The following is a 139,069-nucleotide window of genomic DNA, read 5'->3' as shown; positions in this document are numbered from 1 at the left end:
GCAAGACAAGAACTTTAGCTGCTAGGCCACCACACTGGGCCCAGAACTGTGTATTTAGAAGTATATATCTTGAGAGGCAGAGCTGAGAGATCTCCCATCCAGTGGTTCACTCCTCAGTCCCAGCAGCCAGGGCTAGGCCAGGCTAAAGCCAGAGCCCGGAGGTCTCCCAGGGCCATCGCATGCTGCTTTCCCAGGCGCAGCCGCAGGAGCTGCAGGGGAAGCTGAGTAGCCAAGACTCCAACCAGCACCTGTGTGGCATGTTGGTGTCCCAGGTGGCGGCTGAAGCAGCGTGCCACGGTGCCAGCCCCTTTACTAAGTTATTCATCCAGACATCTGTTACCCCTGCCCTGCAGCCCAGTACCCGGTTTGACAGGTTCCCTGTGCTGTGCCCACAGGCGCCCGCCTTGCCCGCGCTCCCACTGACTAACATCTTCGTGAATGTGTACCTCATGATGCAGATGACCGGCAGGACCTGGGGCCAGTTTGGAGTCTGGATGGTGATGGGTGAGTGCCCGGCTGGGCCTGTGGGTGCCTGTCCAGGCTCATGGGTGCGTGTGCCTGGCCCTTCTTCCTGACCCGGGCACAGGTCCCCCTGGCCTCGTAAGGGCATCTGGGAGCTTTGTCGTGTCCCTACCTCACTGACTCGCTCCCCCCCTCAGGATTTGCCATGTATTTTGGCTACGGGATCCGACACAGCCTGGAGGAGAAGGACCGGCAGCCGCCCAACCCCAGCTCCCAGGCTCAGGGTGCGGGTGCCCCTGCTGCGGAATCGGTTTAATCGGAGTCAGCGGGGCCCTGGGGTCGGGGTGGGGCGCTTCGACGCGGGGAGCTTTGCAGCTCTGTCTGCGGTTTGGGAGCAGGATGCCTTTACATTTTTTTCCAGAGACTTATTTTTATAAGCTGACAAGTTGAAATTGTGTATATTTATGAAACACGGTTAAGATTGTTTGTTTTTTTAATTTGAAAGGCAGAGTTAGAGTTAGAAGGACAAAACAGACAGATCAGCCGTGGCTGGTTCTCGCCCCAAACGGTGGCAGTAGTGGACTGGTCCAGGCTGAAGCTGGGAGCATCTTCCCGGGCTCCCACATGGATGCAAGGATACGAGCACTTGGGCCGTTCTGCTGCCTTCCCAGACACATTAGCAGGGAGCTGGATGGGAAGCGGAGCAGCCGGGACATGAACCAGCACCTAAATGGGATGCTGGCAGTGCAAGTGGAGGGTTAGTCTGCAGTGCCATGGTGCTGGCCCCACAGCGTAGTGTTTTTTGACATAAGGATACACTGTGGACAGTGTGGATGCTGAGAAAAAGGGGCTGGCGAGTAGAGTAGGACGGTGACCGGTGTGGACCGTGCCGGAGGTGTCTCGGTCGAGGCACTGCCTGGCCCCGGTGGCAGGCCCAGGGTGTGCACGCAATTCCGTGAGGGTGGGGAGTGGGGAGCTTCAGCCGGGAAGTGAGCTGGCCCACAGCTGGCCCAGAGCAGTCCACAGGGATCCAGGGACTGCAGGTTGAAGGGTGTGGACCAAAGGTGCTCCCTGTGGTGAGCAGGTGCAAGCGAGGTGAGGTGAGGTGAGGTGAAGCGCAGGAGGGGATGCCCTAGGTGTTTGTAACAGTTGTAACAATAAAGAAGCCCTGGCCGAGTCCTCTGGTTGAGTTTTGTGTGGGCGTGGCTTGGCTGATGCCTGGCACTGTGCGCCCATCCTGTTGTGGGGCGCTTGTCAGGACAGACCTGTGAGGTCGCGACCAGCGAGGCCTCGCCCGTGGCACCTGTGGGGCCAGCAGGCCGTTTACCCCCTGACTGCACCGTGTGCTCAGTCTGAGGTCCTGTCGGTCATGCACAAGCCCCTCCCCGGGGCAGTCCGAACCCCAGGCTGTACCCTCCCTGAGGCTGACCCCACTGTACGCGTGAGCGCTGGGTGCCAGCGCCTGGTCCGTGTGCGCCTGAGGGGGGTCTGTTCATCTCCCACCTCCTACACCCTTCCCCGTGGTTCACATGCGGAGCTCCGGGAGGGCGGGGCCCACCTGCTGTGGCGGCCTCGTTGGAAGGGTGGTCCCCATGAGCAGCTCTTAGGGGTGAGATGCCCCTTCTACTGCAGGTGTTCCCCTCCAGCGCTGCCTGTAGGCGCCGTACCAGGGTGGGTGGTGGTGCCAGGGCCCTGCTCCTCCACAGTATGGCAGGCAGCCAGGTGTTTCGGGAACACAGCGGAGGTGAAGGGGGGTTCTAGGTCCCTCTGAAGGCTGTTGGCGTAGTGCAGTGGAAGGGACCCCCTCTTCTATGATGGGGTTGCTGAAGGGCTAGGAAGACGCTGTGCTCAGAGCTGCAGCTGGCACTTCTCACCCCCAATGGAAAATGTCCCCCGTGGACAGGGACGCGCCCCATGTAAGCCCTGGCACAGTTCTGTTGTAGCCTGGACCTTGCAGGACAAAGCAGCGCCCTGGCCTGCCCACGCTCTGGCTCTTGTGGCATTGTAGGGAGTGACCAATATTTGAAAGCTCTCTGGCATGTCTCCCTCTCTGGAACTCCGCCTTTGAAATAAATCTTTGTTTTTCTACAAAATGTATTTAAAAGAGTCACACACACACCCTCTCGCTCTTCCACTCACTGGCTCATTTCCCAAATGGGTGCCATGGCCAAGGTTGGGCCAGGCTAAACCAGGAGTCAGGAGCTTCTTCTGGGCCCCCATGCGGGTGCAGGGGCCCAAGGACTTGGGCCGTGCCCTGCCGCTTCTCAAGCCCTCGGGCAGGGAGCTGGCAGAGCAGCTGGGACTCCACCTGGAGCCCATGTGGGATGCTGGTGTGCCAGCAGCCATGGCAGCAGCTGTACCTGCTACACCACAGAACTGGCCCCAGACACCCTCAGAGTGAGTCAGATGGTGGAGCGGGTGGGGCTTGAGCCAGCACCCGTCTGGGCTGCCCTCCCGTAATCCTCTTCTGCTCCAGCCCCCTGGTAGGTGCTCCTGGGGACCCGCCACCCAAGGTCTCTGTTTCTTGGGACAAACCAGAGTACAGCTAAAGGGTCTGGGAAATGAACTTGCTCAAAAGCCCACCTTAGAGCAAAGCAGTTTTGGAACCTTGCCTCGTTCCCGCCTAAGAGGGGCTTCCCAGGGCCGGCGCACAGCTGCTCTCCCTGGACCGCGATGCCAGCTGCCCCCTTGCTCCTGACCCAGGGAGAACAGCAACAATGACCCAGGTCCCAGAGCGAGGTCCCTCGGCCTGGCCCACAGCCCGCACAGGAGTGCGGAGCCCCGCCACCAAGCCTGCCCCCCACCCGCTGCTGAGCCGGCACTTATGGTCTGAGACGGCGAGCTTTTGCTGGCCATCCTGCCAGTTCCTTCTGCTGGGGACACAGGTCAGGAGTGTGGAAAGAACCGGTCAGAACAGGTACACTCGGGGTCCTGAAGGTGCCAACACGCCTTCCGCCCCTCCCCTCCGCCTGTGGGCCTGGAGCACGGGCACACACATGCACACGTGGCCTTGAACCCCTGGGAAAGAGGAAGATTCTGGCATAGAGCCGTGCCAGCAGGGAGTCAGCAGCGAGTCCTAGGGGCCTGAGGGACCCCCCTCCTGTGGCTAAGGCCACCTCATACTCTGCCCTAGCCTGGCCATTCGCGAGTCCTGGCGCCTACACGTGTGGCTGGCGCCGGGGGAGAGGTGGTCCGGGTGAGACTGTGTCCTGACCCAGAGAAGCTTCTGGAAAGGGATTCAGGTCCTCACAGAAAAGACCCCAGACAGTGGTCTGTGTTCCCTGGCTTGGGAGGACGGGGCAAGAGGTGCCTGTGCCATGTGGCCTCGTCAGAACACCGAGTCCCGACAGGGATAAGCTAACAAGCCCCTGGAAGGGAGGTAAGGAGTGTGGGGTGGAGGCTGCGAGGTGTAGCCCCCCAGCTGGATGCAACATGCCCAGCACTGCCAGGTGCCCCCGCTTCCCCTGCCGCCCTCCCTTTTCTTGTCCTTGCAGGTGGCCGGCTGGCCTCAGCTAGCCCTCTGCTTGCCAGCCTGCCCACACTCCCGCCCTCACTGTAAGCAGATCCCATTCTCAGTTTTGTACTTTAAAGAACCACTGCAGCTTTAACAGCAATTACACCTTTGCAAAAACACATTTCGAGCAAGCATTAGCACCACTTAATACTTGGTCACAAGCCATTTTTCTTTGAAGCCTTATCTTCCAGCGCCACAGTGCTCCTGACCCACTCGGGGTGCCCGGTCTGTGGGAGCAGATACTCCTGCCCTCCTCCAGGACAGGGCACCTCTTCAGGATGCTCCTCATGGCTACTTCTTGGGGGGACCACCTGTGGTCCTCTCAGGACACATCGGGGTGACCTGAGCTGCACGGGAAAGCCAGGGCTCCCACCCCGGGGACGGGCAGGCAGCGGCCAGGGCTCCCACCCCGGGGACGGGCAGGCAGCGGCCAGGGCTCCCACCCTGGGGACGGGCAGGCACTGGCCAGGGCTCCCACCCCGGGGACAGGCGGGCACTGGCCAGGGCTCCCACCCCGGGGACGGGCAGGCACTGGTCAGTCGGCGCTGGGCCGGCAGGTGCTCCCTCCTCACCTGGAGGCGAGGTGCTCCATCCACACGCACGAGGCGAGCACGGGCTGCGCTGGACCACGGCTCTGCACGCGGGGATCCGTGCTCTGCTGGCTGCCCCCTGGCGCCCGCGTCTTTGTTCCGTCGCCAGGCTCGCTCACCCCACGCGTGTCCCCCGAGTCCGGCCGCCCGCCGCTCCCACCTGCCCAGCACTGCCGGCTCGGGGATCCCGAGGACACGGGCGCACGCACGCGCAGTGCGTCCCCGACGTCGCCTGCACGGGGGCGTCACCCGTGTGCACACACGTGCGGGGGAACATACCATGCAGGCTGGTGTCGGGCGGGCACTTCTCAAGCCTCGTTTCCACCCAGACGTCCATCTTTAGGAAATATTTACAAGGAAGTGACTGCAGCAGTCAGTCTGGAAGTGTTTGCTTACATGCAAGGAGCGAGGGAGGGAGAGAGAGAGAGGGAATTCTTTTTTAAGTTGAGAGAAGGCAGGGGCAGCCTTTGGCTCAGCGGCGCTGACATCGCTGAGAACGCCTGGGATGGAGTCCTGCCCGTTCTGCGTCTGATCCACTCTGTGAGAGACCCGGCTCGGCCGCCCTTTGGCCAAAGTTTGCGTTTCTCTAGAGCAAATCCCCCACTGATTTGTTGCCACGGGAGTATCTAATCTTATAAGGTGTGACAGGCTGAGATTTGTCCACACAACACAGCTACCCCTGGGACCCCACATGTGGGAACCTTGAAATGTCCAGCTGTCTGATTTCCCGCTCAGTAAGGATGCGAGGCCCGCCACGGGCACACGATCAGAGAGCAGCACTGCGGCCTCTGGGAACCAACGCGCACACAGGCCGAGAAACAGGACGGAGAGGGATGCGGGAACTGGGGTGCCAACAGTAACCCCGGGGATGGCACCCGGGGGGTGCTGGCGTTTGCCCGGGTTCCCCTAAGAGCAGTGAAAGCAGCTAGCTTGTCTGCTAAGTCCCAACGATACACTGATGCAACAGCTAATGTGCCTCCCAGGACTCGGGGATCCCGTCCTGGAGTGCTGGGTTCAAATCCCAGCTGTGCCTTCTTCCAGGCTTTCTGAGGGTCACCCATCAAGGCGAGAAACTAGGGAGCAGGAAGGATTTAGGTGGATCTGCACCTGTGCAGTTAGGCGCTCTGATCCTGAACAACCAACGGGTCAAGGAAGAAACTGAAAGGGAAATTAGAATTCTTGAGGCAAAAGGAACGAAGACACACCGCCCCAAGAGAAGACGCCGCCACCGGAGGCCAACATTGCGTACTGAGCCACTGTCGCTCCCAACCCTGGCGTCCCACCAGGGCGCTGCGTGCAGTCCTGGCTCTCCAGTTCTGATCCAACTCCGTCTCACAGGCCTGGGAGGGCAGAGGAGGGTGGCCTGTGGTGCTTGCACCCCTGCACCCACAGGGGAGACCCAGATAAGCTGCTGGCTGCCGGCCTGAGCCTGGCCCAGCACTGCTTGTGGCAGCCACTTGGGGAGCGAATCCCAGGTTGGAAGATCTCGTTCTTTCAAAAAGACACAGTCACACACACAGATCCTCTATCCGCTTTCTCTACCCATTTAACTGCCTTTCAAGGAAGTAAAAAAATCTTTTAAAGATTTATTTATTTTTATTGGAAAGGCAGATATACAGAGAGGAGGAGAGACAGAGAGGAAGATCTTCCGTCCAATGACTCACTCCCCAAGGGACCACAATGGCTGCAAAAGCCAATCCGAAGCCCGGAACCTGGAGCTTCTTCCAGGTCTCCCACGCGGGGGCAGGGTCCCAAGGCTTTAGGGCGCCCCGAGAACCGGCGACCATATGGGATCCCGGCGCGTGCAAGGTGAGGACCTTAACCACTACGCTATCGCACCGGGCCGGAAGTAAACAAATCTTAAGGAAACTTTGTTCTTTGTCCCCAAGACCCTGTCTGGGGCAGCTGGCCTGGGGAATGCGTGGCTAGCTGACAAAACACCTGGAAAACTCCTGCACCGGGCCACAGCTAACACCTGCCGGAGCCCGAGGGACTGCACTCTGAGAATTTGGGGGAGACTGTGACATATTAATTGGGGTTCCAGATCACCAGGGCCCCTCCCTCACCTGCCAGCTGAGCACGCCTCTGCCCAGGAATGCCACGCCACACGGAGGCCTGGAGGCCGTCTCCTCCAGCCACTGCAGAGGTGTTGGGGAGCACTTCCAGCTCTCTCACAGTCACCCCAGGAATATCCTGACAGGGGAAGGGGGGGCGTTTCTCCCAGACAGCCACCCCACGGAAGGGTCCAGGTAGCAGGTACAAAGTAGCCTGTGTGTGTGTGTGTGTGTGTGTGTGTGTGTGTGTGAGAGAGGGACCAGCGGATGGTGCGTGGGGCTCCCGAGCTCTCCTTGAAAATAGCCTGGTAGGACCATCCCCACTGCACGGCCCCAAGCCCAGAAAAATCTCGCACAAGGCTGGTCACCGGTGTGAATGGCCAGCTGTTACTGAAACCCACGTGAGCAGTGGGCGCTGCAGACCCTGTGACAGCGTGACGCGCTGGGTGGGGTCCGAGGCCTGGGTCCGGTGGCCCTGTTCTCCCATCCATCCAAGATGTGATGCTGAGCTGAGGGCACAGTCAGCAGTGAGGGCTGCACTCGACAGCACAGACATCCGTGGGTTGCTAGTCCCCACATAATAACACAAGCATGCACATCCATGCCAGGGTACGCACCAAGTGACACCGCAAGCCACCCCAAAAATTAATGTGGATGCTTGTTGCAGCGGCTTGGATGGAGTGACCCTAGTGCATCTTCGCCCCGGGCCAGCAGGGGGCAGCAGTGATGACTTAAGTTCACTCGCGGTCCAGGCTGCTAGCCCGGTTCCTTCTATGGCACCATTCAGGGGTGTGAAGCAGTGGGTGGAAGATCTCTGCCTTCCAAATAAATTAAAAAAGAAAAGATACAGGAGAGGATGTGCATAGGATATACCATGCAAGCGCCATGCTACTTGACAGAAGAGGTTTGTGCACCTGCCAATTTGGGTAGCCATGGGTGCAGGAACTAATGTTCCTGGGACCCTGAGGGCTGACTGTGTACCTCGCTAGTCGTCATATGAACAGGCATGCACTGCCTGCTGATGACATATATGTATATATGCATGTATAAATTATTAGGTTGCAGAGTCTCAAAAGACAGTTTTTCCTGACAAAGGCAGCTCAAACTAGCAGCAGTACAACGCTAGCCTTGGGTTACTTCACTGAATAACTTTTCTGTCACTCAGTAAAGTCTAAACCAAATCTTTGATGCCCACATGTGTTGGAATATGACTCACGAAATGGCCCAATTCCCAGAGACACCCTGTGGACAGTGACAGGTGTCTCAATGCTGCCCGCTGCACGTGCCAACAGCAGTGGGAATGTCACTTCTGCCCTTGGCCTTCACTGATGCTGGCTGGAGACAAGCAGCAGCCTGCCTCAACAGCCCTGACTTTACATCAAGCCAAACGAACCACGTGGCTGGCCTTGTGGCAGAGTGGGTAAAGTCGTCTACGACACTGGCATCTCATATGGGCACTGGTTCCATCTAGGTCCCAACTGTTCCACTTCCCATCAAACTCCCTGCCCGTGGCCTGGGAAAAGCAGTGAGAGCCTGGAGGAAATTCCTGGCTGCTGGTTTTGGCTTGGTCTACTCGTGGCCATTGAAGGAATCTGGGGAGTAAAGCCACAGATGGAAAATCTATCTTTTTATTTATTTTTAAGATCTGTTTTTATTTGAAAGGCAGAGAGACAGCCCGGTTCATTCCTCAAAGGGCAACAACTGGAGCTGAGCAATCTTTAGTCAGGAGCTGTCCTCAGCGGGTCGTCCTCTACTGCTCTCCCAAGCCATCGGCAGGGAGCTAGCTGGGAACTGGAACAGCCAGGACTAGAGCTGGCATCCATGTGGGAGGGCAGCAACTTAGGTGGAGGCATAGCATGCTGTACCATGGTGCCAGCTCCTGTCTATTAAATAAACATAACTTTAAAAGTCCTTTTGGGGGGTGGGCATGGTGGCTACCAAATACTGTGGCCCATGGTGGGTGTTGACCTGTGTTCCCAGGCTGCCCTACGGGCTCCATGGATGTTGGTGAATACCATTGCCACGAGAGCCCCATCTTCATGAAGCTCCCAAAGCTGTGAGCAGGCAGGGACAGGACTGAAGCCCTGGCATGACAGAGCAGGACGTGGTGCTGCAGGGTGCTATCTGCTGGCCCACATGGCAGGACCAGGGTCACCAGGGTGCTGCCCGTGGGCCTACCGAACCTGCAGCCCGCTGTGGCAAACTCCCAAGGAAGTTTCACAGTTTTCTTTTTTCTTTTTTCCAGATTCTTTTTCCTTTTTTTAAGATTTATTCATTTTTATTACAAAGTCAGATATACAGAGAGGAGGAGAGACAGAGAGGAAGATCTTTCATCCGATGATTCACTCCCCAAGTGAGCCACAACGGCCGGTGCTGCGCTGATCCGAAACCAGGAGCCAGGAACCTCTTCTAGGTCTCCCACGCGGGTGCAGGTCCTAAGGCTTTGGGCCGTCCTCGACTGCTTTCCCAGGCCACAGGCAGGGAGCTGGATGGGAAGCAGATGGGGCCGCCGGGATTAGAACCGGTGCCCATATGGGATCCTGGCGCGTTCAAGGCGAGGACTTTAGCCGCTAGGCCACGCCGCCGGGCCCATTTTTCTTTTTTTTTTTTCTTCTTTTATTTATTTATTTATTTTTCACATTTTATTATTATTGCTATCACTTTACGATACAGTTCCATATTCCCTTATCCCCTCCCCAATTTCCTCCCCCTCAGTTCCTTTATATCATTACTAACATATAGTTCTTCATACTCAGTCATATGTTCATCATTGCGGGCATGGACAATGGCAGAGAGTCCAGAATCCTATTGTCAAAATATAATATAAACAGTTTCACTGTAAGTCCATCTTTGTCTGGAAACAGAGATGCCGACCACACTGCATCCTCACATCTGGTTGTTAGTCTCCATTACATAACTACTGTACATTCCCTTAAATGAAAAGTCATGATACAGAATCAACAACAGAAAGAAAAATAGAAATTTACAATGCCGTGAAGTTAAATGACATGTTACTAGATATGACAGCCTCCATTACACAGCTACTATACCTTCCCTTAAATGAAGAGCCACAAAATAAAATCAACATCGGAGAGAAAAAAGAAATTAGCAACACCAAGAAGTTAAACAACATGCTACTAAATGTATAACGTGTAGCTGAAGAAGTGAAAATCAAGACCCTTCTGGAAGAAAATGAAGCCACTGCATGATCTATGAGTCATTGAATGATTTAATCAGAAGAAAGTGTTTTGAAGAGATGAAACCAACAGAAAGCATCAAACCCCATGTGATAAGAGTCTCCGCTGATCTTTGTTGGAGTGTGTCTCCTCCCGACAATAAACAGATGGGTTTTGTTTTTTAATCCAGTCTACTAATCTATGATGTTTGATTGAGCTTAAGTCATTTACATCCAGTTTAATATGTATGGGTGGTACTTTGGTCCTGTCATTTTAGGAATGGGTTGTTCATTGGTTTAGTCTTCTGTTGTCATTTTACTGGGATGTTCTTCCCGTTTGCCTTTGGTTTTGGTAGGTGCTATTCCTCTTCTCTGTCAGGAGAACATCTTGAAGTATCCTTTGTAGAGCAGGTTTGGAAGCGGCAAATTCTTTTAGCTTTTCTTTACTCTGGAAGAATTTTATTTCATTTTCAAAGATGAAAGAAAGCTTTGCTGGGTATGTTATCCTAGGCCGACAATTTTTTTCTTTTAGATTCTCTTCTTGCCTGTAGAGTTTCCCGTGAGAGATCTCCTGTGAGTTTAATTGGCATTCCTTTACATGTCAGTTGATTTTTTTTCACATGCCCATTTAGGCATCTTTTCCTGTCACGCCACCTCCGGTAGAAGCCGGTTTGAGAAATCGCCGGACCGAGACGTAAGCTTCAAGGAAGGATGCCTCCCGGAATCGGCTGCATCTCTAGAGGTCTTGGCGTTCCTAGCTGAACTCTCTTTGCTCTTGTCTTTATGACTGGAATAATACTATTTATGTGCGACAAAGACTTGATGTTTCTTTATAAATCTATGAAGCCTTCTGACAGGAGATTGGATAAGAATAGCAAACAGTCTGAGATAAAAACTATTAAGTTGTTAGTTTTAATGAATCTGTTTAGGATTAATTTTGAGAATTTCTAGAAAAGAGATTATAGTAGAAAACTATAGCTTAAGAAGCCATACAAGAAGAAAAACAAGAAATATAGGCAAGTTAATATTAAAACCAGTGTAAGGCACAAAACACAACGAGGGCTAACTACTTAATGATTAAAACTGCAACTGGTGCCAAACTGCGTCCACAAGAAATAGCAACTACAGTCTGTCACCGGGCTATTAGAGAACAATCTTTGCTCAACACACCTGCTTACCTCCCTGGAATAATTGCTTGTAGAAATGTAACCACACGTATAAACAAAGAAAAATGTTCTTTTGCAATAATCTATTGTATATAAGCTGATGCCTTGCTTTTGCAAAATACACTCAGATACAACTTCCTTGAGTTGTCGTGTCTGTTTGTCACTCGCCGAATCCTTGTCCACCGTTCCCGGGGTCCTGTTCCCGTCGGACTGATTGCTCCCGGCCGAGCCCGTCCGTCGCATTTTCCTTATGTTCGATTGAAGAGAGCTTGATGATCACGTGTCGTGATGAAGATTGCATTTGATCAAGCCTGTTGGGAGTTCTGTGCCCCTCCTGGATGTTGTTTCCAATTTTTTCTCTAGATTAGGGAAATTTCCCCTATTTCATTAAATACATTTTTAAACCCAGTTTCTCTTTCTGCACCTCCTGGGATTCCCATAACTCTTATATTTGGCCTCTTAATAGTGTCTTTCAATTCTTGAATACTTTTTATGATCTGATCCAGCTCTGCTTCCAGCATTTTGTTTGTTTCCCTGTGAGGACAGGAAATATCTTCCAATTCTGAGATTATTTCTTCTGCCTCCTTCATTCTGTTTTGGAGACTCTCCACTGTACTTTTAATTTGCTCCACTGTATTCTTCATTTCTAATGTATCAGCTTTCAATTGATTCATTTCCAGTGCCAACACAGTCCTTAAATTCCTTGAATGCCTGCTTTATGTGCTTCTCATTGTTGATAAGTTTTATAACTAGTGTTTTGAATTTTATATCTCTCATTTTTTTTCAATGTCTTCTTCAGTGAACTCTGAGGTTGGCACAGGGTTTTGCTGCTTTGCAGGGGGGTCTTCAGTAATATTCATTGTGCCTCTGTCTCTTCTTTTGCTCTTGGTCATTGTACTTCTGGCTAGCAGAGTCTTCTCCTTGGGGCAGGTTTCTAAGCTCTGTCACCCACAGGTCTACAGTTAGATTTACTTATTGCAGTTGGTACACGGCTCTTTGTTTGCAGCCAATTGTGCCACTCCCTCCAGTGAGTTTTAGGTCTGGGTTCTTATGTTAGACTTCCACCATTGTCTCTGTAGCCCCAGCTCGTGGCTCACCAGTCTCCACATCCTGTGACACTGTGCTGAGGCTGCACCATTGTCTGTACAACCTTTCTCCCACTTCCGGTTGGAGCAGGATTAGGGAGACACCAGGTGTCCTATATAGCTTGCTGTTGTTGTTGGTAATCTTGCTCTGAGGGCCACATGGACTTATTTTGACCCATATGATGCTCTAGTCAGTACTATTTTCCTGTGGGATCAGCACAGTGCACAGAGCTCAGTGAGTTCTTGCCAGATCAGCTCATGTGCAGCTCGCTGTTGTCCCCTGCAGTCTTAAATTCTTTGTCACACTGTACAAAATGGCAGCCGATTCAGCACTAGTGGAGTTCTTGATCTGCTGGCCGTCAGGTCTGAGGGCCACCTGGACCTGTCTGGGGTGGAGCAGTTCTGCCCCAAGCCCTTGCCTTCTTAAACAAAATGATGCCCAATTCGGTTCTAGGAGGTGGACTGGGCTGTGAAATCCACCCTGTTCTCGCACTGTCCATCTGGGACCTGCCACTCTGTCTCTGCTCCTGATCAAATCAAATGGGCCAGCGGAACGGACAGTTCTTTGTCAGGGCTCACCTCCCAACTCCCAGTGAAAGTCCCTTCCCACCTTGTTGCCGGTGGAGTTCAGATCGCCATTTGCTGAATGCCGCTGGGGTGTCCATCACTGCAACAGCACACCGTTGTTTTCTCTGCTTTCCTGTGTCTGTCAGTCTCCAGGTACCCCTCTGCTGTTTTCTGTCCTCTCCTATTTCCTGGAATGTGCCAGCTCTGCTTCACACTGGCCAATATTTCTCCATCTGTTTAAATGTGTCCTTAGCCTATTCTGCCGTCTTGATTCTCTAAAAGAAAAAAAATTTAATATTCTATTTACTTGGAAGGCAGAGTTACCTGGAAAGAGTGAGTGAGAGAGGGCTTGGTGCAGTAGCCTAGCGGTGAAAGTCCTGTCCTTGCATGTGCTGGTATCCCATATGGGCACCAGTTTGTAACCAGCTGCTCAGCTTCCCATCCAGCTCCCTGCCTGTGGCCTGGGAAAGCAGCGGAGGACAGCCCAATGCCTTGGGACCCTGCACCCACATGGGAGACCCGGAAGAGTCTTCTGGCTCCTGGCATCAGATCAGCTCAGCTCTGGCTCTAGCGGCCACTTGGGGATCCATCTGGCATCCAACTGGCATCCATGTGGGATCCTGCCCCTCGCAAAGTGGGGATTTAGCTGCTGAGTCAATGTTTCGGGCCCGATGAGCACTCCTCTGGTTCTCTCCCTTCCTGATTCTATGGCTTCCTCTTTGAAGATCCTCCCACCAGATGTCTTTACTTTTCACACAGACATTTTTTTTTTTTTTATCTCTTTTTTTTTTTTTTTTAATAAATTTTATTTTGACATTCTTTACATAGTTAATTAGGGTAAGAAGGTTCAAGGGCTACAGGAAAGTGAATAATACTAATATGTTTTCCATATTGTTACCTTCATGTTTAAAAGGGGGGTTTTAAGGGAGAAGGCCCACCCAATTTCCCACCCTCCCCAAGTCCCGGGTGTAGGGCATGCTCTGAGGTTCTTGCTCAAGTGGTTTTGATATTGCAACAGTTATGAATCGCTGTCAATCTTGCCGCTCCAAGCACTATGAGGTCTTTGAAAAATCCACTGATTGACATAGTCCATCATAGCTTAGATGGTTGGTTGACCCGGTCTGTCTTCGCTCTTTTCTTTGTTATGGTTCTGAGTCCAGCATTTAGATTAGGAAGATCTCCAAAGAAACTTCTTGTATGTGCTAACAAGTACAGGGCCTGGCACCGTCATCGCTCCAATCAGCTGGTGGTTGCAATTCCTGGGTTGGTTCTGTGTTCACTCCCGTCTTCCACTGGAGCCAATGGGTGTTGCAGTCCAGTCTGGTTCTGCCCAGCACATACTTGGCCCTCACATAAACCAGCGGGAGCTGTAGCCTAGGTTGGAGCGACCCACAATAACCCCAACCAGGCCCACCCCCTACCCTGGTTTGCCAGTAAGTGTAGCAGTAATCCAGTCTGTCCCACATCCCATTCCACCCCAGCCGCTGTCTTAGTTTTATGTCCTCCCGTGGAAGTGGTAACCCAAGAGGGATGAGCCCACTATTTCCCTCCCAGGCCTCTCCCACTCCCAGATTCCAGTTGATGCTGCCCAAACAAACCTCGCCCACTTTAATTTTGTTTGCACCAGTAGGAATAATCCGCCCAGCCTGGCTTTTCCCTGATCTAGTCCACATGAGGCGCACAGGTGTTCACACAGACATTTAAACATTTCTTTTCTTTTTTTTTTAAACTTTTAAAAAATTATATTTTTGACAATCTTTACATAGTTAATTAGGGTAAAAAGGCACAAGGGCTATAGGAAAGTGGGTGAGACTATTATTTCCGTATTGTTTCCTTCATATATCTGAGGTAAAGGGGATATTGAGGGAGAAGCCCCACCCAGTCTCCCACCCACCCCTGGTCCCGGATGTGGGCCATGCTCTGACATACTTGCTCAAGTGGTTTTGAGAGTTCACCAGTTATGAATCGCGGCCAATCTCACCACTCCAAGCACGATGAGGTCATTGAAGAATCCACTGATTGACATAGTCCATCTTAGAGTCTCCATTTGTCCAGTATTTCACTGCCAACAAATAGCTGAGATGGTTGGTTGACCTGTTCTGTCTTCTGTCTTTTCTTGGTTAGGGTTCTGAGTCTGGCATTTCGATTGGGGAGGGCCCGGCACAGTCCATCACCCCGATCAGCTGGTGGTGGCAATTGCTGGCTTGGTTCTGCTTTCAGCCCTGACTTCCACTGGAACCAAAGGGTGCTGCAGTCCAGCCTGGTTCTGCCCAGCACACACCCGGCCCTCGCATAAACCAGTGGGAGCTGCAGCCTAGTCAGAGCGACCCGCAATAACATAAAGAGAACAAATGTCATGTAGTTCACAGATACAAAGTGAAGTATAATACTACTCACAGTTATGATACTGTTACGTGTTTTTTTTTTTTCCCTAAATGGAGTTCAGTGACTTTCCTGAAATTTGTGTTTTTTAATCAAATCTGAGGAAACTGTAGCATCATTTCTTATTATATTCTTCAGCCCCATCGTTTCTATTTCATGGTTTATTTTTCTGATATTTTGATAATCTAATTTTTCTGATTTTTTAAAATGAGAATCAATTTTAAGTATTCTCACCACGAAATGTGCGAAGTCGTGTAGATATTAATGTTTGATAATGCATGCATATTTGAAAACACACTGTACGTAAAAAGTGTGCCTGAGTTTTGAGAATACCAACTTGTAAAGATCATACAGTTTCACTGTAATTATTTCGTCTCCCAGCTGCGAGCGTCCGCCCGCCTCTGGCTGTTGTAGAAGTGAAGGTTTCTGTCCCTGCAGGTGCCCTTTAGAAACTTCTAATTGCTTCTCACGTTTGGGACCTGGGAATAAACTTTGTTCTGCTTCCCGTGAAATCTCAAAGGTCCAATTGTGCGTTGGCATTAAATGACAAGCGAAGTGCTGGGTGCGTTTCTCCGGGGAGTTGAGGTCGGAGAATACCGGCCCCGCAGCGCGTGTCTGTGGCTGTTCTTCAAGCCGAGCAGGAGCTCACGCCAACCACCTGAGCGCAACCGCCTGGCAGCATAAGGGAGGCAGGCGGGCATGTTCTTCGCCTTCTACATAACGGCTTATTTATTTTTATGCAAAAGGCATATTTACAGAGAGAAGGAGAGAGAGCGAGAGAGAGCGACAGAGAGAGACAGAGATTCCTATGTGCTGGTTCACTCTCCAGATGACCGCAATGGCCAGAGCTGAGCAGATCTGAAGCCCAGAGCCAGGAGCTAGGAGCTTTTTCTGGATCTCCCGTGTGGGCGCAGGAGCCCAAGCTCTCGCACTATCTTCCGCTGTTCTCCCAGTCCATAGATGGATCCGAAGTGAACAGCCAGGACAAGAGCCGGTGCACGGAGAGGATGTTAGTGCTATGGGAAGAGGGTTAGGCCGCTGAGCCGCCACGCAGCCCCGCTGGTGTGTGTGTGTTCTGCTTCGTTCTGGAGATGGAGTTTGCAAAGCAAGGAGGCTTAGCAGGGCTGCCTCTCGGCAAGGGGCCTGTTGGGTGAGAGGGTTTCACAGGCGTGTGGAGCCAGACTTAAGCTGAGCTTGTAGAGGGAGAGAGAGCAGAGGTTCTCAACTGCTCCAAGCGTATTTCCATGCAGCCATTCTAGTGACAACTGTTTTGAACAACTTCATGTGATTTAGCTACCAGGGAGAGAGACAGGAATAGAGATGTCGACATACATAAATGGTGGCTGGATGGAGGGATGGATGACCAGGGCAGAGACAGATCCATGAGCCGCTGGCACACTCTTCCAATGTACAAAATAGCTGGGAGTGGGCCAGGCTCAGGATGCAATCCGGGACTCTGGTGTGGGTGCAGGGTCCCATGGACTTGAGCCACCCCTGCCGTCTCCCAGGATGCACCTCAGTAGGCAGCGGGAGTCAGGAGGAGAGTTGGGCCTTGAACACAGCCACTTCAGTTCCAAGCACCGTACCCACTCTTGGAATGAATGTCATCCTTAGGAATATAGTGCAGACACACTCACGGCAGCCTGCTGTGCGGGAATTACAGAGAAATCCGTATGATTCCCCAGGTTATTCTGGTGGCACTGCTGGGATGCGGGGCGCGCACGGGATGGTTTGTTCCTGTCTGACACCTGCTGACATGTTCTTACAGAGATCATAATGTAATCGCATCTAGCCTCATGGTATCTGTTGCCTGTGGGCCGAGGTGGGACCATCTTCCTTCCTGAAGTTAAGAAGACTTTGAGGAAGCGTGGAATTCATACTCGAGCGATTCAGACAATGGACCACTTAGCATTTCAGCATCCTTCAGTTCCCAAGGTGTCCTTTGCTGTTCTGCTTTGAAATTCTAATGTCATGCTCAAGCTCATTTGCATAATGCCTCTATTTCCATGTATTCAGTTTATAAAATAGCATGCCTCGATTTCATCCTGCATAATTGTATTCTAATATTATTCAAATATCACATTTCTTATTAATTTTTCCAGATTATCATCTCATTAACTTTAGTTTCTACCATAAAAACATTTTTTTAAAGATTTATTTTATTTTTATTTCAAAGTCAGATGTACAGAGAGAAGGAGAGACAGAGAGGAAGATCACTCCCCGAGTGACTGCAACAGCTGGTGCTGCGCCGATCCGAAGCCAGGAGCCAGGAACTTCTTTCCGGGTCTCCCATGTGGACGCATGGTCCCAAGGCTTTGGGCCATCCTCAACTGCTTTTCCAGGCCACAAGCAGGAAGCTGGATGGAAAGCTGGGATTAGAAGTGGCGCACATATGGGATCCTGGCAAGCTCAAGGTGAGGACTTTTAGCTGCTAGGCCACTGTGCCGGGCCCAAGGTCTTATGACTATTAAACTTGTTGGATTAAAGAGTTAATTCTTCTGCACACTGCATTGCAAATTTTGACAAACAATATGTTAGAAATAAGTCCTCTGTGAAAATGAAAGGGTGAGTGATGTAGTTGGATTCATTTTCATGAGAACACACCCCTCCCCCGTGTGTGTGTGCAGGTCCTGTTTGTGAACGTTGCTATCGAACCCCTGGGAAACAAGGAGACGACATGGACCTGGTATCCCGGACAATCTTCCCTTTCCAGATTGTCTTGGGGATCCTAGGGAATTTCTCATGTTTGTGTGAGCATCTTTTCAACCACCTTTCTGGACGTAAGGCACGGCGCACAGATTTGGTGGTCAGGCACCTCACGGTGGCCAACGCCTTGGTCATCCTCTCCAGGGGAGTCCCGGAGACCATTGCGGCTTTTGGACACAAGCATTTCCTGGGTGATCTTGGATGCAAACTCGTGTTCTACGTGCACAGAGTAGCCAGAGGGGTCTCCATCAGCACCACCTGCCTCCTGACTGCTTTCCAGGCCATCATCATCAGTCCCATGGACTCCAGATGGGCAGAACTTAAAGCCAAATCCCCAAAGTTCATTCGTTCCTTCAGCGTCCTGTCCTGGGTCTTGCACATGCTGATAAATATTCAAGTTCCCGTGGTGATGAGTGGCGGAAGGAGTAACAAGAACACGACCTTCACTGTGGACTTTGGGTATTGTTCCGCTGCCGCAGGGAACAAGGGCGTGGACTCGGCGCTCGCGACGCTGGTGACTTTCCACGACGTCTTGTGGTTCGCGCTCATGCTCTGTACCAGCGGCTCCATGGTTTTCATTCTACACCAGCACAAGAAGAGGGTCCAACACATCCATAGACGCAAAGTCTTGCCAAGATCCTCCCCCGAGATCCAGGCTACCCAAAGAATCCTGGTCCTGGTGAGTACCTTTGGGTCCTTGTATTCCTTTTCTTCCGTCATCTATTTTTATTTTTATTTTTTTGATGAGACCGCCGGGTGGCTGTTAAACACCTCGGCTTTGGTGAACGCTTGCTTTCCAACGGCCAGCCCCTTCATTCTCATGAGCTACTCGTGTACACATGAGTTACACATGTTTATGCCTGGGAGGAATAAACCATCCTCTCAGTTCCGGAGAACACAAACGGTCTGATTTTTGTTGGGATCAGTGACTTTTACACTTGACTGTCAGCCAGCGTCATGGCGAGGAAGTTCTGAACAGGCAGAGGTTCTGTTTCGACAACAAATAATAGTGACAGCAAATGAAGCTGTTTGTGACATCACCTGACTGTTCATCTCACTGTACCTTGTGGGTGGTCGTATTATCTGGGTTCATCGTTGCACCAATGAAAACATGCTTTGTCCTGAAACAATGCACACCCTGGAAATGTCTCTGATTATATATTTCTGTCTCCTAGACTTCATTCAGTGTTTCATTGTATGATGATTCTGTTAAGCACAGTGGCAGCATGTGGCACGGCCCTTCCACAAGCTCATGCAGCGGAGAGGTAGCTTTGAGTTGGAATGGAGAGGCCTGGCTGAAGCGGGAAAGCAGGAAGGAAAATAGACTTTAATTGCCATGGACACGGTAGGCTAGAGTAGAATATTGTGACTGATATCCTTCCAAATGTGATACTGCTTATGGGAACCGAACAGAATAGCATCAACATTTTTGGCTTAGCATTGGAATAATGAATCGCAGAGTGGGACCCAGGAAGGATGAATCAGCTGATAGGAAGATGGTATAGCTGGGAAGCCAAGCTGAAATACATTTCCTGACCGGGATGCAATGCCAGGAGAGAGTGAGAGGAACAGTGTCTCTAGATGACAGACAGAAGGTCCTGGGCGAGCCAGCCGAGAGGTGCCACAAGCTGCCGGCTCGCCAGCGGATTCTACTATTCCTGAAAACGGCAGAGGAGCCAGTTCCACTCAGTTCAAGAGAAGTACGTTGTTGTCACAGTTCTCACACTTTGACCTGGATTTCCTCTAGGAACTGTTCATTACTTTTGTAATGATTAAGTTAAACATAAAATACGACTACAGGCTAAGATGCTGCTAACCCTAACCCAGTTCTAATCCCAGCAGCCCTGCTTCCCATCCAGCTCCCTGCCCGTGGCCTGGGAATGCAGACGGGGATGGCCCAAAGCCTGGGGACTCTGTACCAGCTAGGGAGACCTGGAAGAGGCCCCCGGCTCTTGGACTGGATCGGCGCAGCACCGGCCATTGTGGCCACGGGCCGTGGGAACGCACCCTGGGCCCTGGGTCACTGGCCGGCGAGATGCAGCGACATGAGATACCGCACTGCCACGTCAACCCCCTCCCGCTGCTCATTGCTAAACTACCCTTGCAAATAGAGATAAAATGCAACGTCACACCCACGTCACACCCACGGCTGTTCTCTCCTTTCACTTTTTCTTTCCTTTTTTTTTTAAATTTACATGTTTTTATTAGAAAGTCAGATTTATGGAGCTGAGACAGAGAGCAAGATCTTCTGTCTGCTGGTTCACACCCCTAAGTGGCTGCAACGGCCGGAGTTGAGCCAATGTAAAGCCAGGAGCCAGGAGCCTCTTCTAGGTCTCCCACATGGGTGCAGGGTCCCAAGGCTTTGGGCCATCCTCAACTGCTTTCCCAGGCCACAAGCAGAGAGCTGGATGGGAAGTGGAGCTGCCGGGATTAGAACCTGTGCCTGTGTCTAACACCTTCCTGTGGTGAGGACTTTGGGAGACTTTGCTGCCAGTCTTGGCTGCCTTCCCCCGTTCCCACCGCCAGGCACACCTGGCAGACTCGGGGTACACGTGCGCAAGCTCGCCCTCTGCTGTTCACGCGCACACAGACGTCTCTTGGCAAAGCGAGATTCCTGGTGCAGACCCATGGCTCCCCCAATCCAAGGCTCGGAACCAGCGGCCTGGAAGCCCCTTTCGCTGCAGCCGGTGCACCGTGTTCTGAGTTTAGGCCTGCGGCCAGCAAGTCTGACGCTCATGCCGCCCTTCCCCTCACTTCTGGTGTTGGCACCAGGGCTCTTAGAGCAGGTCTCCATTTTTCCTTCCTTCCTTCCTCTCTCTCTCTCTTTCTTTCCTTCCTCCCTCATCCCCTCCTTCCTCCCTCCCTCGCTTCCTTCCTTCAAGATCTATGTATTTGATTTTCTTGGAAAAGCAGATTTACACAGAGAAGGAGAGACAGAGAGAAAGCTCTTCCATCTGCTGGCTCACTCTCCATGAGGCCGCAATGAGACCACAAACCAGTGCCCACACGGGATCCCGGCGCTGGCAAGCTGAGCATTTAGCCCCTGAGCTGTTGTGCTGGGGTCACCTCCTCCTTTTGCTGAAACGATTGCTTAGGCACGTAGACGCTACACGAGGGAGTCCCTTCAGGCTCCTGAGATGCAGCCTGGAGATGGCCTGAGCGGACGGGAGACTGAACCACTCACAGTGTACCTGAGTCCCACACTGTGCCCTGACTTCAGTGCCACCCTACTGTGTATTTTGTATAAATCAAGTCTAGTCAACCAATGTCCAGTCTGTATTTTTACCCTGAAAATTCTCAGATAAGCAATATGATCTGCAATGCAGAAAGTTACTGCTTGCTAAGCTGAATTAGTCAATAGCTCAAACATTTAAGTTCTTATAAAGTGCTCGAGAGAATGCAACCACCAGCACACGACGGGCATTGGCCTCGCAGCTAAGATGCTGGCTGGAGTGCCTGGGTTCGAGTCCTGACCCGGCATCCTGGTGCCCTTTGGGAGGGAGCAGGTGATGGCTCCAGAGTGGGCCCCTCTCCTCCGAGCTTCCAGCTCCCAGCCTCAGCTGGGTGTCTGGGAGCTCCCGCTCTCTGTGTCTCAGGTGTGGAAAGAACGCTGGTTCCTCCTTCCTGGTCGTCAGCAGCACTAAGCCAGAGAGCAGGCCCGGCTCCCGAGCCTGGCGGGCAGGAACGCAGCGGTTTGAGCATCAGCTGCTACCTCCCGGGACCTGAATTACTAGCAGGACGCTGGAGGCAGGGTCACAGCCCGGCGTCAGCCAGGCGTCCCAGGGCGTGTGGGACCCTCACCCAGTGTCCGCCGTGCTTGGACAAAGTCCTGCCCCGCAGCGACGTGTGCGTGTCGCACACTACACTCACGTTCCCTCCCATTGCCCGTTCTAGATACAATCGGAATGTGCTTTTTTCTTGTTAGGACGCTGCCATCTTACGTAAGCAAAGATGTAAGGACAGTGAAATCTCCTCCAGCAAGGTAACATGAAGAATCTGAAGGTCCACAAAGTACTGAAGGACTCTTTAAACTTTAGTGCATTTCCATACCACGTTCATAATAAGCCTTTACAATAGTGAGATGGCTCATCAAGACGTAATTTGGATTTGCCTCTAAATTACCATGCTGTGTACAAGCAGTAAAGTAGTATTTAAAAAAAAATCAAATTAGGTAGAATAGAAGGGGTTTAAAAGATCTAGGCAGCATTGCCTCTGCATCCCAGACACTGTGCTGCATGCCTTGTCAACATCAACTCATTAATCCTGCCAGCAGCCCAGTGGGAGGTACTCTTTCTACAGCATCCGTTTGCAGGTGGACAGGGCAACAGAGGCGTCTTGACTGCTCTGCTTCCCATGCGGCTTCCTGATCGTGACCTTGGGCAGAGGATGGCCCAAGTCCTTGGTTCCTGCATCCCTGTGACAGACCCAGAAGAAGCTCCTGGCTTCTGGCTTCAGATTGGCTCAGCTCTGGCCTTGCTGGCCATTGAGGAAGTGAATCAGTGTCTGTTCTCTCTATAAATTTGCCTTTGCAATAAAAATAAGTCTTACAAATACCACAAGACTGAATTAATTAAAAATTGTCACTTATAAAATACATACACCAATGGTGCAGAATAGAAAACCTAAGAATAAATCCGTGGACCCACAGCTGCGTCACCCGTGTCTGAGCTGTCAGGCACGCCGGCCTCCGGCTTTCCAACGTCAGGCTGACGTTGTGTCGAGGGAGGGCTTTCGACACTTGTTGATCGGAGGTTTTGTAATTAAGGGGTTTTTGAGACAGTGTTCTGGCTTATTCACCGCTCTGGTGCGGTTTATTGCGGTTACTGATTTGCGTATGCCGGACCACACTGGGGTCTGGACCCTGACCCTCCTCTCCTTCCCCCTTGCCGAATCCCTTCTGACAGTGATGGATGTGTTGTTTTGTTAAACCTTGCAAGATTTTAATGAGGGTTTTTGCAAGCATGTTCACGCAGAATACTGGCTTGTAGCTCTCCTCTTGTTGCTTTCTTATCTGGCTTTGGCTGGTCTCAAGAAGAATTTGCTATTCTTCCTTCCCTTGAAATAATTAAAGCAGGGCTGGTGTTAATTCTTCCTTGGTGTTTGGCAAAATTCATGAGGAACGCCATCTGGCCTAGACAGTTCTTTGATGGGAGACTAGTACTCATCTCATTATTCATTTTCTAAATATACTCATGCAATCTATTTGTTCATGATATCTATCTTGGTAGGGTACATGTGTCCAAGAACTTGCCTGTTGCTAGTGGATATCAGAGTCGTTGGGACACAGTTTCTAACAGCCGTCTCTTCTCACACCACTCAGCCATGCTGTCCTAGCACTAAAACACCCTTAACCTTTAAACAGCGTACCCATGTGTATCCTTAAACCTAAGAATGCACTTCGATCACATTTGGTAGTATAATAATATTTTGAGTTTTATTCTACAACCAACTCTGTTCTCTCTAGTCCTGCAACATCCCAAGGTCTGGACCCTCGTCTTGTCCCTGACCCTCCTTTCCTGTGATCTTTGTTTTTTTAAAGATTTATGTATTTTTATCGCAAAATCAGATGTACAGAGAGGACGAGAGACAGAGAGGAAGATCTTTCATCTGATGATTCACTCCCCAAGTGAGCGCATCAGCCGGAGCTGTGCCGATCTGAAGCCAGGAGTCAAAAACTTCCTCCAGGTCTCCCATGTGGATGCAGGGGTCCGAGGCTCTAGGCCGTCCTCCACTGCTTTCCCGGGCCACAGGCAGGGAGCTGGATGGGAAGCAGGGCTGCCGGGATTAGAACCGGCGCCCATATGGGATCCTGGCGCATTCAGGGCGAGGACTTGAGCCACTAGGCCACCACGCTGGACACGTCACTGCCCTCAACACCTCCATTCTCCTACATTGGGTAATAAAGCTTACAGAAAAATTTGAGTCTAAATATTGTAAATATTGTCCTCCTGTCACTAACAGGACTCAATAATTGTATAGCAGATTCCCCCTACAAAGCTTTGATACTAATTGGCAGTGAATTACACAAATTAGTTCAGATTAACTAAATAGGATTTATGCAAATGAGTCCAACCTAAATGCTATCAGGTTGATATCCCAAGTTCAAGTGAAGAATATTTCAACTAGGCTCAACACCATAAACAGGTCTGTTACTGGATGGGTAATTACTGCTCTGTAGTGAAGAAGGCCCTGAAGTGGATAACTCAGTCTCGGCTGTTGAGGGAGTGGAGAACGCTGGCAAGCGTGAATTTACAGCTCTGGACTCTATGGAACCAAGTTTAAGTTGTAGCCTCATATCTTCCTAGGTCAAGGATGTAGTAGTGTTTATGAGGTATTGTTCAAAAGCATTAACTTAAATTTCCAATAAAAAAGGATGTGTTTTTAATTTGAAAGGCAGATTTAAGGATAGCAGGAGAAGAGTTAGATCTTCCATCTACTGGTTCACTGCCCGTATGGCTGCAACAGCTGCAGTTGAACCATTCCAAAGCCAGGAGCTTCTTCAGGGTCTTGCATGTTGGGTCCTAAGCACTTGAGCCATCCTTGCTGTTTTCTCAGGCATGAGCAGGAAGCTGGGTTCGAAGTGGAGCAGCTAGGATATGCCCATTTGGGACACTGGTGCTTCTGGGACATAAAAAAGTAGGATCTTGTTTTTTTGTTTGTTTGTTTCTGTTCACTTTGGTTTTGTAACTTTTTTGGGGATCTGATTAGTAATATATCAATCATGGAAATGGAGAGATTGCTCATTGGTTTAAGAGTGTTTATAATTTTACAATTCAGGGAAAACTTTGGGATGGAAACTGGGCGTGGCCAATCTCCTAGTACCCTTGACTTGCCAAAGTCATAAAAACTAGGCAAGATGGGTGGAGGAGACTGGGGCAATAGGAAGACTAAATGTAGCATGGTATTTAGGGATAGATCCTGGAATACAGAAATTGTACATTGGTGAAGTGCAAATTCAGAGTGCAGGCTGATGAATGGGAAAGGACCAACGACCCTGGTTTTGGAAACGCGCCATAGCGACCGTATTAACTTACTGAAAATGTGCCTAGGGGGATGTAGAGTCTCAACGTATGTGTGCAACTTTTCTACAAGTTTAAAATAATTTCAAGGGCCCGGCGCGGTGGCCTCTGTGACAGACCTCAGGATTGCTTGCTCCCTCCCCAGCAGACCTGTCTGCCTCAGGGAGCTGTGGAAAGAACAGGCACTTGAACCCCTCCTGGAGCCTTTTTGGAGATAGTAACTACGCGCTGTAATTGTTTATGTCATTGGCAAGGGGGGATGATTTCACAAACATCCTCAGTTCTCCAATTTGACTTTCATGACAGGTGAAGGGATAATTGTGGTCTGAAGGGAGGTGAGGTCACACAGTCACAAACCCATTTCTAGGGGTCAACTCATGACTCAGCCTGTGGCAACCTTGATGTCGATGCTTGTCCTGGCAGCTTAAAGAAATACGGGATTTTAAAATGTTGACTGAAAGAAAGAGGCATTGATCATGGAGGCATATCAAGGCGTCTGGGTGAGTTGTCCTAGGATTCTCCTGTGTGCCCCTGGTCTTGTGCCTGGCCTCACAGGCAGGAAGAAGAATCCTGAGGTATGTAGTGAGCCAGGACAGAAAGGTGGCGTCCTTCACTCCTCAAGAACCCCTCCTCGTGTAATTTACTACAATTCAATAGTCATTGTCTCTTGGCGTTTCAGGAAAATAATCATGAAATCTAGTGTTGATTTGCTTAAGGAGGAGGTTCCAAAACAAATCTGCGGCTGCCTGGTGCACAGCAACCACACTATGCATGCAGAGGTAGCAGAGATGTACCTGCACCCGTGGGAGCCAGCATGCTTGTGAGACAAGAAAGGACAAGTCTGCGGATTCTTCTGATCCTGGGCAGACACAGGGGCCTGAGCGGCAATTGCCGGAATAAAGGACTGTGTGCATTCCATTGTGTGACTTGTCCAGTGGACACAGTGGCTATCTCCTGGCGGAAGCACCCGTGCATCCACAGTATGGTAAGATGATTTTCTGTTTTCAAGAGAAGCCTGTTTCAGGAAAAAGTCACATTTGGCTTTAGAAATGAGTCTCAGATGGCGGCTCTCATGTCCCGAGGTGACCACTGACATCTGCTCTGGCTTGGAAATACTTTCATCTCAGGTGGAATTGCTACAGTCGCAAGAGCTACAACACACAAGATCTGACACTCCACCTTGCAGGTTGTATGTGTAGCTTATACTTCAAATCCTTTCAGAAAAACACTTGTATTAACTTCTAGTAGACCTGAGTACATCAAATAAAAGCAGTAATGTTTATTTTCTGCCACACTTGATTTTCACCAGAGATAGGCATTAATGTCCCATAACATCGAGGGCACAAGATATTTTTTTTTTCTCTTGTCAGTGTCAAATGGTATACTATTGTCTACTCAATATGTTGGCAATTTTGAATAACAAGTACAATTGTTCAAGGAGAAAGACAGTATATGCTATAGTGATGTAATCTATTCCTCATAAGATAAACAATTGGACCATTAATATTTTTGTGAGATTTTTGGTTGATTCTGTATTATTAAAGCAGGCTAATACACATGAAATAAGTACAAATTGAGTCTCATAAAAATAGCCTGATTTATATATCAAGTCATATATATGTGTGTATATATATATATATATATATATATATAGTATTTGTACAACACAGCCAATAGATCTGTCAGGGTAACACTGGTTAATTTAACTGCTTTTATAGAAGCCCAACTAGCTTTAATACCCTATTTAGTACACAAATTGTGACAAAGGTGTACGGTGAAGCTGCCTGTGGGATAAATTCATTACCCATGATATGAGCACTACTAACTTTCCCTGAAGTTACTAGGAATACAGCAATTACTTCATGGGTGTTTCAATATAACGAATATTGTGAAAGTAGACCTCAAGATTATGTAATGAACTTTATGTAAACATGTTCATACGAATGTAGTTACTGCTAAGTGGGAAGTCACGAAAGCAGAGAATACGATGCATATAGACTGATGAGTTTCCCTTGACATTAACGCGTGTAGCCCTTTCCTCGTCCCCAAACGTAATCACAGGCTCAGAGACAACCATCAGGCATCCGGAGCTGATGCCATGGTCAACGGAGAGCTGACAATGGGGATGATGTATTTGTCACAGGTCAGCATTGCAATCCTGGGGAATTTCTGTCTTCTTTCCCACGATCTCCATCTCCTCTTCATAGGATGCAAGCTCAGGCCCACAGACTTGACTATCCGACACCTGACTGTCGCCAACTGCTTAGTCATTCTCTCTAAGGGAACCACACAGACCATGGCAGCTTTTGGGATGAAGGACTTCCTGAGTGACATTGGTTGCAAACTCATGCTCTATGTGCACAGAGTGGGCAGGGACATGTCCACTAACGGTACTTGCCTCCTGAGTGTGTCCCAGGCCATCATTATCAGTCCCAACAACTCCAGGTGGGCAGAGCTCAAAGCCAAACTTCCCAGGTACATTGGCCTCTGCAATATCCTCTGCTGGATGCTGAACCTGATAATAAATGTCGTGGTACTTGTGCATGTGACTGGGGGCAAGAGTGACAAAAATATCACAAAGACAATTGACTTGGGCTACTGTTATTCTGTGAATCCTGTCAAATTCACAGCATCACTGTACACAGCCCTGGTGAACTTGAGAGACATTTTCTTCATAGGACTTATGCTGTGGTCCAGCGGCTTCATGGTTCTCATCCTGTACAGGCACAAGCAGCAGGTGCAACACATCCGTAGGAGCAACACCTCCAGCAGGTGCTCCCCAGCATCCAGAGCCACGCACAGCATCCTGGTCCTGGTGAGCACATTTCTGTCCTTTTGTACTCTCTCCTCTATCTTTCACACTTGCTTAATTAGTTTAGGAAAGCCCAGTTGGTGGCTGGTGCACACCTCGGCACTCATCGCTGGGAGCTTCCCAGCTGTGAGCCCCTACATTCTCATGAGCCATGACTCCAGAGTGCCCAGGCTCTGCTGCACCTGCACAAGGAATGCTAACTCCCCAAAGTTTTAAGAGTGTGAAAAGTGTTCAGAATAATTATGATGATCTATTTCTCATATTTTAAAAGTTACTGACTCAGACAATTTTCTTACTGGAGAGACAGAATGATACTCCTTGTCCTATGATTCATTCCCTCATGGCTACATTCAACCCTTGTCCGTGGTCCATGCTATGAGGTGAGACTCAGAGGCAGTCATATAAAATGTGTTATGTTTGTATTTGATCCGTAATCCTGGGGAAAGTGTCAAAGAAGAAATGTGAAGCAATGCTGACCAGGTGATGACACTGTGCTGACCCCCCGGGTCTCTGTTAGACTTGTCACGCCCTGTGTCTCCTAACTCTAGGAGCTAACATTTCCATACGATTTGAGGCCAATCTTTCCTTTCTTTCTGACTCATGAAGACTGTTCCACTCACTGAGATACACAGAACACGATCCAGTGTTCCAGGGCTGTAGTGGATCTTCAGCTCAGTGGGTCTATTTGGCTTGTATTTTTAAGGCAGGACTCTGCCCTGCTGGGAGTCATGTCCCCCCAGCTGTCTTGGGAACTCTATCTTTTGTTAACATGAGTTCCAAGAAACAAGGAGTTTTCCTTTGAGTATCATATAGAAATGTGTCATTAGTGTCATAATTGGGAGGATAGATAGTTATACACACCACCAACATGACAAAGATCAGCCAGCCTGCCTCACGCCCCATACGTTTCTTGACACTTTTGGTGGAAATGGCATGCTGAGAGAGGAGTGATGGTCTGCAAGGACAAGGACCCTTTGTGTGATGGGTAGTGGAGGAGACAAGGCTCCATGGTGCATGGAGGAAATGTGCTCATCACGTGGTGACCAGCGGTGTGAGGAGCCGCCACTGTCCTGTCCAGGAGGCGCCTGTGTGGGAATGTAGGACTGAAACAGGCTCCTGACTGTGCTCCGCCTGATGCCCTTTCTCTTCCTACTAGAAGCATGTGAATTGCCAAATTGATGGAGCGCTCCATGAGTGTGTGCTTTGGTCTCTTTCCCTCCTATGTGACTGGCAGCATTAAAGAGGAGCGTTATAGAGGAGACTCCGTATGTTTGTGTTTCCTAAGAAACTCAACTCAAACTTTCATTGCTAGGATCTATAGATTGGGCTACATATCAAAGCTTTACACACATTGGGAAGTTAATCCAAACACAGTTATTACATAAACCATCATCAACCTAAAGTAAAATCACAAGGCTTGAAAGTGACAAAGTAAATGCCAGCATCATTCTTAGGGCACAGCTAAGAGCTCCGTAGGCTGATGGTCAGACATTCTGTTTTGACAGGTTCAACGTCCCATCAGAGGCAAGAACGGGTGAAATTAAGACCAAGCAATACCTCTAGCTGTCCCAGGGGTCTTTATCTTCTCAGTGTGATAATATTGCTGCTTGACTCACAAAGCTTTTTCTTTTTAAAGATTTATTTTATTTTTATTGGAAAGGTGGATATACAGAGAGGAGGAGAGAGGTGTGAGAGGGGAATCTTCTGTCTAAAGGTTCACTTCCCACAAGGTTCTGCGAATATTCTTGAAGGTGACACTGAAGGTGTCTCTGAAATGCTTAGTGTTTAAAGAAGAGCTGAGTCTTTCAAATTGGGGAGTAACTGAGGGAAGATGTTGTGTTTCAGTCCCCACGGCTCCTGCAGCCCTGATCTGACCCTCCCCTGCAGGACTCCCCAGCCCAGAAGGTAACGATTCATTATTGGCAGACGCTGGGTCACTCACTCAGGGGTATTGGAATAATCTACTTCTCACCAACTTTCTTCTTTCTTCCTTGCATTTTCTCTAGCTCCATTTCACAGGATCCACATTTAGATCCACAGATTGGATCTTCCAGAATCTGGCTGCCATGATCTGTGTAGCCATTATCCCCAGGGGAGCCCTCCCTCAATGGCAGCTGGGCGTTTATACAGTTTCTGGGTGATATTGGTACAAATGTCTGATTACGCCGTGGCTGTGGTTGCATCTGGCAGCATCTCCAGGCATTGGAGCATTGTCCAGGGGCCATCACAATCGGCCCAAGCAACTCCGGGTGATGAGATATTAAGACTCACAAGTTCATGGGCACCACCAATGCCATCCTCCAGACCCAGAGCATGATGCTAGTATTGTAGTATATGTATATACATGACTGGAAGCTGAGTATGAGACTATCTCAATGATACTGGTTATTGCTATGGTCCCGCGGGGCCTCCCAGGAACATCACATGCCCACTCTAGGCGGCAGCCATCTTATTCTGCTATATATGTTTTGGATCTCTCGTTGTACGCCTGTGACTCTGGGGTTTTTACCATGTACAGGCATCAACAGGTATCCAAAATGTGGTTAGGCCATTGGTACAGAAAGACAACAACATTCCTGAAGGATTAAACAACGGTGACAAAAGAGATGGGATTAGTATTATGGTCTTGGGCAGCTAGTTCCGGTTCATGAGCTTGGGAACCATGCCTCCCCTACCTATGTGATCCTTTCTGCCCAACTGCAAGTCAAGTTCACGTCTTATCACCTGGAACCTAAGAGGCAGTGCTATTGTGTGGCTGCGTAACTACTCCCTTCTCAGGCCCCTGTAAAGGCCCATGACAGGCAGGTGCTCGCGCTCTTGGTCACATGCTGTTGTCACCCTGTACTTAAATTATGAGTACACTCCCTGTGCCTGTTTGCTGTGTGGCTTCCTGCGGACAGTCTCTGGGGACAGGTATCTCCTGAACACGGCTCCTGCGTTGTGTAACCCTCACCTCTGTGCTCTGTTTGGGTGGGTCAGTGAAGCTGTGAATGCTAAGAAGCTGTGTATTTCTAATATGTGCACTCTCAATGGTTCCAGAGAAGCTAGCAAAAGATGAATGTGTGCGGTTTTGTAAGTGTGTCCAGGTTATTAGCTGCACTCCCCTTAGGATAAATTAGATTGTGGTGGAAGCTGGATAATTGGTCTTTAATTTAATGGATGGATTTCGCAGTAATGAAAGTTTTTTTCTCTTAGGGTTTGGATTCAGACTGGGACATACTTTTCACTTGTTAATTTCTAGTTTGCACTGACGTAACCAAGCTTAATTAATAAAAAATTTTAATAACCTTAAATGTGACTGGTCTGATCTCTCTTACATCGCACAGCATTTAGGGGAGAGGGGTTCAAGTCTGAACTCCGTGGGACAAGCTGAGTTCACCTTGAATGGGATCTGATCCTGAGAGGGCAATCACTTCAAACTCCTAACAATCACAGTCCAGGGACTCTTGCAGGAGGAAGGCAAGGATGGGAGGAAGCCCGGGGAAACGAGGTGGCATCAGTGAAGTTGAAAAGGGATTTCCAACAGGTGAGCTTCAGAGGGCAGGGGCCCAGGCATGGGGAAGGGCTTGTCCCCTGAGCCAGTGGGACCTCTGACAGTTCCAACACAAGCAGAAGTTCCTGAAGACAGGGGGCTCCCTCACAGGCAGCTTTGCCCGGGGTGAGGGTTGGGGTGGTATGGCTGCTCCCCTCAGCTTCTGGGGACATCTCCAAGCTCCCAGACCATCTGTCTGAACCACCCCTTAGAGTTCCTGGGGATTTAGAGCACCAGACAGTTGAACACTCTGACTCAGAGAGGGGTTGGGGGTGTGCACATCACTGTGGCCTCCAGAAGCAATGGAGCCTAGAGGAACAGTCTATGCCCAGAAGTGTGAGCAGCTCGGTGTCTATTAGCAGGAGTGCAGCTGAGGCTCAGCTGAGCTTCCCTGGTTGCCCAATGTTGCTAGGCATTGTGGCACCTCACAGCTTGCAGGCAACTCCACAGGCAATGGACACAGAAAATGCCTGGCTGGGTGCTGCCAGATTGCTCTGTGTTGTCTCCGCCACTTGTCCACAATAAACCATGACCGTACTCAGCTACCACGAGTTCTTGGAGCCCTTCTTGCCAGCTACTGAAAGTAGCATTTTCTCAGAGATTTCCCCCCATGTTTTTTCCATAATGCTTTAATTTTGTTTTTTCAAGTGAGTGTTACGGAGAATGAGAGAGATCACGTCAGACAGCAATGTAGGTTTGTAAGGAGGAGCCTTCATTGGCCAAGCTTGGCAATGGTAACTCCAGTGACGCTCCAGGAGCCACTGCACTGCCCAGCTGAGTCAGATGAGTTTTAAGCTCTCCCAAACTCAGAGCAGTTCCACTGAACCAACTGGCTACCAACTGCCCTCGTTTCCAGCAGGAGAGCCTGGACCCTCCCATTCCAATGGGCTCAACTGCCTCGTTGAATGAGCCCAATAGCCCACTTGTCCACCTGCTTCCTCACAGCAGTTTTTGTGGGAAGATGCAGGAAGGGCAGGGTGTTTGGATCCACTTGAACCAAATTTTCCATGCAGTCAGAATCTGCAGTAATCCGAGGAATCCTGTGCACTGCTGTGATGTCCTATCACCTGGCTGCACTCCACCGCAGTGAGCACACTGCATGGATTTCACAGCATCAGCACCAAAGAGGTACTTTCTACCATACATCCCTCCTTCCTATGTTCTCACACCACCACCCTCCATCCTCTTTCTTTACTGTTTCTTAAATATTTAAATGACACACTGTGGTAATCCCAATCTCTAGCCACGTGAACTGAAGTGAGGGTGACCTCAGGCTTCGTTAAACTTGAGCATGGTATTTGAAATGAAGGAATCCTCCTGGGGAGATCCTGCCCTCCTGCTGTACACTGGACAAATCCCATTTTAGGTGAGGGGGTGTTCGGGGGGCTGGGAGTCAATGCCCTACACCTTTGCAAGTAGTGTGAGCTATCACTTCCTTCCCTACAGCTGGAAAACTACAAAGGGAGATGGGCTGTACCCCTCAGAGCAAGCAGAGAGGAGCAGGCCTGGGGCAGCCTTTTCCTAAGCCCTGCAGCAGGAGGAGACTGACCCCATTACTGGAATCACCCCTCTGCCGTGTGCAGTCACTCCCTGGGGACGCGGGCTCAGTGTTCCAGGCCTGCATCACAGAGCAACAGAATGGCTTAGAAGGATTCTAGAGGCAAAAGGAGTTGTTCTAGGAGATGGGGATTCGCGGCCCCCCACCTCTGTTCTGCCTGACCTGACAGCCTATCTGGTCTAACTCAATACCCAGCTGTTCTCTGCCTCCCCAGTTACCACATCCTTGTTCCCTTCACGCCACACAGATCCACTGGACAAGCCACTGACCTCATGCGGAAGTTATCTCAGCACCGTGCCCATGTGTGTAGACATGTTCCTCCTGAGGTGATGATCATGGGGCTCTCAGGATTAATACTCTTGTGGGAGAAGTAAAATGCCATCTGTCGGGCCCGGCTCAATAGTGTAGTGGTTAAGGTGCTGGCCTGGAAGGCACCGGGATCCCATATGGGCGCTGGTTCTAATCCTGGAAGCCCCACTTCCTATCCAGCTCCCTGCTTGTGGCCTGGGAAAGCAGCGTAGGACCACCCATGACTTTAGGACGCTGCACCTGTGTGGGAGATCCGGAAGAGCTCCTGGCTTCAGACTGGCTCAGCTCCAGAAGTTGTGGCCACTTGTTGAGTGAATGATTGGATGGAAGATCTTCCTCCCTGTCTCTCCTCTATGTGTATATGCCTTTCCAATAAAAATAAATTAATCTTTAAATAAAACTTAAAAAAAATACCCTCTGTCCCCACTGCACCTCTGTGCATATGCAGAGAAGAGCTGAGCACGCAGCATGGTAATGACAAAGTATATAATCCTACCAATAGTTCAGTTTTAGCTCTATATTGACAAATAACAGCTCTCTGTGTTATAGATTTATTTTTAGCATGTCATTAATGTAATTTTTAATCAAGAAGAGATGGGCTATGATGGGAAAGAATTCCATCCCATCCCTCAGTACTGCACGGAAAGGACCAAGAGACCAGAGGAAAACCATCTGCTCAGTTGGAGACCAAACATCAGATCAGGGGTCTCAGGACACGTAACTTACCAAGCGAGGGTTTGAGTGCTAAACGATGACCAATATCCTTGTCTGACACTTAGTACTACAAAACCAAATGACAGCACCAAATACACAAGACTAGGATGCCTTTAAATCTCATGTTCTGGACAGAAAATTTTGGAATGGAAAGTAATTTGGAACACTTAAAAATCCAAGTAACTGGGAGGAAATTTAAATAAGGTTGAAAAAGTGTCAAATTTAGCAAAAGAATGACAGGAATTCTCCTGAAATCGGCTGAGGACAACAGTGTAAATGCCTTTTCAAAAAAGCATCACGTGGTACATGGAGCCCTGCCCCATTTCTTCTCTCTCCTGTCCCAGGACCAGAAAGAATGCATTGAGGTGTTTGTGCCCACTGAATAAACAGCGTTATTAGCTATCTTCTCTTGCAATCCCATCTGGAATAACACAACAGAGACTCATGTTATTGGTCTCAGAATCCTCACTCTCTTTCGCACAATTCCAACCCTCAAACCATTCAGGAAGAAACCAGTCCCTGCCCCAGAAGGTCTCAGACCCAATCAACTCAACACCACCCAGGGTTTGGCTCCCCCTTGTTCCACCACCATGAACATTTCCTCCATCTACTCTGTCAACACACCCCTGATTCTCCTCCCTGCCCCAAACCTGGCTCCCTCTTCTCTACACATTCTTCACAGCGCGTTGGACCGCACTCTGCGGGGCTCCCCCCAACCGCTCTGATTTCCCTCTCTTTCTTCCTCACATTTGTTAGCCTTCTGCTGGAGAATGACGCTGGCCACCTGCCCTGGGGAAGGACTTACTTCAGGGGGTGAGAGCCAGGGGTCAGTGTCCACAGGGATGGGGACCCCGCCAGGCTCCACCTCAGAACCATGGAAATGGCGACTGCTGAGCTTGCGCCTCCTCCGTGAAGGACAGCACACTGACCCTCACACGCCAATGTGACCACAGGACACAGAAGTGCTCCTGGGGCGCGGGAACCACTGGCCAGCACAAACGGACAGAGTAGGCTGGAAGGAGAAAAGGGAGACTCGATCACCCGGCAGCACCACAGACCTCCCGCCATCTACATCCGGGTCTGCAGGAAGCAGTGTGCATGCGCAGGAAGCAGTGTGTCCTGTGATGTCAGAGCCGGCCGTCATGGAAACACAGGCCTCTTCCGGCAGGCCCGGAAGTAGATCCCAAGGATGGGAAAGAAATTTGCATGCGGTATGCAATTCATGGAGTCATGATTTCAGTTGTTGGAGAAAAAGTGTCTCAGCTCATGTGAACGGGATGAGGTGACGTGGGGATCAATGTCCAGAAGAAGAGTAATCATCACGAATTTGTGGTCTTTGGGCTGTCCTGATTGGCAGTCACGTTCCAAGGTGCCTTAAAACTTAGCAACATGTCCAGGACCCAGCTTTCATCATAGATCCCATGACCACATCCATGCACACTCCGTGAGCTCGAGCTTGCCTCCGTACAATCAAGTGCCCACTGCTTGGGGGATTCCCAAATGAGAGAATGACTGGGCAGAAGGCTACAGCTGGATTCTTGAAGATTAAATCTAAGTAGTCATCAACAAGAGAGAAAACTCGAGAAATTCCATGATAGCTTGTGAGAGCTAGATCTCTCCCTTGACAAGGCCCTGGTGACCGGCCCTCAGCAGCCAATGACTGATGGCTGAGCCGGTGGGTTCTGCACAGGAGGGTGAGGCCTGGGCTGCAAGAGCCATGGGGACTGAAACACAGCATCTTCCTTAAGCCACCCTCCTCTTAGAAATATGCACTTCAACTCTTCTTAAATGCTCAGGCATCTCAGAGTTGAGTGTGTCCTTGAAGCAGCATTCACAGAGCAGGAATCATTGGCAGGAAGGTCAGACACGTCCTCTCTCGGGGGTCATTAACCTCTGTGAGATACACAGCACTACCATTTTGATCATAAAGTTAGGGATCACTTGTAGAGATCCAGATACGGATTGATCTAAATTGCACCTTTCATGAGTAAAATGGGGAATTAAACCTACAGGCTTGTCAGAGCAATGCAGTTCAACTTGCTGTCCCAAAACTATCGGCTTTGGTCTTAATTCAACAAGGTGTATATTATGTCATTTTCACACCATGAAGTTTTGTTTTAGATTGCCACTCCTTCATAACTTTGCTTGAATTAAAACACTAGCAATGTGAAAACATTTGTTATTTAGGCCAATGATAGCTATTCATCAATCAAATTTAGATACCTTAGCAAAACTTAGACTAGGATATGATAATGAATATATAAGGACCTATCTTACATAATTTATATAGGATGCATGCAAAATTTCCACTATACTGAGAGGAAAAGAAGATCTTGATTTTATACCAAAATCAGTACTGCACCCTTGCTAGAAACAACTGAAATACATTCAACATTCTAAAGTGTGAGAATTTAATAACACATGAAACAACATTCTAGGAGAGAATCTTAATGTCACTTCTCCCAAGTCACATATATTGATGAACACCTGCATCAAATAAGAGGAATAAAGAACGATCTGGGAAGCACCTTCAAGTGAAAGACACATAAACAAGAGAACATGTAAGTGAGCATCATGGAACACACCTACACTTCACCTGCTCATTCGAAGCAAGGCCTTCTCTCTTCAGAGAATCCAGAACAGAGCCTGGGCACTCTGGAGTCATGGCTCAGGAGAATGTAGGGGCTCACAGCTGGGAAGCTCCCGGTGAGGAGTGCCGAGGTGTGCACCAGCCACCAACTGGGCGTTTCTACAACAGTGAAGCAAATATGAATGATGGTGGAGACGGTGCACAAAGACACAAAGGTGCTCACCAGGACCAGGATGCTGTGCGTGGCTCTGGATGCTGGGGAGCACCTGCTGGAGGTGTTGCTCCTACGGATGTGCTGCACCTGCTGCTTGTGCCTGTACAGGGTGAGAACCATGAAGCCGCTGGACCACAGCAGGAGCCCCACAGAGCAGACGTCTCGGGAGAACACGAAGGCTGCATACAGGGATTTTGTGACTACACCTTTACTCACTGAGTAACAGGAGCCATGATCAGTTTTCTTGGTGATATTTTTGTCGTTCCTGCTCCTATACATATGTAGAGGTACCATGACATCAACCATCAGGTTCAGCATCCAGCAGAGGATGTTGCAGGGACCAATGTACCTGGGAAGTTTGGCTTTGAGCTCTGCCCACCTGGAGCTGTTGGGACTGATGGTGATGGCCTGGGACACACTCAGGAGGGAAGTGGTGTTAATGGACACATCCCTGCCCACCCTGTACACATAGAACACAAGTTTGCACCCCATGTCACTCAGGAAGTCCTTCACCCCAAAAGCTGCCATGGTCTGAATGACTCCATTAGAGAGAATGACTAAGCAGTTGGCGACAGTCAGGTGTCGGATAGTCAAGTCTGTGGGCCTGAACTTGCATCCTGTGTAGTAGAGATGGACGTAGTGGGAAAGAAGACAGAAATTCCCCAGCATTCCAATGCTGACTTGTGATAAGAATAACATCCCAAATGGCAAATCTCGGGCGCCCATCCGCTCAGCTCCTGAAGCCTCTTTATTCTCTCTGAGACTGAGACTCCTGCGTGGGAACATGTATTAACGTCAGCTAGAGCTCAGCCTTCTCTACTCACACCTTCCCCACTGCATCGGCTCCTCTTTAGAAATAATGACATCAACACTTTCCTTTACCAATGTTTCACAAGAGTCATAGACTTAGACGTGATGCCACCTCCAAAATGCTACTCGCTGATACGGAGACACACACGTGGACATTCCCATGTTCTCCACAGCTCCTTGAGAAGCAACGCTCGTCCAATTCTTTGGAGATTAAATGATCTCTTAGGCAGGTCCAGGCTAGTCACCCCACCATCGCTCTGTGTGGCTGCCAAGTGCTGAGGGGAACACCGCTTGGCTTGCACAAAGACAGTTCAATTAACTTAGTGCTACTCTAGCTGGGCAACTTAGCTGTGCTCTCCTCATAACACCCATGTATCCTTACATATTCGCATGTCTAGTTCATTTCTCTTAGGTGAGTGGAACTTTGTTTTATCAAGGTTATCTTTAACCTGAAGACTTAGTCCATAACATAACAATATAATGCGGCATTTGGGTCATGTTAAGATACAAATAAACGGATCATTTTCTAGTATTTCCTCTTTGAAAATAGGTGTTTAATACAAACTTGGTTGTATATTGAGAAGGCAGCAGAAACACTGTTAGGCGGTTACACCAGGAAGAGATTACACCAACCACTGAACATACGCTGTGCATTACAAGTCACAGCGCCTGCCCGTGGTGAGATCACGTGTGGTGGATAATCAACTGCATTGCAGTCACTGCCACATTTATATCCTTACTAATCCTTAAATAAAAACATCACCCACAAGGCAAGCTTTCTAAAAGTTAATGTGGTATTAGCTGTATCACATGAAATCTCCACAGCAGCTAATCTGTGTAAGTTGAAATGGAGGATCTTGCTACTCAGATGAGAGTATTTTCAATCCAGAACAAATGTCAGAAGCCACGTGTGTGCGTGCTGCTGCCGCGTGAAACCATTACTGTAAGACCGCGGTGCCTTCTGCTCGAATCTGCTCCTTTCTTAAAGGAAAACAAGCTTGTCATAGCTAAGGGCATTTTTATTTCACTTAGTGGAAATCATTTTCTGGTCCCACTGAGCACTTCATAGAGCTGACTCGCAGCAACCCTTTCTATGCCTGCAATTGCCGCTTAAACTCAGCTTTTGTCTTGTTTTGGTTTGTTTGTTTGATTTCATGACAAGATTCCGTAGGTTTGCCCAGTGTGTACCACGGCATGCACGGTTTTACAGCTGCATCTCTAGCAGTGAGGCAGTGTCATCTATAACACCCGTCCCGTGCACTGAGTATTACATTTAGGTCAGACCTGCAGTCCCTGCGTACATTTCATCATGATTCTGATCAAACACTGAGAGCCACCAACATCGTGGATGACCCCAAATTACAGCAGGAGCCACCAGGACTCGGTGTGGTGTGGGACCCCAGCTCCCTGTCCTGACTCGGCACACATCTCAGAATCCTTCCCCACGCCTGGGCGGCTGGGCCCAGCGCCAGGTCACACAAGGACAACTCCCTCCCTCGCAGGATCACTCACCCAGGACAACCATGCACTTGGCCGTTCGAAGCCCGTCTTACTCTCGAGTAGCAAAGAGGCTGCCAGGACCAGCACCTGCATCGAGGTCATTGTGGCCAGTCACGGTGAGGATACAGGCAGCTGCAGCACTAGAAATGGGTCCGGGACTGTGACCTCACCTCCCTTCAGACCTGCAATTATCTCTTCACTCACAAATGCAGGAGAACACAAATGAAGTGGTGAGAATATTTGTGAAAAACTTTCCCCTCCTGCTAATTACCAAGATGAAATGCAGCTTCGTGGTGATGCTCTCCAAGGACGCTGTGACAGCCTTGCAGGGGCTCTTTCTCTCCCCGGATCCCTGAAGCAGCTCAGTTCTCCCTGAGACAGCAGGAGGCTCAGGCCACCACAGGGCAGCACTGCAGGCGAGCTGGTGTGTCTCCTGCGCTCACAGCGCATGTCTGTCTGCCCCACAGTGACTTCTTTCCTAAAGTCCAGAGCCCTCGGCTCAGCATCACTCACTGCGGAGCAGAGCAAGGTGGAGAACGCTCCTGAGCAAGGGCTTCAGAGATGCAGGTGCAAGGAAGCCCATGCTGAGCCTGGTTCACTGGAGACACCGCTGGTTTGCTGACGCCCGGTGGCCGGGGCCTGGAATTACAGCGGCTGTTGGAGCCCATCATCCTTTACTAGTGTTTACGTCACTTCCTCAGCTCTAGGAGATACAGGAAGTAAAGGAAATAATGTTCCTACAGATACAGCAGGGTGTACGTCCGCCCTGAGAAAACTCATCACAGCAGATTCACGGTCCTTTCACTGCCAGATGAGCCATATCAACCTCCCCAAGTCAACGGATCTGAGTGGTCACGGTGGACCCCGTTCCTCCCCCACTGCTCTCACTGTTATTGGTCTCTCTCTCCCTCTCTGTCTCTCTCTCTCTCTCTGTCTCTCTCTCTGTCTCTCTCTCTCTGTCTCCCTCTCTCTCTCTCTAATTCTGCCTTTGAAGCGAATAGATCTTTATGAAGAATTGTATGTGCTGCCCTAGATATAGCAGAGAATTCTATTTGAAATCTCTCCCCATTTTTTCTGAGTTTTGATTGCTTCGAATTTATATTATCACATAGTCCAAATAGGATTTGTGCTTTCCGCACCTTGTTACATCTTTCACTAGAAATAAAAATGTGTTAGAAAGAGGCGTCAGCCTGTATTTGCTAGTATGAATACCATCTTGTATAACCTGTGTCGATTTGAAATTGCTCTTACAAGAGAAGAAAGATGCTTTTTGGTACATTCCCATGAATTGTTCTTAGAAATACTTCATTAATATAAAGATAGCAGATTTCATGGTTTTCAAAAATAAATTCAGAATACATAAGGATTCTTTCTTCCTTGACCCAATTCTTCCTTTAACTTGTGTAGTGACATAGTTTCACATCATGTCATTTACTGAATACTCCACGAAATAATATTCAACAGGTAAAAAGAAAGACCACTGTCTCACAGCAATTCCGCCACGTCACAAGACGTTGATTCTACTCATGCCTGTTCAGGGTTTGGGACTCTGTATGTTAGCGACCACAAGCCTGAGAAAATCCGATATTCCTCTTTTGGGGTCTGGCTTATTTCACTAAGCTTAACGATCTCCAGTGGCGTCCATATTGTTGTAAAAGATAGGAATAAAGGAATCTGTCCTTTATTATACATGAGTAATGGTCTATCTCACACACACACACACACACACACTTTATCACCTTCTGAAGGACATCTGGCTTGATTGCTTGTGTGAGCTTTCAGGGTTTAAGCATCTCTTCCTGGATCTCAGACATGTCATCTGTGGCTAACCAGAGTTCCAGGAGCTTCACTCTGTGTTGGCTGCTTTCTGCCTTCTGCTGGCCTGCCCAGCCATTCTGTGCCCTGGCCAATGCAGACGCCCTGCCCTCAGCCCCGCCCATGGCCCCACCCACAGCCCCCCACAGCCCTCAGCCCACAGCCCTGCCCATAGCCCTGTCCACAGCCCCCCACAGCCCTGCCCACAGCCCTCAGCCCACAGCCCTGGCCTCAGCTGACAGCTTCCCTGGAAGTGCTTCCACTGTTCACGCGGAGCCTGGAGCTTGCTGGAGTGTCCTTGCTTCATAAAGTTCTCACCAGATTCTGTTTTCCATGATTGTTAATTAATCAGTAACTTTTTGGAGAATGTATTACTTTCATTCACTTCTATTTCATTCTGTTTGTAACACATCTACTAATCTTCCTAGTTTTATTATTGGAAAAACTACATTTGTTGTCATTAATGTCCAAATACCTAAATTTAAATGCATAAAATCATATTGATAATATGTTCATTTAGTGGAGATTGGAGATGCAGAATTATGTCACCACATGAGGGACCAAATTTGCAATACATGTGTCACTGGCAGGTGGGCTTAATCTGTGTCCACATCGTAGAAGCCCTTGTCCCAGAACATGAGCACGTACCAACCCAGAAGCTTCTGAGGCCTTCAGGCGTTCACGAAGGTTGCCTTACACAGCGATGTTACAGCCACTACTCATTAGTGAGTCATTTAATCTCTGATCTCTTCCCTCCTCCTGGTCAAGGAGATGAGGATCAAAGTTCCAACCCTGTCCTCATTGCTCATCTGTCTGGCAGCCAGCTCCCACCCCGTAGCTACCCAGAGGCCCACCGAGAGGGACCTCACCAACATCAACTGGGGTAGGGCTGAAAAAGGATTATCATTTAAATATAAGACTCCTCTTACTCCGTAAGGAAATTCTAAGGATTTTCGGGGCACTGTGTGAGGAACATGGGCCATAGAAGAAAGATGTTATTCATATTATGTCACAATACAACTCACAAGGAGAAAATTCTAAAGCCCTACTCAAGAGAAAAGGGCCAGGACTTATTTCGAATCATTGCCCTTCACGCACTGCAATCCATTGTGGGCACCAGTTCACGTCCCAGTAGCTCCCCTTCCCATCCAGCTCCCTGTTGTGGCCTGGGAAAGCACCAGAGGATGGCTCAAAGGCTTGGGACCCTCCAAGGAAGTTTTTGTTTTTCTTTCTCATTTCTTACGACACATTAGTCATTCAGCAGTACATTATTTTAGTTCATGGTGTTGTAAATTTGTCACCTTTATTCCTGTTGTTGATTTTGTTTTCTGGCTTCTCATTTAAGGGAATACACAGCAACTGTGTAATAGATATTATCATATCCAAGTGTGAGTATACAACGCAGGATGCATCTCGACTTCCAGATCAAAGATGGACTCCCAATGAAACCATTAAATATATCTTGGCAATAGGATGCTGCACTCTCGGCCGTTGTCTGTGCCCGCAACATCAGGACACACTAACTAGCAGAATGACGGACTTCTGACTGCTTATGCAGGACTGTACTCTCGTGATAACATAGGAGAACTCCGTGGTGGGGAGGGAAATTGAGGCGTGGGTAAGGGAAATCCCAGAGCCCATGGAATATGGAATTAAACTAGAGGAAGAAAAAAGAAATTAGCTAAGATTGAAAGATAAGATTGTATGTGCTATGCTAAGATTTTGCATTTATCTTATAACAGTAAATGTTAAATGTTCTAAAGTGAAATGCAGTGTGTGAGAATATGAGGTTATGTCAAAAATTCCATGAACAATAAAACATGAGTTTTAGTGCAAAAGGGCAATTTGACAAACTTTAAGTCTTTTCTGAATCACATATTACAAATGATATAATTGTTTTAAAGAATCTTTGCAAGTATATCATTTAGTATTAATAAATGAAATAAACATGTTTAGATTTGATTATTCATTATAACTTCTCCTATTCCTTCTGGATCATGAAAATTTCATATGATTTTATGAGCTGATTTAATTTAATCTAATGCATTATTAAGCCTTTGACCATAAATTAAAAAGGTTAGTCAAAATTTCCTAAATCCATAAAAATAAAACTCTAAAATACATTTTGTTCGTAAATTTAAAGATCAATGGACTTCTTGCATATCCTTCCAATGTGTCTACAGGTATGTAAGTTCATGTGACTGTGACTGTGTGAGTGTGTGTGTGTGTGACTGTGTGTGTGCGACTGTGTGTATGTGTGACTCTGTGTGTGTGTGACTCTGTGTGTGACTGTGTGACTGTATGTGTGTGTGAGTGTGTGTATGTGTGTGTGAGTGTGTGACTGTGTGTGTGTGTTGAGACTTGGGACTGTCACTATTCAGGCTCCCCTTACTGACTTGGAAATGAGCGGTCATTTAAGACAGCTGTAAGACCAAAACCGTGCACTACCAGCTCATAGAAAAAAAAAAAAAAACAGAATTGACTCACGCATCCTGCTGTCACCTAACTTATTGTAGAAACAACCAAAATAGTACTAAAAGTTCACGTACACATAGATAGGAGATCATGAGAGCAGCTCAATGCTTTCAAAAGAAAAAATTGGAGACATTTAGGACAATGTAACACTGATATGTTCAATCATTTGCCTGCAATACCATAGTTCGTCTGGCTATGAATATTGTTCTATTGAACCTTCCAACTACTTTGGAGCTGAGGAGGCTGCATATTGATCAAGTACATTGATCAATGTCCGAGCGATCAGTACCTCCAAAGCCACTGGCCTGGAGATTTATGAGTCCTCTCTGGTGGAGAAGAGCTGTGGTCGCTTTCAGTCTTGAAAATCCTTCTGAGCTATGTCGCTCTTTTCTCTTTCTCTGCCACTGATGAGAGCACGGTACAGCTCAGCGGCCTGGAGATGGGGAGAGAACACAGCTGTTGGCAGATAGCTTGTCAGGGAGCAGACAGTGCAATGAGGCATGCCTGCTTCCACACCAGTCCCTCCTGCGTGAGACCTCAGTATTCCCCGCTCCCTCCTCGTGAGCTTCTGGCTGCCTCCAGGGATCCAGGGAGAGTCTCCCCAACACTGCCATGAGCCCTTGGAGAAGGCTCCCTTAAACTGAGTCTAGTCATTAACAGCCACAAAAACGTTCTGCACAAACATCCTTTCCGCAGACAGAACAGGTGAAAGGATGATTGTGGCTCCAAGGGGAGATGACGTCACACCTCTCAAACCCATATCCCAGGACTTGAGTGACTTCCCCCAGGTAGCACTGGCTGTTGCCATGGGATGGAGCCCTCAGCCCCTGCAGCCTGAAGGTGCCCCAGGACAGAGGCTGCTGGCTCCAAGAGGCAGATGTTAGCCAGCAAGCATGTCAGAAGTCCGGGTAAGTGAACTCTGCAAGCGGTGGCTCCTCTGGGTGTGAGGGTGACCCCGGGCCACCTCAACAGGCAGAGGAACACGCTGAGGGTGAGATGGGGTCCTACACCCATCATCCTTGAATGTTTTCCACAAGGGCTGTGATTGTTGGTGATTGGTGCAGGAGAGAACAGAAGCTGGCTGTGAATCAGCTTAAGAATTATGGTTGTAAAATCCACCTGCTGGTGACCCGCCTACAGGCGGCAGAGATCAAGCCCTCAGGAGGCTGAGGCATGCTCTTGGAACCTCCGTGCTCCCCGTATATTAGAGTACATCCACGGGGGTCATCGAATCTTTCATGAAAAATATCTGCACAGCTATGATTGAAATAGACATGTTCTCTCTAACTCCTTACTGAGACGGTCTTTGCTCCCGGAAGCACCCATGTCTGCTGATACAGGGGGCCGACAAGCTCCATCCTCAGGGTCAAGAAGTGAATCGGAGACCAGGTGCTTACCCTGTGATTTAGATGCCCTCATCCCTCGTCGGGCTCCCCATGTTCAACCTTCCATCAGCTCCTGCCCCTGATGCTGTATCTTCTTGTCAGTTCAGACCTGACAAGACAGCAAGTGATGATTCAAATCCTTGGGTCACAGCTACCACGTAAGAGACCAGAATTGACGGCCAGCTCTTGGCTTTGCTCTCGTCCAGTCCTTAGCCATTGCCAGCTTATGGGAGTGATCCAGTTTAAAAGAGCTCTCTCTCTCACAATCTCTCGCTCCTTCTCTCTTCTCTCCTCTCTCTTACTCTCCCTCTCTGCTTACACATCCTCTCCTCTCTCTTCTCTGTCACATTGACATATGACAGTTACATTACAAGTAATGTGACATAGTCATGCACGAATGCATAGCAAAGCACTATGGTTAAACCAAATGTCACCAATCTCTATTTGTTATTACCTGACTGAAGCAAAAGTATGAGCAATACATTGTGATGTCTGAAAGACAGTAAAACACAAGCTACCTATGGAATGAAGCCTCAGTCTGATGTATTTGAATTTCATGAAATGATTGAACTTAGTCTAAAATGAGATTATTTTTAACTGATAAGATATTGATATGTTTGAGCTTGAATATGCTATGGCACATATAAATTCTTACATCATCATATACTCTTTAATAGTCCTTTCTTGTTTAATTTTACAAATCTATTTGAGAAGTTGAATGGGAATACAGAGACTTTGCAGACTCTAATGGTCCATTCCTCAGTGACAGCAAGCTACAAGAACTGGGCCAGGCTGAATACAGGCCGGATCACCACCCAGGTGGCCCAGGAGGCACAAGGACTTGATCCATCTGCTGCTGCCTTTCAGGTGTATTACCAAAAATCTGGACTGCCAGTGACGTATGCGTGACTGCAACCAGTGGTGCAATATGGGTTGGCAGGGTCACAACAGGCAGCTTAACCCACGGTGCCACATCAGCCCCAAACTGTGTTCTTTACTGACAATTTATTTTTTTAAGATTTAGTTACTTACTTACTTAGTTAAAGACATATTTAGTTATTTTAAAAGGCAACCGACATGGGAGTGTCATTTGAGTACTGGCTATCCCTCTGCTGCTCCGCGCTGTGTGCCTCGGGGACTCTCCCAGGCTGCCGGATTCATTTCGGAGAGTGAACCAGTGGGTGGGAGACCTACGTGTAGTTAGTTCTACCTTTCTCTGTGAAATTTCTGCCAAGCAAATAAATAAGTAAATATTTTCTTTAAATCTTCAGTGTGAAACAAAGCAACAGCCTTCACATCTAACATGCGTGATGCCAATGATCTAACAGAAGTGTGATAGTTCCTGTACTGTGGAGGTTCTGATTCAACACGATGGGTGCCATGGAGATCATACACTCAGCTGCTGGGGACCTGTAAGTCAAGAAGCAGCACCAAGGAAGTGCGTCTAAGATGTGGACTCTGCGCTGATGCCTGCATCTGGTCTGTGCTTCACATTCCCAGGCAGGGATCTCTGGCTCAGAAGACAATCAGTGAGCCCCAGGAAAGGTCACAATGGCCATCGGGAGCTTGGCAATAGGAATCATCTTCTCCTTACAGACTGCAGCTGGAATTCTGGGGAATTTCTCTCTTCTTTCCCATGATCTCTATCTCCACTTCACAGGATGCAAGTTGAGGTGCACAGATGTGACTATCAGACACCTGACCTTAGCCAACTGCTTAGTCATTCTCTTTAGGGGAACCCCCCAGACCATGGCAGCTTTGGGGATGGAGGGCTTCCTGAGTGACATGGGGTGCAAACTCGTGTTCTATGTTCACAGAGTGGGCAGGGATGTGTCCAAAGGCAGCACCTGCCTCCTGAGTGTGTCCCAGGCCGTCACCATCAGTCCTAACAACTCCTGCTGCAGGGACCTTAAAATTAAAACTCACAGATACATTGGCCCCTGCAATATCCTCTGCTGGGTCCTCAACTTCATACTAAATGTCATGACACCTGTGCATATGACTGGCAAAAGACACAAAGAAAACATCACAAAGAGAACTGATTACGGCTACTGTTCCTCAATACCTAAGGAGAAAACTGCAAGCTCCCTGTACATATCCCTGTTGTTCCTCCACGACGCTCTCCCCGTGGGGCTCATGCTCTGCGCCAGCGCCTTCATGCTGTCCTTCCTGCACAGGCACAAGCAGCAGGTGCGATACATCCGCTCTCACAGTGCCACCCTCAGGTGCTCTCCCGAGTCCAGAGCCATGCAGAGTGTCCTGATTCTGGTGAGCGTTTTTGCATCTCTGAGCATGCTCTCTTTCATCTTGCATGTCTGTGTGCCTGCTCTAAACAATCCCAGTATGTGGCTGGTGCACACCTCGGCATTCATTGCTGGGAGCTTCCCAGCTGTGAGCCCCTACATCCTCATGAGCCATGACTCCAGAGTGCCCAGGCTCTGCTTTGCTTGCCCAAGGGATGCCAAATCCTCTCCACTCAGAGTAAGTGTGTAACATGAATGCATAGTCACAATATTGAGCAGTTCATTTATTGCTCTTCCTTTGAGATGAAGCACATTGTGGAGACATGCACATAGGAGCATTTGCTTGTGCCTATAAAGTTGCAAATGAAGTTCCCTAATCATCATGGACACACATTTCTTAATGCCTTCTGTGATGCTGTTCAGAGTCTTTGTAGGGTCAGTAGGGTGGAGTCTGAATCAACCCAGGGATTATGGCACGGTCTTGGTGCGAGCTGGCTTTCAATCTCACATGGTACATTTTCCAGAACTTACTTATGAGATTGTACGAAATATTCTTTGAGGCACAAATGCTACAAGCGACAACCACCAATAGCAATTAAGTTAAACAGAGACAAATCGTAGTCTGGAATTTCATCAGAGAGTCGGTTCATTTCATATAAGTCCCAGGTGACTTTTGCACTTTGCTTTCTTTTGTTTTTAAAGATTTATTTTTATTATTATTATTTTTTTTATTGGAAAGGCAGATATACAGAGAGAGAGAGACAGAGAGGAAGATCTTCCGTCCGATGGTTCACTCCCCAAGTGAGTGCAACGGCTGATGCTATGCCGATCCGAAGGCAGGAGCCTCTTCCAGGTCTCCCACACGGATGCAGGGTCCCAAAGCTTTGGGCCGTCCTCAACTGCTTTCCCAGGCCACAGGCAGGGAGCTGGATGGAAGCGGGGCTGCCGGGATTAGAACCGGTGCCCATATGGGATCCCGGGCGTGCAAGGCGAGGACGTTAACCACTTGTGCCACCGTGCTGGGCCCTAACACTTTGCTTTCTTAAAGCAAATTCATTATTTGTGCATTGCTCTTGCAAAGAGAAAAGATATATTTTTTGTATTACTAATATCATCATTATCATTTTCATGGTACATTTTGTAGGTATGATAGGATTCTTTCCTTTTTCCCTTCCACATTTTGCCTCATATTATCACAACGGTATAGTCCTATGGTAATAGGTACAAGTTTAACCTTCTGTCATTGACATGTATCATGGCATTGTGGGGATAGACAAAGGTAGAATATCTACTGTGATTCCGCCAAGACCTTTTAAAATATTTAATTGGGAGTCCCACTTTTATTCTGGAATAGAGGCATCTCTACTTGCGTGTTCACTCGTCTTCATTATATAGTTCATCTGTGAGAACACAGGTATAGGCTTGATTACATATCTGTTTAGTTTTTGTTTGCATGAAGGCTGTCTTGTATCAGATAAAACGTATGCTATCTATCCTTCTGGGACTGGCTTATTTCACTAAACAGAGTGAACTCCAGTTGGGACTGCTGTGTTACCAATGGTAGAAATGAAAACATTCATGAAGAATTGCTCTATTAGGGGCCGGCACTGTGGCTCAACAGGCTCGTCATACTCCTTCAAGCACTGGCATCCCATATGGGCACCAGTTCCTGTCCTGGCTGCTCCACTTCCCTTGCAGCTTCCCACAGGTGTCCTGGGAGAGTAGCAGCAGGGGACTGTCCAAGTCGGGACCCTGAAGCGCCTGACTCCAGGCCTCAGGCTAGCGCATCTCTGGCAACTGCTGAGTTCAAGTTTGTGGCCATTGTGTGTGTGAATCAGCGGAGGGGAAATCATTCCCTCTGTGTATCTCCTTCTCTCGGTAAAGCTGCCTTTCCAATAAAGAGAAACAGATCTTTTTTAAAAAAAAAAAGAACAGAAATGCTGAAATGGGCTAAGATGAGATACCGAGAGCATACAATTGTGTTTGGATGATGTTTGAAAAACAGTAAGTGAATATTGAATATGCCAACAATTCATGCTGCATGACATTCACAAATGGATTGAAAGGTGCGCCTTTAGGAGAATCAAGACGGCTGAATAGGGTATGGGCATGTTTAAACGGGTGGATAAACATTTAATCAGGATGAAGCAGAGAGGACACATTCCAGGAAACAGCAGAGGGATATCTAGAGACTGACAGACACAGGAAAGCAGCGGACACAGTGGTGTGGTGTTGCAGTGACTGATACTCCAGCAGCCTTCAGCTAATGGCGATCTGCACTCCACCAGCAACCAGGTGGGAAGGGACTTTCACTGGGAGCTTGGGAGGTGAACCCCGACAAAGAACTGTCCATCCTGCTGGTCTGTTTGATTTGATCAGGAGCAGAGACAAAGTGGCCGATCCTAGATGGACAGTGTGAGAACAGGGTGGATTTACAGCCCAGTCAGCCCCCAAGAACCAAATTGGATGCCGTTTTGCGTAAGGAGGCAAAGGCAAGGGAAAGGACTGAGCACACGCTGAGCTGGGAGGGAACTCATTTCTGACTCAGTGAACTGCAGCAACGTGGCATTCTACAGGTTCCACCTAAGACAGGTCCAGGTAGCCCTCACACCTGATGGCCAGCAGATCAAGAAATCTAGTAGCGGCATGTAGGCACCATTTTGTACACTGTGGCAAAAGCTTTAGGACTGCGGGGACAACAGTGAACTGCACATGTGCTGAGTTTGCGAGAACTCACTGAGTTCCGTGGGTTGCACTGGTCCCGCAGGAAAAGAATGCCAACGGTGGCATCATACGGGTCAAAATAGGTCCGTGTGGCACCTAGACCTAATGACCAACAGGTTCTGGCAAGATCAGTGTCACCAACAGCCTAGCTTTATAGGCCAACTGCTGTTTCCCTAATCCTGGGACCTGCTACAACCAAAAGTGGGAGAAAGGTTGTACAGACAACGGTGTAGCCTCGGCACAGTAGCACAGGAGGTGGAGAGTGGTGAGCCAGGAGCTGGGGCTATGGATCAAATGATCTTCACCAAGACACATGATCATCAAGCTCTCTTCAATTGAACATAAGGAAAAGATCCTTCAATGTGCACATGAAAAAAAATCAATTGACATATAAAGGAATGCCAATTAAACTCACAGGAGATCTCTCACAGGAAACTCTACAGGCAAGAAGAGAATGGAGTGACATATTCCAGATGCTAAAAGAAAAAAAAATTATTGACCCAGGATAAGATATCCAGCAAAGCTTTCTTTTGTCTTTGAAAATGAAATAAAATTCTTCCACAGTAAAGAAAAGTTAAAAGAATATGCCTCTTCCAAACCTGCTCTACAAAGGATACTTCAAGATGTTCTCTTGTCAGAGAAGAGGAATAGCACCCAGCAAAACCAAAGGCAAATGGGAAGAACATCCCAGTAAAATGACAACAGAAGACTAAACCAATGAACAACCCATTGCTAAAATGACAGGACCAAATTACCACCTATTTGTTAACCCTGAATGTAAATAGCTTAAGCTCAATCAAACATCATAGATTAGTAGACTGGATTAAAAAACAAAACCCATCTATTTGTTGCCTACAAGAGACATAGTTCACCAACAAAAATCGGCGGAAATTATATCGCGTGGGTTTTGATGCTTTCTGTTGGTTTAATCTCTTCAAAACACTTTCTTCCGATTAAATCATTCAATGACTCACAGATCATACCGTAGCATCATTTTCTTCAAGAAGGTTCTTGATTTTCATTTCTTAAGCTACACGTCAGTCATTTAGTAACATGTTATTTAACTTCTTGGTGTTGTTAAATTCTTTTTTTTCCCTGATGTTGATTATGTTTTGTGGCTCTTCATTTAAGGGAAGGTATAGTAGCTGTGCAATGGAGACTGTCATATCTAGTAACATGTCATTTAACTTCATGGCATTGTAAATTTCTATTTTTCTTTCTACTGTTGATTTTGTATCATGACTTTTCATTTGAGGGGATGTACAGTAGCTGTGAAATGGAGACTAACATATCCAGATGTGAGGCTACAATGCAGTATGCATCTCTACTTCCAGACAAAGATGGACTCCCAGTGAAACTGTTCACTATATCTGGACAGTAGGATGCTGGACTCTCCCATTGTCCATGCCCGCAATGATGGACATGTGACTGTGTATGAAGAACTATATATTAGTAATGATATAGAGAAACTAGGTGGGGGAGGGAACTGGGGCTGGAATAAGGGAAATATCAGGAGCCTCTGGAACTATATCATAATAAATAAATAAATAAATAAATAAACCCTGGTTCATAAACAAAAAGAGAGAGAGGCATATTTTTAGTTGACATGAGATGGTTCAGAGCAAACAATATTAGAAAACTGTAAATGATGAAATACATTGCATAGTCGAAATTAGAAGAGTAATATCTGCTTTAGTCTTAAACCTGCTTTAAAATATATGAAGTGCACTAATTCACAGTGTGGTGCTTCAATATTTGTATGCATTGTTCAGCACATCAATCAGATACTCATCTCTATCACCTCAAACACTTGACATTTAATTTCAAAAGTCTCCTTTCCTGTCACCTCAGTCAGGCCATTTCTGTATGTCACTTCCTGTCTCTATGACGTTCTACAGGGGAAGGGCCATTTGGAACCCTCTTCAGGAATTCTGCCCAGTTCCAGAACATTCTTCATGACCAAGTGGACATTGTTACTCTCAGCTGCTTGCCTCCTACCATCTGTGTCTGTGCAGTGGCCAGGCAGCATGGACGATAGAAGGAGAGGCCGACCGAGGAACCACCGGAAAATCTGTGCAGGTGTGAGACACACATGAGGAAACAGCAGGTGTGCCTGAGAGGGGACCAGGGAAGGAAGCAGACAGACGAGAGAAAAGCAGGAATAGCTCCAAAGACGAGGGCAAAGCGGTACTAAACCAGCAGATCCAAACACCTGTGAGATGAAGGTGCTGACAAATGGGGGGCCGTGGCAGACAGACAGACCCCGCGCTGGGGGAGAAGGCAGTGGTCCCACGCTGAGCCCCGTCCTGGGGGAGAAGGCAGTGGTCCCAGGCTGAGCCCTGCGCTGGGGGAGAAGGCAGTGGTCCCAGGCTGAGCCCTGCGCTGGGGGAGAAGGCAGTGTTCCCAGGCTGAGCCCCGTCCTGGGGGAGAAGGCAGTGGTCCCAGGCTGAGCCCCGTCCTGGGGGAGAAGGCAGTGGTCCCACGCTGAGCCCCGTCCTGGGGGAGAAGGCAGTGGTCCCAGGCTGAGCCCTGCGCTGGGGGAGAAGACAGTGGTCCCAGGCTGAGTCCCGCTCTGTCGCTCATGATGTTACATAGTTCCTACTTAGATTCCCTTTATTCATTGTTCCTGTTCCAGTTGACTGACACACCTGTTCATGTCTGTTTCTCTGCCAATAACCACTGACTTCCGGACCAGCTGCATTCCATCTCGTCTGAGGAGGAATGACGTGGTTCTTCCCTCAGTGTGACGTGTGCCCGTATGTTCTGGAACATTGATCGCTGAAGACACAGCACTCTCAAACTTTGAAGCTGTGCTTCTCTTTCTGGACGGTCACTGTGTCTAGCTCAGATGACAGGGGTGTGTGGCATGAGCGTGGCTAGTTACTGAACCTGCTCACATGTGCCAGTCAAGGTTCTTGTGTGGTGGAGCGCCCAGCTCAGGCTGTTTGTGAGGGAAGGTTTGTTTCAGTTCCTGGCTCCTGAGGTTCAGCCCAAGCTCAGGCTGCTCCAGCAGTCGGTCACATGGCCATGCTGTCTCATGGAGCACAGAGCACCACGGGGCTAGAGGGAGCACGTGTGTGCATGTCCCTCCTCCTGAGCCACATGGATCCACCACGGGGCTCCTCTCTGACAACCGGATCCAACCTGTAAGAGGCACAGACCACGTGCCCATCCATGTGAGCCCACTCCCATGAGACTTTGGGGCTGAAACATTCAATGTGTGAGCTCCAGGGGGGACATTGAACATGCGACCTGATGCCCGAAAGCTGGCTCTAATATGTCATTGAATTCAGAGCCAGTCTATTTCATGTGGAATACTCGGGACTCTAATCCAATGCACTAACTGGTTCAGAATGGGGAAGGCGTGATTCTAACACTGCGTATGCCTTACAACCTCTGGTCTTTGACACCATGTGCATGACCCAAGTTCTCCTCTGCCCACAGAAATGCAATTTTGTGATTAAAAACAAGGGAAATCAGCTTGAGAAAATAAGAAAAAAAAATCAAAATATCTGTGAAGCATCTCATAGTTTGTATAGCTTTATTGACAATTCAAGAAAGTAATCATATCTTTACAAGGACTTTGAAAACCGAACTGCATATTCCCTTAGAATTGAGCTAGCATTTAAAGTATCGCTGACTCATGCTGTCAGGGTAGCACCTGTCCACTTACGACACCACTCAATGATTCAGTATTTCACACCTTATTTAATTCTCTAAGTAAATCCAATACTGGTCATATCATTGATCTCCGCCCCCATTCAGATGGCTGAGACACCTTTTCTATAACAGCTGAAATGATTGTTCCATCAATTTCAGACTACATGCAATTTCCTGTCTCATATTTGGGATCCATTCAGAGGATACGTAGATGCACGGTTTTAGGATTTGAGTCAAAACACCCAGCAAAACAAATCCCTTCAGGAAAGAAAAATTCCCCATTTCCTCAAAGCATTCATATTCTCATTAAAACTCGTCCTCAGAGTCAACAATTCAAGTGCCAGGAGACAACACTCTTTGTAAAAATAGGGGCCTGGCAGGGTAGGTGAGTGGTTAAAGTCCTTAACATGGATGTGCTAGGATCCCATAAGGATCCCACTTCTCAGCCAGCTCCCCGCTTGTGGCCTGGGAAAGCAGTCGAGGACGCCCAAAGCCTTGGGACCCTGCACCCGCGTGGGAGACCCAGAAGAACATCTGGGCTCCTGGCACTGGAACACATCAGCTCCGGTCGCTGTGACCACGTGGGGAGTGAATCAACACAGAAGGTCTTGCTCTCTGTCTCTCCTCCTCTCTGTATATGGGACTTTCCATTAAAAATAATAAATCTATTTTTTTAATTGGACCTCTGACAGACCACAGGGCCTTTTGTAGAGTTTCCCAAATGCTCTTCACTTGCACACATGCAGTGGGTTTTATAAATCCCTCTTAATACTCCTCGAACTGGCTTCAAGAGGCGTTAGAGCAATTTCATGAGCCTCATTTCAGGCACAACGTGATTGCAGCACCCTGAGGCAGGCAGCGGCTGGCGCCGTTCCCCAGGCTTCTCTGCGGTTCCATGATTTGGGCATTGCAGCCCTGATCCACCATGCCCAGCTGCCCCCTGACTCTGTGCCCCTCTCAGCCTGTGGGTCCCTTCCAAGTCCTGCGAGCTCCGAGGACAGTGTCCCCAAGGACGTGCAGAGCTGGTCCTCATCTCAGTCACTGTCATCAGACGAGGAAGAGACCAGGAGGTCCTCGTGCAGGACACTGGCTGTGACCGGGGCAGCCTGCGTCTCGGGCTCCCAGTCACTGTCATCAGACGAGGAAGAGACCAGGAGGTCCTCGTGCAGGACACTGGCTGTGACCGGGGCAGCCTGCGTCTCGGGCTCCCAGTCACTGTCATCAGACGAGGAAGAGACCAGGAGGTCCTCGTGCAGGACACTGGCTGTGACCGGGGCAGCCTGCGTCTCGGGCTCCGTTGGGACCTGAGAGCTCTGGGCAGCAGGGCTCAGCTTCCCGGAAGGATTGGACAAGGCAGCGGCTCCGGAGCTGGAGCTCTTGCATCCCTGTCCCCGTTTCTGGAAGCCGACTTTCGGCATCTTCCCTGGAACATAACTGGACGGTCGGGGTGGGAGACCCGTGGAGCCTGAGCCTGGATTAGGGCAACGTGATGGGGGTGCTGGCCGACAGCCAACACTTGGCTTCAGCACCGGGGCTGTCTTTGAGGAACCTTGGGGTGCCCGATGGGGTGCAAATCCAGCTGTACTGGAGGCAGGCATTGGCGCAAGCCCACGTGTTCCAGGGAGAGGCTGGGAAGCCGAGTGTCTGGCCTTCTTGGGCGGCTTCTGGCTGGTCTGGAGGGCTTCCTGGGCAGGCCTCTGTCCTGATGTCTGGGTGTCGAGGGGGCCATTCTGGCCGCACTTTTGCCTGAGTGGCTGTGGCTGCCGCTTTGAACCCACCTCAGGCTGTTTGACTTGCTCCTGTGGGAGCAAGGCGTGACCCGCAGGGCGTGTCTTCAGGGTGGGTCGAGGAGCCCCATTTGTGAAAGTGGCAGGCCTTGGGGGTGTTGGCTTGGCACCGACGCTGGGTTCTGGGTTGAAGCTGTTTGAAGCAGGGTGGCGGGAGTTGCTAGAGCTGAAGCCAGTTCTCCCAGCTGACCCAGCAGGGCTGAGCGCAGGTCTTTGGCTTGGAAATGGCGCAGGGCAGAATGGCCTGGCAGCTGTCTCAGCTTGGGGTGGACATCGCAGAGCAGAGCCTACAGGGGACTTGCTGATGTGGACGGGCAAGGGCTTGGTAGGATGCTGTGGAAGAAGAAACACCACGGAGGATGTGAAAGAGTCGCATGAGATGGAGGAGGAACTGACAGATTCGACCCTCTCCAAAGACGAAAGCCAGGAAAATGAAAGAAGGTTGGACAAAAGCAAAGGATAGCTAAAGTAATCCCCTCCCGGAGGGGCATAGAAGCAGCTCAGGAAGCAGCAGGACCAGCCCGTTGGGGCAGCCAGAGCACACTCACCCTCAGGAAGGGACAGGCTTCTTCCGGCTCCGCGTGGCCCCCGCGCGCTCTCTTCTGGCCGCTCCCGGGCAGTGCCCGGGGTACAGCTTGCTTTGGCGACTCTCCTTGCCTGCAAAGAGCCACGTTGTCTGTCTGATGCACCTTATCCCCCCTCTACACCTGTGAGCGTGAGCCCAGAGCAGTCCCAGAGCCCGTCCTGGCCCTGCACTGGGAGGGAAGAGGTGCCGAAGCCCGCAAGCTTGGCAGACGCTGTCCCTCGTCTGGACACACACTGACCTCTGCCACCGGGTCCCGCAAGCTCCCACTCCCCTGTCGTGACTTGGGGATGCTGTCTTTTCTTTGGGGTAACTGCCACCCCGACCCCGTGGGACACAGCCCAAGCCTCTCACTTCCGTGACCCGCAGAAGGGGTCTAGCTGGATTCCGGGAAGACATGATGCACTTACTCTGGAATGTTCCTGACCGTGCCTAGAGGTGGCCCCAGGGAAGGAAGAGGGGTGACAGCACCTTCTCGCCCCACACTCAGGGACCACAGCGTCCCTCCTGAATCCTCACCTCTCGCTTCCTTCCTCCTCCCTGTGAGCCTGGCTCTGGCGTTGCTGAGGGTTCTGAGGCTTCAGGTTTTCCTTCTGCTGATGGGAGCCCAAGGCCAGCAAGGGAACAGCGCCTCCCCACGACCTCATGGCGCACCTGCTGCTTCTTGCCGCATGGCCAAAGGCTCCACAGTCCTTGCATTTCACCTGGGCGGGAGAGAGGGGTAACTGGGGAGGTGGCAGCCTTCACCAGCAGCACAAGGAAGCTTTGGGAATTTAAATGTTGGTTTAGGGCATGAGTGACCTAGACTTTGTGTGTGCTGGGACACTCAAGACTTTAGGGTCCTCCCAGAGCCAACTGAATGGAGGGACCCACGGAGGAAGGACTTCCATGTCTAACGCTGATGACAATCAACCGGACGTCGGACTCTGGGTCAGCGCCGGACATGCCATACACTCCACAGGGGATGTGGCGCGTCCACACAGGCTTTGGACGCCCGACCAGCAGGTAAGGAGAGCACAGGCCAGCGCAGCTTGGACCAGGAAGAATAACTGAGGAAGCCCCCGTGTTTAAACCACTCGAGGGTCTATGCAGAACCCTTGGTTCCTGACAGGCCCAAGCTCCTCTTACCTTGGGGTTCTCTCCCTGTGCTGGGGAAGCCCTGGGGCACAGCAGCCTTCTCCGTGGGCTTGGCTGCGCAGGGGGCTGACGGGCGCAGGGACGGGCTCTCTGCTTTGTCGCCTTGGGCTTCTGCTCAGACTTGCTCTCCAATTGAGTGTTGGCTTTCCTAGCACAAGATGGAGGGAAAGAAAGAGTAGAGAAGCCGCCGCCGCCAGACACAAGCTCCTCGGTCTTGTAGCCGCACGGCCACGACTCAGCACCTGTGATGGACGTCCCAGGACGTCAGTGTGGTCATTTCCCCCGAAAGGACACGGCCTGAGGAGAGACGGCCTGGGGGGAAAGCCGACTTGAGGACAGCGGTATTGAATTTGCTCCCTTGTCAAAAGTATCACTGGTGCTCGGTCTTTGGACGTTCCCTGTAGACTCAAACTTTTGATGTTCCCACATATTTCCAGAAAGACTCTCTGTTTTCAAACAATAACTGCTTGAAAGCCTGACAAAGACTTTGTAACCTAAGCTTGTCAAGACAGCATGGATTCTCTCAGGAGAAGTGAAGCCGAAGAGAAGTTAGATCCTGGGTGACGTCAGTCAAGATGGGGCTTCACTCACACCATTCTTACAGATGGAACACAAATCTCACAAATAAGAGCTTGACATTTCTTGCTTCGGAAAAGCCACATATGAAAACCGAGCCAGCCTGCCGTCCACAGGTCACAACTGAATGCCTCACACGCCCTCATTTGCATAACCCAATCAGAACCCAGCAAACCGGATCCTCTATTTGCATAAGCAAAATCCAATGAGAACCCAGGCAGAAAAGTCTTCCAAATGGGATCCTTCTGTTTGGGTTGGAGCATGTTTGTTGAGTTTTCACTGAAGGCTGCTTGGCCAACGCTGCAAACTGCATGTAGCAAAGCTCTTTTGTACAAACAACCGAAAGGCCGGCTTGAGCATTTGGTACCCTTCCCACAAGATCCCCAGAAGCACAGGTGAGTTTTCACCCAGAACCATGTACAAAGCCACGCAAGCACACACAATCTAACAACTCTTGTGCAAGACTGCCTTCGTGTGGAAAGAAACACCAGGCAAATGCCAGATTCACGTCTCCGTCACATGAGGGGGCCGCAGCCCCACATCCCCGGTGTGTTCAGACAGAAACCTGCAGCCCACCCACAGCCCGGGGGATCCCCTGCACGTCACACCCTCAGGTTGCCCCTACCTCGTTTCTTGGCCTGGTCTTGGAGAAATTGCTGGAAGCTTGTGTGCCGGCAGCTGAACTCTGCCCTTGGAGACGCAACGGGCTGCCAGGTCCTCCCCTGGCAGCAGAGGGAATCGTAACACGGCCTCCACTGAAGCAACCACCATCCACTTCTCCACCAGCACGTCAACCTGAGAGACAGGGCAACAGGTAACAACCTCAATTCTGCGGGCAGGAAGACGTGACTTTTCTTCTTGAAGAGCTAGTTGCCTTTTATTCTTGGCGATGAGATTTGCACAGAAAAGGAGATACAGAGAGAAAGATCCTCCACCCACTGGTTCACTCCACTAAAGGCTGCAATGGCCAGAGCTGAGCTCAATCCAAAGCCAGAAGCCAATAGCTTCTGGGTCTCATCCACTGGTGCAGGGTCCCAAGGCTGTAGCTGTCCTCTGCCCCTGTCCCAGGCTACAGGCAGGCAGCTGGAAGGGAAGTTGAACAGCTGGGACATGAACTGGCCCCCATGTCAGATCCCGGTGCAGGCAAAGCAAAGATTTCAGCCACTAGGCTACCACACCAGTCCAGGAAGAGATTTCATGAAGATAAATTCCCAATGCTTTGAGCCCCTTTTTCTTGTTTCGTAAAAACACATGGTAACATGTAATAATAAACTTTAAGCCGTTGTTGGAGGAACCAGTGTCGGGGTGCAGTGGCATTCCATCTGGGCAGGGATTTGAGTGCAGGCTGCCTCATCTCAGATCCAGCTCCCTGCCGAATAGGAACATGTGTCCGTAACAGAAAGTAACGGAAGATGGCTCTAGCATGTGGCCTCTTGCCACCCACCCACATGGGACACCTGGAGGAAGTGCCGGGATCCTGGCGTCAACAGATGAGTGTTGCGTGCGTGTGTGAGTATGTGTGTGTGAGTGTGTGTGTGAGTGTGTGAGTGTGTGTGAGTGTGTGTGTGTGAGTGAGTGTGTGTGAGTGAGTGTGTGTAAGTCGGCCTTTCAAACAAATAAATCCTTCATGAAATCTTCAATAATCAGAGTGCAGTATTTTAGTACATGCATGGCCAACTTCAAGTAGCTTCACTCCACAGCCCTCGTGGAATCTTCTGGTGCCCTCCAAGCAGCACCAAGGGGGAGCTCGGAGTGTGGGAAACACTGCTGTCCCGGGCAGGAAGCGGGAATCTTGCAGTTGCGTGGGCTTGTCTTCATACGGATGTTTTTGAGTTGGCCAATGTCCGTGTGTCACTCTGACTCCCACTGCTGGCCGTGGGGGAGACTCAGCCTCAGCACTGACCCTGGTGTTTGAGCCATCTACTTCCCCCCGGCCCTGCTGGCGCCCACACTCACATCTCTTTGCGGGATCCCCCATCGTTTTAACAGCTCCTTCCCCTGCTGCATTGACAGAGTGTTGGGGTCCATGGAGGCGGGTGCCGTCCGACGTGATCTTCTTCCCTGTGGAGGTAGAAAGCAGGATGACACAGCGGACGGGTCCTGAACTTGAACCAGCTCCCAACAAGTCACTGAGTACATTTGTGTCAAGTTTACTTTTATTTATGTACACAGAAAACTTCCGTTCATTTCACGGTATACAGCAGCTCACTCGCTTGCCGCTTTGAAGAAACCAAGATCCAGAATCATCAGAGAAACGTACCTGTCGCTGTTCTGATGGACCGAGGTGGCTCGGGTCTGGTGGTCAGGGAAAGCTTGGCCCGGGCAGGAGCACCAGCGGAGATGAAATGAACCCAGGAGAAGAACCCACACCCAGCTGGGCTTTTATTACTGTCCCAGGGCCCACCCTACTGAGCAATCCATTCACTTGGGTTGAGGAATTCTCACAGCCTCTCAAATCCAGTCAAGCCTTTGATTTGATAGGATTCTTCTTCAGCACCTTCGTGTTAATCCGGATGTATACAGTTAAAAGAACACATTTGATATTGGTATTTGCCATGCCAAGTGCTTATCAATATATAACGGTACATTTAACAATCTGGGAAAGGCCTTATAACTGCTCATGTTAGGGGTGGGATATGGGAAGGCCTGGGGTGGCACAGCCAGCAGATAAAACATCAACCACTGTGGGCAATGCTGGCATCTCATGGTGGGGACTAGGCTGCTGTGTTTCTGATCCAGAATCATGCCATGGGTCTTGGAAAGCACTGGAGGCTGGCTTGCCACCGCGTGGGACACCACATGGAGCTTGTGTCTGCTGGCGTTGACACAGCCCATCCCGGGACACTGCATCCGTTGGAGTTTCTCTCTCACTCTCTCTCTCTCGCTCTTTCTCACTCACACTCTTCTGCTTGTTCTTGGCTTTCAAATACGTAAACTACTCATGCAAACTGAATCAAAAGCAAGCTTATTCCTGTGCAGAAAGCGAATGCACTCGTGCTTTTTTTCACAGTGTGTTTTCCATAAACAATTGTGAAGACCCGAGTTTCGCACCAGTCTGAGCTGATCTTTGAGTGCCGTCTCCCGAGAAGCCTTCGCTGTGTCCTTGCACAGCCGTGCCGTGTTCTGTGAGGGATTAGACTCGGGCCCCGCACCCACGTGGGATGCCCGGAACAAGCTCCTGGTGCAGCTCGGCTCCATCCGACGTGGCCACCTGGGGTGCGAGGCAGCTGGCCGATCTCCGTCTTTCTCCTTGGAAGTCTGCCTTGCAAATAATAACAAATGCATAATGAGGTGTCCAACCATAGAGCTTCTTCAGATGGCCTTCACTGCTCTTCAGCGAATCACTCGAAGACGTGGGAGTGTGGGAGCTGGAGATGGATTATCAAGACCAAATCTGTGGATCTTTAGTGTAAAAAATGTGTGCGGCCATCACTTTGATCTTTATGGGTGTGAATCTGGCCAGCAAAAAATAATTCGGACCCGACGCAGTGGCCTAGTGACTAAAGTCTTCGCCTTGGACGCTCCGGGAACCTATATGGACACTGAGTCTAATCCAGGCAGCCCTCCTGCCCATTCAGCCCCCTGCTTGTGGCCTGGGAAAAGCAGTTAAGCACAGCCAAAACACTTGGGACCCTGCACCCGCGTGGGAGACCTGGAAGAGTCTCGGGGCTTCTGGCTTCAGATTGGATCATCTCCAGCCATTGCAGTCACTAGGGGAGAGAATCATCGGATGGAAGATATTTCTGTCACTCCTCCTCTCTCTATATATCTGACTTTGAAATAAAAATGAATTTCAAAAATATTTTAAAATTAATTGATTCATGCGTTTTCTCGTTATGTATTTTCCATAAACAGTTATGAAGCCAATCCAGGAAATGGATTTGAAATTGAGGTTACTCCAGTCTTGTGTTCTCTCTGAGTTCCGCGTCGCAGTAACCCTGACGTGTCCTCTCCCAGCTGCTCCTTGGTTTGGGAACGGATCACGTCCCTGCTCAGCAGAAGACACAGCTCATGGAGCGGGCAACTCCACCCCATCCCCCAGAATCTTCCGGAGAATTTGCCATGTCTTTTATTTATTTATTTATTTATTTTTTAAGATTTATTTTTATTTTCTTTATTGGAAAGGCGGATATACAGAGAGGAGAGACAGAGAGGAAGATCTTCCGTCCGATGATTCACTCCCCAAGTGAGCACAACGGCCGATGCTATGCCGATCCGAAACCAGGAGCCTCTTCAAGGCTTTGGGCCGTCCTCCACTGCTTTCCCAGGCCACAGGCAGGGAGCTGGATGGGAAGCGGGGCCGCCGGGATTAGAACTGGCGCCCATATGGGATCCCGGGCATGCAAGGCGAGGACCTTAACCACTGCGCCACCGCGCCGGGCCCTACAATGTCTTTTAAATGGTTTGGGACTATTGTGCATTTCTTTACAATCAGAACACGGGGTTGGAGTCACTCACATATGTGGCTGCCATATTTCATTCTCTCTCTGCATCTTGAGTGTCAATGGAACATTACATATGTAATAAGCAATGGTGTTTTAAGTTTGATGAACCGGGGTGTCTAAAAATCCATCGTGCGGCCAGCTTGGTCACTTTGCCGTGGAAGACCGCAGCTGCCCTGGGTCTGTGTCACTAACTCTCCCGACTGTGTTTATTACATAACTGCTACATACATGTAACACCTGACCACCCGAGGCAAGGATTAGCCACTAGGGTGTCGCACAGGTCCCACCCTATTTGTCTTCAGATGGCTTCCTCCGGTCAGCGTGGTGTCTTCAGGGTCAGTGTAGCATGTGTCAGAACTTCTGTCCTTGCTGAGTTGACACTGTCCCATCATGCACCTGTGCTCTATCCATTCACCCACCAGTGAGCACTGCGCATTCACGTTTGGCTATTGCGAATAATGCTGCTGTGAACACAGGTATGAGTAGGTGGGATTTGTTGCTGTTGTTCCTTTTTATTAGTAGTAAGTCAGTTATATCGAGAAGAGAACTGAGAGGAAGATCTCCCGTCTAATCATTCACTCCTGAAAACAGGCGCATGGCCAGAGCTGCGCCAATCTAATCCAGGAGCAAGGGGTCTCCTCCAGGTCCCCCACGCGGGTGCAGGGTCCCAAGGCTTTGGGCCGTCCTCCGCTGCTTTCCCAGAACACAGGCAGGGAGCTGCAAACGGGCCGCCTGAATTAGAACTGGCGCCCCTATGGGAACCTGGCATACACAAGGTGAGGACCTTAGTTGCTAGGCTACTGCACCAGGTCAGGTATGTGTTTGAAATTTAGCTTCTTTGACTCAGGGATGGCGCTGAATATTTGATCTCGTTTTTCCTTAAATCAGGAGTTCTCAATGCTCAGAACCAGTTCACCGTGAGCACATCCCTCTGTTAAATTACCACCAGCGGCTGAACAACCGGGACATTTGTAGATTGGGGATGCTGCCATGGTCCCATATACCTTCTCTTGCTGAAAACGTGTCTGTGTGAACATCTAAAATATTCTGAAAACCCTGTACCATGCAATGCTAGGTCAAGTCATTCTTTCGACCACAAGTTTTATTCCTTCTGAGAATCAGGTCGCAGGGTTTTACAAAATATAATGAAAATATTCATAAAACAAATCGGTGGGATAAAATATATCAGAGAGAGTGACACAGCACAACCCCAAAGTTCTCGCGAGAGGAAGGTGCGGTAATGGACATCTTGTCCAGGAAGGGCCAGAGCTGCTGACATGGCCTCGTTAAACTCACCGGGCCCTTCTCTCCCCTCGCCCCAGTCGCCCCAGTGCCATGATCCTAGGGGGAGGAATCCTGGGTGAACCAGGAGACCGAAGGGGAGTGGCTTCTGTTCTTCCCATAGCAGCACTCACCTTGCAGGTGGGGGCAAGGCAAACATAATGGCAGAGACCTGACAGACGCTGCTGTGTTGTCTGGTGAGTTCAGAAATTTCTTATTTGCCCTTCTCACATGTAAGTGGCAAAGACGGCTAGCAGCTTGACAATTTCAGCAGCTAATTTTCTCTGTATGATGAAGCTGCAAGACCTTCTTTAGGTTGTAATGCTTCCAAAATACAGGCAAATACAGATGATCAAAGAGGCAAAGTTAGGAGGAACCCATTGTATTGGAATAGAGCCAGAGATATCACCGGAAATGCATAGAGAAATTCTGCTCTGTGTCTTGGTACCTGAATGTAGCTTGGGAGACAGGAATGTCAAAGATACACACCTAAGCAGGTGTTTCAGGGGTGTGTGTGTGCGTGTGTGTGTTTCAGGGCTCCAACTGCAGTGACTCTCCACCAGCCATCACAACCCCACCACGCCCATCGGGATCTGACGCCACCCTGCCGTAAGAAGCTCCTTGGAGCAGAGACCGGCTCCAGCAGCGGAGTAGAGAAAGCCTAAGATGAGCCGGGGGATCTTGCAGCGTAGAAGTTCAAGAGCAGGTGCACACTGCAGAACTGCACGATGGAATCATGCCCACTGGAGTCGGGAGGCGCCAGTGAAGACCACCTCACCCCGCGACCTGTTCCCCAGCACCAGCCAGCTGTGCCGCACCGCGACCTGTTCCCCAGCACCAGCCAGCTGCGCCGCACCGCGATTCTCTCGTCTTGGAGAATGCTCACCGTGGCAACTTTTCATGAGAATTTTGGGCTTTTTCATGACACACCAATAAGATGCCGCACGTTCTTGTTTTGTGTACATTTTAATACATTTTACAAAACTTTGTGACTTCATTTCAGATTTAACCTATAATTTTTTATAAAGAGTAAATCTAACATAGACAGCATTACAAAACATGGACTTTCTGGATCTCTTCAGTGTGTGCTGCTCTGCCTGCACAGCACCTGAAGTGTTCGCGCGAAGGGCTGGCACAGTGGCACCCCAGGCTCGCCCTCAAGCTGCAGCACTGGCGTCCCATAGGGACATGAGTTTGTGTTGGTGGGCTGAGCAAGAGCCACCACAGGGATAGTTCACATCGATTGCATAAAGTTTCTGACATCGTATGATATCAGAAGATGCGATATTCCTCAAATTCGATTCAATCAACTTCAACCTGAGAATCCTACAAATGCTGGACTAGTATTTCTCAAACTGTCCATGTGTTTAAAAAAAAAAACAGCAAGAAAAGAACCCAGAGCAGAAAAGACTGGGAGACGAGCTGACTCAACACCCGGAGACGAGCTGACTCAACCCCCCGGGGGTGTCTTGGCTTGGGTCCTAAAAGAGGGGGAAAAAACCTGCTGAAATAGGTGAATTGTAGAATAAAGTCTGGTCATGACGCAATCGTTGCGTCCCCATACGGACTTCCCGGTTTGGACAAGTGTGTGATGCTTGATGCAAACGCGTGCAGGCTTCAGGTGAGAGATTTTTTGGAACTCTGTGTGGTAACTTCCAACATGTTCTGCAAATCTAACAGTGTTCCCAAGTACAAGCTCAGTGTTTTAAAATTACAATGTCACGTTACCTGAAGAGGACCACTTTAAATATTGTCTATATTCAAGTTTAAAATGGTTTCTTTTTTATTTTTGAAAGTGTCCATTTTGGTCCCTGGGTGGCTTAAAAATCAATGGAATTCCTCAGGATCAAAATGAAAACAGGCAGTTTGGCTCTTCCACTGCTCCAAGCTTCATGAAGCCAGACCCTTCTTGTTCAACAATCTATTCAATTCCAAGTTCAGGCACCTTTTGGGAAATTTCATTATCCCACATTGAAACTTGCACAATAGCAAATTTCCAGTATCCTTACATTATTTTAGGATATTGTAAGGAATCTTAACACATCCACAAGAACCATCAATAAACAACAATAGTGTGATTGTCCCTACATCTTTGTTTAAAGAATTAGTTATTTTTATTTTTATAAAGGCAGATTTACCAAGAGAAGGAAAGACATAGAGAGAAAGATATTCCATCCACTGGTTCACTCACAAATGGCCACAACAGTTGGAACTGAGCCAATCCAAGCTCAGCAGCCAGGAGTTTCTTCCAGATCTTCCAGGTGGGTACATGGTCCCAAGTCTTTCAGCATCTTATACCCCTTTCATAGGCCACAAGCAGGGAGCTGGATGGGGAGTTAGCCAGTACCCATATCAAGTTCCAGCACATTCAAGGTGAGTATGCAGCCAATGAGGTATCCAACAAGGCCCAAGTCCCTACATCTGAATTCCATAAGATATAACAGGCAATGGCCATTTCCTGTTTCACGATGGACCACTCTCCATATGTCTTGTTCATCCCTATCTCTGCCAGAAAATCTGCTGGTGATTATTCTTAAATCTCTTGAGATCTGAGCACATCAAAGCTGAACACGCTACAAGATAGACAAGTCATCTCTTTCTGCTGCAGCGAGGGGCTCATTGGCCTCGCTCACAGCAGACAGAGCAGAGCCTGGATGAGCTGCGCTCACGCCACAGGAGAACAAAGGGGCTAATCGTGGGAAAACACGAAGTAATAATTGCAGCGGTGTTCAGCAGCCATGAACTGGGCCTATCAAAGACAGCTATGTAGACAAAAATGATGGAGGAAAGGGCATAACACAGTACAAAGGTGCTCACCACGATGAGGATGCTTTGGGCGGCTCTGGTCTCAGCAGAGGGTCGTGGGGAGTGATGGTTCCTGTGAATGTGTTGGACCTGCTTCCTGTGCTTATACAGGATGAACACCATGCAGCTGCTGGCCCAGATCATGACTCCCAGACATGAAGCATCGTGGCAAGACGTGAATGTTGCAAATAATGAGTTCATCACCTTGTCATGAATGGCAGCACCACAAATCAATCGATACTTGTTCTGTGTGCTGTTCCGACTGCTGAGTTTGTCCAAAACATAAAGAGGAAAAGTGAGATTAACCAATACGTGGAGGGCCCAGCACAGGACGTTACAGGGGCCGACATACCTTGAGGCTTTTGTTTTCATCTCTGCCCACCTGGATTTCCTAGGGTTGATTATGACAACCTGGAAGACACTCAAGAGGCAGGTGCTCCCGATAGACACACCCCTGGCCACTCTGTGAACATACAAAACAATTATGCACGCAGAGTTGTCGTTGAGATGTTGCCAGTGAAGCATTTCCATGATCTTTGTCATGCCTCTAGAGAGGATGACCAAGCAGTTGGCCACAGTCAGGTGTCTGAGAATCAAATCTACAGGCCTCAGCCTGCACCTGCTGAAATAAAGGGACGTATAATGACACAGGAGAGAGACATTCCCCAGGACCCCAATGGCTATCTGCAATAGAAAGAATATCCCCACTCTCAAGTCCGTGGAGATCATTCTGTCTTTTTCCCAGAATCAATTGATCACATTCTTCAGCACAGGATTCTGCATGGAAACATGAGTTGTAGAAAATAGTTGCACAGAAAATAAAAATGGACCTCTACCACACTGGCCCTGATGATTAATCCCTGAGATATGGTTTTGTTCACAGATCTTCCAACCTTCTTGTATTTCTCTTTATATCATATGCGATCATGTCAACCACTAGCGGTGCTGATCTGCCTGCTCTAACATTTAGACTCACAGCTCTTTGCGTTCATTGCACGCTGTCCTCCTTCCAGCATCGAGAGTGAGACCACAGGGCGCTGCAGACTCGTCTCAATCCCAGCAGGCAGGATTTCAGCCTCGCGGAGTTGTCTGCAATGACACCGGTGCCCAGGGCAGGGCTATACCACAACGCTCTCGAATTTGAGGGAACCTATGTTGAGATGGAATGTTTCCTCTTTTTAACTTTTAATTGCACTTTTTCATGAACGTTTTGGAGTTCCTCCATGTCTGGGTGTGTACACACATGTGCACATACATACATGTGACCTGATCAAATTTATATATATTTCACAAATTTAGATTGATAATTTCCTGCTGGAGGGTAATCATACAGTCAGTATATCTACATAACTTGTGAAGGAAAATATAAGAATGGCCACTACAAAAATTAATCTGCAAAATTAGATTGTACACTAAAATCTAAGACATCAATCATGAGTAACACACAGCATTTTGGAGTAGAAACTCCATTAATTGTCCTTGCAGTTTATCTTAATACATTTCACTGTTTTGGAAAAAGAAAATGAAATAAACACGAATAACTCATTTGGAAAAACTATTGAAATGCAATAAGAATATGTAAAATAGAGTTGGGAGCCGTGGAGCCTGGCGCATCTAATCAACTGAACAGAGAGAAGCAGTGAGCTTGGGGATCACACTGAGATACTCCAACCTGAGATTATATTTAGGATTAATTCATTGTTTTAGAATTAAATTATAATGTAAAAATCAAGTCCTTGGTTATTTCCTCTCTAAAACACTCTCTTACGACGCCAATTTTTGTTGATTTCAGGATGGCCCTCCACGTACAGGAGAGGGACACACCCCACCGTGATTAACAGACCCCCATCATTTTCAGTAGAGACAATTCGATTGTGTCTCCACTAGGCACGCCACACTCCATTCACAGAAGTTGTCTTTCAGCCACCGCTGTTGGTCACACAGTCTCTGCTGAGAATGAAACCAAAGAGTTACCTGCAACACACTCAGCGTTCCGTGCACAAGTGTTAACAGAACTTCACTCCAAGAAACGGCTCGATGACTTTTACACGTTTTACTCAACATTAGATTAATACACAAAATTGAAACATTGAAACACATTCGAATTCAGCCTTGGTAGCACTTGGGTCAGACCCCTAGAATCCTGTTAATAACGGTTTTGCTCAGTTGCAGCAGCAGCAGTCACGTGCTCTAGGGTCCCAGACGCCCGTGTCCTCAGGCTCATCTCAGCCCTCAGAAATCAGCCCTCCTTCTGCCTCCGTGCTTTGGCCAGCCAGTTTCTACTCTGAAACAACTGATGTTCCAGACATCTGCACCTACCCACCTTCCTGACACACCTCTGCCTTGCAGACTGTGTCTCTCAGAGAAAGAAAATGCCAGGTCCCTCGTGCTGCCGGGTCTGCGGGCTCTGTGTGCGCAGGGAGAAAGCTAGAGTCCGAGATAAGTGTTTGTCATCCTGTGACCTCAGCTCCCCACAGACCTGCAATTGCCATCTCACTGGAGCCAGCTCACACCTGGGGAGCTGAGAGTCGTCTTTCCAGAATTGACTGGAGGATTCTCGTGCACATTTCCAGAGAGACTCCTCCTGGACAGAGGTGACGTATCTCTTTGGATTCTCTGTTCCCATGAGAATCCTTCTACCCTCAGTCTAATTCACTAATCGTTGCCAGACTCTGCCAAGCTGTCATTGTTCAGCTTGGGAGCCGGGGAATACAGTCACACGAATTACTCAAGGATTTCCAACTTGGTAGGTGAAAAGTCAACAACATGATGTTGATATGAGTTACTTGACAAATAAATAAATAAAGTTAGGAATTGATGTCTTTTCCTAACTTGAAAAAACTCATCATATTACGAATGATGAATGGCTAAAAATATTTCAGTTTATATCAGCGCTATTCACAACAGCCAAAATATGGAATCAACCAAGTGTGCGTCATCAGACCGACGGATGAAAGAATCAAGGGGTGCACACACGCACGGTGGAGCACGATGAACGCATGAAGACACGTGGGGTCTACACTCGCACCCCACAACCCTGTGAAGTCTCTTAAAGGGATTCTGCCATTGGCGACCGTACGAATGAACCTGTCTGACATCATAATGCGTGGCATCCAGCATGAACACAAACACTATGTGTTTCACTTCATATGTGAAAATCCAAAATCATAGAACTCCCGGAGGAAGAGAGAGGGGTGCCTGCTGGAGGCTGGAGTTGGGTGGAATGGGGTGATGTTGATAACACACGCAGTCACAGCTGAACAGAAGGGACACTGCCTGACATTTATTACACGGCATCGGGAACGCAGCATGTGTTAACCTGCTGGCAGGTGCAAGTGATTACACCACATAAAAGCGTTTGAGGTGATAGATACGTTAACTAGCCCTCTTCCAACCCTGCCCTACAAAGGATACTTCAAGATGTTCTCTTGTCAGAGAAAAGGAATAGCACCCAGCAAAACCAAAGGCAAATGAGAACATCGCAGTAAAATGACAACAGAAGACTAAACCAATGAACAACCCATTGCTAAAACGACAGGACCAAATTACCACCTATTTGTATTAACCCTGAATGTAAATAGCTTAAGCTCAATCAAACGTCATAGACTAGTAGACTGGATTAAAAAGCAAAACCCATCTATTTGTTGCCTACAAGAGACATAGTTCACCAACAAAAATCAGCGGAAACTATATCGCATGGGTTTTGATGCTTTCTGTTGGTTTAATCTCTTCAAAACACTTTATTCTGATTAAATTCTCCAATGATTCATAGATGATACAGTAGCATCATTTTCTTCAAGGAGGTTATCAATTTTCTTTTTCATTTCTTCAGCAACACATTATTCATTCAATAGCATAGTATTTAACTCCTTGGTGTTGTTAAATTTTTTTTTTCTGATGTTGATTATGTTTCGTTGCTTTTCATTTAACGGGAAGTATAGTACTCTGTAATGGAGACTCTCATATCTAGCAGCATGTAACTTACAAAGTGCAAGCTATCTCAGCATAAGTTCCTTCAAACTCAAGGTGCTTCGTCGTGGAGATCCAGGCACTCAGCCCACCCTCCTCCAGCAGTGAGCGCTGGGACTGTCGGCGCCAACGCATTCTGTCTGACACTAACAGAGGAAAATGGAGCAGCGTGGAAGATTTCTTCAGGCTAAGAACCAGGAAGAAAAAGCCATCCACTCTGCTCTTACGAGGATGGCTAGTGACTTCCTAGCGAAAGTCTAAAGTGACCTGTGTCGGAGAGGAGGAGGGACATGGCTATGGTCGGGAAAGACGACTGCCAGGGTGAAGCCAGGAGCTGGGACCAACATCTGGGTCTCCCTGTGGGTACAGGACCCACTTAGGCCAGCCCCCGCTGCCTTCCCGGGGAGCAGGATCGGAGGTGGAGCAGCTGGGACTTGAACCAGAGCCCATGTGGGAGCCTGGTACCTCGGGGCGGAGGCTTAACCTACTATGCTGTGGAGCCACACACCCGCCTGCCACACCATACATTCTTGTCTGTGAGAGCTCTGGCTAACTTCCGGAAACACCCTCGGGGTGAGCAGGCAAGATTCTTCTTGCATCCCCCGAAATAACTTGAGCAGCAGCCCCAACTGTCGCGGTCACTCTGCCATGCAGGTCCCCCTTAGCCCTGAATGGGCTGCCTCCTTCTGCCAGAGCTGCGCAGCCCTGTGCACTGCCCTCAGGATCCTGCTTGTTCCACGGGTTCGTGCCGGAAAACCATGTAATACAACAGCTTTTCAGCCCCCACGTGTGGCCGGCACCGCACACCACGGCGCCCCTGTGTCCTTCTGGGGCCTTTACCGCTTCTCTGGCGAGTCGTGGTACTGCGACCCGTCGTGATGGAGTGGGCACTGCACGTGGACTGATGGGTGTGGATTCCAGTGTCCAGGGAGCTGTGTGCCTCCCGCCGTGAGCTGTGCCAGCACCCGAGGGTGCCCGAAGACCATCCCTGGCACAGTGGACGCAGGTCTGAGTAGGTGCTGCCTGAGGGTGCTGGGCTGCAGGGCTGCTGGGCTGCAGGGCTGCAGGGCTGCAGGGCTGCAGGGCTCAGTCTGCAGGGCTGCTGGGCTCGGTCTGCAGGGCTGCTGGGCTGCTGGGCTGCAGGGCTGCAGGGCTGCAGGGCTGCAGGGCTCAGTCTGCAGGGCTGCAGGGCTGCTGGGCTCGGTCTGCAGGGCTGCTGGGCTGCTGGGCTGCAGGGCTGCAGGGCTGCTGGGCTCAGTCTGCAGGGCTGCTGGGCTGCTGGGCTGCTGGGCTGCTGGGCTGCAGGGCTGCTGGGCTCGGGCTGCAGGGCTGCTGGGCTCTGGCTGCAGGGCTCAGGCTGCAGGGCTGCTGGGCTCCAGGGCTGCAGGGCTGCTGGGCTGCTGGGCTCTCCTCAGCCCCACGTCCCAAGGCAATGTCGTCATTCCTCCAGGCAGATGGTCACTCTGCGTGCTTTCCGAGGTCAGGGGAGGATGATGGACTCACTCCAGAAGTCTCAGGTTGGATGTGCCCGAGGCCACTGCCCCAGACCAGACCACAGTGGATGGCCTCAGGCTGCCATGGGCAAGGCAGTTAAGGCATGCTCACGAAAGAAGAAATTTATTTAGATCGAATGTTGTATTTGAAATGCATAATTAGAGTCACAGCGAGAGATATTCCATCTGCGGGCTCACTGCCCAGTGGCTACAAAGGCCAGGGCTGGCCCGTAAATTCCCTGCTTTTATTGAGACCTGCTTTGTTTTTTTCTTGAATATTTTTAATTCTATTGAGCCTTGGAAAAGTTAATTTTTGGTTTGATTGTTTTTAGCCTTTAAATCGCTTATCTGTGAACTTACAGTCACCATTCCCTCCATTTTCCTTACATTCTATTTATGTTGTTCTTTTTCTAGTTTTGTTGTTGTGTTTTGTTTTTTTGAGGCGCAGATACCGGTATTGATCTGCGTTTGCGTGTTTAAACGCCGTGAGAGCCAAAAAATGGAGAAAGAGCACCACCTGCTGGCTAACTCCGCAACTACCGGCAAGGCCCAAAGTAAAACTTTTTTTTAAAAAAACTTTAACACTCATTTATAAGATAATTACAGAAGGAAGGAGAGAGAGACATCCATCTTGTATCTGCTGGTTCACTCCTTAAATGACCGCAATGGACAGGGCTGGATTGACCCGTGCCAGGAGCTTCCTCCACGTCTGCCTGGATTTTTTTCTTTTCTTTTTTGAAAGGCAGAATTTCATTAGTTCACTCCCCAAATGGCTACAATGGCCAGAGCTGAGCTGGTCCAAAGCCAGGAGCCAGCTTCTTTGTGTCCATGTGCATGCAAGCCCCATCCAACAAATAGTTTTATAAACCAAGAAAAGTTAAATAGAATAAATAAAAAGAACAAAGATAGTTTCGTTTTTTCAAAGTGACTTTCATTACAAGGTAAGGAAGAAAAGAACTACTGAAAAATAGTGCTTTTTCTGAGCTTACAATAACTTCTTGAAAAGATCAAAGGCAGAGTAAGCTCTACCATCGTAGCCACACAAAGTAGCTGGCAGAAGTTTGGCTGCTGTCTCTCTGGTTTCTGGACGCCAGTCGCCCGGAGCCAGGTGGGCGCAAACCCAGGTCCAGCACCCTGGTCCAGGTCCACACTGAGGTCCTCGCCACGCTCCGCCCCTCGCCCTCGCGGGCCACGCCCCTCGGCATGCCAGCCACGCCCCCTCGGCATGCCAGCCACGCCCCCTCCAGCCGTCTCCGAGGGCCCTTACCTCACAGGAGACCCCGCCCCTCGTTAGGCTCCGCCCCGGACACGCCCTTAGCCTCGCGGTCCCGCCCCCCGTCTTCCGGGGCCTGTCCCTACGCCCCGCCTCTGCCCCGCCCACCCACCCACCATCTCCGCCCAGACCCAAGCGCTTCCTAAGCCACGCCCCCTTCTCCCTCAAGCTCCACCCAGTCTCCGCCCCCACAGCCTCAGTCTCCGCCTACACCGCTCGCTCGGCTGCGCGCGCAGCTTCCTCCAGACCCGGAAGCAGATCGGCTGACGTGAAGGTCGCCCCGCGGCGCGTGAGTTTGGCTGTGTCCGTGTGTCCGTCTGTGAGTCCCTGGCTCCGCCGGCGTGGACGCCTCGAGTCCTGTCCCTGGCCGCGTCCGGCTCTCCTGGGGCCGGCGGGCCCTGCAGCCTCCCGCTGCCTGCAGGGAGCCGCTCTCCCAGCGCCGGACGGGGTCGGCCGACACCCCGACCTGCCCCACGGGGACGTGTGCTGCTCCGGCCCCTGAGGGTGTGTGAGCAGATGGGGACCCGGGGAAGACGCGGAGCCGCTGGGGATGGGGGGCTGAGACCGCGGGCGGGGGTCAGCTAGCACAGGGGACGCAGGTGGAAAGCGCCGCGGGCGAGGGCCCCGAGGGCAGGATGGGCTCAAACCCTGGCGGGTGGAGCAGTGTCCTGGGGGGCAAGGGGTGAAGGGGCAGCAGGGTCCTGGGGAGTAGGGAGCCAAGGGGCAGCAGGGCCCTGGGGGGCAGGGAGCCAAGGGGCAGCAGGGTCCTGGGGGGCAGGGAGTGAGTGAAGGGGCAGCAGGGTCCTGGGGAGTAGGGAGCCAAGGGGCAGCAGGGCCCTGGGGGGCAGGGAGCCAAGGGGCAGCAGGGTCCTGGGGGGCAGGGAGTGAGTGAAGGGGCAGCAGGGTCCTGGGGGGCAGCAAGGTTCTGGGGGGGAGTGAGTGAAGGGGCCGCAGGGTCCTGGGGGACAGGGAGCGAAGGGGCAGCTGGATCTTGGGCCTCAGAGAGCCAAGGGGCAGCTGGATCCTGGGGGGCAGGAGGCAGGAGCTTGCGGATGTTGGGGACAAAGACCGGGAATGGCCAGGGGCAAACCGAGTCGGGAGGATGGGGCGCAAGGAAGTGGAGGTACAACAGAAGGAAGCGGGGAGGAAACGGGCAGGAAGCTGCTCCAGCGGGAGCAGATCACAGGAAAGGGAGACAAAGCCGGCGCAGGGAGGAAGGAAGCGGAGCTGATTAGATGTGGAGGGCCCGGTTCTTTCTTTGTGTAATCTGGCAAATTGGTGAAAGCGCCTTCTGAGCCTCCTCCGGTCTGCCTTGTTGATGTCAGGGGAGGGTGCTCCTTGAGGACGGGGCTCGAGTCTGTGGCGGGAAGCCGTCTTCCCCTCTCCTGAGGTTGCGCAGGGTGTGGGGCTGTGTCTGAGGTGGCACTGGAGACCAGTGCTTTTGAGGTGCTCAGCGGACTCGGTGCTCCCCACCGTGCAGCGAGCCCCCTCCACGCCACCTGAGCGTTTGCCTTACGCGACACTTCTTGGTGATCACAGAGCTCGGAGAAACCCTTTGCGGGGTTCACACGGCTGTTCTGAAGGATGCTACAAAAGGAGGGGGTGCTTATCCAGGAGTGTGCTTCCTGCATCTGCTGTCAGGGATCTGATGCCGTCACCCTGTGGGGTGCTGGGCTGGACAGGGGCAGTGGGGGAGTGCGGCTTGGCCCTGTGCGAGCGCCGGGGTCTGGTGCTGCATCGTGGTGGACGTGCTGACAGACTCCTCCACCTGCTGCGGTCTGCACTCTTGGGGGGGAGGAGAGGAGAGGGGGGCGTCGGTTCCAAGATTCAAGCACCCCGTTTCCCTATTCAGGATCGACTTCTGGAGACCCATGTTGCCTGAGGAGGAAGGCCAGAAGAGGAGGAAGAGGGAAGAGAACGTGGCGGGGATGGCCCTGACCCAGGTGAGGTGACATTCCCGCGAGCCCGTGTCAGGGCGCCTGTCTCCCGTGTGACCCGCTGGCCCGCGGCCGTGCGTCCTCGCTCTCTCATCTCTGCTTGGCTTCTGTCTTCCACCCTTCTGCGTGGAGATACTGTGGTGTCACATGCAGTCCGCTGTCAGCCTGCTGCTTGTCACTGTCTGAACATGGGGTGCACCCATGATGGAGCAGAGACCGGCGTATTACAAAGGATGCACTTTTATATATGTATATTTATTTATTTTTATTACAAAGTCAGATATACAGAGAGAAGGAGAGACAGAGAATAAGATCTTCCATCCAATGATTCACTCCCCAAGTGACCGCAACAGCTGGTGCTGAGCCGATCTGAAGCCAGGAGCCAGGAACTTCCTCCAGGTCTCCCACACGGGTGCAGGGTCCCAAGGCTTTGGGCCGTCCTCAACTACTTTCCCAGGCCACAGTCAGGGAGCTGGATGGGAAGTGGAGCTGCCGGGATTAGAACCGGCACCCAATGGGATGCTGGTGCGCTCAAGGCAAGGACTTCAGCCACTAGGCCACCGTGCCGTGTTCTCGTTTCATCGACTTCTGCACTTTTGTTTTAGGAGTGATTGATCGACTTGAAGGGCAGAGCCGCAGAGGTCTGCGCTCACTGGTTCACTCCCCGAAAGGGCGCCGTGCTGGGCCTGGGCCGGGCGGAGCCAGCAGCTTCCTGCAGGTCTCCCACGTGGGCACAGGGGCCCACAAGCAGGGAGCTGGAGGGAAATGGAGCAGCCAAGGCTCAAACCGGTGCCCACGTGAGATGCCCCCCACTGCAGGCCATGGCCTACCCGGCTGTGCCGCAGCTCTGCCCACCCCCTTTTGAAGGGGTTTTTAGTTTGGAAGGCAGTTGTGTTTTAAACGGTGGTCATCCTGCTGTGGGTTTGCACGTTATTCTCCGACGCCTCACGTCTGCTTGTTTGCTGACGTGCCGTGTCTTGCTCTGTAAGGCCTCGCTGAGTGGCAGCGTTTTGTTTAGGCGAGATACTTGGCTCACTCACTGGCTTGAATCCGTCTCTCCTGTTCGTTTCTCTGTAAATGTCGCTGTTTGGCGCATCGGGAAGTCTCAGGTGATGCGTCGGGAGGCGTGAAAGCCCGCTGCCCGGGTCTGCACGCGCCGTGCCCGTCCTTCGGTGCGCGTCGGCTCCTGGCTGCGCGGCGCTGCTCCAGCTGGCACCCTTCATGCCCGGCTTTCTCGGATGCCACGTCCCAGCAGCCACTCCCAGCCTCCGGCGTGACTCGCCGTCTGTCGCTGTGGGTCTTGTGGATTCTGTCAGCTGTATTTTCTGTCTGTCCCCGTCTGTGTGGCGCCCTGTCGCACTCGGGTCTGTTGAACCGCCGCGCCGTGTTGTCCGTCAGTGTGCCGGGAAGCTTGTTGGCCAGCGTGTTGTCGAGTTTTCCGTCGGTGCCAGAGAACGTGCTAGTTCTGCGGTTTCCTTGAGGTTGGCATGAGAATGGTGATGGGTCCCCGAATGTTTTCGCTGTCCCCGCCTCAGTGCATTGCGCGAGCTGGAGGAGGATTGGTGTAAATTGTCGCTCCCGCCCCGTCCGCAGGGCTGATTTTCCCTCGGCTTCGGTTAGTTCCTTGGGCATTTGTTCTGCGAATGATTTGTTGGTTTAAAAGAAAAAGTCAGCAAGTTTTACTAGACTTCATAAAAAAGTTTCTTGGGTAGAAAATGAAAGAAACCATGAGCCATAACTTATCCAAATGTTTTTAACATGTTTCCCCCGTGTTCTGCAGCAGCTGTTGCACCGTGCCCTGGCTGGGTGTCAGCCAACACCAGAGCCACCTCTGGTTCTGGAGGGAGTGACAGCCACACAGCCCAGGTGCCCCATTCGACCCTCACGTGCCTGTTGGGGCACAGGCGGTAGCCATGCCTTCCCTTACCTACTTGCTAGAGAACCTGGCAGAGGGCACAGGTGAACAGCCGGATGGAGCAGAAGCACAGGGTCAGGCATGAGGCTGGCACGGGGCACCATGCCCTTTGGGACAGCACGGGGTCAGGCGTGAGGCTGGCATGGGGCACCATGCCCTTCCTGCGAGCAAGCCCCTAAGACGTTTTCTACCCTGGCCCTTTGGGGTTTTGTGACAGTCTCATTTCTTAGGCATGATGGATTGCATTAGTCGCTTTGGTGATCGGCTTCTTGGAAAGTTTAGAAATGTGAGGCTGAAAGTCCCAACCCTTGAGTACTGCCGGGAACTTTCTGGTAACTTGCCCCAGCCTGGAGCTTCTCCCTAGCACCACGGAGATCTCCTGTCAGAGGCACATGTCTCTAAGCTTTAACATCGGTAGAGCTTTTGTATAATTCAGAGTGAATTTGGCCTGCTGGCCGCTCAGGCTTATCCTTGAAGTCCTCTCTTCATGACTCCGTGGTAACGCCTGTCTTTCCTCGTAGGGACGGGTGACGTTCGGGGACGTGGCGGTGGAGTTCTCCCAGGAGGAGTGGAAGTGCCTGGACCCCGCTCAGAGGGCCCTGTACCGGGACGTGATGCTGGAGAACTACAGGAACCTGCTGTCCCTGGGTGAGGACACCCGCCGGACGCTAGGGGCGCCCTTGGGCTCTGCCTTGTCCCTGTGTGCTGCCTGGCAGGCGCTGCCGTGCGGGGTGCACACCCTTGGGGACCCCTGGTTAAGGAGGGGAGGGTCTGGGCTGGAGGACGGTGGCTGGGACACGTGTTTGCATTTTTTTCTCTTTGTTTTTGTTTTCCTCCTGTTTACACAGGTGAGGGCGGGGACGGGGCCCTCTCCTTGCTGTCAAATTCCGTTAGCAGCTGGGGGTGGAGGGACGGTCACTTGAAGCCGATGTGGGGAAGAGGGTTGTGATAGGGTGACTTGAGTGGTTTTGATAGTTCTGAGACATTGTTGGTTTCATTGCTTCAGGGTTGAAAAGACCTTTTCCAAGGTGCGTTGGTCGAGAGGCCCCCTTGGTCCAGCCACGGGCCCAGGAACATCCTGAAAGGTTCCAGCCTGTGCTGCTTCGCCTGACGAGGCGGCCAGCATCCCCTGTTGACCCAGATGAGCTGACTGTCATGTCCCCTGTGCGGCTGGGTGTTCTGCTCATGCACAGGGGTCAGCAGTGGAGGAGGCTCAGTACCACGTGCACCCCGAGGTCGGATCGCGCGGCCTGGGGGTTTGTTTTCTAACTATGGCCAGGGTCTGAGTCCAGCAGTCCATCTGGGGAGTCCTCCAAGAAACCTCATCTGGAGTAACCCCCGGCTTGACTTGTGTGTGCCCGGCAGTGCAGGGTCAGATTTGGTCTGTCACCTGCGCTGGCCAGTGCACGTGGGCTCTGTGGCTTAGCTCAGCCTTGGCTGCCCTCAGCCCCTCTCCTCACATTGCTGGCAGATCTCGCCACCTTGTCCAGCCAGGCCCACCCCCAGCCCTGTTTCTTGTGCTCATCAGCAGGAGGGTCAGCCTGGCACAGGAGTGCCAGAGTTTCCCTGTGGCCTAGCAGGAAGTACCCACGGTTCCCCCACCATGCCCACTCCCAGCAGTGGGTCCTCGCATGTGCTAGCTGGCGCCTGCCTCCCAGACTGACATGGCTGGGCCAGCCTGGCCCACCCCCAGACCAGCTCATGGGACTCGGCAAGTGCCTCAGCCTAGCCTGGCCTGTCCCACTCCTATTCTGGCTCTCAAGAGCCCCAGTGAGAGCTAGAGCCTAACCCTCACTCCAGATCCGGCCTGTACGCATGCCAGTAGGTGCTGCACCCTTGGCCCCAGCCCTGGCTGTGATACATTGCCAGTAGGTGCTGCACCCTTGCCCAGGCTGACCCGCCCCCAGCCCTGGCTGTTGCAATCCCCAGTGGGACTGTAGCCCATCGGGGAGATCCCCAGAGTTCCACCACCAGGCCCAGTCCTGGCCTTGGCATGTGCTGGAGAGTACTATAGTCTGGTCTGCCCGGCCTCCCAGCCCCAACTCCAGCAAGGGTCACGTGGATTGCTGTCGGATAAGTCCTGTGGTCCAGCTTGGCGTGGCCTGTCACTACCCCCGACTCTCCATGCATACCATCAGGAGCTGCAGGCTTGGCCTGTCACCACCCCCGGCTCTCCATGCATACCATCAGGAGCTGCAGGCTTGGCCTGTCACCACCTCGGCTCTCCATGCATACCATCAGGAGCTGCAGGCTTGGCTTGTCCCCACCCCCAGTCCTCCATGTATACCATGAGGTACTGCCGTCCTGCAGAGGCAAGCCCACAGTTCTCTACAGAACCTTCCCCCAGATCTGGTTCTTTGGCATTCTGGTGGGTACTGCAGGCGCACCCCCATTCTGCACTCATGGGCGGTACTGTGGTCTAGCCCCTCCAGACCTGCCCTCAGCCCCAGCTTTAGTACGCTGCAGCAGGAGGCAGCGATGCTCTTTAGCCCGGCCCACGTCTCCCTTGTGGATGGATGTCTTGGCCTGAGCCAGTCAAGTCCTCTGGTAACCCCACAAAAACCACTGCATCGCACTCCCCCACTTTCCTGTGGGTGCAGTCTGTGGAATCCTCCAGAAGTCATTCCTCCCCGTTAGACATGTCCTCAGCCACTCCCACGCCAACAAGTCCTAGACCCCATCTCCCACTGCCAGCCGCAGCCGCTGCATGGGGGCCAGGGTGGCATGCTCTCAGCCGCTGCATGGGGGCCAGGGTGGCATGCTCGCAGCTGCTGCATGGGGGCCAGGGTGGCATGCTCGCAGCCGCTGCATGGGGGCCAGGGTGGCATGCTCGCAGCCACTGCATGGGGGCCAGGGTGGCATGCTCGCAGCCACTGCATGGGGGCCAGGGTGGCATGCTCGCAGCCACTGCATGGGGGCCAGGGTGACATGCTCCAGCCCAGTGGGCCCTGTCTTCCCCACGTTGTCCTTTAAAAAAACTAGAAAAGAAAGAAGGAAAAACAGCTCTGCTGGCATCCTGGTATAGTTCACACGATTTTAGCATTAAGCAGGCCCAGGAAGCTTTTCTCCCGGCAGTGGAACACTTGCCTAGGTACAAGGCAACCTGGGCAGTTACCTACAACTGGGCTTGTGTTTTGAAGATTGATTGATTGGCTAGGCAGAGTTACAGAGAGAGAGTGAGCGGTATCTCCCAGCCGCTGGTTCACTCCGCGGACGGCTCAAGTGGCCTGCTTGGAGCCTGCCTGCGGGCTCCCTGTGGGTCTCTGAAGTGGGTGCAGGGCCCGGGCACTTGAGCCACTTCAGCTCTGCCTGCCTGTCAGGTGCATTGAATGGTAATGCCGAAAACCTCGTAGCGGACTCCAGCATAGCTGCTTCGGCACTTCAGTCCCCGTGCTTTTGGTTCTGCTTCATAGAACTAAATGTGTGTTACAGTGTTCGTGACCATTGAGAAGAACAGTCTAGGTGGCTGTGGACTCTCCTCCCCTGGACAGGAGATGGGGATTCTAGAAGCCCACAGCACATTGGAGCCTTTTCTTTGTCTAAACAGGAACCTGTCCTGACCTGAGCGTTCTCTCAGTTTTGGAGCAAGGCAAAGCGCCCTGGGCCGTGGAGAGCCTGGTGAGGATGGCGAGGAGGCCGGAGAGCCTGGTGAAGGTGGCGAGGAGGCCGGAGAGCCTGGTGAAGGTGGCGAGGAGGCCGGAGAGGTGGAAGCGTGGCGGCAGTGTGACGCCAGGTGAGCGCTCACGTGGCAGAGGACCAGTCCCGTTCTGGAAAATTCTCTGCCAGTGAGCAAGTTCCGGGACAGAACAAGTGCGTGTGCTGGGAGTTCTCAAAGGAAAGTTTCCATTTTTGCACTTGCTTTGTTTTTCCGAGATTTAAAGCACAGCCCTCCGTGCTCTGGTATTGCCCGAGTGTGGCATCGTTAGGGTGAACATAGTATTGTTTGTCCACCTGAGTTTCATGTCTTTTTTTTTTTTTTTTTTTCAAGATATATTTTATTTATTTGAAAAGTAGAGTTAGAGACAGACAGCATGCAATATCATACAGCAGTATGTCATCAGTGACACGTAGCATCTGAGTCAGTTGAGTTAGCCCAGCACAGTAGCCTAGCAGTAGCCTTGCACGCACTGGGATCCCATATGGGCGCCAGTTCTAATCCCAGTGGCCCTGCTTCCCATCCAGCTCCCTGCTTGTGGCCTGGGAAAGCAGCAGGGGACGGCCCAAAGCCTTGGGACCCTGCACCCATGTGGGAGACCTGGAAGACACTCCAGGCTCCTGGTTTCGAATAGGCTCAACTCCAGCCATTGCGCTCACTTGGGGAGTGAATTAGCGGACAGAAGATCTTCCTCTCTGTCTCTCCTCCTCTCTGTATATCTGACTTTCAAATAAAAATAGAAGCAGCGTGTGGCCTGGGTGAATGGGGTGTCGGAATCCATCCAGCAGGACCGCTGGGCCAGCAGAGGCCTGTGGGATCCTGCTGAGAAGAGGCTGCAGGGAGGAGAGGGCGGGCCTCCCCCCGGGCGCGCTCTTGCCCAGCGAGTCCTTGGCTGGACTTTCTGCTCTCCTGGCTGACAGGCGGGCATCTGTGCTGGCTGGTAAGGTAAGCAAGGGCGACGGCACTCCTTGCCCGTCCCCGGTTCAGCGGTGCTTGAGGCCAGCCGCCTCGTTAGCCTCCTTGAACTCTGCTCCGACACGTAATCTAATTCTAGTTGGGTGTGAACTATCGTTTTAAGTGTATAAGAATTGGAACCCTCAAAATAAACATGGTCATTTGCTGAAAAGAGCACTGTCCCCCTGTTTCTTTTCGGTTGCATCTCCTCCCCAGGAAGCTGCGAGGTAAACTTGCAGTGGGATAATTTGGGTTTTGGGCATTGCACACCTAGTTTTAAACATCAGTAGTAGCTGACATGTCATTGAGGTATGATGAGCTTGAGTCCATTACTCCACATATGTACGTTATCATCCCACTGTGCCCATGAATAGATGGCACTTCAGCATTTGTTTTATACAGTATGCTTTAATTGGACATAGTATTCTGGCACGAAATGTGGGTTTCTGTTGGCGGTTAACCGGAGCCTGCGTTGCTGTCTTGCAGGTATTTCTCCTAAATGTGCGGTCAGGGAAGGAGCTTCGTCCCCAGGGCACAGCGGTGTGGGGAAGGCAGCCCAGACACTGTGTTTGGAGAGCAGTGAGAGCAAAGACTTTTCCCCCAGAGAAGTCCATAAAAATAAAAATGACTTTGAATTTCAATGGACTGGTGATGAAGGAAATTTGGAAGACTTGCTTGTGATTCATAAAGAAAGTCTCGTTGCTGGAAGAGGTGAGCGTGGCAGAGATGAGAGAGACGGTGCTGAGCAAAGCGGCCTCTGCTCGGGCCCGCCGGCACCCGCGCCCTCCGAGGGCGACGGCGGGGACTGTGGGTGCGTGGCGCAGGCCCTCCGCGGCTTGCCCTTGGGCTCTCCACCTCAGCCAGTCCCTGCTCGTGTGAAAACTCACATTGCTGATGACTATGGGAATGACTTCATCTATGCGTTACTAACACAGGAGCAGAAAGCGCACGTGAGGGAAAAGCCTTACAGGTGCGAGGAGTGTGGCAAGATCTTCAGTTACACGTCGTCCCTGGCGCATCACCGCAGGATCCACACGGGGGAGAAGCCGTACAGGTGCGCCGAGTGCGGCAAGGCGTTCTTCAGGCGCTCTTACCTCCTGGTTCACGAGAGGCATCACACCGGAGTGAAGCCCTACAAGTGTAATGACTGTGGCAAAGTCTTCACGCAAAATTCCCACCTTATAAGTCATCGGAGAATTCACACTGGAGAAAAGCCATACAAGTGTAACGAGTGCGGCAAAGCCTTCAGCATCCGTTCCAATCTAACTAATCACCAGGTCATCCACACCGGGGAGAAGCCCTACAAGTGCAGCGAGTGCGGCAAGGTCTTCAGTCAGACGTCCAGCCTGGCGATTCACCGGAGAACCCACACCGGGGAGAAGCCCTACAAGTGCAGCGAGTGCGGCAAGGTCTTCAGTTCACACTCCAACTTGAACACCCACCAGATCATCCACCGCGGAGAAAAGCCCTACAAGTGTTACGAGTGTGGCAAGGTGTTCACTCAGAACTCGCACCTCGCGAATCACAGGAGAATCCACACGGGGGAGAAGCCCTACAAGTGCAGCGAGTGCGGCAAGGCCTTCAGTGTGTATTCAAGTCTGACCACCCACCAGGCCATCCACACCGGGGAGAAGCCGTACAAGTGCAACGAGTGCGGCAAGGTCTTCACCCAGAACTCGCACCTGGCCAGCCACCGGGGGATCCACACCGGGGAGAAGCCGTACAAATGCGAGGAATGTGGCAAATTCTTCAGCCAGACTTCCAACCTTGCAAGGCACTTGAGGGTTCACACCGGGGAGAAGCCTTACAAGTGTAACGAGTGTGGCAAATCCTTCAGTGTGCGTTCAAACCTAATTGCCCACCAGGTCATCCACACCGGGGAGAAACCCTACAAGTGCAGCGAGTGCGGCAAGGTCTTCAGTCAGACGTCCAGCCTGGCGATTCACCGGAGAATCCACACCGGGGAGAAGCCCTACAAGTGCAGCGAGTGCGGCAAAGCCTTTAGTTCTCATTCCAATCTAAACACCCACCAGATCATCCACCGCGGAGAAAAGCCTTACAAATGTAACGACTGTGGCAAGGTCTTCACTCAGAACTCGCACCTCGCGAACCACCAGAGAATCCACACGGGGGAGAAGCCCTACAAGTGCAATGTGTGCGGCAAGGCCTTCAGCGTGTACGCGAGCCTGACCACCCACCAGGCCATCCACACCGGGGAGAAGCCGTACAAGTGCAGCGAGTGCGGCAAGGTCTTCACCCAGAACTCGCACCTTTCAAGTCACCGGAGAATTCACACCGGGGAGAAGCCGTACAAGTGTAATAAATGCGGGAAGGCGTTCAGCGTGAGCTCCAGCCTGACGACTCATCAGTTGGTGCACACCGGGGAGAAGCCTTACACATGTAACGAGTGCGGGAAGGTCTTTGGGCGGCGTTCAAATCTTGCAAGTCATCGGAGAATTCACACTGGCCTTTTAAAGCCTTATAAATGACTGGCAAAGCTTTTGGTCTGGGTCCGCTTCTTTCACGTTAGAGAATTTAAGAAAAGCTACACATACACTGACTGGCAAACCACTCAACAAGAGGATGAGCGGTAGAGCTACCCAGAGCCGTCGGCCGACAGCTTCTGTAAGTGGGATGCGGCGGGCGCTTTGTCCCGGACGCGGTGCGAAGTACAGCGTTGGTCCTTGATGAGAGCACACGGGTGCCGTGTGTGTGCTGGAGCCCCTGTGTCTGGATTTACGGGAATGCCTTGGTCTCTGATTCTCTTAAGGTTCATCTTCCGAGTTCTCTTCCACAGAATAATTGCAAGCTACAATGTCCTCAAGTTCACGCCGTGCTGTGAAGTGTTGGCAGGCCTGGTTATCTTCAGGTAATAAAACGCTTTGCCGAGAACAGTTGTGAAACGGTAGTGCTGTGCTGCCTTCCGACCGCTGGCGATCTCTGCGGAGGACTGGAGACAGCGGAAGGCCTTCACTTCCCGCGAGCATCACCCCTGTCCGAGAAGTAGGGGAGGTTATTGTTTTTGAGGTTGAATACTTGGGAGGAGGCAGGGTCGCCTTAATGGGGTCTGCTGCCCAAGAGATGTTCTAATATCAGACCGTAAAACAGAGTATCGCAAGCCCTTCGGACGCTGGGTGTTTGTGAGGCGAGAGGAGGAAGTTAAGGACCTGATGCGATCGGGGTGGGCACATCTTCGGCCTGGTTCCTAAGCCTCCTTTGCCACACATTGGAGTCGCTGGGCTCGGTACCCAGATCTGGCTCCCGAATGCTGCTGCTCCAGGAGAGCTGCGGGCGTGGTCGGCTCCCTGCGGCGTGCGGGGCCTGGACTGAGCCCCCGCTCTGGGCCCGGCCCTGGCTGGTGCAGGGACTTGGTGAAAAAAATGAATGGATGACATCTCTTTTTTCCTCTCCTCTCCCCCACCACCCACAAATAAATTGATGGGTTTTTTTTTCTTTTTTAAGAAGCAGCATAGCATTTTTGAGGGGGCGGGGGGTTACATTTAAGTGCTGATTACATTTTGTTACTGTTACATTTTGTCTGAATGTATTATGTGATGTCTTAATAAAAATGTAATCATTATTGCTCCGAATCATATTCCTCCTGCTGCACAGTATTGTCCTGCCTCGGGAGGATGCTCACGGCAGTAACCAGCCATTTCACTGCTGCAGGATTAACTAGGTGTTGCACTTTAACAACGGGAATTCGCATCTTGATTCATCCGTTATTGGTAAGTAACTGGATGAGTCCTGTCTTAGTCTCCAATCTGGAATGGCACAACCTCCCTTATAAACGTCCAGCAACTGGGAGGTGTTCACTCGGCCCACCGATCATGGCTGGAGAGGTTGTCAGAGGCCCTGCCCCCCCACCAATTTTCCTCTTGGGTACATCTTGACTTACTGCCCACTCGTGACAGGTGTTCAGGGAAACCCATACTGTGTGTGTGGCATTTTCACCTTTTAAATACCACTTTCAACCTTCCATGTTTGTCTCTATGTGTGACAAGAGTTCAGTTAAGTAGCTCTGTCCGCGTGCCTGTCACGGGGGCCGGGGTGAGTACGGGGTCTTTGGGAGCAGTGTTGAGGGAATCTGGCATCTTTGGGGCTGTCAGCGGTTGTTTTTCAGTTGGTGGGCTTTCCTGTTTTGCCTTTGTGACATTTTTAACTTGATTTTTTTTTTAGGCAGCTGTTTCCCTGTGTTAAACTTAAGTTGGAAATTTCTTTTTATTTTAAGATTTGTTTTTATTGCAAAGGCAGATGTACAGAGAGGAGAGACAGAGGAAGATCTTCCGTCCAATGATTCACTCTCCAAGTAACCACAAAGGCCAGTGCTGTGCCGATCCGAAGCCAGGATCCAGGAACTTCCTGCAGGTCTCTGACACAGGTGCAGGCTCCCAAGGCTTTGGGCCGTCCTCGACTGCTTTCCCAGGCCGCGAGCAGGGAGCTGGTGGGAAGTGGAGCTGCCGGGATTAGAACCGGCACTCATATGAGATCCTGGCACATTCAAGGCAAGGACTTGAGCCGCTAGGTCACAGCGCTGGGCCCTAAGTTGGAAATTTCTTAAGCAGTTTTAACATTGTGCTCCCTTGGGAGTTATAAATACGTGCTATAAACGTTTCCTTGGGAAATGTTTCTGTACAGTCAGATTTTTCCCAAAGATTGATCTATGTTTAAAACAAAACTTTTTAAGCTCTTGGGAGCAAGTGTTTCTGAGGATATGCCTTGGTAGTTTTCTATGTTTTGGACCATGCTCTTAAGCACTTCTTTTAGGCCAGCTTCTTTGCAAGCGGAAGCAAGCCATTTGCTAAGTTTTCGTGGCTCTGGAATTGGCCTTTTTTCCTTCCCCGTACCTGTCCGTCGCCTCCCTCAGCCGCAAAGCTGCTCGTCCCCGGGAGCTGCGACGCCTTAGATGGGAAGCCACTTGGTGTCTTACAGTTCTTATTTGGATTCTTCTGACTCTAAGTCCTAACCTGAGCACATTTTCTAAATGTACCCATTTTTCATCAGCAAATTATGGAGGGAAATGCACTGAAATGGTTAAGTTCTCAGGACCCTCGTTTCTTTACGAATGGACTGGATTGTTTTGTTTTGAAGATCTCTGAGGAAGAGAGGGTGGTCTCCCATCCGCTGGTCCCCTCGCAGGATGGCCGTAACAGCCAGCTTACCCAGCATGAAATAATAGTGTATAGAAATGACACTAAATAAAAATGAATACCCTAAGTTTAAAAAGGAAGCCCTAACCAAGGAAATGCAATAAAAAATGAGAATCACTTCACAGCCGTCCCCATGGTTTCATTGAAAAGCAAGCTTAACAAAAGGCATTGCCCGAGAGGTGGAGAAGTTGGAACCTTCACTTAGTGGGAATGTAAAAATGGTGTGCGGCCACGGGGAATGATGCCTGTGAAGACTCAAACAGGCCAGCGAACCAGCTGTCACACCTCTGCTTTTCCAAAAGGAATGAAGTCCCTGTTACATAGACTGCACCCTGTGGCCAAGGTGCGGGGACCACATACAGCGTGCACCCGTGAGTGTGGGGGGAGCAAAACCTTGTAGAACTCAGATTTGATCCTACAGAGCTTGTGAGTAGCAAAAGACCGAAGGCCAGGCTGGCTGGTAGGAATGCATTTCTACATTTTTTAAAGATTGATTTTTATTGGAAAGGCAGATCAGATGTATGCTGAGGAGAGGCAGAAAGATCTTCCATGTGTTGGCTTCACTGCCCGAATGGAGGCAGGACTGGAGCTAAGCCGATTTGAAGCCAGGAGCTTCCGGAGCTTCTGGGTCTCCTGTTTGGGTACTCTGCTGCTTTCCCAGGCCACGAGCAGGGAGCTGGATGGGAAGTGGAGCAGCCAGAATGTAACCCAGTGCCTTTTGGGATCCCAGTGCGTGCAAGGTGAGGCCTTTAGCCACTAAGCCATAGCACCAGGCCCTATATATTGTATATATGCCCCAAAGCTGGGGAGAGAGGCAGAGATCCCTGCTGTGCACTGTGCAAGTGCCCCGACAGCGGCTGGGAACTCAAGCCACGCTTCCCGCAAGTCCAGGCAGGAGCCCCCCTGAGCCATCACTGCTGCCTCCCAGGGTCTGTGTTAGCAGGAATCTACCCACCCCAGAAGCATGGTGTGGCACGGGGCCTTCACCTCAAAACAGGCAAGTGGAGATTTTGCTTTTAGGCTGGTTTAGCTCTTGTGAGTTAGCTTGAATTATAGGTGTTGGAGACGCCTGCCTGTTCCCCCAACTCCTCTGCCTGCACGTGCGCCATTGCGAGCTGCCAGGTGGCCACGCCCCCAGAGCGGCCGGTGGCCACGCCCCCAGGGCCGCGCCCGAGCATGCGCAGTGCCCCAGTGGCGCGTCCCTCAGACGCTGGCCGGCGGCGAGTGGGACTCGCGTGTGTCCACGCAGCGTGGACTCGGGCTGACCCAGGAGTGAGGTGATGGGCCGCGCACTCGCTCGTTTGTTTTTAATAATGTCCACTCCTGGTGGGAAGACGGCGAACGTTGTTAACCTGTGTGAGGGGTCAGCCTCGGGTTAGGGGTGCTGTCCTGTGAGGGTCGTGGCTTCCCAGTCACGCGTGTCTCTGGAATCTCAGTATCAGGCGACTTTTTGTTTTCCTTTGAAAAGATTCGTGGGTCTGAATGGTGAAGTGACAGAGAGATGGGAGGGGCAAGGGCAGTCCATGAGGGTCTGCCATAGGGGCGGGAAGTGGGTTTGGCCACTGTTGGGCCGTTCCTCAGTCGGCCGCGTCTAGCCTCAGGAGTGGCCGTTTGCGTCACAAAGATCCGAACCCGGAACTCGGGTGGGGCGAGGAGAAGCCAGCTGCCCTTGGCGACCAGTCTGCGGCTGGGCACAGGCTGGGCCCTGGAGCTGGGCCTCCGTGGCTGTCCAGGCAAGCGGTGGAGCGGGGCAGAGGGGTACGCACAGGGAGCCGGGGTCCAGGCTCAGGAGAGGGATGGGAAGGGCACCGTTGGGAGAGCATCTTTTTAGTTTGTTTTGAAAGGCAGAGTTAGATCTTCCATCCCGATATTTCCCAAATGGCCACAGATGGCTGCAGCTGGACGGGTCTGAAGCCAGGAGCCTCTGGGACTCTCCCGTGGGTGCTGGGATGCAAGGAACTGGGCCACCCTCCGCTGCCTCCTAGGCGCATTCCTGGGGGAAGAGGGTGCAGTATCGGAAGTGGAGCAGCCAGGACTTGACCCTGCGTCTATATGGGGCACCAGTGCTACGGGTAGAGGCTTAATCTATACCATGGTGCCAGACACCACAGCATCTTTGCACATCCTGCATCCCTCCCCCTAGGGCCACAGAAAGCCCATAAACTGCCGCCATCCCTCCTCTAAGCCCGCCATCCCTCCTCCCGGCTGCCATCTCTCCTCCCTCTCTCCCATCCCTCCTCCCAGCTGCCATCCCTCCTCCCGCCCCTCCCCTGCAGTCGTGTATCTTGCCTCACTCCCCTCCAGTGACTTTTGGATGCCTGTTCCAGGGCTGTGAGTCACTCCTGTCAGCTCTGTCATCCATGTCTCCCTCCTCCTGCCCTTTGTCTACTCCAAATTCCTAAGTCCTCTGTAGTCAACATCCTCGGGTGCCACTGCCTTCAGCATTTCCTTGGATCTACCGTGTACTTCACGCTCGGTATCCAGAGCCCTAGGCTCCCTTCCCCTCAGCTCTGCAGCTCCCTTCATTGTCCTCTGCCCACTGAGTGTCTCAGGCTCCACCTCCTTTACCTGCACACTGCACCCGCCACAGCCCATTCGAATGGCCCCAGATCTGCCCATCCTGGCCCTGCTGTCCTACCCTGCACATTTTCATCCCGCATCTACCGATGAACTTGTTTCCACTTTTGTCCAAAGCTACGCATTGCCCTTTTCCTCCCTGTTCCCCTGACTCCTGTTCCTCCCCACCCAGATCTCAGTGTCCCTGTGCCCTTACCAGCTGTGCATATTTGGCCTCCTGCAATCTTGAAATTGGTGTTGCACTCCACCTCAAGCAGTTTGAACAGCCCTTTTCCTCTGATCCCCTGCCTCCTCTCCCTTTCTGTCCACTAGAGCCGTGTAGATTCTCTGCAACAAAACCTTAAGCTCATGCTACCCTCCTTCCCTGTGCCGCCTTCTCTTCTGTCACAGCCGCCATGCATTGTCACTCACGTTACACTCCACTGGGAAGCAATTGAGCTGATTGTTCATGATAAATTCACTGTGGGTCAGATTGATTCACATGGATCAAGCTCTGAGTCGGGTTAGACACAGACAATTATGAGAACTGAGGTGCCGGCAAAGCGGCAGGTGAGAGGGCGCTGGCGACAGGGACGGGCCTGCCAGGATGCGGTTCTCGCTGCGGCCATGCTTGCGCGGTGGTTGCTTTTCAAGGCTTCCTGGGAGCTGAGGAGGCAGGGTTATAATCAGGGCCAGTTAAAACTCTGGAAGGAACTCTTGTGGTGGGGAGGAAGCCCTAACTGGCCTCTGCAGAAGGGGGATGACCCGGCCTCTGCAGGACCTCGGAACAAGGTTAAGCAGCTCAGAGACTTGCTGCTGTCCCTCTGCCGTCTAGGCTGGCCTTCAGCCCGTCAGAGCTAACTCAGTCTCTCTTCTCTGGCTGCCCCCTTCATTTGATCCTCTGTTTTCATCATTTAATTGTAATCTTTTGAGGCTGGCATTGTGGCATAGCAGGTTCAGCAGCCACTTGCAGTGCCAGATCTCATACTGGAGCACTGGTTCAACTCCTGGCCGCTCCAGCTTCCAGTCCAACTTCCTATTATTGTGTCTGGAAAAGCAGTATGCTGTGGCCCAAGCACTGACCCCTTCCCACGCATGTGATCGACTCAGAGGCGTCCCAGGCTCCTGGCTGCAGCCTGGAACAGCTCTGGCTGTTGCAGGCATGTGGGGAGTAAGCTAGAGGACAGAAGAGGTCTCTATCCCGGTGTCTCTGTTATTCTGCCCGTTAAGTAAGCTTTTAAAAAAAATCTTCAGAAAATTCTATCATGTTTAAGCCAGCTAACTGGCTCTGTCCTCTTTTGTACTCTCAGGCCACAGGCAGGGAGCTGGATGGGAAGTGGAGCAGCTGGGACACAAACCAGCATCCATATGGGATCCTGGCACATGTAAAATGAGGACTTTAAACACCACGCTGCTGTGCTGGGCTTTTAAAGGAGATAACTACCCAATATGTAGCGTTAAATCACACTTAGAGGTTATTTTTATAAATAACAGTTGAGATGAGCCTATAACTTATTTTCCAACATAGAAGGAACATTCTTGGATTACAGGCGGAGGGAGGACTCTCGCTCGTGGCACACCAGCCATCACGCTCCTCCCGCCTGCATTGGTGCACCTTGCCCTGTGCATCCCGACAGGAGTGGAGCGGATGCTGTGCATGCGGAGCGCCTGAGCATCCCTGGGCCTGGGTAAACCCAGTCTTTTAAAGGGAACTGCTAGCAAGCCGCCACACTGTTGCTCCAGAAAGAGATCTTTCCTTGCTCGTGCAGGAGGCATGCCTCTTGGTCGGCAAGGACGGTGACATCCTCCCCATGCCAAGGCTCTTGTTTGCTCAAATAGCCAGCAAGAGACATGGTCTAGGAGAAGAGCCGTCTTAAGACATAAATGTAATAATAAACCCATGGAGAATTATGTTTTAACTATATCCATTCATTTTATCACTAATTCTGCGTCTGGCAAATTTCCCCATGTGTATGCAACTTGGTCAGAATGACGAAGGCCTCAGACCTAACCCATCCAGCTTGCCTCCAGCGACATTTAAGATTACCGACAGGAGGTTGTCCATTGGGATGAGCATAACCCTTGCTGACCTCTGTGCTCCTGTAGGTCCCACACTCAGCTGCTGAAATCCCAGTGCACATTAGGGTTTGCCTCAGAAAGGACAGTGACAGCCCTGGCGTGCTAGCCTAGTGGTTCAAGTCCTCGCCTTGCACGTACCAGGATCCTATATGGTCATCAGTTCTAATCCCAGCGGCCCCACTTCCCATCCAGCTCCCTGCCTGTGGCCTGGGAAAGCAGTGGAGGACGGCCCAAAGCCTTGGGACCCTGCGCCCACATGGGAGACTAGGAAGAAGCTCCGGCTTCTGGCTTCGGATTGGCGCAGCTCCGGCCGTTGTGGCCGCTTGGGGAGTGAATCATTGGACGGAAGATCTTCCTCTATCTCTCCTGCTCTCTGTATATCTGCCTTTCCAATAAAAATAAATGTAAATCTTTAAAAAAAAAGTAAGTTTCTCAGTTCACTGTTTCATGTTCGCACAGTGACACCCTACGGAGCAGTTTTAATGAATACCAAGAACATATTCACAAACGTGAAATGAAAATGCCAGAAAGTTCTTACTGTGTGATCTCATTTACAAACAATGGTGATTTAGCTCTGTTAGAACAGATGTCACCACAACACCTGGCAGCTGCACTGGCACAGCCAGCCCCGTGGCCCCTGGAGTGTGTGTAATACAAACAGTGACGTGCCGATGGTGACTGTCAGCCCATGCAGGGCCCGGCAGGGGAGTGTGCAAAATCCAGTGTAGCTGGAAGTGTAACGGTTCTCCCCGCCTGGGGTTCCTGGGGCCTTGTCAAGCCGTTTGCAGGAAGGGGGTGCAAGTGGACACGTCTCACAGGCTCTGTGAGGATGGAGAAAAAATATGCATTCAGAATACCTGACGTCATGTTTGTCTAAAAGTCGCTATGATCACGGGGATATGTTTAATGATGAAGTAATGGGTATGATGATGTAGTTGCAAAGCCAGCATACGGCCCTGCGTGTGCTCAGAGTCCTGAGGGCGAGGGGAGAGCTCGGGCGCCTTAGCCGGGCAGGTGCGGCTAGCTCCCGCCGCCGAGGCTCAGGTGCCGCTCTGCCGTTTTCCAGGAACGGTTGCTTGTCTTTGGTGCCAGAGTACACAGGATAGCAAACGCAATACTGGATCTTCCTGGGAAATATTTACTTACGGTTTTATTTTGTTAAGAGGCTTCTCTGACCTACACACATAATACTTATTTAGTAAGCGTTTGTCATATATTTGAAAGGTAGAGAGGAAGAAACAGAACTTGCCTCTGGTGTTAGCTCTGCGGGTGCCTGAAGCAGCTCGGTTCGCGCAGCCGCACGCAGCCGGATCTCCGTGGGAGGCTGCCGTGCGGGAACCCGGTGCCTGAGCTGCACCCTGCTGCATCCCAGGGTGAGTATTAACAGGAATCCTGGAACTGGGAGCAGAACTGGAACTCAGGCCCAGACACCCGCGCAGCACTCACAGTTTGTGAGTCACTCTGAAATCGTGTGTTTATGTCACCTTCTTTGATTTTCGTAATTATATGATGTGGACATTGACAGTCTTTGTTGTTGTTAAGTTGATGAGATCCTAGCAGTAGGGTAAATGTTTTCCCTAAATTCATGGTCAGTCCGAGGCAGTGTCCACCACGCTGACGCCAGCTGGGTTCTCACAGACCTATGTTTTGTTATAACCTGCCATTTTAATGGAATCAGGTTTTTTTCTTTTTTAAGATTGATTTATTTTTATTGGAAAGGCGGGTATATATAGAGGAGAGACAGAGAGGAAGATCTTGTGTCCGACGGTTCACTCCCTAAGTTTCCAGAACCAATAAACTGTTCCACCCACTTGGCAGGAATCCTAGGTACAACTTGGTGGGTTTACTTCGAGGGCATCTGTGATACCCGCTTGTCTGTAAGAAAGAGCAAGACGAATCCACGGGAATCCTGGGACCCTGCGTGGGACTCGTGCGTGCACGGGGGATTGTGCAGTCACATCGATGCTCTCCAACGCTGGGGCTTCCGAGTAGGGCCAGCACTGTGTCTTATTAACTAGGGAGAGTCTGGGTCCTCTTACAGCTGTGGGGCAGCACGTGAGCACAGCCTGATCGGACAGGCTCTGATATATTTTGTGGTATTTTCTCTGCTTTAAACATATAATACCGATCCAAAAAATGTTCATTTATACAATACAGAGGAACTTTCTTCCCCCCAGCATGTCTCTTATACTTTAAGTATCTTTCCCTAACAGTTAATCATTTCATTTAACCCAGATAATTAATCCAAGCATATGATCTGACATTAATAATCATTTACTCCAGCGCTGCATTAGTAGACCCCCGCTGCTTCCTGTTCCCCAGGACATGGGTCATTGTTGTTTTGCAGATAAAAGCAAATGCGCTTTTGTGTTCCCTTTTCACGTCAAGCCATCCTTGTGTTGTCTGAACCCATCGCATCATGTGGAGGGCATTGGCAACAGGAGACCACAACGTGTGCTTTTAGCTTTGGTTAAAGCTTTTTTAAAATCCATATTGCTCTGGAGAATGGGTTTTTATAAAGAAACGGAATCTTGCTGTCACAGTCATGTGAAAACAATAGGAAATAAATGCAATGCAAAATCGAATCTAAATCTGCATTGAATTTGAGGAAAATAGTTAACTTTCCATTGTAGCATGGATTAGATAGAACAATTTTGTCACCATCGCAGCTCTATGCAGTTCTCACTCTGTCCCTACCAAAGTGTGAACAACTTTCTGTGTTTTCATCTTCATAAGGAAAATAAAAGTAGGGCCTTCCTTAGACTCTTGAGGGTAAAAGGAAGTGGCTGCAAGATGGCCTCCAATGCCCATGGGTTCATCTCAAAGGTTCTTTAATGCTTCTGTGTAAAACCGTTGGACTCCTCAACAGCCTGGAAAACATACTGTTTTTCTATGTGTGAACTGTTGGAGAATATTCGACTTCAGCTGACGTGGTCCATGCTGCAGCCCACACTTTATATCCCGGTACCACACTCTGCTACTTCCCTCGCCGCCTGCTGACTGACAAGACACACTGCACGCCACCACCTTGCCTGCTTCCACGGACCAGCCCACCACACAATTGGAGAACTGTCCCTGGTGCTGAATCCCTGGGCAGGTTGGTTTTCCTTTAGGGAGAGTCCCACTCAGAGGTGAGAGCCTGGGAGGCTGCAGACCTGGCCCCCTACAGAAAGTGCAGGTGAAGGGTAATTTTAAGGCCTGAGCAGTCAAGCCCTTACCTTTCAGGATTCCATCTTGGTTGTGTTACTCAAATCTGATTGTCCCCTAAGCAAGTTGCATATGCATATTCACCTACAAATGCATCGTGTTTTTGCCATCAACTAACAGAGGCCTGGATTATTTACTTGCAAGTTAGATCTTTAAATGTATTTTTCATCCTTTTTCTCCGTGAGAAACTTAAGTTGATCTGTACTATCTTTATCTGAATTTTTTCTTTTTAATCATGGTCCTGTGTTGTGACCCAGCGGAGCCTACATGCTCATAATGATGCAGGATTCTTCTTCCTGACTCTGAGACCTCATCTTTCATCCCAGTTCCAGGATGCGGAAGCTTTTAGAGGCTCCTGCACCACTTTCAGATCAACATCGTCACAAAATCTGGGTGACATGGGAACAAGTGATGTTGTCTCTTGTAGCAATCTTGTACCCTCTTTTTTTTTTAAAAAAAAAAAAGATATTTTTTACTTATTTTAAAGGAAAAACTAGAGAGAAGAGGAAGGAAAGGTGGAGGGAGGGGAGTTGAGAAAAAGAATCTTTCATCTGCTGGCTCATCCCCCAAATGTGTACAATGACCAGGCCTGTGCCAGGCCAAAGTCAGGAGTCTGGAGCTTCATTGGGTCTCTCATGTTGGTTCAGGGGCCCAAACACTTGGGCCATCTGCTTTTTTTTTTTTTTCCCCAGACACATTAGCAAGGAGCTGGATGGGAAGTGGGGCAGCCAGGACTCCCAAGAAGAGCCCAAATAGGGTACGAGAGTCACAGGCAGTGGTTTAACTTGCTGTGCCATAGCACCAGTCCCGCTGTGTCCTGCCCTCTCCAGGACTACTGAAACACCCTAGAATTCTTCGCGGTACCATCTACAACACGTACGGAGACTCCAACTTGGGGTGAACGCTCTGTTCCTCACTCTGACCTCCTTTCCCGCCCAATCTCATTGTCAAGAAGGGTGATAGTCTGGCCTCTCCCTCCTGAGAGTCGGACCTCAAATATGTCTTCACATTGATGTTGGTTTACTGAAGTCAGAGCAGGCAGATAGCTTATGCTGGTGCCATGGCGTGGTGTTCTCTTATGTCTTGAGTTTGCCAAATGTGGACAAAAGTGACTCTTCTCTAGCAGACGCACAGGGCATCTGTGCCACGTGGGCTCTAGCTTGAGTCCGATCAGGGGACCGTTAGTGCCTTGAGGCCAAGACACCGTTGTGTGGAGTGCACTGGGGTTGGTACTGCCATGTGGAACATGGAGCGTGTGCATTCCACACGGGAGTCCCAGGCCTGCATCACAGTGGCATGGAACAGTGTGAAGGGGTCTTGGGAGCAGGGGAGAGAGAACAGGAATTTGTTCATTCCTGGCTTGATGACTGCCGCCCAGACCAGGCAAACCCATCAAGCATCCGAAGTTCTGTCCTCTCGGGGTCTTCATTTATTCCACGTTCGATGCCCTCATTGTATCAAATGTGTGTTTTGGTACAGCTCCATGACATGGTATGGACGTTCTCAGATGGGTCTCGTGTTACCTGGAGAGTGAGGTGTTGAACCCAGCCTACAGTGTGGGCAGTCCAAGGCTTTACATCAATGTTTGCCGATTTCCAGGGATTTGCACATCTCCATCCGTGCTTTCCTATATATATATTTTAATTGGCATGGACTCAGCTCTCCTAATATCCCCGGCAGAACCACACAAGGCTCAGGGAGCCATCTGCCTTCCTTAGTGACACTCCACAGCTGACGCACACTGAGGGAGACGCCTGCCAGCTCGGAGGGGAACAATTTAACCACCTCATAGTCATTATTTTCAAGTCCCTTCTTGGCCTCTTTCTGCCAGTAAAGGCTTGTAGTTCTTTTCCATGTTGTTCTTCACCAAGCCATCTTACTCTTCCGTATCCGTTGTTCCCAGTTGTGATTATTTCGGAATTAGTTCTTTTTTTCCCCCCCACCGGGTCTCCAGAAAGCCTCAGGGGCAGAGCCAAAGCCTGCAGGGGTGCGAGTGGGGGGCAAGGTCTGAGGGACACAGCCCCTGCCCGCTGGTCCGGCCCAGGACGCTCAGTCCCGTCGGGGGGCAGCTCAGTCCCGTCGGGGGGCAGCTCCTGCCCAGCCCTCGGAAGGAGGCCATGTGGCGTCCCAGGCCACCCGTCCTCTGCCCCTCCTCACCCAGGTGCTCACACCCCAAACCGCGGGGGTCGTGAATGGGTGCGGGGGGACAGGCATGAATCAGCCCAGCCCGGCTGTACTGCGCGGCGGCCAGCGGGAGGCCGGGAGGACACGGCCCGAGGAGAACCCAGACAGGCGGACGGGGCCTGGCTGGCTGGAGGCCGTGAGACGAGCTCGGGCAGCTCACCGGAGGGGAGGCCCCCAAATCCTGCATGAATACACTGGGGCCCTTCCGGCCGCCCGCACAGCGGTCCCCCATACAGAGGCCGGCCCGGCAGCCTGGTGACATCATGCGCTTCAAACCACACACGCGCAGAAGCCATTTCCGAAGCAGGCCCAGAGGCAGGGCTCGCCTCCTCCCGTCCTCGCTCCTTACTGGCCAGAAGCGCCTGCTCGTCAAGGCCGTCGTCACGGCGACGTAGGCGGGGCACAATGGCGGTCGCTAAGATACTTCGTACTTCCGCTTCCTTCTCCCGCCACCCACCCCCCTCGCCCCGCCTACGTTCTGGCAAGACTCTCCCCGTTCATTCGTCCAATGGTCAATGGGCGGTGGGCGGGACCTGACGCGTGCCGACCAACGAGACGCGGGCTCTGCCGCCCCTGCGGCGCGGCCAGGGCGCCCCCACGCCCGCCCGTCCTGCGCGCCGCCCGGCCCCGCCCTGCCCCGCTCCGCGCCCAGCGCCCGCCGCAGCCTGACAGGAACGGGACGGAGCCAAGATGGCGGCGGCCGACGGCGACGACTCGCTCTACCCGATCGCGGTGCTCATAGACGAGCTCCGCAACGAGGACGTTCAGGTCCGGAGGCTCCCGGGGACCCCGGGGACGGGGCGGGCGACCCTCGAGGAGAGCGCTCTCAGCGTTCGCTGGGGAGTGGCGGAAGGAGGGGCGGCGGCCAATCCGCGTGCCGCTCTCATCGGTGCAGCTCCCGGGATTCGATGAGACGGCGTCGTGGATTGGGTGTCCGCCTGGCGGAGGGGCGGGCGGCCGAGGCGAGCCTCGAGGGTCCCGGGCCTGCGGTGTGCGCGCGGCTGCGGGCGGAGCCGCGGCGTGGGTGCGAGCAGAGTCGCGGCGTGGGTGCGGGCAGAGTCGCGGCGTGGGTGCGGGCCGAGGGGGGCGGCGGCGGGCAGCGGCCGCGTGGCCTCCTGCGGGTCGGGGGGCGCCCGGCTGGACTGCTGGACGAGCCCGAGGCCGGCGCGGCCGTGGCCTCGGCTGGGGAGCGCCTCGGGCCGTGGACGAGGCTGGCCTTGCCCCGACCGGGTCGCGTGGACCACCGGCAGGGCCACCTCCCCCCGGCCGGCCTCTGCCGTCCATCCCGCCCGGCGTGATGACAGTCCTTGTTCCCCACAGCGGGTTCCCCGGTGTCCCAGGAAGGGAGCTGGCGTCTCTGAAAGGGCCCAATAAAAATGTTGGCTGTAATTACTGGGAGTGATGAGTGAGGGCTCCCAGTTTCCCTTTTGTGAACGGCTTTCCTTGCCCTGGGGTCCCGGTAGAGCCGTGCGGTTCTGGGCTCGGCCAGCTGTGGCTGCGCTCCTGGCGGCTTCACCCGGGCGGGTCTGCCTTGCGCCCTGCTGTGCGACCTCAGCAGACACCTGCTGTGCGGCAGGGCAGTGCGGGCTGTCGGGCTCCGTCCCTGGGCAGCGTGCCCAGCACGTGCGGGGGGCCCTGTGACCCACCGAGCGCCTGGGGCCTCTGGGCATGGGGCTGGGCGGCCGGCAGGACACACCGGGCTGAAGGCAGGAGCCAGGCGTGCCAGCTGGGTCTCCCCCGTGGCTGGCAGGGACTCAGGTGCCTGCGCCACATTGCCTGCTTTGCCAGGAGCATTCGCAGGGAGCTGGCTGGGAAGTGGAGCAGCGGGAATCGTGGGAGGCTGGCATCGCGGGTGGTGGCCTGCTATGCCACAGTTCTGGCCTCCCTGAGGACTGAATTTTGAGGGGGTACTGGAAGGTTCTAGAAAAAAAGGGATACACAGCAGCAGTAGTTACTAACGCAGGGCGACTTTGGCAGTTCCTGGAGGCACTTCTGCCTGTCGCACTGGAAGGCCGCCTTGGGCATCTTGTGTAGCGGTCAGCCATGCCGACCGTCCTGTAGCGCCACAGCTGAAGTCTCCCCTCGGGGCACTTTCTTGTGGAAGCAGTGACAAATAAACTTGTACCACATAGAGGCCGGTGGATGGCCGTTAGTGCTGCGGAGAAAATCGAAGTGAGGGGTGGGCGTGGGGAAGTCTCCAGAGTGGCACACAATTTTAAATAGAATGCCTTGGGGCTGGCGTGGGCTCAACAGCTAATTTTCTGCCTGCTGTGCCAGCAGGGCGCCTGTTCCCATCCAGCTCCCTGCCTTTGTCCTGGGAAAGCAGTGGAGGACCACCCAGGGCCTTGGGCTGTGCCCCACGTGGGAGACCCGGAAGGAGCCCCAGCTCCTGGCTTTGGATCGGCCCAGCTCCAGCTGTTGTGGCTGTTCGGGGAGTGAGCCAGTGGATGGAAGGTCTTTTGTCTCTTCTATCTGTAAATCTGCCTTTCAGATAAAAAATGTTGTTTTAAAATAGGATGTCTTACAGAGAAGACAAGCTTGACTTGAGGGCTGAAGGCAGTGACAGGCCCGATTCCTGGGGGACGGCCTCCCGAGCACAAGCCCGGGAAGGAGCAGCTGCTGCCCGAGGCCCTGCACCTGCTTTCCCGAGTGCAGCTGTTAGCATCTGGTAACGGGAGGTAGACCCATCCGTTTGTGTGCTGAAAAACCCCAGGCGAGTGGTTCTCACCTGGAATGCTGGGTGCTCCCCGGCAGGTGAGACGTGCCAGCCCGGTGCGGTGCCGTGCCAAGGCGTCAAGGCGTGGTACCCATGATCCTGCTGATGGCTGGCACCTGCCCTTGGAGGCCGGCCTTGTGAGGACCCATGTTGCCCAGGGAGGAGACTGAAGCACGCTAAGGGTAGATAAAGTGGGCCAAGCACAGGAGCGTGGCGGGAATACCAAAGGAAGTAGGGCAGAATGGTGTGTGGGCTGACCCAGCCCTTGCTGATGGTCCGCAGGCCAGCTTGTGTGTGTGAGCAGACAGTTCAACGTGCGGGGAGGCCTGTCCTCCTGACTGACTGGCTCAGCAGGGCCTCGCCCAGTTCCTTCTCTGTGCCAGGCCGTGTCTATGCTGAAGATGCAGCAGGCACAGCTGGCAAGGCTGCCCATCTTAGGAGGCATGCCCAGCTGGGATGTGAGGTCAGTGGCAGCAGCTGCTAAGGAGAAAACCGAGGCAATGAAGCAAGGCTACTGAGGGAAGGCTCCTCGGAGGAAGCGGTTCCAGGTGGAAGGGAGATTGGGTGCAGAGGCCGTGGGGAGCGGGCAGAGCGAAGGCAAAGCCGTGGGAGTGAGGACCGTGGTCCTGGCAGGTCGGTGGGGTCCTGGCAAGGCTGAGCATTGGGCCGGCTCTGGAGGAGTCTTCTGTGTCTTAGGTAGGAGGCCCGTGGGTGGAGGACGCAGGCTGGGCAGGCGGGCGGGCTGGTGGGCTGCAGTGCAGCGCCCAGTCTGTTCCCCTGGGCCGGGGCGGCCGGCCAGCCCCTGGGACCCACCGCCTCCTCTGCATCTGTCGGTTTGTGACGATCGGTGAGTGACTGGCCAAGTCGGCCATGGTCATGGCTCCCCACCTGGTCCTTGGGGATGAGGGGAGCACGTGGTGCGGCTGCGGATGGTCCCGCTGTCAGGTGTGTGGGGCAGTGCGCTGCGCTGGCCCGGCTGGCTCGCAGGGTTAGTGTCCAGGCTCTTGTCCAGTGGGGGTCACTGGATGAGCAGCAGTGGAGGATGTTGGGGGTACGGGGGAGTGTCGGAGGGGTGGTCTGCAGTCAGGTTAAAGCAGGAGGCCTCCTGGCCAGGGCCTCGAGGTACCCAGGAGCGGTGCTGGCCTGGGGTCATTTTGCGCACACAGCCTTCCCCCCAAACTGCAGTGAGTCTGCGGGAGGAGTGCCGCTGGCTGTGGGAGGGAGGCCCTTGGTGGGCAGCGTGCTGCAGCGCTCAGGGTGCCCCCAACAAAGAGTTATCCAGTGCCAGGGCCGAGAGACCCCGCTGTGGGCTGCGTGGTGGCCCTGGGTGTCCCCCAGGGCCGAAGACCCCGCTGTGTGCTGCGCAGTGTCCCCCAGGGCCGAGAGACCCCCCTGTGGGCTGTGCGGTGTCCCTCAGGGCCGAGAGACCCCGCTGTGGGCGGTGCACTGTCCCATTCCTTATGTTGCCTGCTCCTCACAGGAGGGGTCTGGCATGGGTCTGCATTTCTTCCCAGCAGTGTTTTAAAAGACGTGTTTGAAAGCAGAGTTGGACAGAGAGGCCTGTGTGCTGGTTCACTCCCAGATGGCCGCAGTGGCCAGGGCAGAGCAGGCCAGGCGGAAGCCGGGAGCTCCGTTCAGGTCTCCTCCGGGTGCAGGGCCCATACGCATGCTGCTTTCCTGGTGCGGGGTGGCAGCTGGGGCAGCGGGGAGGCGGCTGGGGCAGCGGGGTGGCACCTGGGGCTCCTGGGGTGTGGTGTTGTAAGGCCAGCCCCCACTGATTAACAAATTTTTATTTTTTTTATTTTTTATTTTTTTTTATTGGAAAGGCGGATATACAGAGAGGAGAGACAGAGAGGAAGATCTTCCGTCCGATGATTCACTCCCCAAGTGAGCGCAACGGCCCGATGCTATGCCGGTCTGAAGCCAGGAGCCTCTTCTAGGTCTCCCACGCGGGTGCAGGGTCCCAAAGCTTTGGGCCGTCCTTGACTGCTTTCCCAGGCCACAGGCAGGGAGCTGGAAGGGAAGCGGGGCTGCTGGGATAGAACCGGTGCCCATATGGGATCCCGGGCGTGCAAGGCGAGGACCTTAACCACTTGCGCCACCACGCCGGGCCCTGATTAACAAATTAATCGTCACATTTCAGATGCAGCGAAGTAGAGACGTTAGTATCTGAGCCCAGATTTTGCCACGTTGGTTCCATGTGCTGTGCCCTTGCCCCGCGTGCCGCTTCTCTCCCGGGGAGTTGCTAAGGCCGGTCCGTCTGCGGCGTTGCCGCATTGTAGACGTGCGCTTCTGAAGCAGCAGACGTTTCTAGAACTGTGTCTATTCTCACACCTCAGTCAGCCTCAGGTCCTTTCCCTAAGCGTTGCTCAGGTGTCCTTTCACTAGATCTTCCGTCTGAAATGCAAGGCTCTTGGGCAGTGTCACACAGCCTAGTGACTGGTGAGGCCAGGCGGGCACGGTGGAGCCAGGGGCACAGTGGTCCTTGCTGAGCCGCAGCCCCCAGGACACGGACTGGGCGGAGGTGACCAGGACCGGGCAGTCCCTGGGCTGGAGGCCGCCAGGGCTTGGCTCCTGGTCACTTGACGAGTGACCAACCCTTGTGGGCCTTGACTTTCTTATGGATGAAGGGTGGGAAGCATTCCCAGGACGGCTTTAAGAATTAAACAATGCAGGGCTCAACGTAGTAGCCTAGTGGCTTGCCTGGCATGCATATATCCCATGTGGGTGCCGGTTCTAATCTAGGCAGCTCCATTTCCCATCCAGCTGTCTGGCCTGGGAAAGCAGTTGGACAGCCCAAAGCCTTGGGAGCCTGCACCCGCGTGGGAGACCCCAAAGAAGCTCCAGGCTTTGGTCGGTTCAGCCCCAGCCATTGCAGCCGCTTGGGGAGTGAACCAGCGGATGGAAGATCTTCCTCTCTCTCTCCTCCTCTCTGTAGATCTGTCTTTCCAATAAAAATGAAATCTTTAAAAAAATTAAGCAAGGCAGACTAGACAGTGGGCCACAACCCTCGAAACATCTGGGCGAGGCCTGCAGCATCACCCCGCTGCCTCTGCGCAGCCACAATGTGAAGTTGAGTCAGTTGGTTAGATGGTGCTGTGCGGCCAATGAAGAGTGTTCTAGAAACCCAGATGGCTCTTGGCAGCACTCGGGTTGCCCGTCCTGGCGCAGACATTGCAGCAACCCCTGGTGTGTCTGAGAACCGCGGCGTCCTGCCCGGCCTCTGTGGAGTGTGTGGGGAGTCACGGCGGGCTGCCTTGGGGGGCACCTGCGCAGGACCAAGCTCACCCGTGCTGCGCGTGCGCTGCCTGGCCTGTGTGCCTGACTCGGCCTCACCGTCCTCATCTGCAAACTGAGCACAGAGCGCTGTGTGCCTCTTACGCTGATGTAAGCACACAGTCAGCCCACGCCAAGTCAGAGCTGGGTTTTTTAAGATTTTTTTTTTAAGATTTATTTATTCATTGGAAAGTCAGATATACAGAGAGGAGGAGAGACAGAGAGGAAGATCTTCCATCCGATGATTCACTCCCCAAGTGAGTGCAACGGTCAGTGCTGTGCTGATCCGGAGCCAGGAGGCTTTAGGCCGTCCTCGACTGCTTTCCCTGGCCGCAGGTAGAGTTGGATGGGAAGTGGAGCTGCCGGGATTAGAACCGGCGCCCATATGGGATCCCGGTGCGTTCAAGGCGAGGACTTTAGCCACTAGGCCACTGTGCCGGGCCCCAGAGCTGAGTTTTAAGACCTGTGTGGTGGGCGGGTGTTCTCCCACGTGGGTGTGAACTGTGAAGTGGCCGGGTGAACCAGCAGATGGAAGACTTTTCTGTGTCTCCATCTCTGTAAATCTGTCTTTCCAATAAAAATAAATACATCTTAAAAAATACACAGAAAAGCTACGTGAGAAATAGTGGCTGACACTGGAGTGCTGTGTGCTGGGCTCTGCCTGCCCGCAGCCCTCCAGCGCCCTCCCCGTGGTGTAGGAGGCCGTGGGTGCTCTGAGGTCCGGGACTTCCTGGGACCCTTGGCTAAGAGCCGGCGACTCCGGTGCTCTAACGACCTCAGCAGGGGGGACCACTCACAGTGCCCGCCTTTCCTGCAGTCTCCCGGGCACAGGTTCTTTTTGTTACAAATTTGGTCGTTCATGGAGCAAGCAGGACGGAAGTGCAGGCTGCAGGGCTTCGGAGGGCACGGTGAGACCGTGGGTGCTGAGCGGCTGCCACGGGGGTGACAGCCATCCAGCCCGGGCTCCTGTGAAACGGGAACATGGGGGGGGGCGTGTCTCCAGGTGCTATTGTTCTTTGTGTATACTAATAACCAACTGTGGGTTCCATGAAAAGAAAAACATCACGGCGCACTCTTGGCCAGGTGCTTGGCTCCGCGCTGGATGCTGTCCTCCGCGTGGGAGGAGGCCTGTTGGCCTGTGATCTAGGTAGAGGGGAAGCAGAGAGCAGAACGGTGCGTGTTGGGGAGCGCTGGGACAGGTGGGGCACCCGGGTGGCACGTGCTGATGGCGGAGCAGACCTGAGCCTCCGGGGAAGAGGCCCGAGGAGCACACAGCCAGGGTGAGACTTGCTGGACAGAGTGGGTGCTCTGGTGTCCGTTCACTGTCAAGGAGAGCCTGTTACAGGGACCCGGAGCAAGGATTTGCTCACAGGGCCAGAGCAGCACGGGCCTCGAGGGCCCGAGTGAGGCCTTTGGCTTATGCTGTGGCTGTGTGCCGCCACCTGTGTGTGCACCGGAGAAGGCTCTGCAGGGGGCTGGAGGCGACCGCCCCTTCTGTGAGTCCTCATTACCAGGCTGTGTGCAGTGGTCTGGAGTGGCGAGCAGCTCCGGGAGGGCCAAGGTGCCGTCTGAACTCTGCAGTAGGCTCTTGCAAGTGCTGGGCGGGCGCCTGTTTGGGAGACTGCACAGGGTCATTTGGGGACGTGACAGGATCGGGGCAGTGGTGTTGCGCTCTGTCGCACTGGGTCTAGCAGGAGTGTCAGAAAAGCCCAGGAGTCGTTCAGACAAGCCTTTCCTGGCAAGCTCAGCGAGCAGCTGAGCCGTCTCACAAACTGGGTCAGGGCACACTCCGTTTCTGACCCGCTTTGTCCTCTGCTGTCCTCGGGAGCGCCCGTGAGCGCAGGGCTGGTCCTCGTCCTTGACCGCCTCATCAAGGAGGACAGTCTTCCCTGGAAGCGCCTGCGCACGTGGATCTGGACAGCTCTGTAGAAGTAGGTCAGATGCTGAGTGAGTCGGGGTTAAGGTTGGTTGTAAATAGCCAAAGGTTTATTACTGGCTGATGATCCAGGCTGCTGTGACACTCGGGTTGGGGTGCAAGGCTCTTACCCTTGTACTTGGCATGCACCTCCTGCATCACCTGTAACCTCAAGGCTGCAAGGTGGCTGCTGAAGCTGCAGCCATTATGACCCCTTTCCAGACAGGAAGTGAGAGGTGCCCCATCTCACCACAAGGATATTCAGAAGTCATGTGTCACATTTCCATTTGGGCCTCCGAGTCACATCCAGGTGAGAAGGGGTTTGGAGGTGTCTTCTGGGGGTCGTGGACACAGCCGAGCAGGGGTTGTGAACAGCAGCACTGCCCGCTGTAACAGCTCTCAGTCCAGTTCCTGGCTGCGTGGGGAAAACAGCTCCTTGAACGTCGCGACTGTGGAGCTTCCCTTCCAGTGTGAGGTCTAGGCCGCGGGAACGGATTAGAAACAGCAAGGGCAGTGGCCAGTGGGGTGCAGCCCGGCCTACTGCCTAGGTCCCCTGTGGCTGAGTCCCTGCTGCCAGAGAAGGCGGGTCACCAGGACAGAGGCCGTGGCGTCAGCACGGCGGACTGCCCGCCAGCGTGCTGAGCGCCTGTGCGCCCGCTGTCAGGGTGTCAGTCCGCAGTAGGCTGTGTAGACTGCGGAGTGAGCGTGCTGCCTGCCCAGGGTCTCGCGCTCCGGGAAGTTCAGAAGCCCAGTGCTGCTGCGTGAAGGTGCTGCTGTGCGGTGAGGCTGTGGCCCTCCACGCCCTGCAGGCTCGCAGGCCTCCCCGAGCCGGGCGGGGGGGTCCCGGCAGAGCTTGGTCCCCGGAGGGGCAGCAGGCCCCCTCACAAGGGTCTCTTCTTGCCACTCTGCCCCCAGGCCCGCCTGGCCTTGCTCGACAGCTGGGTGCTGGCATGCCGGCATTGGCAGACCAGGGGCTCAGGATGCTGCAGGCCGAGCGACCTGCGCGCCGCAGGCTCCCTCCGAGCCGCCCTTGGCCATGGCCGCCCTGAGCCTCCGTGTCCTCCCGGGATGCCGGCGGTGCTGTGCTCCCTGGGGCCAGAGGACCGGTGGGGACCCCCGTCTGATGGTTCAGTCCTGCAGCGCAGCTTCTGCCAGACGACACCCTCGTGCTCCCGCTGCTGAGTCAGGTGTCGGGGGGCTTCCCTTGAGGGCCTGGGGACGCCCTGTGCCCCCCTCTGCTGCCGGGGGCTGCTGCAGTGAAGTGCGTCGCTCTGGTTTCTGCTTCATCTTGACGTGGTCTCCCTGTTAGTATCTGTCGTTGACATTTCTGCCTTTTTTTTTTTTTTAAAGACTTATTTATTTTTATTGGAAAGGCAGATATGCAGAGAGGAGGAAAGACAGAGAGGAAGATCTTCCGTCCGATGATTCACTCCCCAAGTGGCCGGAATTGAGCCGATCCAAAACCAGGAACCTCCCCAAGGTCTCCCACATGGGTGCAGGGTCCCCAGGCTTCAGGCCGTCCTCAGCTGCTTTCCCAGACCGCAGGCAGGGAGCTGGATGGGAAGCAGGACTGCTGGGATTAGAACCAGTGCTCATATGTTATCCAGGCATCTGCAAGGCGAGGACTTGAGCCACTAGGCTACCACACTGGGCCCCATTTTTGCCTCTTAAAGGGGCACTGTTTGGGGGCCAAGCGCCAGCCCTCAGTTCAGCATGGCCTTGTAGTGAATGCAGCTGGACTTTCCATTCTTGTGTCCCAGGACTGGGCTGTGTCTCAGATGTCCCCGTTCAGCCTGATGTGTGGAATCCTTCGTTCCTGCTGCGGAGCCAATCCCATTTTACGGAGAGGCTGTGCTGGCATTGTTTGCTCTTTGACAATCACTGTGAGCTCCGGGCTGCATATCCTTGATCTATGCCATCTGGACTCTGTGACCCTGAGGACACTTTGTCCCCGTCCGTGAGAACAGCCCTCGGAGCGAAGGCCAGCCCTGCTGGGGCATTGGCCGAGGACTGCGTGAGCTCAGGGTGTGAGTGCCTCAGCTGGCACCGGCTGAGCCTCCTGCAGATGTGGCTGCTGTAAAGCGCAGTGCACAGCAGGCAATGTGGTGCAGGCTGCAAGAGGAGGCCGGGGAGGGTAGGTCTGACCAAGGCTCTTGGCACCTGCAGCTGTGTGACCAAGGAGGCTGTGGTTACTGCTGTGCTTTGGTCGGCATTAGCTAGTGCTGTGGGCCGCAGGTGGCAGGTGTGTGCAGTGTGCCTCATGCCGTGGTGTGTGCAGGTGGCAGGTGTGTGCAGTGTGCCTCATGCCATGGTGTGTCGCAGGTGGCAGGTGTGTGCAGTGTGCCTCATGCCGTGGTGTGTGCAGGTGGCAGGTGTGTGCAGTGTGCCTCATGCCGTGGTGTGTCGCAGGTGGCAGGTGTGTGCAGTGCGCCTCATGCCGTGGTGTGTGGCAGGTGTGTGCAGTGTGCCTTGTGCTGTGGGTCGCAGGTGGCAGGTGTGTGCAGTGTATTGTTAAGCACCTTCATACACACCTGGCCAGGTTCCGAGGCGCTAGCTCATCCATGGATGTGGGAACTCCCTGCGTGTGTGGTTTCTAATGAGTCGCTTTTTTTGTTCGCTTAACAGCTCCGCCTCAACAGCATCAAGAAGCTGTCCACCATTGCGCTGGCCCTCGGGGTGGAGAGGACCCGCACTGAACTCCTGCCCTTCCTCACAGGTAACGCCATGACTCCTGGAGTCCGCTGTGGGTGTCACAGCTGTTCCCCAGTGTCTGCCCCGTGCCACACATGATGGGACTGGGGGTCCAGGTGCTGTCCCGTGGGAGGCAGGCACTGACGATGGACTGGGGGTCCAGGTGCTGTCCGTGGGAGGCAGGCGTTGTTGATGGACTGGCGGCTAGAGAGGCCAGCGGCTTCTGTCACGCGGAGGATTGGGTGGGTTTGGGGAGAAAGGCCTCAGGGTCGGGCTGGAGGGTCCTTTGTGCTCCTGTCACGCTGGTTGCTGCGGACAGGAACCAGGGCTCGGGTTGAGGTGGCACGGCGGGAGAGATGGCCTGGGTGTGCCGAGCACCTGGGGTGGTTAAAAGGGGCCTGGACAGATGCCAGTGTGTGCCAGGAGGAAGAGCCAGCAGCTCCTGGCCGAGGGTGCCTGTAGACACACACCAGTCCCCTCACGCTCTGCCTTTGCTGCGTGTGGGCGCGTGTGCCACTCACCAAGACCTGGTCCTCGTTTCCAGACGGAAGGAGCCGGCTGTAGAGCAGTGCCGTCACTCACCCGTGACGTGGGGACTGGGACCTGGTCCTGGGACCAGGCATGTGCGTGGGTCTCTGGGTTGCCCAGCTGGAGGCGGGGCAGTGGGAGCTGCAGGGCTGCCCTCAGGCTGGCCGTGGCGCTGTAACGGAGTCTCTGTTCCACAGACACCATCTACGACGAGGATGAGGTGCTGCTGGCCCTGGCGGAGCAGCTGGGCACCTTCACCACCCTGGTGGGAGGCCCCGAGTATGTGCACTGCCTCCTGGTGAGTCTGACTTGTCAGGGACATTTTGCGTCCATCCTCGTGTCCCCTCCACCCAGGGTCAGACCTGTCCTCGCATCCCCTCCGCCTGTCCTTGTGTCCCCTCTACTTGTCCTCATGTCCCTTCCTGCTGGGGTCAGACCTGTCCTCCTGTCCCCTTCGCATACCCTAATGTCCTCTCCACCTGTCCTCATGTCCCCTGTGCCCGGGGTTGGACCCGGGTCCTGTCACAGGGCCTTGGACATCACCTTAACAGGCCAGTCGGCAGTGACACTCAACTGCAGCCGTGATCCGTGCTCCTGACTGCACCTGCCCGGCGCTCCCTGCCCACAGGCGGGCTGTAGTTGGCATTAGGCTGGCCTTTTCCAGTTACTTACCCTCTGTGCTGCACGTTCCCATTGTGATGGAGGGGCACGCTGAGCGCTGACTGAAGGCAGCTGTGACGTGTCATGCCCATCCATGGCTGTCAGTGCTCTCCAGGGCGTGGGGGCGAGTGACTCATCGAGGCCATGGCACTGGGAAGTGACACGGCAGGGATTTCACGTCCGTCCCTTTGCCTTTGCCCCAGCCCCACCCCGCTGCCTGCCTCCGTGTCCCTGTGCCAGGGGACGCCTGGGACACACGGGGGTCACGTGTGAGCAGTGGCTGCTCTGGAGTAGAGGAGAGCTCCCGTTTTCATCCAGGCCGCGCTCTGGTCTTGTGACCCGAGAAGGCCGTGACGATGGCCCCGTCCTTGGTGTTTAGTGAGGCCGCGGCACCCTGCGCGCCCAGCAGCTGCGTTTGGGCGGTTAGCAGTGCCTGGCCCCGCTGCCTGCCTGCTGTGTGAAATAGCACTGCTATCTGCAGGGGCTGGGATGTTGGCTTCAGGCAAATAGGGCGGTATCCTTCCCCACAGCATCAAGTGTAAAAAGCTCGATAATTCCCATTGGATTCTGCTTTCTGTGTTTGCATGTGCATGTCTGTGTAGTCTCTGTCCACACCAGGTTCCATTGTTTCAGACACTGATGGCAGACGAGGCGCGGGGGGCTCTGGATCAGCCCGAGGGGGTCTGCTGCAGCAGCTGAGCTGCCCTGCGCTTGCCCGACCTTCTGAGGAGGAAGTGTGTAGCAGCTCACTGCGGAAGGCATTGCCTAGTGCCTTAGGGCCCCGACAGGGAGCCAGGGCCAGCATGCGGGCACACCAGGAGCCCACAGCGGTATAGAAGCTGGGCACCCATCCTCATTCGTGAGGGGAACCCTGGCTAGCCTATACTTGCCTTTGGGAAACACTCCCTTGTGACCTCTGGGGACGCACAGTGAGCCCTCGGTGAGCCAGGCAATGATGGAAAGCTGCTCCCATTGCAGGAGCCTCGCAGACAGCTGTGTGCCGGCTGCCCGTTCCATGGGTGAGGCTGGCTGAACTGCTGGAGCCAGGACGAGCGGAGTCCCGGGCTGCCCTGCTTCGTCACTGCTGTGTGCTCAGAGCGCTCGGATACCGCCCAGGCTGAGCGGGGCCCACGCCCCTGAGGAGCTGCTCGAGACCCAGGGGAGCTGGTGTTTCCCCTGGTGTTTGACGGGCCAGTGGGAGATGGCCACTGTGCAGTTGTTAAGGTCTCCAGGCTGGAGGAGCCGGGCCGTGCCGGTCCTGTTCCCGGCCTTCTCTGCCGTGTGGACGAGCCTGCAGCTCCAGTCGCTTCTGCCGGAAACTCCCCCTGGGAACCTCCTGGCGCCGCAGACCCTGCTCTCCCAGCCGTGTGGAGGACTCGCGCCTTCCTGGCTCCGGGGTGGGACTTCACACCCACCCCGGGGTGGCAGAGGCCTCGGAGCCCCACGTGGCTGATGTTGGGTCCCTGCCGGGAGGGGTGGTCCTGGGTGGTCCAGGGACCACACTTGGGGAAGTGCTGCCTGCAGTGCTCCACAGACTAAGTGCAGCTCAGCCGCCCCGTGATCGAGTCCGCCCAGCCCAGGAGCTGGGGAGAGGTGAAGCCCGTGGCCACCGCAGCCTGTCGAGCCCACAGCATGCGCTCTGCTCCCGCGCCTGAGCTCCCGGCGCCGCGCTGTGGGCTCGCGCCTTGCACAGGCCTGTTCAGTCCTGGAGTCACTTATTCCTACACTTTTAAAAAGTTTTCAAATAAATTCTTTATCATGCCCTCCCCCGCTCCAGGCCCTGACAGTAAACCCAGTGCCCACTGCCCGCCCGTGTCCCCCCAGGCCCTGCTCACTAGCACTGTGCTCCCTGTGGCCGTGAGCATTCCAAGAACCTCCTGCAGCAGAATCTGACGATAGCCATCCTTTGGTGACTTCACCCCCACTCGGCACCTGCTGATGACCACATCGCTTGGGGCTGGGCAGGATGAAGCCTGGACTTTGGAACTGTCCGGGTGTGCCATGGGGTGTGGAGCCCAGGTCCCTGGACCGTCTCCACTGCCTCTGCAGGTCACTGTCAGTGGAGCAGCTGGGACTGGGTCGCAGGCAGGTGCTTAGCCTGCCACAGAGCCACCCCGTCTCCCTAGTGGGATGTTTCTACTCTACCCTGCAGTGCGTGTTGAACGAGGTTTTCAGGTTAGGACCGGGCTTACTTTGCTGCTTCTGGAAGACAGACTTTGCTTTTTACAGCGGCTCCTGTGACAGCAGTTGGTGGGCCTGAAAGCAGCCGTCCTCCATGGCCCGGTGCCCTGCGGGTCACGTGGTCCCTGCCTCTGTCATGCCTGCTCTATTGTCGCATGCATGGCTCCACCTGTCCCGGCCGGACGCCAAGGCATTTTCATTGTGGTTTTTTTTTTCTGGCTTCAATATGTACGCAGCCAAGTTGAATTTCAGACCAGAGACCTTCGTAACTTTAGTTGTGCTAGGAGCCCTGGTGGGCTTTGTGGGACAGTGGGGAGCCACTCAGATGTCACGGAGGGAGCGCAACCCCACCAGGCCCTCGGTAGCACGCCAGTAAGTAGTTACCCAGCACCCCTTCTTGCCATGAGCCGGTAGGTCTGTGCGCCTCTGAGCCTGGTGGCCTGGCTTTAGATCCCCGCCGCGGCTGGTCCCTGGCTTGGCCAGGCCACCTGGCTTGTCGGCACTTGCTTTTCTCTTCCTTAAAATGAGGGCAGTGACAGGACCTGCAGCATAAGCTCCTGAGCTAAAGCAAGCACCCCAGTGTGGGGTGACAGTGACACTGATGTGCAGTGTGATGAGCCTGGGACGGAGCTCAGGTGAAGCGTGGTGGGCACCCATGGAAGGCTTGGGGTCCACAGGGAGATGAGCCCGGGTCGGGGCTCAGGTGAAGCGTGGCGGGGAGAGGGAGGATGGTGTGGTGAGAGTGGTCGTCCTGTGTTCTCACAGCCCCCGCTGGAGTCGCTGGCCACGGTGGAGGAGACGGTGGTGCGGGACAAGGCGGTGGAGTCCTTGCGGGCCATCTCACACGAGCACTCGCCCTCTGACCTGGAGGCCCACTTTGTGCCTCTGGTGAAGAGACTGGCGGGGGGCGACTGGTTCACCTCCCGCACTTCTGCCTGTGGCCTCTTCTCCGTCTGCTACCCCCGCGTGTCCAGCGCTGTCAAGGCAGAGCTGCGACAGTGAGTGTCCCTACCCCTTGAAGCCCCTGGCAGCCCCTTCCCCCTCTGAGCCTGGCTCCCCTGCCCTAGAGCTCTCCCAGCTCCCACCCCACCTCCCGGTCCCCGTGCCTCGGAGTCTCTGAGGTCGGACAGAATCTGGCATGGAAAACACTCGGCCAGCGATGAGGAGGCCTTGCCCGTGTCCCCAGGCCCTGCAGCCTTGTTCCAGAGCGTCTGCTTGCTTCGCCACCTCCCTTAGCCCGCCTGTGTCTGCTTGAAGAGCGAGCCTCTCGGCCGAGTCAGGCCAGCATTCTGGTCGGGCCATTTTCCCGTTTTCCTGGGGTTGGCATGTGCTACCACTGCCCTTGTTCCCTGCTGCCTTGGGATTCCCGGGTTCTCCCCCTCATTGCACTCCTCAACCTCCAGGTATTTCCGCAACCTGTGCTCAGACGACACCCCGATGGTGCGGCGGGCCGCAGCCTCCAAGCTGGGGGAGTTTGCCAAGGTGCTGGAGCTGGACAACGTCAAGAGCGAGATCATCCCCATGTTCTCCAACCTGGCCTCCGACGAGCAGGTGCGTTCTCCCTGCTCCTGCCCGGGGGCCCAGAGCTCGGCAGGGCCTCTGCTGCCCTCCTGGCGCCCTGACCCTCTCCCCAGGACTCGGTACGGCTGCTGGCGGTGGAGGCGTGTGTGAACATCGCCCAGCTCCTGCCCCAGGAAGATCTGGAGGCCTTGGTGATGCCCACCCTGCGCCAGGCTGCCGAGGACAAGTCTTGGCGTGTCCGCTACATGGTGGCAGACAAGTTCACGGAGGTGAGCGAGGGGAAGGGGCAGGGCTGCAGATCAGGACGGGGTGCTGAGCCAAGACTCCCTGCCCACCCAGGCTGACTTAGGTGACAGCTGAAGTTGCTGTCGGGACTGACTCATGCCCTGCGAGGAGGTGCCAGTGAGTGGAGAGGGCACTGGAATCTGTGCAGTGTCCCTGCTGTCTTCTTGCAGAAAGGAGGCGGAGGTCCCGGGGCCAGGGTGCAGCATGCCTTCTGCAGGGACAGGTCAGCTTAGTGCAGTGTCCCAGGGGTGTGGGCAGGGCACGATGGTGGGGTGTGCTGCACCTCCGTGCGGGTTCACTAGGTCTTGGAGTAGTTTGCAAAGACAGGCACTTGGGGGTCCTGCGCCAGTGCTGGGAACCAGCACACGGTCTGCACTGCCCAAGGTAACCTGCGGCCCTTGTTGGTACTGCCTGTCTGCCGGTGGCTCTTCAGCAGCCAGGTGTGCACAGAGCCCTGTGTGCTTTCCGCACCTGCGTCCCTGAGACGGGCAGGCTCTCGGGCCTTCTGCCTCCCCGGCGGTGTGTAGTGTGCAGCTTGGACATTCCTTACCCACAGTGCGCGGGACCAGGGTAGTTCGGATTTCAGAAGGTTTTTTTTTTTTAAAGATTTATTTATTTATTGGAAAGTCAGGTATACAGAGAGGAGGAGAGACAGAGAGGAAGTTCTTCCGTCCGATGATTCACTCCCCAAGTGAGTGCAATGGCCGGTGCCGAGCCGATCTAAAGCCATGAGCCAGGAACTTCCTCCGGGTCTCCCACACGGTGCAGGGTCCCAAGGCTTTGGGCCGTCCTCGACTGCTTTCCCAGGCCACAGGCAGGGAGCTGGATGGGAAGTGGAGCTGCCGGGATTAGAACTGGTGCCCATATGGGATCCCGGTGCGTTCAAGGCAAGGACTTTAGCCGCTAGGCCACGCTGCCGGGCCCTGGATTTCAGAATGCTTTCAGGTTTTGGCATATTTACGCATCCGCAGTGACGTGTCTTGTGGATGGGGACCGCTAAGTACTAAATCCTTGTGTGTTGTACACAGTGCCAGACGGTCATTAGTATACCTGCGTATCAACTACAGCCTGTCAAATGAGGTCATGTGTGGACTTTGCTACGTGTATGAAAAAAAATTGTGAATTTTGCAACATTTTGCGTTTTGGAATTAGGGTTATTCAAGTTACACACAGTTCTGGTAACCAATCTTAAAGAATTAGGAACCATCTGCTTCCGATCTTAGCTTCCCACTAAGGCGCCTGGGAGGTAGCCGGTGATAGCCCAGGTACTTGGGTCCCTCTCTGCACATGCAAAGCCGGGTAGAGTTCCTGGCACCTGGCTTTGACCTGACCGAAGCCCAGCTCGTGGACACAGCTGCAGAGTAAGCCAGCAGGTGGAAGGTCCTCCCGCCCTCCCTCGCTCCCTCCCCCTCTCTGGTTTTTCCTCTTATACCTGTCACTTTGCCTCTCTAGTAAAGTTTTGTTTGTTTGTTTTTTCCCAAAAGGAATCAAGGAATCACTGTATCGTTAGGAATTGTTTCTAAAGCTTGTAGCAACCACCACCACAACAGTCCCCGCAGTAGCTCGCCAAAGACGCTCTGCTGTTGCTCTGTAGGCCGAGCAGGTTGAGGTGGGGGCAGGCGGGTGGCTCTCATTTTGCTTTAGAGGAAGCGGGAATGAGGAGCGTTGCCTGGGGTCCCAGCACAGCCCTGGCAGAGCGCTCTGATTCCCGGGCCCTGCTCCGGCCTCTGGTGCAGGTGCCTGTGCTGACGCTGGCCTCCCACTCCACTTCTCCTTGTGCAGCTCCAGAAAGCAGTGGGGCCTGAGATCACCAAGACAGACCTGGTCCCTGCCTTCCAGAACCTGATGAAGGACTGTGAGGCTGAGGTGAGGGCCGCAGCCTCCCACAAGGTCAAAGGTTGGTGCTGGCAAGCAGAACACAGCAAGTTGGGGGGCTCTGAGGGGCTGCGGGGCAGGGCGCTGGTTTTCACACCCCCTCTCGCTTCCTGCCCCCCGCGCAGAGTTCTGTGAAAACCTCTCTGCCGACTGCCGGGAGAGCGTGATCATGACCCAGATCTTGCCCTGCATTAAGGTAACGGGGAAGGCGGGGGAGGAACCTGCCAAGAGGACTGGGTAGAGGTGGGGCTTGGGGACAGGTGCGGACTAGGGTCCCAGCCTTGGGGACCAGGCGGCTCTGGGGCGAAGCTCCTGCGGTTGACTGCAGGCCGAGCCGAGCCTGGGGGTGACCGGGGTTGCTGTTGCAGTTGAGAACCTTCCCCCGAGAGCTCCGAGTCTCCTCAGCCACAGGACTTGGGGATTGGGGTGAGGGCTGCTGGGAGCGGGGGTCGTTTGACTCCACATCAGTGGGGCACGGGGGCTAAACCTCCCCGAGGCAGGCTCACCTGTGAGAGTGAGCAGGATGCGAGCAGGCTGTTGTCTCGGGCTTCTTGGAATTGGTGTCTTCAGAGGTTTCCCGGGGTCCCCCTTCTCCCAGGAGCTGGTGTCCGACGCCAACCAGCACGTCAAGTCAGCCCTGGCCTCCGTGATCATGGGCCTCTCGCCCATCTTGGGCAAGGACAACACCATCGAGCACCTCCTGCCCCTCTTCCTGGCTCAGCTGAAGGACGAGGTAAGGGGCAGGAGGGGCCAGCTCTGGGTTGGCAGGGGCGGCAGGAAGGCTGGCCGCGTGCTCGGCCTGGGGTTCTTCACGTCTCCTGGCTCAGAGACGGCGTGTCTTCTCGGCAGAGCTCACTCATTCATCGTGCCCTGTTTCATGTGTTCTCTTGGGCCGTAGGGATGTGAAACAAAGGGTAAAATATTCTGATTTTAGTATATGTGCTGCCAAAACAAGCACAAAATATTCTTATTAAATATTATCAAGTATTGAAAAGAATAAAGATCTGAAGAAACTGAGTCAGAGACAGCAGTGGGCCCAGCAGAACTGAGTCAGAGACAGCAGTGGGCCGGCAGACGGGCGGTCCGGGGCCGTGCAGGTGCCGCCGGGCTGCGAGGGTGGATTTAGGCTGAGGGTACAGGAAATCTCAAAGTTGAGTGTCTTAAGTACATAAAATAGAAGGTGGTTCTGGGTAGCCCTGGTGGTCCTGAACTGGCTCACGCTGTTCCTTTACTCTGAGGGATGGCCCTGGTGGCGTGCTCTCTCCAGCCCCCAGAAAGGCAGGCGGCACACGGCAGCGGCTGCTCCTGCCGAGACCAGGCATGGCAGCGACCACCCCACGTCCCCACTGGGCACAGTTAGTCACACGTTTTTCTAGTGATGCTGTAAGATTTAAAAGTTGCTGCATTTCGCCACATGGCTTGCTGCCTGTGTCCCCGGGGCCAGGAGCTGGGTTTGGCAGTGGGAGGCCTGGGAAGATGTTCTTTATGAAGCCGATGCTCTTGAGCTCTGGCGACCTTGTCTGAGTCCTGTTGTCCTCTCCCTAGTGCCCCGAGGTGCGACTGAACATCATCTCCAACCTGGACTGCGTGAACGAGGTCATCGGCATCCGGCAGCTGTCCCAGTCCCTGCTGCCCGCCATCGTGGAGCTGGCCGAGGACGCCAAGTGGCGAGTGCGGCTGGCCATCATTGAGTACATGCCCCTGCTCGCCGGGCAGCTGGTGAGTGAGGAGGCCAGAGCAGTGCAGGTGTCCACTCCCTGCCAGCTGCCCCAGGACACTCCAGTTAGAGAAACGGGCCCCTCAGGCATGCGGTCTTTCTGGGGTGGGTTTGATCTTTGGGGTGTTGCCGGCAGCTCTTCCTGCTCGCTGTCCGTTGAGCCCTGACCTCCTTTGCTCCTGCAGGGAGTGGAGTTCTTCGATGAGAAACTCAACTCTCTGTGCATGGCCTGGCTCGTGGACCACGGTGAGGACCTCCGGGAGGGCGCGAAGAGATGGGCGCGTGGGCACAGGGACAGCCTGCCCACGCCGGGGCTCGCGTGGACCTGCTGCTGGGATTCATAGACGTGCAGAGGAGGGCGGAGATTTGATAGATCGTCCGGGGCTGTCGGATAACGGAGCGTGGCAGGGCCACCCGGCAGGCCGACTTTGGCTCAGAAGCCCGCCTTCCTGTCTGGCAAAGCTTAAGCAAGTCACTTGGCAGTCTTGTAGCCCCGTACTCACTCGGTCCCGATCTGCTAGGGCTTTTGTCTTGTGTAAGAATTCCCCATCGTCAAGTGAACATTTATGCAGGGATGGATGTATTGGACTGAAGCACTGAATTGTTTGGGCAGATCAGCTTTCGGAGCCTCGGCTTGCTCATCGTAGAAAGATGCTGAACTTTTCTCTAGCAGCACTTGAGAGATAAAAGCCGCTTTCAGATGCAGCACATAATGAGCCCCGTTTCCTGTCTGCCTGAGTTTGTTGGCCCGCTCCGGCCCCAGTGGGAGGTGATAGGATGGCCACTGCCCCTGCCCGTGACAGTCACTCACCTCAGACCCCTCTCTGTGCAGTCTATGCCATCCGTGAAGCGGCCACCAGCAACCTGAAGAAGCTGGTGGAGAAGTTTGGGAAGGAGTGGGCCCATGCCACCATCATCCCCAAGGTCTTGGCCATGTCTGGAGACCCCAACTACTTGCACCGCATGACAACACTCTTCTGTATCAATGTGAGCTTCGTTGTCCGCAGCTGGCCTTGAATGGCTGGCATGCTGGGAGAGAGGCATGGAGGGGGCCCCAAGGGAAGATCCCTGATGGGAAAGTGCAGAGATCTGGGGGGGCCTTAGGGACCCTGAGGCTGAGGGCCTGTGTGCTGAGGACCTGGGTGAGGGATAGCGCCTGTGAGGCTGAGGCTGTGGGTGCTGAGGCCTTGGGAGCTGAGGCAGAGGGCCTGTGTGCTGAGGCCCTGGGTGAGGGAGAGGCCCTGTGTGCTGAGGCCCTGGGTGCTGAGGCCCTGGGTGGGGGTAAGCCCTGGGTGCTGAGACCCTGGGTGGGGGGTAAGCCCTGGGTGAGGAGGCCCTGGGTGAGGGGTAAGCCCTGGGTGCTGAGGCCCTGGGTGGGGGTAGGCCCTGGGTGCTGAGACCCTGGGTGGGGGGTAGGCCCTGGGTGAGGAGGCCTGACTTGTCTGAGTACTCATTGGCAGTGTTTTTGAGAACCCTACTCCTTTGCTGCGGAGTAATGCAGATGTGTTTGTTTTTGGTGGAGTGGTTCTGGGTCTGGACTGTAGGGTTCTAGTCCTGCCATTTGTTGCCCTACAGCATAATGCTGCTGTTTTCTCCTGTGTAAATAATTCCTTCGCATAATCACAGTGCCCGACTTCTCAGGCTGTGAGGATTTATCTTCGATTCGAAGGAAAATATTTAAGAATATAGTTGTGTTCTCCAATAAGCTTTCTGCTTGTCACAATTTTGAGAACTCAGAACTAAGAAGAGATGCTAGGATTAAGATTCTCAGACTGTCCCCAGAGGGTAAAGGGATATTGAAAGGCAGACCGGGACATCCCAGAATGCAGGCTTGGTGTCACAGGCATTGGGCTTCTCAGGATGAGCCAGCTGTCCCTGGGTGGGTGAGCGGGTGGGTCAGAGTCACCCATGACCTTGGCGTGCTCATGCTGCCTCTCCCGGCCCCCAGGTGCTGTCTGAGGTCTGTGGACAGGACATCACCACCAAGCACATGCTGCCCACCGTCCTGCGTATGGCCGGGGACCCAGTTGCCAATGTCCGCTTCAATGTGGCCAAGTCCCTACAGAAGATCGGGCCCATCCTGGACAACAGGTGGGGCTGCACGCGCCTCACACGCGGTGGGGAGAGGCCTTTTCTGAGCAGCTTGGTCATGACCTAGTCCCTTCCACCTCTGAACTTTGCTTTCTCATCTGCCGAGTGTAAATTCATGTGACCAGCCTCCCGGAACAGAATGGAAGGGGGCGTTTCTGTACAGTAGCAGCAGTCCGCATGTGTGTATATAAGGACGTAGGTGTATGTATGTGAACAGGTTGCATGTCTTTCTAAAAGTACTTCAAGAAGCTAGTGGAAAGCGGAATTAAAACTATTTTGATGCAGAAAAGTTGAAATCCGTACGACTTTCCCAGACTTTTTGAAGTCCCCTTGCCAACAGCAGGCTCCACTGTGACGGTGGTCGTATGGCTGAAAGTGACTCCGTCAGCTTCCCGCCTTTGGGAGAAATGACCTTTCCACTAGATGACGACATTTGGAGAATAAGGTGGCAAAGCCCTGTCTGAGAGGTAGTATTTCAGTATCTTGTTTTTGTTAAAGGACTCAATGAAAATATTTGTGTAAAAATAGATAAAACAGAAAACCTTGGAAAAGATGAGCAGAGACAGATGGTTGCTGGGCAGCCAGTAAGCCTTGCCGGGCCTGAGCATCACTGTCCTTCAGGAAGATGGAGGCAGAAGCTGGGAGCGGTGTGATCGCACACCGGCCAGCCTGGCTCCGCGCACACTGGAGGGCTCTGGGAAGGACATGGAGCAGCTGGAACCATCCCTGCAGCGGCTGTGGACCTTATATGACTTATTAAAACTGGGCTTATTTTCTGTCCAGTGGTCACCTCCGCTGTGGTCACCTGCTCTGTGGTCGTAAGATGGGAACAACTTGTGTTAGTGCTTAGATACTGTAACGGCGTACTTGGGACAGGCTGCTTTTGCTCACAAGGAGGTTGATGGAGCTCACAGGTGTGCAAGCTGGAAGGCCAAATGGCGTGATGCAGGGCCTGTGGAAGGGCTGAAGGGCTGTGCTGAGGTCGTGTGTCCTCACGGCGCGGTAATGGTGACAAGTAGTGGTGCAGAGGAGAGGGGAGGACCAGATTTGCTCCTTTTGTAATTACTGCCTAGTGGAAACTACAGAGGAGCTCAACTGGAGAAAACCTCCTGCTGCCAGTGAGCCCGAGACGCCTCTCCAACCGCCACGGTTCTACTCCCTCCTGTCAGGGCCGTGCTGGGGTCCGCGTCTAATCCTGGCATAACCCAGATATCTGCCAGTGTCAGTTGAATCAGATTTATTCATATAGCAGAAAACAGTTTAGCAACAAAAAAGTAGATGTTTGCTATAAACAACAGGCCTCTCACTTGATAATGAGAAGCCAGACCTGAGGAAACACGCTACTGTGTCCAAATAAAAAACTTGCCAACTGCTCCTGCTATTGTGATGGAACAGGCTGATGCCTGCAATGCTAACATCCCATATGAGCACCGGTTCAAGTCCCGGCTGCTCCACCTGCTTATGGCCTGGGCAAGCAGCAGAGGATGGGCCAAGTCCTGGGGCCCCTGCACCCCATATGGGAGACCCGGAATAAGCTCCAGGCCCCGCTCTGGCTGTTTTGGCCATTTTGGGAGTGAGTCTGGATGGAAGTTCTCCCCCTCTCTCCGCCTTTCAAATAAATGTTTAGAAAGCATCTACATGACTAAGGCTACACGTGAGAGCCGTGGTTACGTGGAGGGCGGAGGAGCTGCCCGTCAGCCTGCGGGGACACATGCATGCCCCAGAACTTCCGCTCTGGCCCTTTGGCCTCCTGGTCCAAGCTCCACATTGGCGAGAACGGAGTCAGTTTTCCACGTTCATGTCTCCTACACGGGAGACCCAGGTCAAAAGCAAAACTGAAGGCCGGCCATCCATTTGTTCAGCCACAGAAACATGGATGCCGTGGACCACTTTGTCCGGCTGCTCCCCCCCTCGCTGCTGTGGAGCCCCACTGTGCTGTCCTGTTTGTCACAGTTCCTGTCATTTGTGCAGATGGCCTCAGAGGCTTCTCACTGGGGTGTGTGTCTGGAGCCTCTCCCTCCTTGGCTTTGCTGTTCCTGTCTGTTCCCACCTTCTTGGCCTCTGCCCGTTGCTCTGACTCACTGTCGTCTTTCCCTTCTCTCTCTAGCACTCTGCAGAGCGAAGTCAAGCCCATCCTGGAGAAGTTGACCCAGGACCAGGACGTGGACGTGAAGTACTTTGCCCAGGAGGCTCTGACTGGTAAGGCCTTGAGCGCTCAGTGGTCCCACTCAGCAGGGGTGGTCTGCATCAGCAGACCTGGCAGAGGGGCCCGCAGTGCTGAGTCCTGCTCATCCCGTCTCCGCAGTTCTGTCTCTCGCCTGATGCTGGAAGAGGAGCCACCATCGGCCTCTGGTGTCCACCCTCCAGCCCCCTCATGTCGCTCCCTCGGGGAGACTGGCGGGGGCCTTTGGCTGTCCTTCCCTGTGCATGGTCTGCCCCAGGCCCACCCCCAGCACGGTTCCTCTCTCCCCAGCCTGGGAAGGCTCCCCCCTGTCCATCTCCCAAGGGACTGGGGGAGCGCAAGGTTGGGTAGGGCAGCAGCCCCAAGGAAAGGGGCTCTTCCCACACACAGCCGTGGGGGAAGCCAGCGTTGCGGCTCACTGGCCCCTGCTGCCGTGACGGGCTCTCCCCTGCTCCACTTCCTGTTCCTTCTGCCTCTTGGTGGTTTGTTTGTGTCAGTTGTGCCGTTTTTATTTTATTCCTTTTTTTCCCCTTTTCACAGAGAAATAAAGATCTAGAAATAGTGATCTGGTCTTGGTCGTCAGTTTGGGATGGCAGTGGGGGTTTGCACCATCTCAGGGCAGCTGTCTGCCAGAGTGGGCATCTCTGAGGTCCACGGAGAGTGTGGCTGCGAGGTGCATGATCCGTGAGGTGGGGCTGGCTCTGGGTCTTGTGCTGCCCCAGGCTCTGTTTTGCGGGCATTGGCCTGAGTGATTGGCGTTAAGAGCAGACTGGGTCAGAACGTGATTCCTTCAGTTAGTAGCTGAGTGATTTTGAGTAGGTTACCTGGGTCTTTTTGAGCTCAGGTGTGTACCCCGCCAAGTGGGGATTACAGCAGGGGCGAGATAGAAGGGCTGGCTGTGTGTCAGGACTTGTACGCGGTAGCTGCTGGTCACCAGAGAATGTACTTGGGTGTCCTCTGCGACCTTGTCTCAGGGCTGCAGCAGGGAGCAGTGATAGGGACAGGAAGCCAGGCAGCACGGTCAGCCACAGCCTCTGTTCTCCCTTTCTGAATGTGGGACTGCCTGAGTTCAGGATGCTTCCCAATGTCATGCAAGATGTGGAGCCGTGGTATGTGCAGGCAGAGGGGCGGCATCGTCTTCCTTCCTGTGCTCTGAAATGTAGACCAGATGGCTGTCATGAGTGCCGGGGAGCTATCTCAGACCGGAAGATGGTCTTGGCAGTAGAGGCCAGGCAAGGCGGAAGTGCCTCACTGAAGGAGCCTGGGTCCCTGGCCACGCCAGGATTGGTCACATGGTGGCGTGACAGGTTTCATCACTTGAAAGTCGCCTGGATGCATATCGATGCAGGGAAGGGCCCAGAGCTTTCAGAGGTGTTGCCTCAGTTACTTCTAGAATACCTTGCTGTTGTAGAACAGTAAAAACTGAAGTCCAGTACACAGTATGGAAAGATGGGAGCTCAGTGACCAGTAACTTCCTGGGCTATTTGGAGCCACAGAGGGGGAAACCTTAGGTTTAGCTCTTTGTCCAACATGTACCGATCAAGATACTGGATTTCAAATCAGGTGAGAGACTTTCCCTCCTTTTGTGCCTTGAAGGACATTGTTCCTCAGCCTGTGACCCCAAGGGGAAGAGGAGGAGGAAAGGGCTGGAGAGGGGTGTGCCTGAGTCTGGGGAAGGGGCTGCAGACGAGGCCCAATTCCTGTCTAGGCTGGATCCTGAAAACAGTCAAGATTCTTGAGCTTCTCGTATTGTCAGGCTACACGAGGCGAGAGCGGACAGTAACAGGTGGGTTGTCCCTTGGGACTCAGTGTGCAGCTGGAGGAAGCCCCAAGAGTTGTACAGATGGTCCCCCCAGGCCTTGGGATGGCCAATAAGGAACGAGTAAGCCTCTGGTTTGCTCTGAGTGGCCACTACACTTAGGGACTACAACGACTGCCCAGCGGCAAGTGACCAAGCTGTCCAGAGGTGTTCGGTTATTTTGTAAATGTTTCCAATACCTTGACTTGCTCCTTGGGGATCCGCAGATTGGCAGTTCTTGTGACTGGCATTAGGTGCTCCTGGATAGCAAGGCCAAGGCGAGAGGCGAGGAAAGTCCACTTGCCTCTCCGTTTGCAGGCCTCTGATGGACAGAGCCAGAAGCCCTGCCAGGTGGCTCTCCAGGGGAGAAAGTGGAGTGGAACTTGGTAGACCACTGCCTGCTGGAGTAGAGATTTAGGGGTGAAAATCACAACCAGTAAGGGCAAATTGGAGATTAAGAACTCTCCTAGGTGGCCATACGTACTTAGGATTGGAATGAGGGCCCGTTGGTGAGTTAATGGAGACTGGAGGTGGTGGAGCAGATAGGACCGCAGTGGGGGCAGACAGGCTAGTGGATCCCAGAGGTGGGTCAAGTCCAGTGCAGAGTGACGGGTTGAGGGGGAGGCATGCCCATCAACAGTGAGAGCTGATTGGGTCCAGTGTGAGTGGACTCTGAGGATGTAATCTTGCTAGGAACATGCGGTCCAGTAGGGAGGGCGAGTATGACGGAAGTGGCAGGTACGGGAAGCAGTGAGAGGGTGGGATCCTGTGCTCAGGAGGCCAGTGTCAGACAAGATGTGTAGGTTCTTTAGGGACATGTGGAGAGTGGCATCTTCCCGCAATGGCCTGAAGAACGGAAACTGAGGCACCTCTTGACCCTAGCAGAGAGCTGGAGGAGTTGGAGCCAGGGACGCCACGGCAGGAGGAGAGTAGGGACAGTGAGCGGCAGGGACCACTGTCCGCGTCACCCCTTGTGTGCTGCCACTTTGGCTCTTCTCCAGTCTGTTTGCTGTAGGTTCTCCCTGTCATGGCATGCCAGCGTGGGAAAGGCAGTAAATGAAACAGAAGGAAGATACTTACGCAAGGCAAAGGCAGGACTTTACTGATTGTGTTTCAAGCAAGCTGTATGAGCGTGGTGAAGGTGGAAAGCTGGCATCGTGCAGTCTCACGAGCTGGACTCGGCCCCGGGGATGAGGGGCAGGTTGGTCTGTCCAGTGAATTACCCTGTAGGATCCCAGGTGAGTCTCTCGACAGCTGTGAGTTCTTCTTATGAGGATTCTGAAGTTTGAAGAAAGGACCTGGAAATTGTGCCTGTAGAACGACCAAGCACTTCCCATTGTGTCTCCAGCTGCTCCCGAGGGACAGCCTCCATTATGTTTCCATTTCCATGAAACTGGGATGGAAGTGACCAGGGACAAATAAAAAATAAATTTGCAGACGTGAGATTTTAAAAAGCCATACGTTTAACAGTTCATGTTGTATGAGTCCAGTTTTCTAAAGTACAAAAGAGATGAAATGATAGTGTTAGAATTCGTGATATTTCTGTTCACTTGAGGGTGGTGACAAAAAGAGGCCGTGATGATGATATTCTACATTTGGGGGAGTCAGTTTCACGAAGAGACTATTCAAATGAGTTCCCCAACATGTGAATCCACCAGCTTACAGGATATAAAATCAATATGAAAAAGCCAGCATATTCATATACCAACAATGATCTCACCAAGAAAGACTGAGTAACAACCATCCCATTTGCAATAGCTACAAAAGAAAATACTGGATTAAATTTAACCAAGGTTGTGGAAGACTTGTACAATGAAAATTGTATACTAATGAAGCAAATTGAGGAAGAGCTCCCAGATTGAAAACACTTCTTATTTTCATGAATGGGAAAAATTAAAATCTTTTTAACATTTCTTTTTAAAGATTTATTTTTATTGGAAGGACAGATTTACAGAGAGGAGGAGAGACAGAGAGAAAGATTTTCCATCCACAGGTTCACTCCCCAGGTGGCCACGACGGCCAAAGCTGAGCTGCTCCCACTCCAGGAGCCTCTTCTGGGTCTCCCACATGGGAGGGTCCAAGGCTTTGGGCTGTCTTCCACTGCTTTCCCAGGCCACAGGCAAGGAGCTGGATGGGAAGTGGGGCTGCCGGGATTAGAACCAGCACCCACATGGGATCCCAGCAAGTTCAAGGCAAGGACTTTAGCTGTTAGGCCACGATGCTGGGCTCAGGAAGAATATTGAAAGGCCCATATCACCTAAAGTGATTTATGGATTCAATGCAACATACATCAAGATACTATTGACATTCTTCACTATGAGAAAAACAGTTGTAAAATTCTTTGGCAAAACAGAAGATCTCCACAGTCAAACAAGCAGCATTATACAAGATTCCAGGACAAGCTACAGAGACCTCACAACCAAGATACGATAAGGGGCTGTCATAAAAACAGTCGCTTAGACCAGTAGAGCCCCAGAAATAAATCCATACGTATGTAAGCAACTGACCCAGGCACTAAACAAAAACAAAAGCTTTTCGGCAAAAGGACATTCACTTCCTATCAGTATGGGCACCAAGGACTGTATCCCAACAGCCAAGGAAATCACAGGGAGTTGGAGTGCCCTCGCAGGAAGAGAACTCTGAGGTCAACATTCCTTATGGTTTCTCCCACACGGGATGGAAGAAGCCCAGAACCTTCCTCACAGTGTCTAATGACATCGTAACAACAGCAGGAGCCCTGAGTGCACCTCAGAAATAGTCAACTTCCTTCAGGACTTGGGAGAGGAGCTTTCTCTGGTCCTTACTTAGCTCCAACTTTGGCTCCACACCCTCTCTTGCAATGACCATCAGGGTCTCTCCGGAGCCCCCAAAATTAGATCAGATATCATAGACCAATAAGGAAAGCTTAGAACAGACAAGAAAAAGTCAGCTTGGACTCCTATATACCTAACTAGGCGGGACACAAAGATCAGTTACTTCTCACTAAGGTTTTGAAGATTTCTCTGCACACCCCTCCTAAAACTGTTCTGCTCTTCAGTCATTAACATATGGCTTGGTAGAGTTATAAGCCTGTTCGGACTAGCCTAAAATCCATGAAGCTCAGTAAAAATCACTCTTGAATACCATAAGCTGCTAAATATAAATATGAAGAAAAAAGACGCAAGACAGCTGGATAGTACCGTATAACCATTTTAAGGTTTATAGCAGTCGGTTATTTATAAACTAAAATTGAGATGGCAATGAAGTAGTCACAGGATGTGGTTAAGAACTTGCATTTTCTAACACATTGGTCACTCAGTACCATGTCAATTGACTTCATGATGTAAATTTTCATGTTTCTTCCTGTTGTTGAATTTGTGTTGTGGCTTTTCATTGGAGGGGATGATATTCTGCCAGCTCTACTTTCAGACCAAGGATGGTTTCCCAATGAAACTGTTGAATTTATCTGTACAATAAGATGCTGCTGGACTCCCTGCATGGTCCATGCCGCAATGGTGGAATTATGACTGGTTATGAGCAGTACCACTGTAATAGCATGAAGGAAATCAGTATGGGATGAGGGCTTGGGGAGGGGCTGGGGGAATCCCAGAGCCTATGGAACTGTCATAAACAAACAAAAAGGCATTCACTTCAATAAGTGCAGTTGGGTGGGATGAAATTACCCTGAAAGAAGATAAATGAGAAATACCACACCTTTGTTCTCATGTGATACGTAAAGTAAAAAAAGCGTTGATGCATTACTACTCAACTGCTTTCCCAGGCCATAAACTCAGAGCGGGAAGGGAAATGGAGCAGCCGGGACACGAACCGGCACCCATAGGGGATCCCGGCGTGTGCAAGGCCAGAACTTTACCGTTCGGCTCTACTCTGGGCCCCATACCTGAGCCTTTGTGAGCATGGGTGGACAGAGTAATGTCACATGAGGTTCCAGGCAATGAGGGAACAGTGCATTATTACATAATGAGCTGTTTCATTAAGAAAAGCATTGATAAAAATTTACATACCAAGTAATAATGCACCAGCACTTTTTTTTTCTTTCTACCCATGTGGACCACTGATGAGGCTGGCGAGAGCTGGGGAATGGGGGAAAGTGGATGAGACAATTGTTTCTAATTCTTTCCTGTATCTGGGGGTCGTCCATGGTGCCCTGCCCTCCATGGTCCTAGACATCCAGCTACCGGGGAGGGCCGGTTCTGACAGAGGCACTCCATGATGAATCAATGTTTAATGTGGCTTTGGATTAGGCTTGCTAGCTGAATTGGTTGTGATGTGTTTCACGTGGCTGTGGAGCCGTGATGCTGTTGAGGAACTTTGCCTGTGTGTCCATCGGGGTGTAGGTCCGTTGCTCGCTTTCTGTTACAGTCTTTGTTCAGTCTTGGTATTAGAGTGACACTGGTTTTGTGAAATAGTTTGGCTGAGTTCTCTCCAGCTTTGAGAATCGCCCTTGGCTCCTCTGTAACTTTTGTAGAATGCAGCAGTAAAGATAGAAGCTGACCGGGCTGTCAGTCCTTCCCTGAAGTTCCCACATGGTCTGTTTCTGCATTTCATTCACTAGATTGGGATAATATGCTGAGAGCAGATGGAAGATCTGTCTCTCATTCTGTAACTCTGCCTTTCAAAGAAATAAACATGTAGCAACTTGTATGTTGTTGAATTATGGGAAGCTTTGGTTTTCCAGTGTCAGCCCCACCTTCCAAATGTGAGATGTGGTTTCGTTTCCTACAATATCAAGTGCACTAAATGGCAATTTGGGATTGCAGTCACACATTTCATAGGGCTTGAACATTCTCAGACTGCCACACTCATGCCGTTTAGTACGATAAATGGAAACCACGGGGAGGTTTGCACTGTCACGACAGCGCAGCATAAGCAGTGTCTTTGTTGGCTGTAGCTGTTGTGCCTAAAACTTTCCTTAATGTGTTGAGAAGGTTCAGTGTGTTTCGCATAGATACTAAATAGTAAATTCAACATATTATAATACTGTGAACTGATACCCTCCAAAGAAAAATTTGCTTCTGGAACTGGAGCATCCTGGATAAGTCCAAATGGAATCAAGTGCATGGCTTTCTTTTAAAATTTATTAGTATTGATAAGGTAGATCTACAGAGGGAAGGAGAGACAGAGAGAAAAGTCTTCCATCCGCTGGATCACTCCCCAAGATGGCTGCAATGGCCAGAGCTGAGTCCATGCGGAAGGAGAGCCAATCCGAAGGAGTCCGGTCTCCCACACGGGTGCAGGGTCCCAAGGTGTTGGACCATGCTCTGCTGCTTTCCCAGGCCACAGAGTGAGCAGGAGGGGAAGGGGGGCAGCCAGGATATGAACCGGTGCCCATATGGGATCCAGGCACATGCAAGCTGAGGATTTAGTCATGAACCAGGCGGAAGTACACAGCTGTAGAGGTTTTCGATACACGTGCTGAGTTGTGTACAAGCGACATGTTTGTTTTTTGAAACAGTTTTGCAACACCTCCTCAAGCTGAATCTGACCCAGCAAACACACTGTCCTGGACACCATTGCCCAACAGGAATTCATGGGTGATGTGTCAGAACTGATTTATCTGGTTAGCTGGTGGCACACTGCTTGCTCACCCCAGCTCTGAAACACATCTTCCTCTCGGAACGAATGATTAAAATCATTGCTTGGCATTGTGAGATTCAATTCTGTGCCTCCAAAGAAGTGAGAAGGAAAATTCTCATACCGAAGTGTGTTTTTTCCAGTGAAATTTCAGCGTGTGTTCTGTGTGATCCCATTTCTATAAAGAACCAGAGAGGTGCAGGAGACCATAGTCAGCCACAGGAAGCCGACCCCTCCTGCCTCATCACTGGGAGAGCCGGACAGGTGCAAGTGACCTAGATGTCGTGCGCCAGGATCCGTCTGTGTTTTGGGAGACTTGGAGGCGTGAGTGCAGGGCAACCAGGGTGCTTTGCCTTGTTACTGAAAGCCGCTTGCCCAGCTGCGCTCATAGCAAATGGAAATCAAGTTTAGATGATAAACAGTAGGCAGTGTTACTTTTTCAGAGGAAAAGATGAAGTTATTAACTAGCTGGTTTTTGTAAATTATGCTGTAATTTCTAGGTCACAATATTGAAAGAGACTAAGTATGCATCAAACCACTCAAAGGAAAAATGTAAAATCTTGGAAACAGGTTTGTGAGAAATTTTCTATGTCATCTTCTGCAGAATTCTGTTTTCTTGAAAGTGTGATTTCTTGTGTTTGCAGAATTCTATATTGTTACTATCTCATGGCTGTTGGTTTGGAGCAAGCTGGATAGGATTACAGATTCAGGCCTTTTGTTGCCTCCCCACCCTCTAATTGATACGCTACTACTACTTTCTCAAAGCTATGCTTCAGACATGCCCCTTCTGCCATTTGCTCAGGGCTTTCTTTTGCAGTTTACTGCTGTTGATGCGAAAGACGACATTTAATAAATCTGACTTTGCTTATTGGAAAAAAATTTCCTGTACATCAAACACTAGGTAACTTTGTTCAGATATTTCCTCAGAGATATAGCTAAGTGAGAAAAACAAAAGCAGACCAATGAAAGATGTATTGCATATACTTTAAAAAGATTAGCCAACTACAAAACACTAGAAGACAAAATAGGTTTGTGGTTAAAGAAGTTTGTCATTGCTGTGGCTTGCATCAGTTTTAATATAAAACTTAGATTTTGCATACTTTGGTTTGCAGGGATTGCTTGACGGATAATAAGCAATGACAAGCACATCTTTGCACGAGTGTGGAGAAACGTGTCTGGTGCTCTCTTGTCAAATGGCTGCGAATCATGGTCATCCCATACTGGGATCTGACCATATAAGCAGAGCATTCACAGGATGTTAAGACTCACGAGTCCCACAGACAGTGGTGGGTTTTCTGTTCCTTGTCCAGGCCCAGCAGAGCCTGGACACGTTGGTTACTTCTCATCAGCAAGAAGGGACTGATGGTAGGGAAACACCCAGACACAGTGGCAGCCCAGTTCACCAGGAAATGTTTGCCAAAAGTTTTAGTTTACCATTGTTGACCCACATCTACCACAAGGAGACGCATAGCAAGATTCATAACAGTAGATTCGGAAGGCATGCATCCTACATGAAGTGCAAGCTCAGATGGCTGCACTGGCCCAGCAACCATTTTTGCAACCATTACATCTGTTTCATACTGAAGACAAAGCAATCAAATGGCTGTTGAAGAAATCTACATCTGATTGTTTTGATTCTCAGTGAATATGTGTTCCTTTGCTAATTAGGAAACTGACTATGTTTTGAAATTTTTCTGGACTTCTCTAATTCACAAATCTATCCATGTTGACTCACCAAGTACTGTCAATGCAGGCATTAGAATTAAAATCCTGCACCACCTGAAGTGCACAGTGACAGTGTCAGTCACCCAAAGGTGCAGTGACACACTCCTGAATATAGCTAGTGAGATCTGACACAGATGCATACATTGAGTTGAACACACCAACATCTATGCAATCCTAGCAAATGCTAATTGACAGCTAAGTTCATAAGCACTAGCGTCGATTGCTTACAGAGAATCTGCCGGCGCAGGCAGGGTTGTGGGCGGCCTTGGGCAGTGAGGGGGTGGGCAAGGGAGGAAGGGCTTTTTCCCCACCAGGTGGTCAGGCATCCTCCACACCTGCTCAGGTGGTTTGAAGGGGCACCCCGCCAGCCCTTCTCCCTGCGAGATGGCAGGTGATGCACTCAGGAAGGGGGGTAACCACTGACCCCACACGCGTCCCTTTCCTGGGGTGGGCTCATGCAGACCGGAGGGCCCTCGGCTCTTTCACTATAAACACAAAGTCACACTATCTGAAGTCAAACAGTTGTCTTGCGCATGTGTGCGTTGACGACATCGAGGGCACAAAAGCCTGGTTGTGTCTATTTCTGGTGTCACATATAGAGATCTTGTCTTTATTTGGAATCGGTATAAAGATTAACAGGAAGATCTACTCACAGCTCTGTAGCCACTCATTCAGTGCACACTCAAGATTAATGCAGAGCTCAAAATCGCTACTCACACGTTCGGTGTTATATTGGCATGAACTTAAACCCACAATATGCTTTTGCTGAAATTTTCATTTTATTTTATCATTCTGTGATTAGTTCCATAGACCCTGGGATTTTTTTTGTCTCCTCCCCGCCTCACTGAATTTCCTTACTACAGCATAGCTCTTCATAAACAGTCACGTGTTCATCATTGCGGACATGGACAATGGCAGAGAGTCCAGCCTCCCATTGTCAAGATACAGCTAATAGTTTCATTGGGAGTCCATCTTTGATCTGGAAGTCGAGATGCACACTGTACTGCATCCTCACATCTGGACATGACAGTCCATTAGTCACCACACATCCCCCTTAAATGAAAAGCCACAATACAAAATCAACAGTAGAAAGAATAGAAATTTACGGAGTTAAGATGGCGGCAGACATGTTTGAGATGGAGAATTATTAGGGTAAAGAACAGAGCAGATTACAGAGAGAGGTCAGGAAATCAACAAGTAGGTACCTGGAGAACCCCTGGACATAAAGAGGCAATGATGGCTAAGTGGTGTTACAAGGTAAAAAAACCCACCAGCCACCGGTGAATGGTGATCCAGACTCCTGCGACAACTAGGGATCCAGGCCAGTCCTTGAGGCAGCCACGAGGGAGCTCGGGACATGAAGGCAGGCTGGGACTAACCAATCCTGCCAAACACTTTGGCCCAGCAATGAAGGAAAAGAGAGCTGTGGACCCCGCAGCGCAGACTGGTGGCGGGTCGGAGCAAACAGCACAGGGATTAAAGGCGGGAGTGGGCACATTTCATGCTGATCTCATGGGGAGCACAGCACCAGCTTCATGTGCTGCAGGATCTGTGTGGTCCCCAGATCGGAAAGCCAACAGCCCCGGCTCTCTGGCAGTGCTCTGCTGGGTGCCATCTTGTGTGTTTAGACAAGATCAGTGCCGCTGATAAACTAGTTACCTGGGACAGTTGGTGTCTTCCTAACCCAGGACACTGAACATAAAAATTGACATGTAGGCCTGTAGGTAAACATCTTAAAAAACTACACTAAGAAAAACACAAATATGATTGCAATGTCAAAAGTTAAGAGACTGAGGCACAATGAATGTTACTGAGGCCTCTTCAGTAAAGGAACAAAAGCAACCACCCTCAGTTAATTGAGGAAGACATTGAAAAAATGGACACAGAATTCAGAAAAATTATAAAGCTGACCAGGAATGAGAAGCACGCATTACAAGAGTTCAGAGAATTTAAAGAATTTGTTACACAGGAGATGAATCCAATGAAAGCTGATATTTCAGAAGTTAATACAGTGGAGCAAATTAAAGTACAGTAGAAAGTCTAAAATTGAAGCAGAAGAAAGAATTGGAAGATATTTCCTGTCATCGGGGGAAACAAAGCTGGAAGCAGAGCTAGGCCAAGCTAAAAGTATCCAGGAATTAAAAGATACAATTAAAAGACCCAACAAAAATTATGTGAGTTCCAGAAGGCACAGAAAGAGCAACTGGGATTAAAGGTGTATTCAGTGAAATACACAAAAACTTGCCTGAAGAATTGAGAAACATTCAGGAGGGGCATAGGATTCGCAACAGGGTTGACAAAAAGCAACTTCACCAAGACTCATAATCAAGCTCTCCTGAGTTGAACATAAGGAAAAACCCTTAAATGTGCATGTGATGAAAGTCAAGTGACCTGTGGAGGAACCCCAGTCAAACTCACAGCTGACCTCAGGAAACACTGCAGGTCAGGAGAGAATGGAGCGACAGTCCAGACTCTATAAAGGGAAGAATTTTCAGCCCAGAATAACGTATCCTGCAAAGCTCTCCTTTTGTCTTTATTTAAAGATTTATTTTGGGCATGGCATTGGCTGTTGCGCTCACTTGGGGAGTGAATCAGACGGAAGATCTTCCTCTCTGTCTCTCTTCTCTGTATATCCACCTTTCCAATAAAAAATAAAAATAAATCTTTTTTTAAAAAAAAGATTTTTATTGGAAAGGCAGATAGAGGAGAGGAAGATTTTCCGTCCAATGGTTCACTCCGAGTGACCAGAATGGCTGGAGCTGAGCCAATCCGAAGCCAGGAGCTCTTACAGATTTCCCACGTGGGTGCAGGGTCCCAAGGCTTGGGGCCATCCTTGACTGCTTTTCCAGGCCACAAGCAGGGAGCTGGATGAGAAGTGTGGCTGTTGGGATTGGAACAGGCGCCCATATGGGATCCTGGTGCATTCAAGGCGAGGACTTTAACCACTACGGTATTGTGCCAGGCTCTTTGTCTTTGAAAATGAAATAAAATTCTTCCACAATAAAAACTTTGGGCCTGGGAGCGTGGCCTAGCGGCTAAAGTCCTTGCCTTGCACGTACCAGGATCTCATATGGGCACCGGTTCTAATCCCGGCAGCTCCACTTCCCATCCAGCTCCCTGCTTGTGGCCTGGGAAGGCAGTCGAGGACGGCCCAAAGCTTTGGAACCCTGCACCCGTGTGGGAGACCCGGAGGAAGTTCTTGGATCCTGGCTTCAGATCGGCATATCATCGGCCATTGCGCTCACTTGGGGAGTGAATAATTGGACAGAAGATCTACCTCTGTCTTTCCTCCTCTGTACATCTGACTTTCCAATAAATGAATCTTAAAAAAAAAAAACTTCAAGAATTCATGTCCTCCAAACCAGCCCTATAGCTAATACTCAAAGATGTTTTAGTGAAAAAGGAATAGCAGCTACTAAGCCAAAGGCAAATGTGGAGAACATCCCACTAAAAATCTAACAGAAGACACAACCAAGGAACACTTTACTAAGATGACAGAACCAAATTGCCACCTATCCTTATTAACGTTGAATGTACATGGTTTACATTCATCAAATGCCATAAATTAGAGGACTGGAAGAAACAAAACCCATCTATCTGCTGCTTACAGTAGACACATCTCACTAACAAAGATCTGAGGAAACTGAAAGGATGGAAGATATTCCAGGTGAATGGCAAGGAAGAAGGTGCAGGGTAACCACTCTTAGATATAGACATCGGTGTGAAAAACATTAATATGAAGGATAGCATGTAATGATCAAGGGGTCCATTCAACAAGAGATCACCATTATATATGCACCAAATGCCAAGGCACCTAGCTATGTGAATCATTAATGGAATTAAAGGGAGAAATAGATTCCAACACATCATTGTGGGTGAACTTAATACCCCATTACCGTGCAAGAAGCATGAATGGAAACAGACCAGAGCAGGCCACAAGAAGTTTCCCACTGGCATACATTAGGCATGGATCGGGGGCAGACCAGGCTGAATCAGTTAACGTCATCACTGGCAAATCCGAGCACCAGAACAGAGTAAGGGTCGAGCCAGGTTTGGTTGCGATAAAAACCAGTCCACACTACAGAGTGCCAGGATGAGGTTGTCTGTACCGGATGTGACTGCAGTGTCCATCCAGCACACGTGAGAACCAGGAAGGGAGGGGACAGAGCCAGCAGGGGAATAAAGGGTGGTTCCCCTGCTGGACAGCTACTCCCACTGGAGAGCATGAACTGGGATGGGGGCAGACCAAACTAAGCAGGGCTACCACACCTGTCCGCCTCATGTGGACTAGATCAGGGAAAAGCCAGGCTGGGCTGATTATTCCTATGGGTGCAAACAAAATTAGAGTGGGCGAGGGTTGTTTGGGCATAGCCGCAGCATCAGCTGGCAGAAACTGGCACTGGGGGCTGATTCTGTCAAGTTAAACTGCAGAACCACCTGCAAAGTGCACAATCCAGGAGTGAGAGACCTGGGAGGGAAATAGTGGGTTGCCCCCTCTTGGGTTACCACTCCCACAGGTTGGCACAAAAACTAGGACAGGGACTGGGGTGGCTAGACAGAGAGGCTCTCATCAACACCCGTGAGGGCTTGGTTGGTGAGCTGCTTAGATGGATCTAACCCTCAATGCCATTTGCCATGTACGAGAGCCAAGGGGGATGTGGGACAGACTGGACTGGTCTGCTACACATACTGGCAAACCAGGGTAGGGGGCAGGCCTGGTGGGGGTTATTGCGGGTCGCTCTCACCAGGCTGCAGCTCCCACGGGTTTATGTGAGGGCCAAGTATGCGCTGTGCAGAACCAGGCTGGACTGCAACACCCATTGGTTCCAGTGGAAGGCGGGGCTGAAAACAGAACCAACCCAGCAATTGTAACCACCAGCTGACCAGGGTGATGGACTGTGCCGGGCCCTGTACTTGCTGTTGCATACAAGAATCTGGCCTGGGAACACCTCAGACGAAGTTTCTTTGGTGATCTCCCCAATTGAAATGCCAGACTCAGAAACCTAACCATGAAAGGACAGAAGATGGAGCAGGTTAATCAACCACCTTAGCTATAGGTTGGCAACAAAATACCGGGCAAATAGAGATGCTATGATGGACAATGTCAATTAATGGATTTTTCAACGACCTCATCGTGTTTGGAGAGGCGAGATTGGCAGCGATTCATAACTGGTGACCTATTGAAACCACTTCAACGAGTATCTCGGAGCATGCCCCACATGCGGGACTTGGGGTGGGTGGGAAACCGGGTGGGGCTTCTCCCTTACTATCCCCCTCTACCTCAAATACATGAAGGAAACAATATGGGAATAGTCTTACCCACTTTCCTGTAGCCCTTGACCCTTTTTACCCAAACTAACTATGTAAAGATTGTCAAAATAAAAAAAAATTTGGAAGAAAAAATAAGCAAAAAATACCCCATTACCATCAATGGACAGATCAAAACAGACAAACAGAACTTACCCAAACTCTAAAGCAAATGGACTTAGTTGATATCAATTTTTTTATCCTACAGATAAATACTTCAGTGCATGGAAGCTTCTCCAGAATTGACCATGTTATAGGCTGCAAAACAAGCCTCAGCAAATTGAAAAAAAATCGGAATTATACCAAGCATATTCTCAGTCCATCATGGAGTGAAGTTAGAAATCAAGAAGTCAAAACACCCAAGAAGACTGCAAATACATGGAGACCGAATAATGTTAATAAATGGGCAATGGGTTAGAGAGGAAATCAAAGGGGAAGTTATAAAATTGAAACAAATGAAGGCATCAACACGACATACCAAAACTTATGGAACACAATCAAGGCAGTATAAGAGGAAAGTTAATGCTGACGTTAGACTGGAAAAGCACGAAGTGAGCTAGCTAACCTTACAGCTGAAATAAGTAGAAAAACAGCAAAGCAATTCTTAGACTAGTAGGAAGAAAGAAATCAAAATAGGGGAGGAAATAAACCAAACAGAGACCAAGAGAACAGTATATAAAATCAATGCATCAAAGAGCTGGTTCTTTGAGAAAAGTAAGATAGACTCCCCACTAGCCCAACTAACCAAAAAAGGAGGAAGATACGCATCAATAGCATCAGAGACAAGAAAGTATAACATACCTCAGAGAATTAAGAACCATCACAATTATTGTGAACAAATCTGAAGACCTAGAAGAGATGGATTTTTGGACACATACAGTCCACCAAAATTGAATCAAGAAGCAATCTAAACAGACCAATAACATGGACTGAGATTGAATCAATAATTAACCACCCCCCCCAACCAAGAAAAGTCCTGGACCAGATGGCTTTACTGCTGAATTCTAAGTGTTTCAAGAGTAAGTTACCCCAATCCTACACAAGCTTTTCCAAACAGAAAGAGGCAATCCTTCCAAACTCTATGAAGCTAATATCACTTTAATACCAAAGTCAGACAAAGAACTACAGACCGATATCCTTGATGAACACAGATGCAAAGATCCTCAATAAATACTAGCCAACAGGATCCAACAACACATCAGGCAGATCATTCCCCTGGACCAAGTGGGATTCACCCCAGCATGCAGGGGTGGTTCAACATTCACAAATCAAATGTGATACATCACATCAACACACTGAAAAATAACCATACGATCCTCTCAATAGATGCAGAGAAGGCACTTGATAAAATCCACCACCACTTCATGCTGAAAACCAAGATAGGCATAGAAGGAACATTCTACAACACAAAGCCATTTACGAAAAACCCAATGCCAGCATCATGCTAAATGGAAAAAGATTGGAAGACTCGGGGTTACTTATGTCCTTCCTCGTTATTGCTGCGTTTGGTTTTCAGCTTCTCTCGCCCTCCCTCAGTGTCACGGGCAGCGATGATATTTCCACGCAGGAATCATTACAGGATCTTTTCTGGAGGGGTAATGGCTGTGCAGCGTGACTTCTCTACAGATTTAATTTCCTAAGTGAATATCAGGATTGAAGAGCTTTATTGTAGAAAGACCACGGATCAAGGTTAATTCCTATAAAATGAGAAATCTATGTAACAGATTCTTTGAATTCCGTGTTGCTTTGACTACGCTAAAAACCCAGGTCCCTCCCTGTGCTGGAGTCTGATGCCTTCTGCTCGGGAAACATCTGCCGCGTTCCCCCAGGAGCCAGCCCCCTGTGCAACTCAGCCACTCCGCATGCTTGCAGCCTAAAGATACTGATTTCAGACCTCGATGGAGCTACCATTCTTTCCCATGCTCCACCCAGTCAGCCCCTCTCATCACAGTGCACTGTGCACTTTCTAGAAGGTTCTGACACTTAATTTGGTCAGGGACTGGGGCCCAGCATGGGCATGGGGCAGGTGAGAAGGGCAAGGAAGTGACGGAAGACCGTTCCCCTTCACATGTCAGAGGGAGACGGTCGCAAACAATGACCAGACCATCTTGCAGGCCATGACACTCCTTTCGAACTTCTCACAGCCCGGCCCTATATTAAGGCTGTGAGGTTACAGTGTGGTTCGTTAGAGGAACGTCGGTTGGAAGTCAGCACGGAGCAGCCAGATGGGATGGCTACAAACGCAGTCTGGGATGGCCAGGGAGGCCACTGGGCTGTAAGGCAGTGTCCGAGAGACACTGCTGCTGGTTCTGACTCTGACATGGCCCATCTTCCTCTGCTGTGAAACTCTGCGTCTTTACTGGAACGGGCTTGGCAGCACAATAGGAAACAGGATGTGCTGTGATGACCCCGGCGTCCGTGGAGGCGATAGCTGTAATAACCTCCCGTCAGGACAACTGCGTGCTGAGCACCACAGCCAGTCTTCAGGGCATGCGGCCTCGTGTGCAATACACAATGACCCCGTGAGAACAGCACAGTGTTGTCCCACGCACAGCTGGGAACCAGGCTTGGAGAAGGCCTGGCGATTCACCGACAGGCTCATCAGCTAACCTGCTTGACCTGGGCTGTTTCCCGGGATGGAAGTTTCAAAGCCAATCTGGGATGCTCCCAGCAGAGTCAGGTTAAACACAATGTCTGATGCCAAGAGTTCTCTCAGGGCAGGTGTTGTGGTGCAAGGGGTAAACCTCACTCCTTGGGGCTTAACCTGGGTTCAAGCATCACCCCTGCTTCCAGACCAGCCAGGAGCTTCTTCCAGGTCTTCCACACAGGTGCAGGGTCTCAAGGCTTGGGGCCATCTTCTACTGCTTTCCTAGGTCACAAGCAGGGAGATGGAAGGAAGTGGGGGCCCCCAATGGGATCCTGACATGTTCAAGGCAAGCACTTCAGCCACTAGGCTACCACACCAGGCCCGCAGCAGCACTTCTTATGTCCCGAGTACTGTTTTAAATACTCAGGATACACTGCAGTGTGTGTGTTTACTCCTGAGTGAACGATGAGCACCTGTTGACAGTATTAGAGCGACAATAGGATGCTGAGCTGTTACCGTTGCGCACACCTGCAAGGTCACGACACACTGCAAAGGCAGACATTGTGGAGCTCTGCCTTGTAGCAGGGTAAATCGGTTGGGGTGGGAGAAGAATGGGAAAGGAGAGCCCCGAGCCCATGGAACAGAACCAAAAGGGAAAAACAGCACCTCACGTTATCCCAGCAGCACCCCTAGGTCACACGGGGAAGAGGCATGAAAGGCCAAAGAACAGAGCTGGAAAGGGAACAGCGCATCAGTGGCACAGCTGACTTAGAACTCAAAGGAAGCTTGCTTTAACAAGGACTTAAAGCCACAGGAGAAAGCCACCCATCCCACCTTCAGGGCACCTGAAACTAAAGGAACTGAGCAGCCTCCAGACAGTGGACGTGGAGTAGGGGGCAGGAAACCAGGACGTGGAGTAGGGGGCTCTGGAAGGGGGTCAGTCTCGTCAGGCAGGGTCAGGCTCGGCCCTGGGAGGCCAAGTGGACGGCCATGGCTCATGGATAGGGGCTGTGTAGAAACCCCAACGCAACATTCACAGTGCCTCCTGCAGCTGTGCTCCGTTTAACCCTAGGTGCGAGTCTGATGATAGACCCTGGGCTAAGCCACAGCCTACGTGCAATACCACCCACATACTTGCAGAAACAGAACATCTATGACTGTCCAAGGGGGAGGCATCTGAAAGTGGACTGCCAGGGAACAGGTGTAGCCAGGAGTCCCGGGTTAAATAGGCCCTGGGACTCCGGGGCGTGGCCCCGGGGAGGAGGGGAGCCAGCCAATGGGCAGTGAGGACAGCCCCCAGAGCACAGTTTAAAAGGCCCTCTCTGGCCTTGGTGGAGGCACTCACTCCGCCCGTGGGCAGATTTGCTGTCCTTTTTTTTTTTTCTCCGCTTTCTGGGCGTTCAGATTAGCACTGCTTCGGGGGTGGGGGAAAACCGGAAAGTTTGCTGGATCTTTTTCTAAGCTCTTCCAGACTTTAGGCAGAAAGCAAAGCTGTTGGCTTACCTGCAGCTGGGGAAGGAAGAATGGACTTAAGGCTGAAATTGCTTCGGGTTAGAGAAGAGCAGGGTACTGCGTGCCAGAGTAGAACGTAGGCTCTGCGCTGGGGATTGAGCAAGGGCTGAGAACAACGGGGGCCGCGGGTCGCTGGGCTGGGAATCCTTAGCGCTCTGGAAGGCCTCGGAAGCACTACAGGGAGGGGAATGGGAGCATCTGTAACGGCTTCACCTGGCAGGTGATTCCACTTTGCTCACCTGCTGGGGGCTTTCACACAGGCTAGGCAAGTGCTGGTGAGACTCACGGAGCGAGCTACTACGCGGGCTGTAGCGTCAGGCGCTGGTTAGATACCTTAACCCGCTGCTTGCCTTCCCCTGCTGCGGGAATTCTGACCGCTAGCACCATCCTGAGCCCAAAAGCCCCCCCGCAGAAGGGTGGGCGATAGGAAGGCCAGTACTGCCTGCGGTACCAGCCGGCGTGAAGAGGTCCTTGACCAGGTTAAAATGTAGGCTTCATCCTTCCCCTTCAGGACCAGGACAACGGGCCTAGAGCGGCTGCTGCAGCTTGACCTAGTTCAAGGTCGCTAGGGCTTCTGGGATCTCCAGTCCCACAGCCGAAAACGAGCATAGGCTGGCCTGGGAGGCAACGGGAGGGTGGAAAGTCCTGTTGAAGCTGTTCTTTAAGCAGGGAGTCGAACTCTGAAGCAAGGCTGTCCCCGCTGGAGCCTGTAGCCTTGATTCTGGATGGACCTAAGCAGACCTGCCTCGCGTCTTGGGGTAGACCCACTTTCAAGTCCACATCCTTAAGAGGAAGCAGGGGCTGGGGAAAGACAACCCTGGAAAGCAAAGCACATCTCTGCCTTCCCAGGCCTAAGCCAGCCACATGCAGTCCACAGGAGG

General features: G+C 51.8%; 8 protein-coding genes across 9 annotated transcripts in view; 6 read left to right on the top strand and 2 right to left on the bottom strand.

The window, feature by feature from the left end:
* The window catches only part of LOC121155050 (cationic amino acid transporter 3-like), a 9,793-nt gene extending 5,772 nt beyond the window's left edge, over nucleotides 1–4,021 (top strand). Inside the window, exons 10-12 of the mRNA XM_040978232.1 lie at nucleotides 396–504; nucleotides 660–746; nucleotides 3,957–4,021. Of these exons, the coding sequence (XP_040834166.1) occupies nucleotides 396–504; nucleotides 660–746; nucleotides 3,957–4,021 (261 nt within the window). The remainder of the gene's footprint in view (nucleotides 1–395; nucleotides 505–659; nucleotides 747–3,956) is intronic.
* A 13,651-nt stretch (nucleotides 4,022–17,672) lies between these two features.
* Nucleotides 17,673–18,611, top strand: LOC121155049 (vomeronasal type-1 receptor 2-like). The gene has a single exon (XM_040978231.1). It carries the CDS (start codon nucleotides 17,673–17,675, stop codon nucleotides 18,609–18,611), a length of 939 nt encoding a protein of 312 aa, XP_040834165.1.
* An 8,207-nt stretch (nucleotides 18,612–26,818) lies between these two features.
* On the top strand, nucleotides 26,819–27,810 carry LOC121155048 (vomeronasal type-1 receptor 2-like). The gene is made up of 2 exons (XM_040978230.1): nucleotides 26,819–27,557; nucleotides 27,761–27,810. Exons 1-2 carry the CDS (start codon nucleotides 26,819–26,821, stop codon nucleotides 27,808–27,810), a joined length of 789 nt encoding a protein of 262 aa, XP_040834164.1.
* An 8,435-nt stretch (nucleotides 27,811–36,245) lies between these two features.
* On the bottom strand, nucleotides 36,246–37,175 carry LOC121155047 (vomeronasal type-1 receptor 4-like). The gene has a single exon (XM_040978229.1). It carries the CDS (start codon nucleotides 37,173–37,175, stop codon nucleotides 36,246–36,248), a length of 930 nt encoding a protein of 309 aa, XP_040834163.1.
* An 8,810-nt stretch (nucleotides 37,176–45,985) lies between these two features.
* Nucleotides 45,986–46,927, top strand: LOC121155046 (vomeronasal type-1 receptor 4-like). Its single transcript, XM_040978228.1, has one exon. The coding sequence runs from the start codon at nucleotides 45,986–45,988 to the stop codon at nucleotides 46,925–46,927; it is 942 nt and encodes a 313-aa protein (XP_040834162.1).
* An 18,279-nt stretch (nucleotides 46,928–65,206) lies between these two features.
* Nucleotides 65,207–70,630, bottom strand: LOC121155045 (vomeronasal type-1 receptor 90-like). Its single transcript, XM_040978227.1, has 4 exons — nucleotides 70,485–70,630; nucleotides 66,151–66,294; nucleotides 65,534–65,802; nucleotides 65,207–65,328 (listed from the first exon to the last, which is right to left on the bottom strand). The coding sequence occupies exons 1-4, from the start codon at nucleotides 70,628–70,630 to the stop codon at nucleotides 65,207–65,209; spliced, it is 681 nt and encodes a 226-aa protein (XP_040834161.1).
* Nucleotides 70,631–72,680: 2,050 nt separating this feature from the next.
* Nucleotides 72,681–92,055, top strand: LOC121154921 (zinc finger protein 665-like). Of its 2 annotated transcripts, none has more exons than XM_040978062.1 (5): nucleotides 72,681–72,914; nucleotides 74,263–74,353; nucleotides 76,784–76,910; nucleotides 81,358–83,922; nucleotides 92,044–92,055. In XM_040978062.1, the coding sequence occupies exons 2-4, from the start codon at nucleotides 74,282–74,284 to the stop codon at nucleotides 83,358–83,360; spliced, it is 2,202 nt and encodes a 733-aa protein (XP_040833996.1). In that variant the 5' UTR covers nucleotides 72,681–72,914; nucleotides 74,263–74,281; the 3' UTR covers nucleotides 83,361–83,922; nucleotides 92,044–92,055. The 2 variants fall into 2 exon arrangements, with proteins under 2 accessions (XP_040833996.1, XP_040833997.1); XM_040978063.1 differs by having other exon boundaries at nucleotides 72,694–72,729.
* Nucleotides 92,056–96,635: 4,580 nt separating this feature from the next.
* Nucleotides 96,636–120,243, top strand: PPP2R1A (protein phosphatase 2 scaffold subunit Aalpha). Its single transcript, XM_040978061.1, has 15 exons — nucleotides 96,636–96,815; nucleotides 106,580–106,670; nucleotides 107,371–107,471; nucleotides 110,780–111,012; nucleotides 111,418–111,565; nucleotides 111,649–111,804; nucleotides 113,603–113,717; nucleotides 113,821–113,891; nucleotides 114,294–114,428; nucleotides 115,241–115,414; nucleotides 115,598–115,658; nucleotides 116,245–116,399; nucleotides 117,361–117,503; nucleotides 119,611–119,702; nucleotides 119,809–120,243. Exons 1-15 carry the CDS (start codon nucleotides 96,738–96,740, stop codon nucleotides 119,823–119,825), a joined length of 1,770 nt encoding a protein of 589 aa, XP_040833995.1. The 5' UTR covers nucleotides 96,636–96,737; the 3' UTR covers nucleotides 119,826–120,243.
* Nucleotides 120,244–139,069: the final 18,826 nt, after the last annotated feature.

This window comes from Ochotona curzoniae, unplaced genomic scaffold (genome assembly GCF_017591425.1).
Source record: "Ochotona curzoniae isolate NIBS_2020 unplaced genomic scaffold, NIBS_Ocur_1.0 contig_2861, whole genome shotgun sequence".
Taxonomy (NCBI): domain Eukaryota; kingdom Metazoa; phylum Chordata; class Mammalia; order Lagomorpha; family Ochotonidae; genus Ochotona; species Ochotona curzoniae.
Note: the sequence above shows the minus strand (reverse complement) of the source record. Positions and strands in the feature narration are given on the sequence as shown.

What these genes read in the sequence shown, in the direction of transcription:
- LOC121155049 (XM_040978231.1), top strand. Translation starts at nt 17,673, where the DNA reads ATGGACCTGGTATCCCGGACAATCTTCCCTTTCCAGATTGTCTTGGGG.
- LOC121155048 (XM_040978230.1), top strand. Translation starts at nt 26,819, where the DNA reads ATGGTCAACGGAGAGCTGACAATGGGGATGATGTATTTGTCACAGGTC. An exon ending in GAGCACATTTCTGTCCTTTT is followed by an intron (nt 27,558 to 27,760) that starts GTACTCTCTCCT and finishes GAGTGTGAAAAG; the next exon opens with TGTTCAGAATAATTATGATG.
- LOC121155047 (XM_040978229.1), bottom strand. Translation starts at nt 37,175, where the DNA reads ATGGGCGCCCGAGATTTGCCATTTGGGATGTTATTCTTATCACAAGTC.
- LOC121155046 (XM_040978228.1), top strand. Translation starts at nt 45,986, where the DNA reads ATGGCCATCGGGAGCTTGGCAATAGGAATCATCTTCTCCTTACAGACT.
- LOC121155045 (XM_040978227.1), bottom strand. Translation starts at nt 70,630, where the DNA reads ATGGTCTTCGGGCACCCTCGGGTGCTGGCACAGCTCACGGCGGGAGGC. An exon ending in CACGACTCGCCAGAGAAGCG is followed by an intron (nt 66,295 to 70,484) that starts GTAAAGGCCCCA and finishes TTATTTCAGCAG; the next exon opens with GTGCAGGCTGAGGCCTGTAG. An exon ending in TGTTCTCCTGTGGCGTGAGC is followed by an intron (nt 65,329 to 65,533) that starts GCAGCTCATCCA and finishes ATCGTGAAACAG; the next exon opens with GAAATGGCCATTGCCTGTTA.
- LOC121154921 (XM_040978062.1), top strand. Translation starts at nt 74,282, where the DNA reads ATGTTGCCTGAGGAGGAAGGCCAGAAGAGGAGGAAGAGGGAAGAGAAC. An exon ending in CGGGGATGGCCCTGACCCAG is followed by an intron (nt 74,354 to 76,783) that starts GTGAGGTGACAT and finishes CTTTCCTCGTAG; the next exon opens with GGACGGGTGACGTTCGGGGA. An exon ending in CAGGAACCTGCTGTCCCTGG is followed by an intron (nt 76,911 to 81,357) that starts GTGAGGACACCC and finishes GCTGTCTTGCAG; the next exon opens with GTATTTCTCCTAAATGTGCG.
- PPP2R1A (XM_040978061.1), top strand. Translation starts at nt 96,738, where the DNA reads ATGGCGGCGGCCGACGGCGACGACTCGCTCTACCCGATCGCGGTGCTC. An exon ending in ACTCCTGCCCTTCCTCACAG is followed by an intron (nt 106,671 to 107,370) that starts GTAACGCCATGA and finishes TCTGTTCCACAG; the next exon opens with ACACCATCTACGACGAGGAT. An exon ending in GGCCTGGCTCGTGGACCACG is followed by an intron (nt 115,659 to 116,244) that starts GTGAGGACCTCC and finishes CTCTCTGTGCAG; the next exon opens with TCTATGCCATCCGTGAAGCG.